This window comes from Heptranchias perlo, chromosome 25 (genome assembly GCF_035084215.1).
Source record: "Heptranchias perlo isolate sHepPer1 chromosome 25, sHepPer1.hap1, whole genome shotgun sequence".
NCBI classification, from domain to species: domain Eukaryota; kingdom Metazoa; phylum Chordata; class Chondrichthyes; order Hexanchiformes; family Hexanchidae; genus Heptranchias; species Heptranchias perlo.
Genome location: NC_090349.1, coordinates 35,518,609 through 35,662,787, shown reverse-complemented (window position 1 = coordinate 35,662,787; position 144,179 = coordinate 35,518,609). Strand labels below are relative to the sequence as shown.

Below are 144,179 nucleotides of genomic sequence, written 5' to 3'. Positions count from 1 at the left end.
CTGGCAAATAGTTATATTGTGCCCACTGGAGTCAGTCCTGTAGTGTAAACGGGGCATTAGATTTCTTACTGGGAGATGTACAACCTGTGATTAAGAAGGTCCCAATGTTTGTAGCCCTCCTCCACTTGTAATCCACTCTTCCCACCTATTTCCTTCTCTCTCTTTCCCCAACCCTTGCTCTCTCTTCCAGCACAAGTATTTTTTTTCTGTTTAAGAGCTTAAGTTTAATCTTAATTTTTTTTAGTGATTGACTTACCCCTTTCTGGTTTTCTGGCCTGTTCCTGTCCTGGTTGCACAAGATCTGTATTGTCCTTATTGGATTTAGCCAGATATGGCTCCCGACCCTCTCCTGTACCAGTCCCCGGCCCTCTCCTATACCAGTCCCCGACCCTCTCCTATACCAGTCCCCGACCCTCTCCTATACCAGTCCCCGACCCTCTCCTATACCAGTTCCTGACCCTCTCCTATACCAGTCCCCGGCCCTCTCCTACACCAGTCCCCGGCCCTCTCCTATACCAGTCCCCGGCCCTCTCCTATGCCAGTCCCCGGCCCTCTCCTGTACCAGTCCCCAACCCTCTCCTATACCAGTCCCTGACCCTCTCCTGTACCAGTCCCCGGCCCTCTCCTATACCAGTCCCCGACCCTCTCCTACACCAGTCCCCGACCCTCTCCTACACCAGTCCCCGACCCTCTCCTATACCAGTCCCCGGCCCTCTCCTATACCAGTCCCCGGCCCTCTCCTATACCAGTCCCCGGCCCTCTCCTATACCAGTCCCCGACCCTCTCCTATACCAGTCCCCGGCCCTCTCCTATACCAGTCCCCGGCCCTCTCCTATACCAGTCCCCGGCCCTCTCCTATACCAGTCCCTGACCCTCTCCTACACCAGTCCCCGACCCTCTCCTATACCAGTCCCCGACCCTCTCCTATACCAGTCCCCGACCCTCTCCTATACCAGTCCCCGACCCTCTCCTATACCAGTCCCCGGCCCTCTCCTATACCAGTCCCCGACCCTCTCCTATACCAGTCCCCGACCCTCTCCTACACCAGTCCCCGACCCTCTCCTACACCAGTCCCCGACCCTCTCCTATACCAGTCCCCGGCCCTCTCCTATACCAGTCCCCGACCCTCTCCTACACCAGTCCCCGACCCTCTCCTACACCAGTCCCCGACCCTCTCCTATACCAGTCCCCGGCCCTCTCCTATACCAGTCCCCGACCCTCTCCTATACCAGTCCCCGACCCTCTCCTATACCAGTCCCCGACCCTCTCCTATACCAGTCCCCGACCCTCTCCTATACCAGTCCCCGACCCTCTCCTATACCAGTCCCCGACCCTCTCCTATACCAGTCCCCGACCCTCTCCTATACCAGTCCCCGACCCTCTCCTATACCAGTCCCCGACCCTCTCCTATACCAGTCCCCGACCCTCTCCTATACCAGTCCCCGACCCTCTCCTATACCAGTCCCCGACCCTCTCCTATACCAGTCCCCGACCCTCTCCTACACCAGTCCCCGACCCTCTCCTATACCAGTCCCCGACCCTCTCCTATACCAGTCCCCGACCCTCTCCTATACCAGTCCCCGACCCTCTCCTATACCAGTCCCCGACCCTCTCCTATACCAGTCCCCGACCCTCTCCTACACCAGTCCCCGACCCTCTCCTATACCAGTCCCCGACCCTCTCCTATACCAGTCCCCGACCCTCTCCTACACCAGTCCCCGACCCTCTCCTACACCAGTCCCCGACCCTCTCCTATACCAGTCCCCGGCCCTCTCCTACACCAGTCCCCGGCCCTCTCCTACACCAGTCCCCGACCCTCTCCTATACCAGTCCCCGACCCTCTCCTATACCAGTCCCCGACCCTCTCCTACACCAGTCCCCGGCCCTCTCCTACACCAGTCCCCGACCCTCTCCTATACCAGTCCCCGACCCTCTCCTATACCAGTCCCCGACCCTCTCCTACACCAGTCCCCGGCCCTCTCCTATACCAGTCCCCGGCCCTCTCCTACACCAGTCCCCGGCCCTCTCCTACACCAGTCCCCGACCCTCTCCTATACCAGTCCCCGACCCTCTCCTATACCAGTCCCCGACCCTCTCCTACACCAGTTCCTGACCCTCTCCTATACCAGTCCCCGGCCCTCTCCTATACCAGTCCCCGGCCCTCACCTATACCAGTCCCCGGCCCTCACCTATACCAGTCCCCGACCCTCTCCTATACCAGTCCCCGACCCTCTCCTACACCAGTTCCTGACCCTCTCCTACACCAGTCCCCGACCCTCTCCTATACCAGTCCCCGACCCTCTCCTATACCAGTCCCCGACCCTCTCCTACACCAGTCCCCGACCCTCTCCTATACCAGTCCCCGGCCCTCACCTATACCAGTCCCCGGCCCTCACCTATACCAGTCCCCGACCCTCTCCTATACCAGGCCCCGGCCCTCTCCTATACCAGTCCCCGGCCCTCACCTATACCAGTCCCCGACCCTCTCCTACACCAGTTCCTGACCCTCTCCTATACCAGTCCCCGACCCTCTCCAATACCAGTCCCCGACCCTCTCCTATACCAGTCCCCGACCCTCTCCTACACCAGTCCCCGACCCTCTCCTATACCAGTCCCCGACCCTCTCCTATACCAGTCCCCGACCCTCTCCTATACCAGTTCCTGACCCTCTCCTACACCAGTCCCCGACCCTCTCCTATACCAGTTCCTGACCCTCTCCTACACCAGTCCCCGACCCTCTCCTATACCAGTCCCCGACCCTCTCCTATACCAGTCCCCGACCCTCTCCTATACCAGTCCCCGACCCTCTCCTATACCAGTCCCCGACCCTCTCCTATACCAGTCCCCGACCCTCTCCTATACCAGTCCCCGACCCTCTCCTATACCAGTCCCCGACCCTCTCCTATACCAGTCCCCGACCCTCTCCTACACCAGTCCCCGGCCCTCTCCTATACCAGTTCCTGACCCTCTCCTATACCAGTCCCCGACCCTCTCCTATACCAGTCCCCGGCCCTCTCCTATACCAGTTCCTGACCCTCTCCTATACCAGTTCCTGACCCTCTCCTATACCAGTCCCCGACCCTCTCCTACACCAGTCCCCGACCCTCTCCTATACCAGTTCCTGACCCTCTCCTATACCAGTCCCCGACCCTCTCCTACACCAGTCCCCGACCCTCTCCTATACCAGTCCCCGACCCTCTCCTATACCAGTCCCCGACCCTCTCCTATACCAGTCCCCGACCCTCTCCTATACCAGTCCCCGACCCTCTCCTATACCAGTCCCCGACCCTCTCCTACACCAGTCCCCGACCCTCTCCTATACCAGTTCCTGACCCTCTCCTATACCAGTCCCCGACCCTCTCCTACACCAGTCCCCGACCCTCTCCTATACCAGTTCCTGACCCTCTCCTATACCAGTCCCCGACCCTCTCCTACACCAGTCCCCGACCCTCTCCTATACCAGTTCCTGACCCTCTCCTATACCAGTCCCCGACCCTCTCCTACACCAGTCCCCGACCCTCTCCTATACCAGTTCCTGACCCTCTCCTATACCAGTCCCCGACCCTCTCCTACACCAGTCCCCGGCCCTCTCCTATACCAGTTCCTGACCCTCTCCTACACCAGTCCCCGGCCCTCTCCTATACCAGTTCCTGACCCTCTCCTATACCAGTCCCCGACCCTCTCCTACACCAGTCCCCGACCCTCTCCTATACCCGTCCCCGGCCCTCTCCTACACCAGTCCCCGGCCCTCTCCTACACCAGTCCCCGGCCCTCTCCTAAACCAGTCCCCGGCCCTCTCCAATACCAGTCCCCGGCCCTCTCCTACACCAGTCCCCGACCCTCTCCTACACCAGTCCCCGACCCTCTCCTATACCAGTCCCCGACCCTCTCCTATACCAGTCCCCGGCCCTCACCTACACCAGTCCCCGACCCTCTCCTATACCAGTTCCTGACCCTCTCCTATACTGGTCCCCGGCCCTCTCCTATACCAGTCCCCGACCCTCTCCTATACCAGTCCCCGACCCTCTCCTATACCAGTCCCCGACCCTCTCCTATACCAGTCCCCGACCCTCTCCTATACCAGTTCCCGACCCTCTCCTATACCAGTCCCCGACCCTCTCCTATACCAGTCCCCGACCCTCTCCTATACCAGTCCCCGACCCTCTCCTATACCAGTTCCCGACCCTCTCCTATACCAGTGCCCGACCCTCTCCTATACCAGTCCCCGACCCTCTCCTATACCAGTTCCCGACCCTCTCCTATACCAGTCCCCGACCCTCTCCTATACCAGTCCCCGGCCCTCTCCTACACCAGTCCCCGACCCTCTCCTATACCAGTCCCCGACCCTCTCCTATACCAGTCCCCGACCCTCTCCTATACCAGTCCCCGACCCTCTCCTATACCAGTTCCCGACCCTCTCCTATACCAGTCCCCGACCCTCTCCTATACCAGTCCCCGGCCCTCACCTATACCAGTCCCCGACCCTCTCCTATACCAGTCCCCGACCCTCTCCTATACCAGTCCCCGGCCCTCTCCTACACCAGTCCCCGACCCTCTCCTATACCAGTCCCCGGCCCTCTCCTACACCAGTCCCCGACCCTCTCCTATACCAGTCCCCGACCCTCTCCTATACCAGTCCCCGACCCTCTCCTATACCAGTCCCCGACCCTCTCCTATACCAGTTCCCGACCCTCTCCTATACCAGTCCCCGACCCTCTCCTATACCAGTCCCCGGCCCTCACCTATACCAGTCCCCGACCCTCTCCTATACCAGTCCCCGACCCTCTCCTATACCAGTCCCCGACCCTCTCCTACACCAGTCCCCGACCCTCTCCTACACCAGTCCCCGACCCTCTCCTACACCAGTCCCTGACCCTCTCCTATACCAGTCCCCGACCCTCTCCTATACCAGTCCCCGACCCTCTCCTATACCAGTCCCCGACCCTCTCCTATACCAGTCCCCGACCCTCTCCTATACCAGTCCCCGACCCTCTCCTACACCAGTCCCCGACCCTCTCCTATACCAGTCCCCGACCCTCTCCTATACCAGTCCCCGACCCTCTCCTATACCAGTCCCCGGCCCTCTCCTATACCAGTCCCCGGCCCTCTCCTATACTAGTCCCCGACCCTCTCCTATACCAGTCCCCGGCCCTCTCCTATACCAGTCCCCGACCCTCTCCTATACCAGTCCCCGGCCCTCTCCTACACCAGTCCCCGACCCTCTCCTATACCAGTCCCCGGCCCTCTCCTACACCAGTCCCCGACCCTCTCCTATACCAGTCCCCGGCCCTCTCCTACACCAGTCCCCGACCCTCTCCTATACCAGTCCCCGACCCTCTCCTATACCAGTCCCCGGCCCTCTCCTATACCAGTCCCCGACCCTCTCCTATACCAGTCCCCGGCCCTCTCCTACACCAGTCCCCGACCCTCTCCTATACCAGTCCCCGGCCCTCTCCTATACCAGTCCCCGACCCTCTCCTATACCAGTCCCCGACCCTCTCCTATACCAGTCCCCGACCCTCTCCTATACCAGTCCCCGACCCTCTCCTATACCAGTCCCCGACCCTCTCCTACACCAGTCCCCGGCCCTCTCCTATACCAGTCCCCGACCCTCTCCTATACCAGTCCCCGACCCTCTCCTATACCAGTCCCCGACCCTCTCCTACACCAGTCCCCGACCCTCTCCTATACCAGTCCCCGACCCTCTCCTATACCAGTCCCCGGCCCTCTCCTATACCAGTTCCTGACCCTCTCCTATACCAGTCCCCGACCCTCTCCTACACCAGTCCCCGGCCCTCTCCTATACCAGTCCCCGACCCTCTCCTACACCAGTCCCCGGCCCTCTCCTATACCAGTCCCCGACCCTCTCCTATACCAGTCCCCGACCCTCTCCTATACCAGTCCCCGGCCCTCTCCTACACCAGTCCCCGGCCCTCTCCTATACCAGTCCCCGACCCTCTCCTATACCAGTCCCCGACCCTCTCCTATACTGGTCCCCGGCCCTCTCCTATACCAGTCCCCGGCCCTCTCCTATACCAGTCCCCGACCCTCTCCTATACCAGTCCCCGACCCTCTCCTATACCAGTCCCCGGCCCTCTCCTATACCAGTCCCCGGCCCTCTCCTATACCAGTCCCCGGCCCTCTCCTATACCAGTTCCTGACCCTCTCCTATACCAGTCCCCGACCCTCTCCTACACCAGTCCCCGGCCCTCTCCTATACCAGTCCCCGACCCTCTCCTATACCAGTCCCCGGCCCTCTCCTATACCAGTCCCCGACCCTCTCCTATACCAGTCCCCGGCCCTCTCCTATACCAGTCCCCGGCCCTCTCCTATACCAGTCCCCGGCCCTCTCCTATACCAGTCCCCGACCCTCTCCTATACCAGTCCCCGACCCTCTCCTACACCAGTTCCCGACCCTCTCCTATACCAGTTCCTGACCCTCTCCTATACCAGTCCCCGGCCCTCTCCTATACCAGTCCCCGACCCTCTCCTATACCAGTCCCCGGCCCTCTCCTATACCAGTCCCCGACCCTCTCCTATACCAGTTCCCGACCCTCTCCTATACCAGTTCCTGACCCTCTCCTATACCAGTCCCCGGCCCTCTCCTATACCAGTCCCCGACCCTCTCCTATACCAGTTCCCGACCCTCTCCTATACCAGTTCCTGACCCTCTCCTATACCAGTCCCCGGCCCTCTCCTATACCAGTCCCCGGCCCTCTCCTATACCAGTTCCTGACCCTCTCCTATACCAGTCCCCGGCCCTCTCCTATACCAGTCCCCGGCCCTCTCCTATACCAGTCCCCGGCCCTCTCCTATACCAGTCCCCGGCCCTCTCCTATACCAGTTCCTGACCCTCTCCTATACCAGTCCCCGGCCCTCTCCTATACCAGTCCCCGGCCCTCTCCTATACCAGTCCCCGACCCTCTCCTATACCAGTTCCCGACCCTCTCCTATACCAGTTCCCGACCCTCTCCTATACCAGTTCCTGACCCTCTCCTATACCAGTCCCCGGCCCTCTCCTATACCAGTCCCCGGCCCTCTCCTATACCAGTTCCTGACCCTCTCCTATACCAGTCCCCGGCCCTCTCCTATACCAGTCCCCGGCCCTCTCCTATACCAGTCCCCGACCCTCTCCTATACCAGTTCCCGACCCTCTCCTATACCAGTTCCTGACCCTCTCCTATACCAGTCCCCGGCCCTCTCCTATACCAGTTCCCGACCCTCTCCTATACCAGTTCCTGACCCTCTCCTATACCAGTCCCCGGCCCTCTCCTATACCAGTCCCCGACCCTCTCCTATACCAGTTCCCGACCCTCTCCTATACCAGTTCCTGACCCTCTCCTATACCAGTCCCCGACCCTCTCCTATACCAGTCCCCGGCCCTCTCCTATACCAGTTCCTGACCCTCTCCTGTACCAGTCCCCGACCCTCTCCTATACCAGTTCCCGACCCTCTCCTATACCAGTCCCCGGCCCTCTCCTATACCAGTCCCCGACCCTCTCCTATACCAGTCCCCGGCCCTCTCCTATACCAGTTCCTGACCCTCTCCTACACCAGTCCCCGACCCTCTCCTATACCAGTCCCCGGCCCTCTCCTACACCAGTCCCCGACCCTCTCCTATACCAGTCCCCGGCCCTCTCCTATACCAGTCCCCGACCCTCTCCTATACCAGTCCCCGACCCTCTCCTACACCAGTCCCCGACCCTCTCCTACACCAGTCCCCGACCCTCTCCTACACCAGTCCCCGACCCTCTCCTACACCAGTCCCCGACCCTCTCCTATACTGGTCCCCGGCCCTCTCCTATACCAGTCCCCGGCCCTCTCCTACACCAGTCCCCGACCCTCTCCTATACCAGTCCCCGGCCCTCTCCTATACCAGTCCCCGACCCTCTCCTACACCAGTCCCCGACCCTCTCCTATACCAGTCCCCGACCCTCTCCTATACCAGTCCCCGACCCTCTCCTATACCAGTCCCCGACCCTCTCCTATACCAGTCCCCGACCCTCTCCTATACCAGTCCCCGACCCTCTCCTATACCAGTCCCCGGCCCTCTCCTATACCAGTCCCCGACCCTCTCCTATACCAGTCCCCGGCCCTCTCCTATACCAGTCCCCGACCCTCTCCTATACCAGTCCCCGGCCCTCTCCTATACCAGTCCCTGACCCTCTCCTATACCAGTCCCCGACCCTCTCCTATACCAGTCCCCGACCCTCTCCTATACCAGTCCCCGACCCTCTCCTATACCAGTTCCCGACCCTCTCCTATACCAGTCCCCGGCCCTCTCCTATACCAGTCCCCGACCCTCTCCTATACCAGTCCCCGGCCCTCTCCTATACCAGTCCCCGACCCTCTCCTATACCAGTCCCCGACCCTCTCCTATACCAGTCCCTGACCCTCTCCTATACCAGTCCCCGGCCCTCTCCTACACCAGTCCCCCACCCTCTCCTATACCAGTCCCCGGCCCTCTCCTACACCAGTCCCCGACCCTCTCCTACACCAGTCCCCGACCCTCTCCTATACCAGTCCCCGGCCCTCTCCTACACCAGTCCCCGACCCTCTCCTATACCAGTCCCCGACCCTCTCCTACACCAGTCCCCGACCCTCTCCTATACCAGTTCCCGGCCCTCTCCTGTACCAGTCCCCGGCCCTCTCCTATACCAGTCCCCGACCCTCTCCTATACCGGTCCCCGACCCTCTCCTATACCAGTCCCCGACCCTCTCCTACACCAGTCCCCGGCCCTCTCCTATACCAGTCCCCGACCCTCTCCTATACCAGTCCCCGACCCTCTCCTATACCAGTCCCCGACCCTCTCCTATACCAGTCCCCGGCCCTCTCCTACACCAGTCCCCGGCCCTCTCCTATACCAGTCCCCGGCCCTCTCCTATACCAGTCCCCGACCCTCTCCTATACCAGTCCCCGGCCCTCTCCTATACCAGTCCCCGGCCCTCTCCTACACCAGTCCCCGGCCCTCTCCTACACCAGTCCCCGGCCCTCTCCTATACCAGTCCCCGGCCCTCTCCTGTACCAGTCCCCGGCCCTCTCCTATACCAGTCCCCGGCCCTCTCCTATACCAGTCCCCGACCCTCTCCTGTACCAGTCCCCGGCCCTCTCCTATACCAGTCCCCGGCCCTCTCCTACACCAGTCTCCGACCCTCTCCTACACCAGTCCCCGGCCCTCTCCTATACCAGTCCCCGACCCTCTCCTATACCAGTCCCCGACCCTCTCCTATACCAGTCCCCGACCCTCACCTATACCAGTCCCCGGCCCTCTCCTACACCAGTCCCCGGCCCTCTCCTATACCAGTCCCCGGCCCTCTCCTATACCAGTCCCCGACCCTCTCCTATACCAGTTCCCGACCCTCTCCTATACCAGTTCTCGACCCTCTCCTATACCAGTCCCAGGCCCTCACCTATACCAGTCCCCGACCCTCTCCTATACCAGTCCCCGGCCCTCTCCTATACCAGTCCCCGACCCTCTCCTACACCAGTCCCCGACCCTCTCCTATACCAGTCCCCGACCCTCTCCTACACCAGTCCCCGGCCCTCTCCTGTACCAGTCCCCGACCCTCTCCTATACCAGTCCCCGGCCCTCTCCTATACCAGTTCCCGACCCTCTCCTATACCAGTCCCCGACCCTCTCCTACACCAGTCCCCGACCCTCTCCTATACCAGTCCCCGACCCTCTCCTATACCAGTTCCTGACCCTCTCCTATACCAGTCCCCGGCCCTCTCCTATACCAGTCCCCGACCCTCTCCTATACTGGTCCCCGATCCTCTCCTACACCAGTCCCCGGCCCTCTCCTATACCAGTCCCCGGCCCTCTCCTATACCAGTCCCCGACCCTCTCCTATACCAGTCCCCGACCCTCTCCTATACCAGTCCCCGACCCTCTCCTACACCAGTCCCCGACCCTCTCCTATACCAGTCCCCGACCCTCTCCTACACCAGTCCCCGACCCTCTCCTATACCAGTCCCCGACCCTCTCCTATACCAGTCCCCGACCCTCTCCTACACCAGTCCCCGACCCTCTCCTATACCAGTCCCCGACCCTCTCCTACACCAGTCCCCGACCCTCTCCTATACCAGTCCCCGACCCTCTCCTATACCGTTCCCGACCCTCTCCTATACCGTTCCCGACCCTCTCCTATACCAGTCCCCGACCCTCTCCTATACCGTTCCCGACCCTCTCCTATACCGTTCCCGACCCTCTCCTACACCAGTCCCCGGCCCTCTCCTATACCGTTCCCGACCCTCTCCTATACCGTTCCCGACCCTCTCCTATACCAGTTCCCGACCCTCTCCTATACCAGTCCCCGACCCTCTCCTATACCAGTTCCCGACCCTCTCCTATACCAGTTCCCGACCCTCTCCTATACCAGTTCCCGACCCTCTCCTATACCAGTCCCCGACCCTCTCCTATACCAGTTCCCGACCCTCTCCTATACCAGTTCCCGACCCTCTCCTGTACCAGTCCCCGACCCTCTCCTATACCAGTCCCCGACCCTCTCCTACACCAGTCCCCGACCCTCTCCTATACCAGTTCCCGACCCTCTCCTATACCAGTCCCCGACCCTCTCCTACACCAGTCCCCGACCCTCTCCTATACCAGTTCCCGACCCTCTCCTATACCAGTCCCGACCCTCTCCTACACCAGTCCCCGACCCTCTCCTATACCAGTCCCCGACCCTCTCCTATACCAGTCCCCGACCCTCTCCTATACTAGTTCCTGACCCTCTCCTATACTAGTTCCCGACCCTCTCCTATACCAGTCCCCGACCCTCTCCTATACCAGTCCCCGACCATCTCCTACACCAGTCCCCGACCCTCTCCTATACCAGTTCCCGACCCTCTCCTATACCAGTCCCCGACCCTCTCCTATACTAGTTCCCGACCCTCTCCTATACCAGTCCCCGACCCTCTCCTATACCAGTCCCCGACCCTCTCCTATACCAGCTCCCAGACCCCTCCTGTACCAGCTCCCGGCCCTCTCTTGATCCAGCTCCCGGCCCTCCGCTGCACCAACATCTTGAAAGCTTTATTTTATGGAAGATGGATTACTTCTCAGTGAGAGAGGGATATTCCTGTCATGGTAAATACACCACATGCAGTGGCTGGTAAAGTGCATTCTGGTATACAGGAGGCATACAGATGAGTAAAGTGCCTGGTGCAACCCTTGATTTATGTTTAGTTAGTTGGGCACAGTCATGAAATAGTTGGGGTGCTGCACTTAGCCTAAGCTGCTCAGAACTGGGGAGAGGAGAATCCATAGGAACATTAGGAACAGGAGTAGGCTACTCAGCCCCTCGAGCCTGCTCTGCCATTCAATTAGATCATAGCTAATCTGTACCACAAATCCATTTACTTGCCTTTGCATTAGATTCCTGCTCCTAATCACTATCCAGTGAGTTCTGCTGGAAATTGTTTGTACAACATCGGGTGAGAACAGCAATAGGCTTCCCTATGACATCCCCATGATAAAAAAAAAGCTTCCTACACTTACCAGCAAGGTTCATACATGAAGTACAGCTACTCAGGCAAGATACTAAGGGACTTTAGGCACTTGCAGAATCGTACGCAAAATGATTCAACGCCTCCAGAAAAGGAGAGTAAATTCAGAGTGGGCGGGGATGAGAAAACACAAATTAAAATCTTCCTTTTTCTGTATTTGCTGGATAGGTGCTGTTGTAAGGTTGTGGGTGTAATTGCTGCAGGCTTCAAGGGGGTGATAACATTAATCCTAATCGAATCAACTGGAGGAAGACTAATCTACAGCTACCAAAAACTGACACTGTTCTAAAAATGTCACAATTCATTACCTACCTCAAGTGGCTCCAAACAAAGCACTCCTTGCTTATTCCTTTGTAGGTCGAGCTTAATATTTAATTGATAAATTGTCCAAAACACTTAGCACCTCTGTCTCTGAATTCTAAACTTCCGCTTGCTATGCACCGCAAATGAATCCCGTGTTTCATTTTGTTACAGGGCTAATAACATTTAAAGTCTGGGCACCTCCACTGGCTGAGTTGGTAAATGCATTGCTCAGTATAGACTGTGTCATTTACACCAGGAAGGACCAGGTTCAGTCAGATTTCCCTTCCTCCTGCCCTTCGCCCACTATGGGGACATGCTACGCAGATGCTGACACATAGTTAAGATTGAGCACTCAGTGAAAGTGGACCAACTCTCAATGCCTTAACGTTGCAGCATTCTTGGTGCCACAGTACTTTTCACCCACTTCTACATTAACACCTCTTTATTACTCAACACATTGTACCCCACTTCTCCTATTAACACCTCTTTATTACTCAACACATTGTACCCCCACTTCTACATTAACACCTCTTTATTACTCAACACATTGTACCCCCACTTCTACATTAACACCTCTTTATTACTCAACACATTGTACCCCCACTTCTACATTAACACCTCTTTATTACTCAACACATTGTACCCCCACTTCTACATTAACACCTCTTTATTACTCAACACATTGGGCTCGATTTTACCACCCGCTATCGGGTGCGTTCTCGACGGGGGGGCCCCGAAAATCGGGAAATCAAGGAGCGGGACCGGATCCCGCCTCGATCCCGCCCACTTCCGGGTTCCCCGCTGACGCGCCGGCGTGCGCGCGCAGCCCCCGCTGGTGGGAATCCTGCAGGCAATTAAAGCCAGCGGGATGCCACTTGACAATATTTAGTTAGGTATTTCAGGTCATTAATTGACCTGATTAAGGGAGTGTGTGAGATTTTTGAACAACATGGGACTGTTTCCCACACTGGGGGAAACACTCCCAGCTCGAATGAACGTGTTGCAGCTGTCAGCCTGTGGCAGCTGCAAAGGTCCATTTGACAGGTCAGCGGGGGGGAGACCCTCACCCATTGCAGGAGGCCACTCTGTCACTTTGGACAAAGTTTGGCCTCCACCACCCTCCTCCTGACGGTCAAAGTCACCAACCTGCACACTTACCCCGGTGTCCGGAGACATGTACCTACCTTGCAGACCCCCTCAGATGTACATCTTGCGGATGGGGGCCGCCGTAGCTGCAGTCATGACCTCCTCGGAGGGCAAACAGCATCACCAGCCTCACCAGCCTCGCCATCCATGCCGTCCACCTCTGACATGTGGAGCTCCACAACAGAGTGCTGTGACACATCCACCTGTACAGCAGGAGGGAGGGCTACCACAGAGAGAGATGCGTCGCAGAGGGCACTACCCTCGCCACAGGGTCCACAGACCGAGGCTTAGCCTCCTGGACCTCTCTGAGCAGCAGTGCACACGGAGGCTCAGAGTCACTCGACATGTAGCCGTGGACATCTGCAGCCTCTTTCATGCCGAGCTGCTCCTGGCTGGCCCGTGCACCATCTTCCTACCTGTCGCTGTCAAAGTCACCACTGCCCTCCCGAACTTCTCCGCAGCCTTCCAGGGTGAAACCGGGGACATCGCCGATGTCTCTCAGTCGTCTGCGCAGAAGAGCCCTGCAAATACACCTACACCCACTCTGCAGTGACACAATGGGTGGCATCAGTGGTGGGTCCTCATAGTGATACCCAGGAGCGGGCATTATTGCACAAACCGGACAGGATTCGCGAAGACATGGCAGTAGTGGCGTCAATATAATGTGTGATGTGAGTTGTTCTGAAATTCAATATGAGTAACAACCATGACAAACCCTCAAACACCCTTGTGCATCCCCTTCATGCTCACGACACGTTTGCCTTACGCTGCCTACTGCACATATGCACAGGTGGTGGCAGGTTGAGTGAGGCTGGCCGTGAGAGAGATGCATGAGAGGGTGAGTATGGGATAGGGCCATGAGATTGTATGAGGATTGGGTTGCGTGGTAGTGGCGGGGTGAGTACTGGCGAGGTGAGTAGGTGCAGGTAAGATGAGGATGGGGTTTGAGTGGGTATGAGGGGTGATGTGACAGAGTAGTGTTGGCAGTGCCGAAGGAGATGTGGTGTGGGGGCAGTGATGTGGCAGATGGAGTGTAGGGGAATGAGTAAGTGTACTCACTGTGGCTGACCTACTGAGGTCATTGGACCGCCTCCTGCACTGTGTGCAGGTGGGCGATATGTTGGTGGCGCAGGTGACCCCCTCTGCCACCTCGAGCCAGGCCTTCCTGGTGGCGGAGGCGGGCCGCTTCCTCCCGCCCGCTGGGTGGAAGATCTCTGTCCTCCCCCTCCTCCTCACCCCATGTATTGATACCTGGGGTGAGGCATCATTAAACTGGGAGCAGCCTTCCCCCTGGGCTGCTCCATGCAGTCATCTTTGCTATTGGTTGCAGCATCTGTCAGTGGAGGACTGTCCCTTTAAATAGAGCGCCTCCAGCTGACAGATCTTACTGCGCATGTGCAGCCCGCCCGACGCGCAGATCAGCAGCGGGGAACCCGGAGGAGCAGGTAAGTGGATCCAATTAGTGGTTTGCCTGCTACGATCGTGCGGGAAACCCACTAATTTCACCAGGCGCGTTACCCACGCGCCCACTAGCCCATCCGCCGAGAACCTGCAGCCCTGCTAAAATCGGGCCCATTGTACCCCCACTTCTCCTATTAACACCTCTTTAATACTCAACACATTGTACCCCCACTTCTACATTAACACCTCTTTAATACTCAACACATTGTACCCCCACTTCTACATTAACACCTCTTTATTACTCAACACATTGTACCCCACTTCTACATTAACACCTCTTTATTACTCAACACATTGTACCCCCACTTCTACATTAACACCTCTTTATTACTCAACACATTGTACCCCCACTTCTACATTAACACCTCTTTATTACTCAACACATTGTACCCCACTTCTACATTAACACCTCTTTATTACTCAACACATTGTACCCCACTTCTACATTAACACCTCATTAATATTCGACACACAGTACCTCCACTTCATCTTTCATACTTAACACACTGTACCCTCACTTCTCCCAACTACACCTATTTAATATTCAACACACTGTATCCCCACTTTTCCTATTAACATCTCTTTAATATTCAACTCATTGTACTCCCATTTCTCCCATTAATGCCTCTTTAATATTCAACACATTGTAGCCTCCATGTCTCCCATTAACACCCTTTTAATATTCCACCAGCAAATTGACTGAATTCATACAAATTTAGATTCATAAATCCAGCCTGAACATTAATCACTTTTGAATTATTTTGGAGCGAGTTCCTCAAGCTGTAATGTCTGTCCCTGCGGGGTATTAGTCGGAGATGTATTAAGGATGCTGACACTCCATTTATATTACTGTCCTGGCTGTAACACAAATGATTTCACAAAAAGAAAAACATGCATTTATATAACATCTCTCACACACTTAGGACTCCCAAAGTGCTTTGCAGCCAATGATTATTTTTGGAAGTGTCGTCACAGTTGTATAGACAAATCAGCAATGAGATAAATGACCAGTTAACCAGTTTTCAGTTGTGTTAGTTGAGGGATGAATGTTGGCCAGGACATTGGGAGAACTAAAAAAAATACTGCAACTGCTGGAAATCTGAAGCAAAAACAGAAAATGTTGCAAACCCTATGGAGAAAGGGAAAAAAAAGTTAACGTTATGACGTTATATAACTGGTTATGACGAAAGGTTATACTTGACACTGGGAGAACTTGCTGTTCCTCATTGAAATAATGCTGTGGGATCTTTTACATAAAAGAAAGAACTTGCATTTATATAGCGCCTTTCATGACCTGAGGACATCCCAAAGCGCTTTCCAGCCAATGGATTACTTTTTGAATTGTAATCACTGTTGCAATGTAGGAAACGCGATATCCAATTTGCGCACAGCAAGATCCCATAAACAGCAATGAGATAAATAACCAACCTGTTTTAGTAATGTTGGGTACAAACCTGAAACATCACAATTAGTCTTTTTGCAGCTGCTGACTGACCTGCTGTATGTGTCCGGCATATTCTGTTTTATATAAAAGCGAGGTTTGACTGGGTCTCGCACACACAAAGGTTGAGTTCGACACAGGCATCCATACTATACTGCTGTGTGCTTTCACTGGGAGTAGTTTTTGCAATTTAAGTGATGGGTCAGTTTAAGTCAACAGCAGGTGGCAACTGCACTCTCTCCCCACCTCTAAAGACATAGAACCTTTGGGACCAACAGAAAAGTCGCAACATTGATCCATCAGCCTGGATGCACCAGAAAGGATCAGATTTTAGCCAAATACTCACAGTGACAGAATGCCATAAATAATTCTACACAGACATATGAGCTGTGTGCAAAAAAGGGCAGCTCATTATCAAATGGGGCCTGAGTCTGGATTAAAATGCTGTTTTAATTATTGGCTTATTTTGTAATGCTTTTTCTTTTCTGCTGCGCATGAGGAAATGGGCTGATGATGGAGTGTTTATGGAGGGCTATTTTACAAGTGCCGCATACCACACGTGGACATGTGGGTTTGCTGAAGCGATTCCTTAAAGATCTCAGTAAATCGGAGTGGCTCAAGGCGGTTTAATAGATTCACAGTCGAACAGGACCTTCAATTCTTAATTCTGTGGGTTGTGGACTCTCTGCATCCTGCCTGCTGCTAGTCCTGATACAGATGAACCCCCCCTCTACCAGTAATCATTACAGTGTGTAAATACCAAGGGATTCATCTCTCGGAGATTGATTTTCTAAGGTTAAGGTGTTGGCTCTGTGTGGTGACTTAACGGTGGGGTAAGTTTTCCCAGATGTTTAATGCTCTCCTGTGCGTTCATGCACACACACACACACACTATGAGCTCCTGATTTCAACTGGTCTGTCAAGGGACATGTTCAGAACAGAGATAGAGGTGTTTGCTGAGAGGCAGGGAGATTTAACGGGTCAGTCCACTTGTACCCCTGTCTTGAATGTTTCGTGGGTCGGGGGAAGCGTACAATGGGGGGGTGGGGGAAAAAAAATACTTATAAAAGTGTATGAGGCTACAAAGAAAACTCGGTGACAAAAAAAATGCTGAACTATTCATTAACAGCGGCGTGAGATGCTGCCCGTGCAACTCCAACCCCTGTCGAGGCTCAGGTCCCAATCGCAGCTGTGCTGCTGCCAGGAGGCACAAGGGAGTACAATCCAGGAGTGCAGGCTGAGATCTCGGAGCTGGGCTGGCTGCTATCCCTCTCAATAGCATGAGGTGCGTCGCCCAGGAAACGAGGGAGACTGGGCAAAAGGGAAACAGTCTGATGAAGTCAGGACAGGTGAAATGTTTTGATGCTTTTCAGTAGATTGGTACAGGAGATGGGGGACATTCCCAGGTGCACTTGCACACCTAATTATTAACAGTTGCAGGAACACAAAGGAGCTAGCTGAGCCCCGTCCCATCTCCCAGAATGACGTACAGTGTCGACACAAGCTATAGGACAAGGGGGCATGGATTGAAAATTAGTCAAGTAAAGGTGGCCACACAGTTGGTGGACGAGGGGCTGAGCTCCTGGGGCTCTTGGCTGGGAGAGCTGGACAGGAAATAAACATAGTGCGGAAATTAAGTTTGCTCCACGTGCGGGACGATGGCAGGGCAGCTCGCTCCCTCTCCCACACGTGGCTGTGCGAGCGCTGCACGGAGATCCCGACTGAGAAAGACAATACTGTCGGTGGAAGGATACCAAACCAGGAGGAGAGCAAGGTAAGTTAGGTAAGTTGGTGGTGCTAGAATCCCTCAGAGGAAGGGAAGGTACCAGACAGCAGGGTAGGCAACCATCAGGTACAAAGGGGAATGGGACGAAACCCAAGGGTGTCCAACTCGCCACCTCCGAACATTGGCATTCTGCTCCTTGAAGCCCAGGCAACTCATTCCTATCGAAAGCAAAATGCTGCGGATGCTGGAAATCTGAAATAAAAACAGAAAATGCTGGAGAAGCTCAGCAAGTCAGGCAGCATCTGTGGAGAAAGAAACAGAGTTAACGTTTCAGGTCGAAGACCTTTGGTCAGAACTGAATGATGTTAAAAGAGTTAAAGTTTGTAAGCAAGTACAGAGTCAGGGAAAGGTGGAGGGGGAGGGAGGGGAGGGGAGGAAAGAACAAAAGGGAAGGTCTGTGATAGGGTAGAGGGCAAGAGTGATTAAATGACAAAGGGGATGATGGTGCAAGGCAAGGAAGGTGGTAATGGGACACGACAAAGGGTGAGATTGGAGGGAGGGAGGGAAGGAAGTGAAGGGGAGGTAGGATCTGGAGGGGCGTTGGTATCTAAGAGCTGTTGAAGCTTGCGGTCCTTGACACCTGAAAGAAAGAAGAAAAGTTTTTTGATGAGGTGAAGGACGAAATGGAACTGCGGAACAGAACAACCCTGAAATAGAGTGAATCGGTGCTGCTGAAGAGCGATGTTGAGAGTGTGCGTGTGATGGTGTATGGCATTGAGCGAGGATCTCAGGAAGTGGCGAGAGCAGTGGTTTGAGGAACGCTGAATATCATGGAGATATCTGTAATCACTGGTGGATCCGAAACATGAAGGGTGGAATTTAAATTGGAAACCATATGGAGTAAGTTGGAGCCGGAGACAGTCACTGAGGAAAGAAATGCGGCTGTGAAAGAGATGTTTTAGAAGAAACCTGATCGAACACGAGAAGGGAAACAGAAAGCAATGGAGGTGAACAAGGTAAAAGAGACAAACAGAAATCCCATTGGAGAGAAGAGCAGAACTTCTTCAAGGCGGGGCATTCCTGGAAGAGAAGAGGTGGTGAATTCAACAATGAATCAAAAGCAAAATACTGTGGATGCCAGAAATCTGAAATAAAAACAGAAAATGCTGGAAAAGCTCAGCAAGTCAGGCAGTATCTGTGGAATTCAACTCATTCCTACTTGTGCTTGTTTGCCAGTTTGTCCCGTTTGAATTGAGTGGGTCCTAGTGATTTGAAAAGGGCTATTTTAAGCACTGTTGCTTCATTGATGGATGAACCCTAAATCAGATCACCAAGACCTGTCAGTCCAGCAACTTGAGAAATATGCATATTAATGGGATTTGAACTTTATATGTAGCCCCATGGCTCCAATGTACACACCTATATGGCCCATGAGGACAAATACTTGGCCACTCCTGCCCTGTAGGAGCAAGGCACTGAATTCAGAGCAGAGGGTCAGGGTGAAAGGACAGAAGCTGCAGATCACCCACCACTCGACACCAATGTTCCTTAGAAAAAAACACCCATTTTTGGGCATTCGTCAGGAAGTCTGCCAAGTTTAATGGGGTGAAGAGGCTCTCCACCCTTAAAAGCAGCCACTGCAATTTCATCCCGTGACCCCACTGTGACCCTAAGCTGCCTGCTGCAAGTGTGCTCTACCACATTCATGTGAAGGAGGAAGTGTGGCCAATTCTCACTGCCCCCCCCTCCCCACACCTCCCTCCTCCAGCCCCTGGGACTTTCCTTAGTTTCCTCCCTCTTAGCCCGCCCATCTATGAAAATCACCTTCACTATAAAGGTAGCAGTGCTGAGCCTGTACGCTGCCCCATGGGCGGGAAGAGATTGGGAAGGTGAAAGGTCACATAGGAGTGGTGACATCAAGGTCCGACTGCTAATTCATCTTGAGGCCTGCAATGTTAGGCTGAGCTGGTGAGCAGTGCTGCCTTTCCTCACCAGGCCGAACCTGCCCCGAACTGCATCAGGGGCCCGGAGGGGCCCAGCGAGGCAAGTTGTTTGCAATTATTTTAGATTTCCTTGTAGGCCAGGAGGAACAGGAGCAGAGCAGGAGTGCACCTCTGGGCCCCACAATGAAATCTTGGGCCTCCCCCCCCATCCCCCCACTGCGATCGCTAGCCGATCAACCTACCTCAGTTCCCACAAGTGCAGGGTGCCATCAATACCACCCTTGTGTAAAGGCCTTGACTGAAAGCCGCACCAATTTCATTAACTGGAAGGAATTTCATTCCACGAGTGCCCAGATGGTGAGTGATGCTTTCCACCTCACTCTGCTTGTCACCACATACTAGCCAGGGAGTAGCCGCGATTTGTTTATTCTCAGGCAATCCAGGATGCCTGCACTGCTAAGCCAGAGCAATATGACAGGGTAGCATAATAATCCTTTCGTGATCCCTTGCCTTGCTCTCAGACATTCATTAGCAAATCTGTAATGCCTCTAATATCCTCTCTGGGAGCGGACAGTTACAAACATTAATCACCATATAAGAGAGATAACAGGAGGCCTCCCTTGAAATAATACTCAAGCACATCAGCCCAGATTTTAACCCCTCCCCAACCCCCCACCCCCCCACGCCCGGTAAGAACAGGGTATGCGAGGGGTTAAAATGGGGGCAGATTAATTACCTCCCTGTTCGCAATGCATGCCCACCGGCCGGTATTTTAACTCTCAGGTTTCGGGAGGCATGTGGCAGGCCTCATAAATAGTCAATGACGTCATTTGGAGCCTGACGCGATTTTAACCCCGGGCCGTGTGAGTTATGCAATGCAGACTGCGCCGGGGAAAGTTGTCTCCAAACAGATCCAAGGCCAGAAGAGGCCCGGCAAGGTACGGTTTTTTAAAAAACTTTTAATGGTTTCCTTGTGGGCCAGAAGAGCCACCTGGGTGAGGTACTAGAGACTGTCTAGTGGCCGTGGAACTGTGCACCAGCAAGAAATCACTGCCTCGGTGAGGGATGGAGGTGGAGGAGAGAAAACCATTGGGAAAAGGAAGAAATTGGAGAAAAGATTTGGCGAAGACTTTTTCATGAAGACCGTATCCCTTTAAAGAAAACCTGAGAATTAAAAATATGCTAAAATAAAACTTTGAATAAGTTGACGGGGAGACAGGAACCAAGTCAGTTGTGGTGCAACCTCACCGGATTGGCAAGCCGTTCCTGCCAGAAGATCCACCGCCCCTTTAAATTGGGGGAACCTGGAGCGTCAAAAGCACAATAACTGTATCCGTAAACCTGCCTCAACTCAAGTCAGTTATGCAGGCACTTGTGAGAGTTTTACATTCCCAAGTGCTGTATTAAGGGGCTGGGGTTAAACCCAGGCCGGAGAGATTTCTCTGCGTTGCTATTCGGCGGACAGCTCATGTGATGCACTTTGGGAGCATGCTGCCTCTTCTTTCCTGTTCATCGATTGATGCAGGGGAGGAACTAACTACACTGCACACATCAGTAGGAGAGAGCAGAGCACCTATTGATGACTGCCCGCCTGATACAGCTGCAGATAAATCAGTTTCACAAAGAGGCCGTGTAATGTTAGGAAAATCTCAGATCGCCCAACCTGCTGAGTCAGGACCAATTTGCTTAAACTCATTGACTTCTGCAGGAATTGATGGAGTTCATTTTTTAAAAATAAAATGTTGGTTCCATAGAAAATCGCAGAATCAGCAGGAGCTTATGTCAGAGGGCACAGATCCTGGTGCACTCAGTAAGAAATGTAAAAGAAAATAAATCAAATTTAGACTGCTTTTATAAAATGAATGATCTTTAAGAATTCCTGGATATGATTGGAGATTGTCCAGACACATCAGAACCACCAAATCATTCTCCAAGGTATCAGAAGTACACTTCTCAGGTATTGGACGTACGCCTCTGAGGTATCCTTGACGCACACAGATATTTCCTATTCCTGTTTCAACTCTATTTTTAAATTTCTTTCTCCAATTTTCTCCCTACCCAACCTTCCTTCAAGCCGTTGATTCGGCTGCAGGGACTCAGCCCATGGGGAGCAGCTGCCCTTCCACACCTCGCCCAGGTCTTCATGTGTGAGCGTATTCAATGAGTGTGAGCAGGCACTCCCCCAACACTGGAGGACGTCACAACCCAGCCCAGCCCAGCCCAGCTGACGTTGTCTTTACTCAACATATCAACACGCCCTTTCAACAAAGATAGCCCAGAGCGCTGAGATCAATTAAAACACCTCAACTCTTGCCCCAGCTGAGATTAGCTAACTTAGCACAGATCAGGAATTGAACCCGAACTAAAAGAGAAAAGTGCATGTGCACATTCTGAGCCGGAAGTGCGCTGCCTGCCATATTGGTATTGGCAGCAGAAGAGGCACCCAGTGCCTGCACCTCAAACACCACACCCACACCTCCAGCATCTGCGGAGAGAGACGGCAAGTTCTCACTTTGGCAGACTCTGCTGGTGGAGGCTTCCCAATGATGGTTGTGCCAGCAGACCGCCCGGTGGAGTCTCTTATTTGCATATGCAAAGGTTTTAAACCCCCCCCCCACAATTTGCTGCCAGATTGGTTTGCCCTGAACGTAGACGGCGCCAGGCCAGCTGTGTTCAGTCAAACGTGGTCTACATGCGGCCTGACCAGCAGTTCTTAAAGGGCCGCCACCAAAAAGATACGTTTTATAAAATATGTTTAACTGGAGTCGGGAGGAGCAGAAGTGATCCTCCCGCCTTCACGGCAGCTCCAAAGACCATTACAAGCTCACGCTACACCCCCTCCTGATTACTCCCTCCCTCTCCCAATCGCTGCCCCCCTCCCTCTATCGATTGCTGTTCCCCTCCCTCTCTCAGCCCCCCCCTTCCCGGTCTCCCCCTTTCCCAGGACCTACCTGAGGGCTGCTGCCGGTGACGCAGTGGCTTGAAATTGCAGTCCTCTTCTCCGGGGAGCTCCCCGGGGACCACCCAGCAGGTGCCTGCAGCTCGCCGGACTCATGTAAATGAGGCCCAATATCGGGTGGGCCTCAGGCAACTCTTTATAATAAGACTTTATTGAGCGAATGAGAAACTCTGAAAGTTGGCAGGCCCTCTTTGTCAGGGAGGGAGGGAAATTGGGAGTGTCCTGTCATTCACCCTGGCTCACTCACCTGGGGAGAAAAGTAAGAGATTAACTAATAATGGCATGCTGGTGGTTTGAGAAGGAAATTACTGCCCCATGCGTTGGTGGAACACAAGTTGTCCCCCCACTGGCTGAGTCTCTGATTTGAATCATTTCACTTGCCGAGAAGATGCACTTCCACAAAAGGGGAGTGAAAATTGGAGGGAGAGTCAGCCTCAGCCTGCTCTCACTCACCTTCAGACCACTGGTTTCAAAGTAGCATCGGCAGATCTAGGAATTGGTCACTCAGCTGCCCTCATGACCATCATTGCTCTGCAGGAGATGATGGAAGTCGACAAAAATAGGGACGTTTTATCATCAAGGTGCTCCAGTGGTTCAGTCAGTAACTGCACTGCCTCAGTGCGCTACTGAGCCATGCATTGATTGGGAAGGTTACAGGTTTGATCCCCAAGCTATGCTGAGTTACTTGATCTCAACTTGAGTAAGAGTTGATAGCACTACAATAGATCGCTAGGCTAAAAATGGAGAAAAAAAATCAGAGAAGGTTCCCTGAGCTGATTTTTTAAAATCTAGTTATGAACGGCTGGACAGCGCAGGTGTGGGCTTTAGTGGAAGAAAGGATTGGGCTTGCCTCTGGTGTCTCCATGGTGAAATACCTTGCCGACACTCTGTCTAGGTTCGCACATGGAGAATAGCCACTTAGGTGAGGTATCATCGAGTGACTGACACCTGTGGAAGTTACACCGGGCACACTTTGACAGTCATTTTGAGCATGTCACTATAAACTGTAATTAGTATAGGACACTGTAGTTTCATAGATCAGGGAGAAGTTGTGTGACAAACGGGCAAGACTGACCTTCAAATAAATCCCTGTCATCGGTAATCACAACAGACGATTGCAGTCACATTCCTGAGTCCTTTACTGACTTGAATGCACAACAGAGGAAGGGAGTAGCAATGAAATTACTAAGGGACTTCAAGATATCAGAAGACCATTGAGATAAGAGCTCACAAGAAATGCACCCGAGAACCCCAAAACACAAAGAGGTTCAGCTGAAAGCTTGTCGACCTCTTTGTTATAACAGAGACGGCAAAATATCCAGTTTGATTTCAATCTCCAAGAGAGGGCCGTGTCACGACCCTGGGAAACGTGAGCTTAGCGTCAATAACAGGAAAAACCAGCTACCTGTTACAAATGAAGTAATTTAGAATCATCTAGCAAGACAGAGGCAATGAACAAGAGTCAACATGGGCACAATAAAAGGATGCCATGCACAACAAATGTCCTTATTTTTGAGGATGTTACTGCCCTGGTGGATGAAGGCAGTGTAACTGATAGATCTTCCTGCAGAGACCATTTGGTAAGATCTATCACAGAAGACTTATAGTCAAAACAAAGGCTCAGAGGTGAAGTTGTACGTTGGGTAGGGAATTGGCTTGATGAAAGACGAACAGGGCTGGAGAATTTTAGCTATGAGAAAAGATTGGATTGGCTGGGGTTGTTTTCTTTGGAACAAAGGAGGCTGAGGGGAGATTTAATTGAGGTGTATAAAATTATGGTGGGACTAGATAGAGTGGATAGGGAGGACCTATTTCCCTTAGCAGAGGGGTCAGTGACCAGGGGGCATAGATTTAAAGAAATTGGTAGAAGGATTAGAGGGGAGCTGAGGAGAAATTTTTTCACCCAGAGTGGGGTGGGGGTCTGGAACTCACCGCCTGAAAGGGTGGTAGAGGCAGAAACCCTCAACTCATTTAAAAAGTACTTGGATGTGCACTTGAAGTGCTGTAACCTACAGGGCTATGGACTAAGTGCTGGAAAGTGGAATTAAGCTGGATTGCCTTTTTTTCGGTGGCACGGACACAATGGGCCGAATGGCCTCCTTCTGTGCCATAACTTTCTATAATTCTATGATTCTAACAGAGACTGGTACAAGTGGCAATTGTTTCAAGCTCAAGTAACACTGACTAGTAAGAGTCCCACAGGAACCTGTTCTGGGACCTTTTGCTATTCAGAAAGGTTTATTAATAACCTCAGCGTGAGGATAATGAGCAAACTGTCACAACTACAGATGATACCAAAAAGTCCCCACAGAATATGGGCAGCAAAGCTTCACACATACGATCTCTCCCTTCTGTGGAACTCTCCTCTGGAATAGTGGAAGACTCACTTGTTTGTGAAAGTTTAAATGCAGAGCTAGCCATCACTTGTGAATCAAGCATGCTGAAAAATGCATTAAGCTGAGAGATGTTCATTGTCTGTTGCTACTCAGTACAATTTCTCCAAGTTTTTCCGTGCTCCCTGCAACATCAGGATCAATTTTGCGAGACTTCTATCCTTGCTGCAGTTGCCTCTGGTTTACCAAACTAATAATACAAAACAAAATGAGAGAGAGCACTACAATTGTCCCAAGGCAAAGGGTGGGGCTCCTGATCACTATTGATCCCTGCTGGAAAAGCTCGTTTGTACATACTGGTCGAGGACAAGATCAAACACGGCTGGTAGTGCCCTCCGCAGTTGCTGGCACCCTGGGCACTGCACCTCAGCAAGAGTCGTCAGCCCTGAAATTCTGCTCTGCTGGCAGAAGAGAGGGGAAGTGGACCTTAAGCCTGCCTGAGGGGACAGGCCCAGACCATGATCCAAATTATGGGGATGGGGCCATTTGAATACGCAGAGCAGGTGCATGACGCGAGTATGGTTGCTTCAGTGATGAGCCAGTCACAACTTCTCAAGGGCAATTAGGGATGGGCAATAAATGCTGGCCTCGCCAGCGATGCCCACATCCCATGAACGAATAATAAAAAAAACATCAGAGCTGCACCACGGTCTCAGCTCGTGTGAGTTCCAAGAAAGTCTCAGAACTTCCCCACACACATACCCTTCACATGGGGAGGAAGTGGGGGAGGGAGGGTGGACAAGTCGCCCATATTCTCCCTCCCCCCACATCAGAAAATGTCTCTATCTAAAATATGGGGCTGAATCCTGATAGAACCCAATTCCAACCAATTCTCCGGTTTCCTTCTAGGAGTTCCACCGGCATTTTGCCTTGGCCCCAATAGTAAGCCTTTGGCCTGGCCGGACACTGCCAAGTCTCCAGCACACCAGTGACACCTGTTGGTGGACAAGGCCTCAGCCGGACCTGCAGGCAGGAGGACATTTAAAAGGCCTTTCAAGGTAGGTACATTAGGCCCTTCTTGTATTTTTAGGGCTTTTTTTTTTGCTTCCATCTGACACTTAATCTTTCATGAACCTTAGAACCACATGCAGTTATTTATTTATTTTGCCATAAGCTCCTGTTATTGGCACTGGAGTGTTTGCTATCAGGAACCCTTTGAGCTGACATGTTCGGAGGAAGGAGGGACCAGCGGAAAAACGTCAGGCAGGTCAGGCCATCCGAGAGATGCTGTGGGTCCTCCTGCCCACTTTGGAACAGGAGGAGACCATTCAGCCCCTCGAGCCAGTTCCGCCATTCAGTTAGATCATGGCTGAGCTGTACCTCAACCCCAGTTACCCGTCTTGGATCCATAGCCCTTGGTACCCTTGCCTAATAAAAATCCATCAACCTCAATCTAAAAACTCCAATTGACCCCCTTATCCACAGCCCTCTGTGGGAGAGAGTTCCAGATTTCTACTACACTTTGTGTGAAGAAGTGCCCACACCTGCACCTCCAGCATCTGCAGAGAGAGACAGCAAGTTCTCACTTTGGCAGACTCTGCTGGTGGAGGCTTCCCAATGATGGTTGTGCCAGCAGACCGCCCGGTGGAGTCACAATGAGATGTGAATGCCTGTCTAACTGCTATGCTGGAAGGATCTTCAGAAGCCTCCCAATCACAGCTTGTCATGCTTTATATAACATTGCAGGAAAGAAGACAAACTAGGGAGATCAGGAGCCAGCGCTGCCTGTTTGGCCGCACCTGTCAAGATGCCACTAACCATTTCTGTGGGCCCTGGCAAACCTACCTGGGACTGACTGTGGCACCCTGCCTTCTCTGAGTCTGGATCAGTAGAGGGGAAGATGCCAAGCTCTGCATCTGCTGCAAGGGCACCAGTGGTTACCATGCAGCATGGAGCTTGCACATGTGCAGGGACAGTGTTGATCAGCTGTGGCCTGAAACTTGGCTGCACCTTCTTGCAGTGCTGACCTGTGGGATGGTGCTGTCAAGTGGCACAGAGCAAAACCCTCCTCACAGGCATCTGATGCAACACCAACGAAACTTCAAACAGCCATCAAAGAGGAGGCCAAGTGATGGGCTGTACCCGGCACTTGTCTACAGACCCATGTCTGCACCTACAGGTCCCCTTCCCTTCCTCCTGGGCTGCCACTTGGCAAAGGTTGCTGATGAGTTGAGATGCCTTTTAATGCTATCCAGAAGCTATTTTGTCCCCCTCATTGTGACAGTCCCCATTAATTGTCCCCATCCATTTAAATTTGACTTGCATGCAATTTTTGTCTTCGACCAGTGTAGAACCAGGGACGTTTGCACCTGGAATTGTGAATCATTATGCAAATAAGATTAAACACAAAAATGTAATGGGATTCTGGCAGTCTGTGCAAACTAGAGTAGAACTGTTTAACACCTAAAAACAAAAATAACCCTCACATCTTTAAATAAATCAAAATGTAAAACTAATTGTGAAGACATAGGCCTGGTTTTTCGGATGCTAACCAGCCTACTAAGCCCGCAGTATGGCAGGCAGTTGAGCTCCTCCCGACCCCACATTTAAAGAATGCGGGCCGCCACTCCTCCAACTCCTCCCCGATCCAGCTTCCGATTCCTTCCTGCACCAGATTTCATTACCCCCCCCCCCCCCAAATCTACAGCCTCCGATCCCACTCCCCAACCTCCAATCCCCCTCCCTGGCCACCGATACCCCTCCCCAACTTCCGCTGCCCCTTCCCGGCCTCTGAACCCCCCCCCACCCCCGGCCTCCAAACCACCCCCCACCCCCCCCCCGGCCTCCAATTCCCCCCCCGGCCTCCCAGCCTCCTCCCCTGCCTTCGATCCCCCTCCCCGACCTTCAATCCCCCTCCCCGGCCTTCGATCCCCCTCCCCGGCCTTCGATCCCCCTCCCCGGCCTTCGATCCCCCTCCCCGGCCTTCGATCCCCCTCCCCGGCCTCCGATCCCGCTTCCTGGCCCCCATTCCCCCTCCCTGGCCGCCGTTCCGCCTACCCCCTGCCTGCTTTTCTCTGTGCTTCACTTACCTGAGGGCCGCTGCGACCCCAGCAGTGACCCAATCTTCGTTTGCTTTTCACCGGCTGGTTCTTCCTGCTGTGCGGCTTGATGTTCACGAGGCCCGAGGCCCAATATCGATTGAACCTCTACCCCGTAATATTTGTAAAAATTGTAAATCAATATTGAACTTTATGAATGTATATTAAATGGAAGATTATTAGGAGAATTCAAGGTATTGGAAGACCATTGGACAGGGGGGCTATATGGAATTCATCAAGAACCCCAATAGAGGGCAAACGGTGAATGTTGTGTCAACTCTTTGGTGGACAGGGTAATATCCCAAGAATGTAAATGACCTGATGCAATTTCAGTCTTCAGGTGAAGCACTGAGGCACGACAGTGGGAAATGTGGGCTGGGGATCAGAAGAACGCAGGCATCAGTTACAATTAAAGTAATTTAGAATCATCTAGCAAGACAGAAGGCAATAAACATGAGGCAATGTAGGTTCAATAAAAGGAAGCCAGCCATAAGAAAATCACTTATGTTTTGAGGGTGCAATTGGCTTAATGGATGAAGTTCTTTTTTTCAGTAGTCCAGACAGAACACTCCCTGAACACTTCATTTTCTTTCTGCTTTTAATTAGGGCATTTGCTTAATTGTTTTTTTCCCCCTCTACTTTATTGTTCCTCCTCTCCTGGAGGAATATGTTTATTGTTGGGGTCCAGGCTTCTCAGATACTGATACCTCACCCAGGTCACTGTTCATCATGTGTGAGCAGGGTTGCCAACCCTCCAGGATTGTCCTGGAGTTACCAGGAATTAAAGATCAATCTCCTGGACACTGCTAGGAGTAATCCAGGAGAAAAATCATTGGGACATTAAAAAAAGGTTTGTTTCTTTTCATTTTCTTTGGACACTTTTCTTTATGTGTTTTTAAAATATTGGAGATGGGGGAAGAAAGGCTGTTTGACTGGGCGGGGCAGGAGGCAGGAGGTCATGTGATGAAACCTCCAGGAATATGTCCAAACAGAGTTGGCAACCCTATTAAGTGGGAGGCTAGATTATGCAGCCTGCAGCACCTGAACTGCTGAGTGCTTTGGGCAGTGGGGCCCATAAAATCAGGCATGGAGTCCTTAGGTCTACTCTGCACCTGATGCACTGAGTGAAGAGCAGTACTGGTGGGGTGCACCTAGGATGCTAAGACTCTACACACCAACTGCCCGCAAGGTTCATTCAGGCTCCATTTACAACTCTACTTCTCATAAAGGGGCTGGAGCATCCGAGAAGGACACACCGCTGATGGCAAAGGGACACTGCAGGGGAGGGTAGTGGGGAAATTCTTCAGTGTTTTATCTAGGTGGGCCTGACCTTTCAGCTTACCTGCAGCATTGCTGCGGGGCTTGTAAAGGCCGGTTTTGGTCAGGCACCATCCTCCTAAACGGCCCCCTTCCCCTCTCCACAAAATGTTGTTTACATGTTGCTGGCGCAGGAAGTCCCACCCTTGTGAACTCGGCACTCCCCCAGCGTCTGATCAGGAGCGACATTTAAATAATGACGTGAGCTGACCTTGCTCCAGGACAATCCTGGAGGGTTGGCAACCATACTCGCACATGGTGACCGGTATCCAAGAAGTCTAAACCCCATAAAGTCTGCTCATTTGTGTGCAGGCACATGCATGGGCTAAGGAGCATCAATCCTAGAAGCTCTGAGCTGGGACAGCATTGTTGGCCTCAGTGAGTATCTGCAGACTATTCTACCAAGAGGGCATCGCAGCAAGTCCTCTCTCACCCAATTCTGGATACTGATCAAGAGCAGGAACCCTGGCTGATTTCTCCCACCTCCCCCCACACCCCCTTTAGCCCGGGGATGCTGAGGCACACTGGGACACCTCTATTGTTGCCCCAGCTGAGATCAGCTAACCTGGCTCAGACAAAGGGACATGTTCTCTTTGTACCCTGTTTGATTGGACTAGCTGTTTTTTTAATGGACTGGTACAAGTGCTGGGGAGAAGCTTTGCTGTGTGACTGTTGTACCAATAAGATACTTTTTTTAAAACTCCCACTTTCTATGGGAAATGGAAAATTCTAATCATGTATTTTTCATCCGCTGCAGAGGCTGTACTGCAGTCCTCAGCTTATTCAATGGAGCAAGCTCCCCTCACAAATAAAACTTCAAACCTCAGGAGATGGTGTTGCATAACCAGAGTCTGCGAGCAGCAAAATAAAGGCCAGTTCAAACACCTCCTCAATCTTCTCCTATCTGTTCCATAGTCTGTGTTATTTTATAGCCCTTTTGAATACTGAAGCATTTTTTCGATCATTTTGTTATTATTGCTATTTTCTACCATGACCCCACCCACACACCACCTTGTGTTTCACTGGATGCCGGGAACTGCCAGGGAGTGCATGCCCAACATAGCTAATTGGATCTTCTTGTTCCCTCCCTCGCCTGTGTAAGATGTGTCTGGGCTTTGCTTGGTACCTCTCACCCACTCAACTTGTCTTTCCCATTCCCCAAACCTGGTGACAATGCTATGTGTGTATTTATAGGTGGGGGGTGGGCGAAAGTTAATCAGGGGCACAAACCACGTATTATACCAGTGTGTGCTGTGTATATGCACTGAGACAAACAACATTGTTTAATTCATAAGGTGCAAGAAGCTAACTCCAGATCTCTAGCCTGGTGTATTTTTGACTGTTGGTGCGACCCTGAAAGAATTGTTAACAAATATCAAAAAGGAACCATTTTACTTAGAGAGGGAGAGAGTGGTTACATTGAGTATTGAGAGGGAAGGAGCAATTACACAGAGTAATAATAGGAAGAGAGAGAGTGATTACACTGAGTATTAAAAGGCAAGGAGCAATTATACAGAGAGTAATAATAGGAAGAGAGAGCATGATTACACTGAGTATTGAGAGGGAAGGAGCAATTATACAGAGTAATGAGTGGAAAGGAGGGAACAATTACACAGAGTAATGAGAGGGAAAGAGTGATCAATCATGCAGAGTAATGAGATGGAGCGAGGGAACAATTACACAAAGTAATGAGAGGGAGGGAACAATTATGCAGAGTAATGAGAGGGAGGGAACAATTACACAAAGTAATGGGAGGGAGGGAACAATTACGCAGAGTAATGAGAGGGAGGGAACAATTACACAAAGTAATGGGAGGGAGGGAACAATTGCACAGAGTAATGAGAGGGAGGGAACAATTACACAGAGTAATGAGAGGGAGGGAACAATTGCACAGAGTAATGAGAGGGAGGGAACAATTGCACAGAGTAATGAGAGGGAGGGAACAATTACACAGAGTAACGAGATGGAGGGAACAATTGCACAGAGTAATGAGAGGGAGGGAACAATTGCACAGTAATGAGCAGAAGGGAACAATTACACAGAGTAATGAGATGGGGGGAACAATTGCACAGAGTAATGAGAGAGAGGGAACAATTATACAGAGTAACGAGATGGAGGGAACAATTGCACAGAGTAATGAGATGGAGGGAACAATTGCACAGTAATGAGCAGAAGGGAACAATTACACAGAGTTATGAGATGGGGGGATTATACAAAGTAATGAGGGAGGCAGTGATTACTCAGAGTAATGGAGCAAATACACAAAGTGTAATGAGAGGGACCAATTACACAATAGTGGAAGGGAGGGATTACACAGTGTAAGGAGAGATAAAGAATATTACTGAGTAACAAGAGGGCACAGGGTAATGGTAGGAATAGGAGCTACACAGGGTAATGGGAGGGAAGGACCAACTGCATAAAGAGTATTTGGAATGAGGGTGTGATTAAACAGATTGAGGGAGCAATTAGAGTGAGCAATGGAGTGACTGAACAATTACACAAAATCAGGGAGTGATTACAGAGTAAAGGAACAATTGCACAGATAATAATGGGAGTGGGGAATGATTACACATTGTGTGAGGAAGTAGGGAGTGATTTCTCAGAGTGAGGGAAAGATTACACAGAATAATGAGAGTGAGGGAGTGAATACACAGAGTGTGGGAGCAATTACGTAAGAGTAATGAGAGTGAGAGTATGATTACATAGCGAGTAATGGGAGTGAGAGTATGATTACATAGCGAGTAATGGGAGTGAGAGTATGATTACATAGCGAGTAATGAGAGTGAGAGTATGATTACATAGTGAGTAATGGGAGTGAAGAAGTGATTACACAGAGTGGGGGAATGATTACACAGGTTACATTTTCCAGGTGAGGTGTGGTAGTTGGCTCACCCCCCACTACCATAGAAAAATCTATCCCAGAATTTCAGAAGACATCATAAGATGCAGGAACAAACTTTGAGCATCCTATTTCACCTAAACCCTGTGATGTATATTGTGCGAGGTGCTTTGCGATGTTTATAAAATATTCGGAATTATTACACAGTAAAGCTACAATGGGTGGTGTGTATCATGTTGTTGTTCCAAATTCTTTATTTTATAAATTTCCCCAGCTTTTGTTCACCCCTCCTAATCTATCCTTCTTTGGCTGACCATCTGTTTTTCCTCACACCTCTGTGAAGTGCCTTGGGACATTTTTCTATATTAAAGATACTATATAAAGGCAAGTTGCTGTTGTTGAGACATCGAGTTTGTAATAATCTGTCCCATGGAAAACAAAATGCTTTGACGTTATCACCATACAACACCTCAAATGTTGTCAGTTGGTATCTCCATGAATATTTGTTGTGAGGAAACAGGAACATGACAGCTTTGGTTGCTAATCATTCCCTGTATGATTTGTTGACTTCTGTCAAGTCAAATAACAATTTTAAAGGCTGTTTGTCTGTTGGAGCATCACAGAATTTGAGTGCTCAGATATTAAGCTGGTGGATTAGATGCCTTCACGTAAGTATGACCACTCAGTGTTTAGAGGATGCTGACACCTTTGTAGTATGTCAGAGTCTCAGACATTTTAGAATTATGTAAGCAATTCCAGCTTCCAATAGACCAGGTACAATTTGCTTTGTCACCCATTCACCTCAACTTAACTAATGTCCTAGAGGAAGTGAACAACGATAAAAACACTGTGGGATCTCTCACTGACCCTGAAGGGAATGAAGCAAAAAGATCCTCCTTTTCCTCCTGTTTATACGTATCAGGAATATTAATATTTGTCATTTTAAACATTTCTTGACATGTAAGGAGCAAAATTCTTCTGGTCAAGGGTTTTAACAAAAAAGTCAAGAAATCCAATTTTGAACTCGCACCAACATTTTCACTGAAATAATCAACAGGAAGAATTTCAATCCATTGTGTTTGAAACACAGATGTGCCATGTAAACTGTGCTACCATGGTAACATAGGCTGAGGATATTTATGGATGAATTCTTCACTTGGCAGCAAATTGACTGGGACCATTCCTACGTTTGATGGTGTAAGGCAATGGGACAGGGTAATACCCGAGGGAGTTCAGCCCTTCACTTTGATCTGCACATCCCCAATGTTGTTTGAAAACAAAAATTAACTTTTGCATGTTTCTCCTCTTCCCTTTTAGATTAAATTTTCCCCAAACACCGTTACCCAGCTAACCAGCTGGACAGAGACCTGTTCCCGCATCACTCCTCAGCCGATACCTTCCTATAATCAGGGCAAATTGGGGAGTTCGGGTTCAGATCTTATTCCTCTCTCTCTCTGTAACTCCGCCACTGACCCTCTCCCAGCAGTGGGGACTTGCGATGCAAACGGTATCGTACGGGATGGTTAGTCAGCGATTTTAAAGAACAGTGGTGAAAAATCCCACCCGAAATTTAAATTTCTCTCTCAGATGTTGATGGACTTTGAGGTGCATTTTATTTCAGATTTCCAAATTTGGGTCTTTCCCCCCCCCCCCCCTTCCTTTTTATTTGCCCTACGGATATATATGATTTGATGAAGAGTAAGGCCCCCTTCCCCTCTGTGAAGATCTTTCGCAGTCCTCTTGTATAAATAAGGAAGGAATGTATGAAACAAACGAGTTTGTGGGCTCAATGCACCGTTAATGGAAAGTCCAGTGATCTTTTTGGTCAGAATCGAATGGGTGGAGAGAGTCTGAAGTATTAAATTGGGACGAATTGTGGGAAGGAGTTACGTGGGCTGAGTCTGCAGTGCTGTCTGTGGGGTCTTTTTTTAAAAATACTGATCGCCTCTAGCACTTCCATTGAGTCGCTTGGGCTCCTCTCACTGTCACACACAGGAAAGGGATCTGCCTTTATTTATTTATTTATTTATTTTAAAATTCTTATGAAACAGCACCACGTAACAAGGGCTTCTGGACATCAGTGGTCGAACTCCCAACAGCCCAGACTGAGAGGAGAGACAACGGACTGCATCACACTGTTGGCTGCAGAATTTATATCAGTGCGCACACACACACACACACACACATCCAGAGCAGGACAGGATTGGATTGCACCAGCTCTCAGGATCTGTCCCCATTCTCAGGTAGTACTCTTGCTTATCTTCGATTTTCTATAAGATATATATGGACCTGTTGGGCCGAATGGCCTGTTTCCGTGCTGTACATTCTGTGTAATATATCTATATAGTGCACGCCAAAAAAAAAATCTCGTTTTTAACCTATCAGATCGTAAGTATCGGCTATTAAGGTTAGCGAGAACTGTAGTAAGAAACTGGTGTGATGCTCATCGCGCTTTCCCGGGACATCAGCGAGCCAGGCGTGTTAGAGAGGGGAAAAAGCCTTGAGAAGAAATTGCTTCTTTCTCTGTACCTGACTGTGAGAGAGTCAGCGTGGATCGACTGCACCGGCTTGTAGTGTTTCACATTCCTGGTTTACCGACACTGCACTCCCTGTACGTTGGCTGCATTAGTGCTGACCAGCAGGTCGTGGTGAATGCAGGGGCAATATGCAGTACAACAGGACATCTACTCATACCCCCTCTCTCTCTCTCTCTCTCACACACACACACACATTGATGTATGCAGGCACGGGTTTTCTGTGTGTGATGCTGAATGAGAACACATGAGAAAGATGCTTTGTGTTGGAGTTGTTACATAGAGCTGTGTGAGATTCCAGCAAATTATCGAAGCCTGGCTCTTCTCTGTTGTACCGCATTGTACATGTTTACGGTTTGTAGCCGGGGCTCAGCCTTTAGTTGTCTCTTGGGGGCTCAGCCTGTGAGCAGAGCTGAAATGTCACACTTTTCTGGCAAGTCAGTCTTCAGTTATGAATGGGGTGGGAGGGAGAAGAGAGTGGGGCTGATATAATGAAGAAAGAACACAAGCTTGGATTTGACTTTAGATGCCAATAAGGCTGACCCTAAGTTTTAATACTGTATTTATCTCAGTAACATTTAAGGCAGCAAGTACTAGGGTTCATGATTTTGATGGTACTATTGATTTTTAAAAAAAGATTGGAATAGGATAAGCTCCTTGGCATTTAATTAATGGATAACAAGAATTGTGCTTTGTAAGGAGAGTCTGTAACTGTGTCTCAAACACAGTTATAAAATAAATATTATGTACTGAATTCACAAAAGGTTATGGATTGCGGGTTGGATTTTATTGGGGGCTGGGTGGTGCAATGGGTTAAATGTTTTCTTTCAATCCCTCAAACCTGTATTTGAAATTCAGCCCAGACTGAGGGGATGAAAGATTCCACTGGCTCTGAAGTTCCAATATGTAATGAGTTTGGACCAGTTCAATCCAGTTCCTATTGGGCAGGAGATCGCAGCACAAAACTGCCTACGATTCAGTACAGATCAGGGGTTAAATTGGCAAGTGTGCCTGGTGTAGGAGATGCTGCAGTAGAGTTCTTAGCAGGTTAAGCCACATTGTTGGGGTAGAGTGGAGAAAGCTTTGCTCTGCGTCGAGCCCATTCAACACCCGTCCTTGGGGGTGCTTGGTGCCCACTTTGGAGGGTAAATTTTCCACTTTTGCGCTCCCAGCGCCAAGCAGCACATGAATGGACAGAAAATTGAACAGGCTGCGTAATGGCAGCATGATCCTTTGTGCCCAATATTCCAGTATACATCCCTGGCAGGTGCTGCTCTGCACCAGGATCACAAAAGCATAACATTACCCTTACGGTGTAGAATGTGGAAACTGTTCCATTCCCAAGCAGCAACATCCCTTGAGCACAAAAATGCAGCTTTCACCCCCCATTTCACTGATGTATATTGGTTCCACCTGGCTAGGCTCATGCTGGCTCATTTGTTTGGTCACAAAGTGAAACAGGAACATCCGACATGAGCTGCAGTTAAGTTATTGGGGTCAGTTTTAACCTAGAGTGGGTATCAAGTGGGCGGGAGTGCAAAACACTTTCTCTGGCCTAAAGTTGAGGAGTATTTTAATTCCTGGATCTCAATTAAATGTTGCTGCTCCATTTCCCACCTATTTAGGGCAGGAAGAGGGCACAGAGTGACAGCCAGCAGAGGGAAGATTGGACGGCTTAAAGGTAAGTGGTGGGGTGTTTCAGGAGGGAAGGTGTTTGGGGGGGGGGATTTGGGACAGAGGGGGCTGCATCTTTCCGTGTGGGCTCCTCCTGGCCTCACAAAGGAAATGTTTTGACTTACCTGGAGGGCCTCATTGTACTTCCGACTGGCTGTGATCTACTTCAGCCCAGTGGAAAAGCCACGGCAGCTTCCCCATTCAGGCCTGGGTTAAATGCCATCAGGATCCCATTGACGTTATAGGACCCCAATTTGCATAAATTCACGAGGCTTCTGCCTGCTTTGGCGGGCTCCTCATCGTCTACAGGACCCTGAGTCAGAGACGACAGGAATGGGATGAGTTCGAAGCAGGTATGTAACCTGCTCATTTTTAACTACCCACCCTCCCGGTTTCCACATTGAATCTATTAGTGGGCTTTCTGTTCCTGCTGGGCTTTGCTGTCTGATATTCCACTGCACTTTTGGATGGCAGTCAGGGAGAAAGGATCTTCCATGTTCAAGGAGGAAGCAGATGAAGGAAATTTGGGTTCAATGGTCCAACCAGTCAAAGATCAGCCTCCCGAATGATCCCTGATTAAATTATACTCACTGCACCTTAGGTGTAATCTCCACTATTTTTAGAATATCGCCTATGAAGGAAGCACAAATAAACCCCACAATTCAGCTCAATCGTATGAAGGTGTTAAAATCCTGACATGTCAACCGCACACCTGATTAGGTTTGAACTTTTCCTAATTTAGGAAGATATTGAATAGGCTGATGTGGAATCCTTAACCATCCCTGAATTTCTGGGGTAGTCATAATTATTTCCCAAATTGTCTTACATCCCAAACAAGTCAACCTTTCATTCCTCCTGTGTGTTACAGAATAAAATAATGGCTGTTAAAAATTAACAAATAGAAATTCAAAGTATGATCTGAGATGGTCACCCCCTAATACAGTCTGACTAACTGGACAAAGGACAGTGATTAGTCTAATAGCTGTACCTAGATTTCAGAATTGGAAGGGAGATCTGGGAATCTTCATTTTTAAATTTTCCAACGTAACATCCATCGAGGGCAGGGCTGGGGACAGTCTACCACACTCCTGTAAAGAATGTATCACGCCTCCAGAAAAGGCTTGTGCACTTCATTGGAGTGAGTAATACATGGATATCACCATAATTTGGAGTGGGCAGAAATCAGGATTTACACGAGCCTCATCAGTATTTTTGCAAGTATGACATTATCTAGCCACAGAAACATCTAAATTAAGAACTTCAGCTTGTGACGTGGGGAGTTCCCACCCCTAGTCCCTAAATTGTATGTTTTAAGTACTGAACCAAGTTCCTTTCGATCAATGTATGTTCTGTGCAGTTGATCAGAAGAGGGCGTAAGTTTGGGTAAAGGGGAATACTTTTTAACATGTCATGTGTTTGCTGGTATCTCTGACTCTGGTCCTGTTCAAATAGAAATCGTACCCAGATTACATTACATTTATCTTTATGATTGAGGTCCAAAAGTATTCTGATGCCCTTCTTTGTCTATTGTAGCTTGTCCACTGAAGCAACTCCTGCCAACACCAAGACACTGTCCAACCCGAGCCACTTTTGCCCCAGTTGTGGTTGATTTCTATATGGAATGTGATGATTCCTGAGCTGCAGGGACCATGAAATTGTCCTATCAAGAAAGGTCGACAATATATAATATGGGAAGTAAGGTCAGCAGATATTCTGGAGTTTTGCTTAAGGAGTGGGGAAAGTTTTGCAGAACCTTTCCTTCATGAATGGGTTGGATAGAGTCCCTGATGGTCTGAGCCCCTTAACTGGGAATCGTATTGGTGCTGGGTGTTGCCTGGCCTTGTTTCCACTGCCCTAACAATTGCACCTCCCCCACATTCAAGTTTAGTTTATTCCAAGCAATACTGAGAGTAGGATTTGACCGATATTGCGCTCCCTTACCTTGGTAGGGTAGGGTAAAGGAGGGATGAAACCGGTATGTCTCAATGTTGCTTAAACCAGGGATGCCCAACTTGCAGCCATGAAGCTGCATGTGGCAAACCAAACCCTGGCAATCCAACCCTCAAAGTCCAGGAATCTCCATCTTATATGCTTTTAAATTTCCTATTTGCTGGTTTGCCCTGTTTGAATTTTGTGGGTTTCGAAGTTTGGAAAGGGCAGTTCTTAGCACTGTTCCATCATTGGTGAATAAATCCTAAAAAAGAACACCCAAAGTCTGTTGGTATCACCAACTTGAACTTTATGAGCGTTAATGGGAATATGGTTTTAAACTTTATCCTTGGCCTTGGGGCTCCATGGGGCCTACAAAGATAAAAGCTTGCTAGCCCTGGTTTAAGCCCAGCAAGGATGACCATTAAACAAAGTTACATCCTACAAGTAAGACAACAGTGGGAACTGTATTTGAGAAACCCTTTTCAATCCATGGGCATGGCTGTGAGGATGAGGGGATGCTGTTTTAAAAAAATTAAGAGCCCATCCATTCCATTCCTTTTATTAAAAAAAAATCAACTCTAGATTGGGCTTAACCTTAAATAAAGTCTTAGGTACGAGTGGGCTCAAACGATGCACAATCAAAGCCGAATTGAGAATGTCTGGGTATTTGACTGCAGCACATAGTAAGTAAAAAATGGAATGACAATTGGAAATTCAGCCCAATGAGTCCTCGTGGTCAAATAGCTGGAGAACAATTTATACTCGCACGCACTCTCCGATGTACTTCATTTTATGAGGGGTGGTGAACGGCTACAGGTTTATCATCACCCACATGTGATATCCCCCTGTGCTCGACCAGCTGTATAACGAGTGGATTGCAGGCTGTTACCAGCTGCAGTGCTGTGTCCATCAGGCATCCCTGGCATGTCAGGGTACTGCAGAATAATAAGGAGCTGACTGCTGCTGAAACACCACTGGCACGAGGTTGCTTACTGCAGGGATCGTCTGCTCTCCGCAGCTCTCCGGTGTGGAGAAAAAAAGCAGGATTAACAGAAGCAATTGGAAGAAGAAGCTCGCTCCTGAAAGTTTCTACCACAGAGGCTAATCTACCATCTGAGGAGGACAGTGGTAATGACCTGAGTTCTGAAGATTTTAGGAAGCAGTTCTGCAAGAGGCAGTTTCTGAGCAGACAGATTTCCATATATATATATTTTATTAACAATTTTTGTGACTGTTTATTATTATGGTTTAATTTTTAACACAGTCAGGTAGGAAGATGATGCCATAATGTAAATGTATCTTCTCATCAATATAGAAAGCACCAGACTTAAATGGTGTTGGTTCTTGATATTATTGAGGTTGTCTCGCACAGATATTGACCTTCTTTTGCAGTGGGAATTTAGCCTGTGTAATTCAAGTAGAAATACTATAACTAATTACAATCGCACTTTATTTATTTTGTTGTTATAGCTGTGCTGCTGCTTTCTGATCATTTGAAATGGTGTGACGACACTGCTTGAAGGATTGATGCTGTCCATAGTGATGTAATGGGGCTGCTTAAAAACAGCTTAGACCTAAGTGAGGGCTTAATGCTTGCAGCAAACTGAGGCTTACTTGGATGTAGTGGGGGATTTTGTTCTAATGAGTGAGAGGGGGGACTTGTTCCGACTGGGAGTGGAGGAAGGGTCTTGTTGTGATGGGGAATGCTGGGAGGTCTTGTTCTGATGGGGAGTGGAGGGGGGGGGAACCTTGTTCTGATGGGGAGCGCTGGGTGGGGGACCTTGTTCTGATGGGGAGTGCTGGGGGGGGAACCTTGTTCTGATGGGGAGTGCTGGGGGGGGAACCTTGTTCTGATGGGGAGCGCTGGGTGGGGGACCTTGTTCTGATGGGGAGTGCTGGGGGGGGATCCTTGTTCTGATGGGGAGTGCTGGAGGGGAACCTTGTTCTGATGGGGAGTGCTGGGGGGGGATCCTTGTTCTGATGGGGAGTGCTGGAGGGGAACCTTGTTCTGATGGGGAGTGCTGGGGGGGGGATCCTTGTTCTGATGGGGAGTGCTGGGGGGGGATCCTTGTTCTGATGGGGAGTACTTGGGGGGGGGGGTGGATCTTGTTCTGATGGGGAGCGCTATGGTGGGGGGGGCCTTGTCCTGAATGAAGAGCTGGTGTTGCTCTCATCAGAACTGTTGGGGGTCTTGGTTCGGAGCAGGAAGATGGAAATTTTGTTCTGAAGGGGACAGTTTGGTTGGGGGTTTGGGGTGATCTTAATCTGAAGGGGAGAGCTCTGGTGAAACTGATATAATTTTTATTAGTGAAACCTGAGGAGTGCTGTCAGTGGGAGAGCAGATAAACCTAAACATAGCAGCCAAAAATTGCATTCTTTTTAAAATTGCAACAGCGAGTCATTTAGTCTGGACTGCATATTCTGGAGATTTTATTCCAGTTTGGAGATGAGAGAAAGACATAGTATTCATAGACTAGTAGGAAATTGTTGAGTTTAGTTTATGGAGAGAGTTTTCCAGTAAAATTCAGGAAATACACACCAAATCGGTCCGTATACAATGTTTCGGGTGGGACTCTCCATTACTGCCAGACACGACAAACAGCCCCATCCCAAATGTGAACCTCTTGTTCTCTTTCAGATACCGACTTACTTTCTGTGTATTTCTAGCATTATATGTTTTTATTTAATCTTAAAATGCTGTAATTGTAGAATGTTTCTGCTTTAATTCAAGTCACTGGTAGTTTTATGTTTTTTTTAATAAATTCTACTTTTTTTTGATGCTCTTTTGTGGGTCTCCTTGGGGCCCATTTCATTTCCCAGATAAGAGGGTGGAATTGATCCAGCCACAAGGAGAAGGTGTGTGTGAGCGGTGTGGAAACAATGACACCCTTATTATTGTTCTCTCCTCTCCTTTGCCTGGTCTGAATTTAGCATCTCCCCATCTCTGCCCCCACCACCTCCGTCCCCAGCAGGAGGAGGCAGCAGCCAGGAAACTGCCAACCAGAGAGTTGTGACAGTGATTCTACATCCAAACCATCACCAGTGCAGCTTGTTGGAGCGTCACTGAGTCGCACTGCCATGCTGCTCGCTTTAAATCATTAAATAGGCTCAGCTCACTACGGTGTAGTGAAGCTTGCAAGTAACAATCCCTCGGGATTTGGGTTGGCACACACACACCTCCACTCCGCCTCTGGGACCTGGGTTTGAATCCAGCTCAGACTGGTGGGATGAAGGTCTCCCCTGTCGTCTATAAAGGTCCAAAGTGAAATGAGCTGAGGAACTCGCAACCCGCCGGACATGAACTCGCACCATAAAATGTGCTATAATTGTCACTAAATTGGCAGTCTCACTGAAAGAAGTCACAAGGGTGAAATGCTGCATAGTCTCAGCCTGAGCAAATATTGCCTTAAAATGTGGTCCCAAATGATTGATGCACTCTGTAATGAAATCGGGCTGGTACCTCGATGAAGCTGTCTAAAATTACAAAAGCTGTTGGTAAAGAAAAAGAGGTTAAGGGTGTTTCATTAGCACACTGGCATTTCACTTCTGCGATCTGGAACCAAATCCAGCTCTGATGGGATGCACCTCTGTTCTCTCTGTGCTGGCTGTAGAGGTTCTATATGAAATGAGTTTGGGCAACCTCAACCCAGTTCATGGCGAACGTTTGCCCATCGTACAAAACTGCTAATTAGCCACAAAGTGATAATCTTGCTCAGACAGGCCAATGGTTGGCTGCTGTGGGAATGGAAATATTTACAAGGCTGCAGTATTGGGGTGCTCTTCGGTGATAGGGGCTGGGGTACATTGTTGGGACAGAGTGAAGAAAGCTTAACTCTGCAGCTGGCTACACTGATACCTCACCTGGGGCAAAATTGCAAAATGTCTTTGACTTGCCAGCACTAATGTCCTTCATCTTGATTAGCACAAAAAAATGTAAAGAGAGAAGTATATCACTTATGATGAAGGAATTCAACAATGAAAATATGTTGGAGGTGGTCTGATGCTGTTGTGAATGATGCATCACATCATGGATTGGAAAGAGGTGATGTTTGTGCCCATAGTCACCACAAAGCACAAACGTTTGTCTACAGCAGTGTTTGGTGGGAGAAAGGGGAGGGTGCTTCTCCATCGAACAGAAGGTAACAGGTAACCAGTGACGCATCTCAAACACCTTCAGTCATTCATTCACACATTGTGAAGACAGAGGCTTGGGTGGAGGGTTTGGGAGAGGGAGCTGGTCACCCGCCCAGTCTCTCTGAGGGGAAGTGATGGGATGAGGAAATGTGCTGTAATGCTGCTGTTGGTCCTTATTAATATCACAGCAAGCTCCCTTCACCATCTCCACGTGTGCACGAACCAACAAATCTCCATCACCCAAACGTTGGCTTTCTATTATATTTATCCCCCTGTTTTTTTTTTCTCTTCCCCCAGTATTATCTGTCGCCCTCAGTATTGAAGGTGGGGAAGTCCAGTCTGGACTCTGTCACTGTCCCTGCTTTAACAGAAGGATCCAATTGATCACTTGAGGGATAATCTCTGATTACTTTTTGATCACATCTTTTGTCTTCCTTCCTTCCTTCCCCCTTGACGGGAGTTGTATCTTCAGTGCCCCGGTCTTAAATCAAAACCATGATTGAGCTTGTCCAGGGCTGTGACAGAGCTGTTCATTTTACTTTATTTTTGCTGGCTAGTCTTGAATAAGGAACAAATGAGCATCTAATGGAATTACAACAGCTCGTTGTGCAGTGAAAAGCAATGAATTATAATAATTTAGAACAATCTCCACTTATTCTACCCCAAGCCAAAACAAATTAATATTCTGTTGACTAGGTTTGTGTTGGCATATCTCATAATGTTGACAATCTGTAAAAAAAAACAGGAAGCCTAGCGACTAAAGTTCACAAACAAATCCTTTCAATTATTTTACTGACTAACTTCCCTTTATTTTTCTTCTCTACTCTCCAGAAGGCACTGATTCTTGATCAGGGAAGCAACTGGCAGCTCTCCCAAGTGACCACTGTGAACCAAGACAGCGAGTGTCAGTAGAAAAATCACAGCCAAGTGACACCTGGTCCTCACCCACTGTCCGCACCAGCACTTTCTAGCAGGAGGTCAGTGGTCAGCAATCGCGGGCGGTTGTAGTGCCCCAACTGTTGACATCAGTCGACTCAGCAGAGACCAGTGATCCAACGTGGGGGCTAACCGGCCCGATTGGCTCAGTCCCACGTCAGCAAAGTGCATTTTACCCACTGAGCCATCAGCAGCATGCTCTTTTACTTCTTGTCAATAAACTTTTAATGAATAATTTAGCAACTCACCTTGCTTTCTACATGGCGATTAAATCACCATCTGCCATTGCCTCTTACGATCCTGCCAACAAGTCATCCAAACAGCAGAAACAGTTGACAGCAGATTTTTTTTCATTGCAAAAATGATTCTGTGTAAATATAGGTGATGAGGTAGAATGCACATGCAGAGGGATGTGTGAAAAAGTCTTTATTCCCCCTCAGTTAGAACTGCATTGTGATTCTAAAGCCCCAATTTTAACTGGGGGCAAGCAGCAGGTGGTGCGATCGTCCGGTTTGCCTCAGGCGAGCTGACGTGAAGCTTGGGGCATTTTAACTCCCGGGCCTTATTTAAATATACTGGGCCTGACTCCCACCCGAACCAGGCGTTCATGACTTGAGGCCGAGGGGTGGGAGTCAGGCAAGCATGGCGGGAGGTCATAGCCGGGGACCCACAGGAGCGATCCCCTGGAGTCAGGTAAGTGGATCGGAGTTGGGGGGAGGGGGGGTGGCAGGGGGGTGGTGGATGGGCCGACTGGGGTCGCGGTCGGGGGAGGGGGGGAAGGGAGGGAAGGGGAGGCCTATGGTTTCCTTATGGGGCCCGGAGTAGCACTCCTGCTCCTCTTCACCCACAAGGAAACTTCACATGCCACGTTTCCTTGGCCAGGCCGACACTACACACCGCCCTCAAGATAGGAAGTAAAAATAGCATCGGGGTCTGGTTGAGGTCATAAAACCCCGACTCTTGAGTCTCAAAGAGGCCTTCTGCTGCCTAGGGCAAGGACCCCATACGCCGCCCAGAACGAGCCTGTTCAAATGTCCCCTGGCGTGTGTGCAGCATGGACCTGCTGCGAATATTCTAACGCACGCCCCATTCTCATCGGGCGCAAGGACTTAAAATCGGGGCTTAAAAGCTTTGAACCTAAATGATAGCAATCAAACGAGTTTGTTGTTTGTACATCACAATAAATGATAGAGTATAAGAACAGTTGTCAAACTGCTGAGAGATCCTGTTCTTAATGGAAGTGCTTAGTAGAACAAATGTTACGTAGTAGAGTACATTGCTTTGAGTGCCTGGAATATGATCCATGGCCAGTGACTTACAGTGCCATTAGTGTTCCAAGTAATTACCCTCTTCGTCTTTTTACTGCTAAAATGTCAAGACGGCAGGAGTTTTTCTTCATTTTGTAAAATCAAAGTTATTGACGTCAGGATTGTAGGTTATAAAGAACTGTTGTTCAATCGCACATGAAGATTTAATCGCAAAGTGACACTTTTTTAAAATTCCTGCAGTTTTCCTGTCACAAGCATCTTGCCAAAAACACTTTTTAAAAACTTGAGATTTTTTTCGCTGAAATGATTTGAGGTTCTAGAGCGAAGTGAAAACGCAGTTGTGTGGACAGCTGTCAGCAATCTTCTGGTCAAATGCTGTGAGTCCAGAGGCTCTTGAGTCCTATATCCCTTGATTCAAATGATCTTCGAGTCCAATAGCTCCTGGGTTCAATTATATTCAGTCCATTAGCCTTTGGTTTGGTAATCTTTAGGTATAACACCGTTTTATTGTAGTAGCCCTTGAATCCAACATAAGTTAAACAAGATCTTTTGAAACAATAAAAATCACCCATGTTTTAATGTATAACGCTGAGAGAATGGTGTGGTACTGTTGGTCAGAACTTACCATATGATTGGTATAAGACTGCAAAAATCATATGCTGCATATCAAATGTCAGTGGGTTCAGTTGGTAGCACTCTTGCCTCTGAGTGAGAAAGTTGTAGGTTTGAGTCCCAGTACGGACCTCAACACATAATCTAGATTGAACCGTAGAATTGGGGGAGTCTTGCGTTGTTGCAGGTGTCATGGTGAGACATAAAACTGGGGCCTTGTGAATGTAAAAGATCCTGTGGCACTATTTGAAGAAGAGCAGTGAGTTCTTCCACTGTCTTATCAACGTTTCTCCCTTAAACCAACATCGCTGGTGGGGGGGGGACAACATAGATTATCTGTTTGTTTGCTATTTTTGGAACCTGGCTTCGTGCTTTTCTATCACTTCCTTCTACAAAATAACAGTGACTGCACTTCAAAAGAAAACCCATTACCTGGGATATTCTGAGGACGTGATTAGGTGCTATTTAAATGCAAGCTCTTTCTTTCTTCCCACTGTGCACTATATACATTTCTCTGGAGGTTTAGAAACTATTATGGAGATTTGCTTCTGCTCCTATTTGAGATTGGGAATTGAAGGCAGCAGGGGATTGAACACAATCCCAGGATTCTGTGGAGCTGTATTGGTGTAGTAATGATCAGGCCTGTGGATCTCGCAACATGTTTTTTTAAAATGTGTCCGATGGGACTGAGAAGACCCATTTAGAAATGGAGATGGGAAATATTTGCAGGATTGTGATTTGTCTCCTGTGCCCTTTCCCTCATCAGATTGAACCATCATTATAAAGTGGTTTATGACAGTGCGTTCTGGTGGGTTAGTTTTTCTGATGTTTATGAGGAAATTAAATCGGAGGATGTGAAAACCTCAATCATTGTCACTAGTCTGCTATTGGTGGGCTAGGTACATGCTGCTCTGGTGAGATTAAATGAAGCAAACTCTTAATACCTATGAATTATGTATAAAGTTTTAAATTCTTGGGAATGAGTAATAAGGCGAATCAAAAGTTTCCTCAGGAAATGAAACAGCTTGGGTAGAATCCAGGACTGAGCAAATTGTACAAGAAATGTGGAAGGAACAGGGTTGAGAGGCTGATTGGCCTTTTCTTGTTCCTTATTTTCTTATGTTCTTACTTTAGTCGTCCAACTGGCATCATAAAGCATGAGGACAAAGATCAAATGGTTCCTAGATAAACCTTGCGCTAAAATAACAGCTTTGAATTCTCTACCACCTGTAATTGTTATGTATTACATCCTCAATAAAATTAAAACCTTACTAATGACAGTTGAAAGCACTGTTGACAGTACATTGGTTAAAGACTGAGAAGCTTTTTTGATGGTTCCATTACAGAATAATAGTTACGTGTTAGAGGAAAGTAATATAAAGGGATTCTGTTCCAGTTGTAAAGCAGAATTATAAAGGAATGGAGAAGCAAATAAATATGAGTCATATATTTGAAAAATTCTGCTTGTAAAGGTGCTGGATGACAGCTTCCTTGTCAGTAATGATCTGTTTCAGCTAACCTAGTCACATCCTGAGTTTGCTGTGCTCAGCTCAGTTTCGTACCTCCCTCTCTTCTGGAGCTTTGGAGTCACGATTTGCTTTCACAAGTGTCTTCTAACTGAACAACATACACCCAACAGAGTACCTCATTTCCTCTTAAAAGTTCCAGTTTGACTGACCCCCACCCCAGCTTCACCCTGAGACCCCTTCTTTTTCTTTCTCTTCATTTTCCTATTGGCACAATTCCTACTTCTCATCCTCTTCGATCTCTTCACCCTCCCCGCTCCCCGCCCCACTGACCTGCATCCCTTATCTTGATGAGTCAAAACTCTCAACTGAAGAGAAAAGAAGGAAGTGTTGGATGAAGAAATGATGGTGGAAGTGAGATGAGCTGACACCTTAAGCACAACAGTCTTCTCGATACAGATGCTAGTTTTGACTTGTCATTTCTGACGTGGAGTGTAGAGTAGGGAGAGTCTTGTGAAGAAACATGTATCTAATTCTCATTTCAGCATTCACCAAATGAAGCTTGGTCTTATGGTGTGTATTGCATTGCAACTGGACAAGGTTGGTTTAATTCAGAACTAAACTCCAATGTTTTCTTATTTTGTTTTATGCAGACCCTGCTGCCTTTCAGCAGTAACCAGCCATGACGGATACTGTATTTGGGAACAATACCGATCGCTGGGTCTGCCCTAATGATCGTCAGCTCACTCTCAGAGCAAAGTAAGCAAAAAGATTATTTTTGTTTTTGTTTTTAAGCAAATGCATGTGGAAGCCTTGCAGTATTCTGAAGGAAATCTACTTCAGCATCTCCCTCACTCATGTTTTTTGCATGCTCAGTCATTATTCAATTGCATTGTACCAAGGACTAACTTATTGAAAGCCACTTAAAGTTCATGTATCAATCCATTACAGATGTTACGCTAACAAAGTTTATCATAACAGAGGGCCACTCCTTCACACGCCCCAGTCCTATGAAGAATCATAGATTTTTCATCAATTTCTCGGGGACTGAATCATTTCTTCCACGGTCTCAAATTTTTGCTTTGGTGCTGGAAATGTAGGCAACAGAGTAACAATTACTGAGCAAACTTTCTGTGCCTGCTGCTGGTGAAAATGGTAAGGAGCAGCAGACTGTGTGTGCTGAATATACCTTTTAAATCAGCGTCAAATGTGCCTCTACCATCTACAGGTTGTTGAAGACAGAACTACAGCTGCAGAGAATTCTCAATAGCAGTGGAGATTAAGCCAGCTTTTATCTGGCCTCATCTTTACTAGCAGTGACAACAGTGGAATAATTCTGGCCTGCTCTCTTGTTAACTGGTCTGTATCCGCACTATGAGGTTGGGGGTAGCTTGGAGAGAGAAGAATGTGAAATCTGGCGGTTTAGCCAGAATTGGCATCAGGGAGGTGGGGAATTTGGTTACCGTCGGCATTGACATTAAGGATCCCAGGTCAGATGCTGCACCAGGTCCCCCTCCCAAAATCAGGCACAGGCTACACCAGATCTCTAGGATACCAGGCACAGGTTCCCCTGCAACACTGGGCACAGTCTACAGCAGGTAATCTGGAACACCAGACACAGACTGCACTAAATCTCTGAGATACTGGCCATAGGCTGCAGCAGATCCCCTGGAACACCAGACACAGATTGTTATAAATTGAATAGCCATGTGGTGAAAGATAGAATACTAGAGCCTGGTCTTTAGTTGTGTCCAAGCTTTTATTCACAAAGATTCCCCCTCCCTTCCATATATATACACACCACTCTAACTAAGCTTTCCTATAAAAAGGATACAAGAGAGCCCCCAATTGATACCCATCACCTGAATACAATTAGCACTAATTGATATAGATCATATAATTAACACAGATCACACTGGGCATAGGTTGCACTAGATCTTCTGAGACACCAGGCACAGACTGCACTACATCTCTGGGACACTGGGCAAAGGCTGCAGCAGGCCTCATTGGACACCAAGCAAGAAGAGTGGCAAATGACCTGCTCCTTTTTTATGGTCCCCTGCCATCGGTCTCTGGGAGTGCATGAGCAGCCTGTGTCTAATTCATTATTCTAAAAACATTAGAAGCAAGTAAATTCTTACACATCGCTGAGGACCTTTGCTGCTTCACTTTGGATAGGAGCTTTCTCTTCCAACTCGTAGAGAAATGGATTCAAGTTTGATTCAACACCTTTACTGCATTATAATTGATGATTCAAATTTGCTTTAATTAAAGTCTAATGTGAACACAAATGCATGAACTGCTTGTTTGAGAGATAAACCTAGAAATTACTGCTGCTGCTATTAGCTGACAAACATTTAATGTGTTCAAATAACATATCTTAGTCTGCTATTTTAATGCAGGTGGCAATCCATGTATTTCCTAGGCTGTAATCTTTCAATAATTAGTCCAGTTATGGTGTCACATCAAGGCCATTGAAAACCCCATTCATTAATTACCTGCTTCTAGGCCTATTGTGCCACAAAGTAACTTGATTGCCTTTTGGTGGTTCCATTTTGAAGAACATCAGTAACCACACTGCATGGTTATAAATGCAGTCTTGCATGCTCAGTGAGCAGTGTTGTATCTACAGTCATGTACATCCTGTAACAACGCTGCATGGTTTTAAATGACATCACATATGTGTGTTCAGTGTTGCATGATCTTGCTTAATTTAATGAATGGATGCACTACATAGAGATAAAACGAGAACTGGATCTACGATTTCTATTCTGGGGTTGAGTAAAAGACCACGACACAAAAGTAAAGGACGAAACAATTGGGTTTGTTGTTAAGAGGGTTTGGCTTGAAGCACTGCTGTTGTTAAATTTAGTTTGAATAAAAATAGCTTTTTAAAGAGGTACTGCCATTGGGGAAAAGACCCTGTAGATTAAAGCTGAGATGGTGAACCTGTGCACAGGAAAAGCTGAATGAAAGAGCAACAACACACAGGCAGCTAGTAGAGGAGGGAGTGGGATGGTAAGGCTTGTCATCTGTGACCAGCCCTGTTAGCAGCTGAGTGCTATAATGCAGATATCACTGACAATACACAGTGAATATAGTCGACATGTCGCTAATGATATTCACCATGAATGTTGTGAATGTATGACTGCTAATACATTTTGCCCTGAAGTTACACTGGCAGATAATGGGTACAAACACTTAATGCGTTTGTCTAAAATTCTTCTGTCCGCTGCCTGTCAAACCAATTAAATAAAATACGCATTTGTAGCTATTATCTACCATGTAACATAAGGGATGATTTTTGAGCTCCCAAGCTCTCAGCAGTGGGCAAATTCCCCTGGAATTCTGCTCCACTGCACTTACACCAACAGAGTGGGGTCCCAAAAACTTCCTGAGAGGTCTGAATAAGATGCACAATATAGTGCAGATATTTTTGCGCATGCACACGGTAAATGTAGTGCAGATCACACTGAGAATACACATTGTGAATGTAGTGTGGATATAACTGTTAACACATTGAGGATTGATCCGAAGCTTCTCAGTCTTGTGAAGATAGATTTTCACTTGAATTGCTGAAACACCGAAACCAGGACTTGATGCTTGTGATGCTCAGTTTGTAAGTTTAATTTTGGTTTCTTTTGCATAATAAGGTACAGCTGGGGTGTCAAGATAATCCGAATGTCAATTTTAAATTGAGAGCTGTGATTTACAATCCTGGCTTTTACTCAACCTGCTGTTGCTGTTGTAACAATGAAAATGCTGTAGGAAACCTGTGTCCTCTTATGGAGTGGAATTTTATTTTAATTTTTCATTTCTTTCTTCGCTTAATCCTCTGCATAGTGAGAAGGAACAGTAAGTAATCTTTCTTCTCTCTTGCTCTATGTCACTCTGTTACTTTTCTTTGCATTTTAATCAGCATTTTTGTACTTAATGCAAAGCAATAATACAAATTGAAACAAATGTTAAGAATGTATTAATGCAGACTAGAAACCTGGTTCCTGAGCTTGTCGAAGAGACTCAGTAGTTAAATGCACCACCTGATGTGGTACTGAGCCTTACAGAACAGGTCTGATTGTCTATTTTGTGCTGAGTTAGCTGATGTCAGCCTGCGCAGTGGGCCAGGCACCACAATTGACATCAGCACCCTGAATTAGAGGAGAGGAATGATTAGGCAAGATTCTCGATTGCTATCCAGCAACTCCTGCGGGAAATTACTTTTCTGTGGACATCTGGTGAGGGCAGATTGGGCCTGCCTGTGAGGCCCTGGTGCATGAATAGCCTGCCGTTGATCGCTGTGAGGGCCCATTTATGAAGAATGGCTCCTTGGATGATGTACCCCAGTATGAGCTAGTACCTTCATAAGGCAAGAGGAGAAAATTGGGGGTAGGGGAGGGGGGGAGCGGATGGGTGGATATCAGAATCCCTTTCTACTGGGTTGAGTAGATAAAATAACTTTTAACTCTTAATACCATCACAGATACACTTTTCATCCATATCAATGAAAAGTTTTTTAGGTTTTAGGGAAATCTTCATTCACAGGAATTGCTACCAGATCTCTTTACGGTTTGGTATGGGGCTCTGGGGTAATAGTCCCATCAGCGTATCCACTCCACAGAATGGGGATCTCCCTGCCGGTAGAAACCTATGCTGGCTGCCATTGCCCCCCCACCTCCCCAACCCTCTCCCCTTTTTTCCCCCCCGCAAATTGCCTCCAAGTAGTAAGCAACACCTATTTGTGAAAGCTTTTCTCCACAGAATTGCCTTCTTTTTTAATGGATGTATTTGATTTGAACTTGATAACCTTTATTTTAATGGTTCTGTTCATATAAAGTGGTTCTGTTCAGTGTCTCACTGCAGTGAAGGACCACTGTTTCCCTGAAATGGGTTGGGCTCTTTTTAGAGCTGATGAGAGCTGAGGAATTCATATCTCAAAATATACAGTTTATTCAGAAATATTTCATTTTGCAGAAACACAGGAGATGGGACAAAAGGTCTAATATAACAAAAAAATATTTTGTACACATTTTTGTCAGAGTTGCTTATAATATCTGCCGTGTTGAGTTTCCACGTCACTGAGGCATCATGGCAGCTAGGGTGCACAAGTATTTGCCTGAAGAACCTTTCTCACTGGGAATAATATCAGATTGTCTTCACTCTGTAGAGTCTGGTCCTGTCTGAGTCAGGGGAGCTGATACTTGACCTAATTTTTAAATAAATGTAAGCTTACCCCAGTGTATTTTACAAATTTGATATTCTATTAGACCTATAATAAAGCCCAGTGTTTGTAATTTAGAACCTACACCGTAAAAAAATTTTGGCAAAATTTATCTTGATTCCCTCTTTCCATGCGAACTGTCCTAACGGATCACGTCATCTGTTGAACAGTTAATGTAAGAGTTGAGCCTCTGATATAATGTACAGAACAGTTCATCAAGTGAGACGGAGATCCATATTCACAATTATCAAACAGGACACTAATATTCTGAGCATTATCATGTTAATAAATCATGTTTTTGGCAGTTTTTTTTAGTTATTTACTTTTAAATGTATTTGATTTAATTGCTACACATTCCAATGTAGTAAAGGGGAAGGAGATGGTTCTTTATACCCAGTTACTGACATCTCTTTTGTTCCTGTACTTTAAACCTTATTACCAATGTCTGAGATAGGCTGGGAGCACACAGGATTGGAGAATCTCACCATCCAGTCCGTGAACTGGAAATTCTTTCCATGGCTCTTTATCTTAATTTGTGATTCATAAAGAGGGAATTTTGTGCATTATGGCTGCCTCTACTCAGCAGTTTTAAAAGTGGAAAAGAAAAACCAGGAAAGGAAACAGAGAAGTATCAATCACTATAGATGTCCAGATACTTTCCTCTATAAACCTAGTACTGTATATGGCAAATGAAGATGAGTAGCATTTCCCTATTATGGAGTGGTTGTGGGAGGAGGAGGCAGTGTGCTGTATCTGTACATTCTCTTATCCTCTCACTTGCTGATCATACAGTTTTCTGATTTGTAAAGGCTTGACACCAACAAATCATAAAAAGACACAATTACATTTTCCAGTCGCTTACACAACTCGCAAAACAAACAGCATCTGTAGCCATGTGTAGACGAGGATCGTAATGTCTGCAAGTAACTATATCAAAGGCATTATAAGTAATGTTTAAAATCACTAAATGTTTGCTGCTTTGGACCCCTATTTCAAGTGGGTTTTATCAAGCAGCCACTTGCTGTGGGCTGAAGGCAAAAATTTACATAAACTGCCAAACCGTCAGCTTTTCAACCTACGGGGTAGATCTTGGCTTCGTGCGATATTGTAAAACAGGTGCTAGCAAATCGGCAGCCCGTTTCACATCTCTCCCAATTTTTATTTCCACTGAAGTCATTGTAAAATGGGCCGCCGATTCGCTATCGCCCGATTTACACTTTCGCACAAAATCAAAATCTACCCCTAGGTACCAGTTCAGCAGAGTTTTATAAGAAAAAAATAAATTTTTAACTGATATTGGAGGTTGTCATTATCAACTAATCAGATCATTTGGCAGATGGGACTGCAGCCTGTTAGAACCATACAGGTTGTAGGGTAGGAGGAGGACAAATCAGATGTTACTTTCTCCCAATTGTTAGCTGAACACAAGCTTGAAGCAGAAAATTTAAAAATGGGCACATAATCCAGGCCGACACCTCAGTGCAGTATTGAGGGAGTACTACGTTGTTGGAGGTGCCGTCTTTCAAGAGATGTTAAACTGAGACCACATCTGGCATTTCGGGTGGATGTAAACGATCCCATTGCACTATTCGAAGAGGAGCAGGGGAATTCTTCTGGTCAACATTAATCTCTCAACTGACACCACCAAAAACAGATTATTTGGTCATTTACCCCATTGCTGTTTGTAGGACCTTGCTGTGTGTAAACTAGTTGCCTTGTTTGCCTACAAAACAACAGTGACTACACTTCAAAAGTAATTCATTGGCTGTAAAGCACTTTGCGACATCCTCAGGGCATGAAAGACACTATATAAATGCTCCTTCAATCAAAGTCAACTCGAGCAGAATTAAGCCGGGAGTGATATAAACAAAAAGTGACTGTCGCAGCTCCCAGCTCAGATACAGCATTAGTCAGCTGAATGAAGGATTAGATCTGGAAGTATTGCCACAGGATTGACAGAAGTGTGTAGTGCAGAGGAGTTTTCACTTCTACAGCATAGGTGCAGTCGCCATTGCAAGGACATCTTAGTAGAGCAGGAAGTCATGAGCGCAGAGGGCATAGGAGGCACCTGGTTCACAGAACTACCCCAGGAAATGGATGCAGTACAACAGAGTCAGTTACCCTGACATAAAAAAACACCACTGAACCATTAAATAGCTGCATTGGTGTACACCAGTCAGTCTCCCAGCAAACCCAATACCCTTTGACATGAAAAAATGTTCAAAACGTGCGCCCAAGAAAATGAACGCAATCCGAAGAGCCTCCCCGAGCCAGCGTAATCTCGCATGATGCAGAAACAGTGCACAGTGAGGTTCAGGCTCAGCAGGGAGGCTGTGGCTGAGGTGAACTACCTGGTTCACAAAGACCTACAGGGGCAGTCATCCAATGCACTACCAGTGGCAGTGAAGGTCACGATTGCTCTAAACTTTATGCCATAAGGTCCTTCAAGACACCAAGAGGGGACTTTACAGAAATCACTTTGCCATCTACATTAAGGAGATAACTGAAGCTCTAGTTTGTCACACACAGTGTAAAAGCAACCAGCAGGAAAGGCAGCTAATGTTTTCTTCAAATTGGTGGCTTCCTCTGGTTCAAGTTATCATTGAATATTAGCGTGTAAAATTCCTCGGCCTAATTAAATAGGAAGGTTCATTATTCCATCAAAATGGTTGGAAATAATGCATATAATTAATCCATGAGCGATTATTCAAACATTTTGCCTATTCCACAGCTGGATTAATGAACTTCTCTTCATTTATACCCATTTAGTGCCAGGTTAGGTGCTTGAGAAGTGTTAGTGGATATTATTACAGGTCATTGTGTTTGCCATGTTACCCATGGTAAAATAGTGCACACCTGTCCTCATGATTGTGAGCCATTAAAATCTGTGAAAAATGGGCATGTCATCTTTTCGGGGAGAAAAGAAAATGTGCTTTGTTTCTCTCAATTCAGCAAAATAATTCCAGTGAATTATATTCTGTTGTGATGTTATCACAGTCCCCAATATCTGCCTATAATCAGTGTGATTTTGGCAGGTTTGGCTCTTCATCCAATGCATTACCAGTGGCAATGAAGGTCACGATTGCTCTAAACTTTATGCCACAAGGTCCTTCATATTAGTAAGATTACATCAAATATTATAACGCTTGGAGAGGGTGAATGCAATTTAATCTCGCAGTTGCAGTGTGCCTGCAATCCACTTAATTTCCACTCTGTTGTTGTTATCCAAGCCTTTAATACTTGCTCATCATTAATAATTTAAAGCACTTGCGGGTTTTAACTGAAATCACTGAATTTTAAAGTATTTTGTGCGTCCCAAGAAATAGGTTGAAGCTGTTTTATAGCGACTTAGCAATAGAATTGTGAGTTTTAGTTTTCTTTCGTACTCCCCCAAGAGTGGAGAGGTGCAGTCAGAAATGTTGAGCCCATTGAATGAAGAAAAGGCTCTAAGGGCAAAGAGTTGAAGTATTAATAATAACACAGTGACACTGTGCATTGAAACATCAACTGCAGCTTTGCAGAGTGTTGGGAGGCAGATTCATCCCCTCATTCTACTGCATTCTCATCCCTGATCTGAGCCGTACTATATGGGCAGGTGCTGAACGGAGAGCAGATTGCTCGTTTATATATGACAACCTTGAAAACTAGCAAAAGCTGATTAACAGATTCAAAAGTGCTGATACATTCCCCAAAGAAGCTGACAACACATAAAGAATCCTGAATACAGGTCTACGACATGAAAAAAGAAGTAGATGCACTGAAAGTGCAGTGGGACACAAACTTGTCTTAACTTAAGCTGCAGGTTTACCCACCATTCAATTCATTTGTCTGAGAGGCAAAAGAGTAGAATGTGAAACTGTGTTTTGCAGCACTGGTGGGTTCAGGAATTTTTGACGGTGGGTGTGGGTGCTGATGACACGAGAGATGCTTTACAATTTTCTAGGGGGCATGGAGGTATGCCCTCGCCCAGAAAAAAAGTTGTTTCTTTTTGACCCTTTATTTGGTGCATTTTGCAGTAGTTTGCAGCCTACAGTAGTTCTGAAATGTAATACTATAATTTAAAATAATTACAACTAATAAAAGCATTGCTGCAGAAATTACGATGGCCTCACAAAATGAAAAAGGCTGCAGCAGTGGCTTTGGTGCAGTGACAGGAGATGTGGTGGGTGCAACTGGGCCGAAACAAAAACCGAGAGAGAATCATTTTATAACCACAATGGACAACCCCACTGAAAATCACACCTAGCAACTTGGTTAACTGTAACCTAGTGACAGGCATCAGACTCTGAAGGAAAAACAAACCTCTATATATATCTTTAAATATGGAATTTTGTCACTCCTAACAGGGGTTAACCCCATGTCTCTATGCACTCAACATCTTCATTTTCACTTGGCTCCCCATTCTCATCCAATATGCATTCATGGAATATGCTGTAAATTGGAATATCCATAATTAGGGACAGTGATCAGTCCATGCTCAGCATGCCACAACTTTCTCCACCTACCACATGTAGGTGATATCCTACCTGTGTGGCACAATATGCTTAAAAAGTCTCAGAAGTAGAGAGTAATCACCGAGTAATGCGTTCAACCCAACAGGCGGAGAGCCACAACATTCTCAGCTCAATTGTCTTTACACTACTGCATCCTTTCTATGACCTCCTAGCAACCCTGGACATCCATGTTATAAAGGTGTTACGTAGGTCTGACACCCTACACTCCAGAACTGTAGTGCCAGAACAACATTCCTCCCAAATTAATATTGAAACGAAGGCCTACGTGTTTGAGGTAGGCACTTCCGCCACCTCTGGTTTTGCTCACCAGAAACTGTGGGCAGAATTCTGGGGCGTTGAGACCTCTGCCCATTGCCCAGTTCCTGCTGCTACAATGGGTGTTGGGGAATGTAAAATCTAGCCTTGAACATAGTTTGGGAGACTTTATGAAATTTCACCGGTCCCCCAACTTCACAGAACTTCAGCGACTCACTACAAAAAATGCAACCTGTGAAAACTGTACAGCTCTAACCCTGAGTAACCTATCACAGCTTTGCCAAGAAATGTTGCACTCAGATCAAGTTTTAATAACCTGCAGATATAAACTGGTATTTACTGTTCGGTCTACCTCAGTCCAATCAGCAATTAATTCAGTGATTTAATCAAAACAAAACCTACGGCAAACACGGAACTAAAACCGATAGTTTACACACAAATAATTTGATTTGAAATGTGTTGCAGTCTACGGCAACTGTTTGGCAGCGGATAGATTATGTTTACTGCACTGAATATTGAACACTGGATAATCTGGGAATATTTTATTCTTGGATCTGGATTTTGTATTTCTAGCATGAGTCAGGAATTGCATTCAAGAGTGAATAGGAAGGGATTTGATCCATTAGGAGTCTGTACATTTGAAATCAATAGGAAAGGGGTTTGATCCATTGGGATTCTGCTTAGTTTAAACTCTGGTAATGGTTTCTTTAATTCAGTCACAATACATGGGACAGAATCCTGTCCCCATCCTAATTCAATGTTATGAGAATAGTTGGTCAATTTAATCTCCAAATTGATAGCTTGAGGGAGGAGTCAAGCCATAAAATTCAAAAACAAACAGCTGTGTAATTTGTTCAGTTATGTGTATGACTGGCAGTTCCTTTTGAATTTAGCTGACAGTAATCCAAATCTATAAAGCTTTAAGAAGTATTTAATTAGCTTGGAGCGTTCAAGTCGGAGAGTTGTCTGGAACATTCAAAGAGACCAGTCAGATCATTAAGCTCCCATGGTTCCTAAAATTATAAGAAAAAAAGAACAGTTATGTAAATATGAAAGTTTATTGTAAAATATAGTTTTTGAGATTGCAAACCATTTATTATTTTCCTTATTTTGAGGAGTTAATATACTCTCACATTGATGAGAATCATAGAATCATAGAATGGTTATAGCATTCGGCCCATCGAGTCAATGCCAGCTCTCTGCAAGAGCAATCCAGCTAGTCCCACTCCCCCGCCCTATCCCTGTGGCCCTGCAAATTTTTTCTCTTCAAGTATTTATCCAATTCCTTTTTGAAAGCCATGACTGAATCTGCCTCCATCACCCCCTCAGGCAGTGCATTCCAGATCATAACCACTTGCTGTGTAAAAAAAAGTCTTTCCTCATGTCACCTTTGGTTCTTTTGCCAATCACCTTAAATCTATGTCCTCTGGTTCTTGACCCTTCCGCCAATGGGAACAGTTTCTCTCTACTCTGTCTAGACCCTTCATGATTTTGAATACCTCTATCAAATCTCCTTGCAACCATCTCTGTTCCAAGGAGAACAACCCCAGCTTCTCCAGTCTATCCACGTATCTAAAGTCCTTCATCCCTGGAACCATTCTGGTAAATCTTTTCTGCACCTCTCTAAGGCCTTCACATCCTTCCTAAAGTGTGGTGCCCAGAATTGGACACAATACTCCAGTAAACTATATAATATTTAACCCTAGACTAAATTATATAATATATAATGTATTATATTTCTATTAATTATTTGCTTGTTCATCTGTTCATTAAATTAATTGGGCAGCTGAAGTCTAAAATGAGACCTGGTGTCATGATGTTCTGCGAGTCCATGGAAAGTAAGATTTACCTATGAGTTACATCGATTTACATCAATTTACAGCACAGAAACAGGCCATTTTGCCCAACTGGTTCATGCTCCACACGAGCCTCCTCCCTCCCGACTTCATCTAACCCTATCAGCACACCCTTCTATTCCTTTCTCCCTAATGCGTTTATCTAGCTTCCCTTTAAATGCACCTATTCTATTTGCCTCAATTACTCCTTGTGGTAGTGCGTTCCACATTCTTACCACTCTTTGGGTAAAGAAGATTCTCCTGAATTCCCTATTGGATTTATTACTGACTATTTTATATTTATGACTTCTGGTTTTGGACTCCCCCACAAGTGGAAACATTTTCTCTACGTTTACCCTATCAAACCCTTTCATTATCTTAAAGACCTCTCTCTATCAGGCTAGAGTTGTCTAAAATATGGAAGCAAAAATATCTGAAGTTAGAAGGGCAGAAAAGACCCAGAAACATAATGGGAAATGAATGAGAAGGAGTTCGGATTCTGTACATTTAAAATCAATAGTAACGGAATTGATGGGATAGAACAGGACGACTGTTAAACCATCACATTTGTGAGGCAGGGAATGAAAATCCCGATACATTAGAATTTACGACAGTTCTTACAAATTAGAATCTGCTGTAGATACCTTTACAGGTTCAATAACATCAATCGCTCCCGTGAGCAGTCTGAGCATTTTATTTTTATGTGAGTCGACTCACTGTGTCCTATATATCTACTTGCACGATAGCATAACCTGTGAATGTAACAATAGTACCCCCTTGTGACTTGAACCAGATATTCATGTCTTTCACATGTGCACTCACTGTAATCTTTCCAAAGGTGCACTGAGAAAACGCAGGGTAAGATGAAGCCTGATATGAATCAATAAGTTGCTTTATTTCACAGCAAGGTGCTCATAGAAAACAGCAGTTATGATTGGATTCACTTAATACAATCAGAGCAACTTATCTTTGCATAGTAATAAAAAATAAAGGATGTGACATGCTTCCCCACATAAATGGGTCATCTTACTTGACTTAAACCAGATGACTTCTAACTGTCCTTCAGCATTTCTAATCTCTTGGCAAAAGCCCCAGCAATTTTTTTTTAAACTGACTGACTTCACCTCTCCCTGTCTCTGCTTTTTATCTCTTTCCTGCCCCCCAACTCCCCCCACCACCCACCCCCACAAACCCATTCACAGCCATAAAGGGATCAAAGACTATCCAACATAATTGGTGTGAGGTTTTTTCAATTTCCGAGACAGGCTAATGAATTGCTTACTATTTACAGTCAATGGAGAAACATCAAAGTTAGCTCATTAGCATCATAACTACTTATTGTCCCAGCCTGTTTGTAACATGTGTGAATACGTTATGCTGCGAAACGCATTTAAAGGTAACATTTTTTTTAAAAACCTTCTTGTGGAAAAATAGTCAAAAGATCCCAAAATGTGACACCAGTGAATGTGAAGGGTTGGATCATCTGGAATTCTGTCTTGGTTGTGGGTGTCAGGGGGAGCTGGGCTGCTCTGATCAGGTTAGTGATTGAGGTTATTTGCACAGAGGAACCAGAACATCTGCACTTGGGTGCTTTTTGTAGTCCCATTTTGCAGTTTTGCTCACCAAATACACTTGACTGCAGAGTTACTATTTTATGTGCATCAGTGCCATGTTGTGCGGTGCTATTGTTACTGATATTTAAATACGCAATGTAATGACTTCCAGATTACAACCCTCCCACAATGCCACTTTTAGTTCCACCCAATCCAACACACTGTCCCTCAGTCCCAACACACTGCCCATCACTCACACTCTCCCTCAGTCCCAACACACTGCCCATCACTCACACTCTCCCTCAGTCCCAACACACTGCCCATCACTCACACTCTCCCTCAGTCCCAACACACTGCCCATCACTCACACTCTCCCTCAGTCCCAACACACTGCCCATCACTCACACTCTCCCTCAGTCCCAACACACTGCCCATCACTCACACACTCTCCCTCAGTCCCAACACACTGCCCATCACTCACACACTCTCCCTCAGTCCCAACACACTGCCCATCACTCACACACTGTCCCTCAGTCCCAACACACTGCCCATCACTCACACACTCTCCCTCAGTCCCAACACACTGCCCATCACTCACACACTCTCCCTCAGTCCCAACACACTGCCCATCACTCACACACTGTCCCTCAGTCCCAACACACTGCCCATCGCTCACACACTCTCCCTCAGACCCAACACACTGCCCATCACTCACACACTCTCCCTCAGTCCCAACACACTGCCCATCACTCACACACTGTCCCTCAGTCCCAACACACTGCCCATCACTCACACACTCTCCCTCAGACCCAACACACTGCCCATCACTCACACACTCTCCCTCAGTCCCAACACACTGCCCATCACTCACACACTCTCCCTCAGTCCCAACACACTGCCCATCACTCACACACTCTCCCTCAGTCCCAACACACTGCCCATCACTCACACACTCTCCCTCAGTCCCAACACACTGCCCATCACTCACACACTCTCCCTCAGTCCCAACACACTGCCCATCACTCACACACTGTCCCTCAGTCCCAACACACTGCCCATCACTCACACACTCTCCCTCAGTCCCAACACACTGCCCATCACTCACACACTCTCCCTCAGTCCCAACACACTGCCCATCACTCACACACTGTCCCCCAGTCCCAACACACTGCCCATCACTCACACACTCTCCCTCAGTCCCAACACACTGCCCATCACTCACACACTCTCCCTCAGACCCAACACACTGCCCATCACTCACACACTCTCCCTCAGACCCAACACACTGCCCATCACTCACACACTCTCCCTCAGACCCAACACACTGCCCATCACTCACACACTCTCCCTCAGTCCCAACACACTGCCCATCACTCACACACTCTCCCTCAGTCCCAACACACTGCCCATCACTCACACACTCTCCCTCAGTCCCAACACACTGCCCATCACTCACACACTCTCCCTCAGTCCCAACACACTGCCCATCACTCACACACTCTCCCTCAGTCCCAACACACTGCCCATCACTCACACACTCTCCCTCAGTCCCAACACACTGCCCATCACTCACACACTCTCCCTCAGACCCAACACACTGCCCATCACTCACACACTCTCCCTCAGACCCAACACACTGCCCATCACTCACACACTCTCCCTCAGTCCCAACACACTGCCCATCACTCACACACTCTCCCTCAGTCCCAACACACTGCCCATCACTCACACACTCTCCCTCAGTCCCAACACACTGCCCATCACTCACACACTCTCCCTCAGTCCCAACACACTGCCCATCACTCACACACTGTCCCTCAGTCCCAACACACTGCCCATCACTCACACACTCTCCCTCAGTCCCAACACACTGCCCATCACTCACACACTCTCCCTCAGACCCAACACACTGCCCATCGCTCACACACTCTCCCTCAGTCCCAACACACTGCCCATCACTCACACACTCTCCCTCAGTCCCAACACACTGCCCATCACTCACACACTCTCCCTCAGACCCAACACACTGCCCATCACTCACACACTCTCCCTCAGTCCCAACACACTGCCCATCACTCACACACTCTCCCTCAGACCCAACACACTGCCCATCACTCACACACTCTCCCTCAGACCCAACACACTGCCCATCACTCACACTCTCCCTCAGACCCAACACACTGCCCATCACTCACACACTCCCCCTCAGTCCCAACACACTGCCCATCACTCACACACTGTCCCTCAGTCCCAACACACTGCCTATCGCTCACACGCTCTCCCTCAGTCCCAACACACTGCCCATCACTCACACACTGTCCCTCAGTCCCAACACACTGCCCATCGCTCACACACTCTCCCTCAGTCCCAACACACTGCCCATCGTTCACACACTCTCCCTCAGTCCCAACACACTGCCCATCACTCACACACTCTCCCTCAGACCCAACACACTGCCCATCACTCACACTCTCTCCCTCAGACCCAACACACTGCCCATCACTCACACTCTCCCTCAGTCCCAACACACTGCCCATCACTCACACACTCTCCCTCAGTCCCAACACACTGCCCATCGCTCACACACTCTCCCTCAGTCCCAACACACTGCCCATCACTCACACACTCTCCCTCAGACCCAACACACTGCCCATCACTCACACACTCTCCCTCAGACCCAACACACTGCCCATCACTCACACACTCTCCCTCAGTCCCAACACACTGCCCATCGCTCACACACTGTCCCTCAGACCCAACACACTGCCCATCACTCACACACTCTCCCTCAGTCCCAACACACTGCCCATCGCTCACACACTGTCCCTCAGACCCAACACACTGCCCATCACTCACACACTCTCCCTCAGTCCCAACACACTGCCCATCACTCACACACTCTCCCTCAGTCCCAACACACTGCCCATCACTCACACACTGTCCCTCAGTCCCAACACACTGCCCATCACTCACACACTCCCTCAGTCCCAACACACTGCCCATCACTCACACACTCTCCCTCAGACCCAACACACTGCCCATCACTCACACACTCTCCCTCAGTCCCAACACACTGCCCATCACTCACACACTCTCCCTCAGTCCCAACACACTGCCCATCACTCACACACTGTCCCTCAGTCCCAACACACTGCCCATCACTCACACACTCTCCCTCAGTCCCAACACACTGCCCATCACTCACACACTGTCCCTCAGTCCCAACACACTGCCCATCACTCACACACTCCCTCAGTCCCAACACACTGCCCATCACTCACACACTCTCCCTCAGACCCAACACACTGCCCATCACTCACACACTCTCCCTCAGACCCAACACACTGCCCATCACTCACACACTCTCCCTCAGACCCAACACACTGCCCATCACTCACACACTGTCCCTCAGTCCCAACACACTGCCCATCGCTCACACACTGTCCCTCAGTCCCAACACACTGCCCATCACTCACACACTCTCCCTCAGACCCAACACACTGCCCATCGCTCACACACTCTCCCTCAGACCCAACACACTGCCCATCACTCACACACTCTCCCTCAGACCCAACACACTGCCCATCACTCACACTCTCTCCCTCAGTCCCAACACACTGCCAAACACTCACACACTCTCCCTCAGTCCCAACACACTGCCCATCATTCACACACTCTCCCTCAGTCCCAACACACTGCCCATCACTCACACACTCTCCCTCAGACCCAACACACTGCCTATCGCTCACACACTCTCCCTCAGACCCAACACACTGCCCATCACTCACACACTCTCCCTCAGTCCCAACACACTGCCCATCACTCACACACTCTCCCTCAGACCCAACACACTGCCCATCATTCACACACTCTCCCTCAGTCCCAACACACTGCCCATCACTCACACACTCTCCCTCAGTCCCAACACACTGCCCATCGCTCACACACTCTCCCTCAGACCCAACACACTGCCCATCATTCACACACTGTCCCTCAGTCCCAACACACTGCCCATCGCTCACACACTCTCCCTCAGACCCAACACACTGCCCATCACTCACACACTGTCCCTCAGACCCAACACACTGCCCATCACTCACACACTCTCCCTCAGACCCAACACACTGCCCATCATTCACACACTCTCCCTCAGTCCCAACACACTGCCCATCACTCACACACTCTCCCTCAGACCCAACACACTGCCCATCATTCACACACTCTCCCTCAGTCCCAACACACTGCCCATCACTCACACACTCTCCCTCAGTCCCAACACACTGCCCATCACTCACACACTGTCCCTCAGACCCAACACACTGCCCATCACTCACACACTCTCCCTCAGACCCAACACACTGCCCATCACTCACACACTCTCCCTCAGTCCCAACACACTGCCCATCACTCACACACTCTCCCTCAGTCCCAACACACTGCCCATCACTCACACACTCTCCCTCAGACCCAACACACTGCCCATCACTCACACACTCTCCCTCAGACCCAACACACTGCCCATCACTCACACACTGTCCCTCAGACCCAACACACTGCCCATCACTCACACACTCTCCCTCAGACCCAACACACTGCCCATCACTCACACTCTCCCTCAGTCCCAACACACTGCCCATCACTCACACACTCTCCCTCAGTCCCAACACACTGCCCATCACTCACACACTCTCCCTCAGACCCAACACACTGCCCATCACTCACACACTCTGTAACCTCCACATTAGTCAGCACGTTTAGGAGGGATGGAAAGAAAATTTGTAGGGTGGGTGAGGAGAAGGCAATGATGAGAGAGAAAGCAAGAAGGGCTGGACTGTGAACAGCGTGTCCCTCCTTGGCTACACTGGAGCTCAGTCACTTAATTTCTCATCACTGTCTGCAGTAAATAATTTTAGGATTTATGCAGCCTTGCAATTTTCTTGTAGTTTTTTTTTTGCAGTGTTGAAATGTGATAATTTATGGCCAGTCGTTCAAAGGAAGACACGCTGTAGTTCTCCCCTCCACCCACTAGTGTCAGTAAGGCCGTAATGAATTTTAATAACTGTGGAACGTGGCCTGGGAACATGGAGAAATTGCCATAAATTCCCAACAGATCAGTTTATTTGTTAATGTGAGAACTGGCTACATAGAGACAGAGGTACGGCAGCAGAATACTGATAGGACTCTTCACGGTCCTGGAACCAGAAAAGAGAAACCCAAATCTCTGCATCTCGACACTGCGTCAGCATTTCAGTTTATTGACATCTTAATGCAATGTTTCTGTGCGACACATTTCTGGGCAGGTATTTTCATTTTCATGAAGCTGCCTGATGCATATGAAAATTTAATGAGAAACAAAGCGATGTCAGTCTTTTTTCTTTCTTTTTGTTTAATTGCCTTTATCCAACGAACACTGCTGTTCTCATTCCCCTCTCTCTTTTTCCCTTTCTCTGCGTCTCTCCCATTAGATATGAGGGGACCAGATAATGTTACATCGAGTCTACAACACAGAAACAGGCCATTCAGCCCAACTGGTCTATGCTGGTGTTTGTGCTCCATACGAACTTCTTCCCTCCCTATTTCATCTAACCCTATCGGCATATCCTTCTATTCCTTTCTCCCTCATGTGTTTATCTAGCTTCCCCTTAAATGCATCTATGCGATTCACCTCAACTACTCCATGTGGTCGTGAGTTCCACATTCTAACCACTCTCTGGGTAAAGAAGTTTCTCCTGAATTCCTTATTGGATTTATTAGTGACTTTCTTATATTTAAGGCCCCTAGTTCTGGAATCTATGTGATGCCATGTATTCTCGGGTCTCAAATCCGCAGGTCTGCACGTACTCGAGGCGCTCATTGCCCACAGTGTGGCCAACCAGCGTATAGTCTGCTGGGAGTCTGTGCCCAAGGCTCATTAAGGAGCCACGGAATATTAATTAGGAGCCCGCCCCCCACTCTCTTAACACTGCAGGAGTGGCTGAGAAGGGCTACAGTCACTGCACACCATCACCAGGCACTGCAGGGGACACCATTCTCCTGGGTGCGCCTGCCCTCGGCGTGCGATCCACCCGTTCTATCTTCTGTATCAGTTTCCTTTCCCGCACCCCCCTCCGCCGCCTCCTTCTAACCCCAAGAACCTTTCCTGTTTAGGCGCCGACAGCTGTTTACATTCTCTGCTACCGAAATCCCAATCCCACAAACTCAGCACATCACATGCCACGTGCCAGGAGTATTTGAAAAATATTTAAGTGAGTTGACCTCCTCTTGTGGTGCAAGGTCATCCATTCTGGACACAGGCACGGCCATCAGCCGATGGAAGGACAGTCCTAGTGCTGCGTTATCGGCACAGGACTCTTCTAGGATGTGCGTGTCTCTCTCTCTTTCTCTCTCTCTCTCTCATTGAACACCCTGGGGCAATCAGCAGCACATCTGCAACAGGGATGATCTTCTTAAAGAGAACACTGGAATACAATGTTCAGACAGAGATGTCATTTGCTGAATGGAGAATGATTTGTTACCTCCTCCCCCAGGATCCTTTGACAGAACAATTTCCTTTATTCACTTCAATCAGTTGTCATTCTCCATTATTACTGCTCCATAAAGTACGGCACAGATTCACAAAACTCAAGGAGGCAGGGTAGGCCCATATCCAGAGGCTAGGCCCCCCCGGCCCATACCCACAGGATAAGGCCCTCCTGCCCATACCCACAGGGTAGGCCTCTCCAGCCCATATCCACAGGGTAGGCCCCTCCTGCCCATACCCACAGGGTAGGCCCCTCCTGCCCATACCCACAGAGTAGGCCCCTCCTGCCCATACCCACAGAGTAGGCCCCTCCTGCCCATACCCACAGAGTAGGCTCTCTGGCTCATACCCACAGAGTAGGCCTCTCCGGCCCACATCCACAGGGTAGACACCCCCAGCCCGTTTCAGTAAAGGTGGCAGGGTGGCATTGCCCCTCCTAGTCCTGTATCCATAGTGTTGCAGGTTGTCTATTTTGTCCCAAAACGTGTTTGAGAGTTGGTTCAGTCCCTGCTCTGTGCTCAGGTAGCTGATCTAAGCTGGCGCAGCAGTCGAGGCTCAATAGTTGGTCGTAACTCCCTGGTTAGGGAGGGGACGACTGGCCAAAATCCCTAATCTAATTGCTATGGAGCAACCCGTACTAGAGAGTGCTGATGTGTGAAAATCTGGTGGATAGGATTGGGCTTGGCTGTAGACCCTCCCCCTCACTCGGTCAAGTAGCCTGGCACAGGTATGAGGAGTGGTCAGTTGGTGAGGCACTGGAGGGCACCTGGCTCTTGTGGAACAGTATCCCGGAGAAGAGTCACAGAGGGGAAGTGGACAGGGCAGATAAAGGAAGAAAGGTAATTGCCAAATGTACCTGCCTGTGACTGTTGAGGTTATTTGGACAGTAACTTTTCATTACTTACGCCCAGTTGCTACAAAGCATTAAAGTCCCTTTCTGTACTGTACACATTTCTCGATCTGCCCAGAAGAATCCGGAATCCCCTGCACTGTTCCATTGCAGCAGTGCAGTCAAAAGGCTTTCCTGCAACGTGTGGCCTGGGATCTTCCTGGATGATACTTTTCTCCTCTGCTGCATGTTACTTTACTGATGTACAATGGGACGCAAATCATGCAAATTAGGTAGCTTAATAACTGCAAATGACTTTAACGAGTCTGACACTGGCAACAACTGAAGCAAACTGGCAACAAACCAACCTGAGACATTAGTTACGTTTTGGAGGTAGCAAGTTTCACAGTGAAATAATTTCATCAAAAAGGCTGTACAAGTAATCTACCCACAGCAAACAGTCATTGAAAAGCTGGCGTAAACGTGCCCCAGTATTTAATCAAACCTCACAGACCAAAGACACAGAAAGTAGCTGAATAACAGTCTCGGTTTAACGTTTCATCCATCTGATGACACCTATGACAATCCAGCACTCCCTCAGTACCGCACTGGAGTGTCAGCCTAGTTTATATGCTCAAATCCTTGGCTGGGGCTCTTCAAACAACAATCTTCTGACTTAACTACTAACTGCTACCAATTGAGCCAACATGGCACTTGTGAGGGGCATTTCTCTCAGCACAGCATACCCCACATAGAAAGCAACCCCTCAATACAATGTACATCCCACACAGTCCACCCTCTCACTGCAGCATACAAGAATGGTAAGGATGAGGATGGATCAAAAGAATTACTGACTGCTCCAAAAAAAGAGAAGTGCAGTATTCTATCCACCTCATAAACGAGGGAATCACGGTGGTCTGTACTGTATGCTGTTATTTTTCAATAAAATATACTATATACTTTAGTTTGTGAGTGAGAGGGTCTCCAGGCTGCCTGGTATTTCCCCAGTTCCAGGAGGAGACCCAACATCGCTAGTTCTGATTGGAGGATGGCCCACTTATGCTTCAGCCACATGGTTGTTGTGCAAGGGATTGTTGTGCGAGGGGTTGTGAAGGGTTTGTTGTGTGAGGTGTTGTTGTGCGAGGTGCGAGGGGTTGTTGTGCGAGGGTTTGTTGTGTGAGGTGTTGTGAGGGATTGTTGTGCGAGGGGTTGTTGTGAAAGGGTTTGTTGTGTGAGGTGTTGTGAGGGGTGGTTGTGTGAGGTGTTGTGAGGGATTGTTGTGTGAGGTGTTGTGAGGGATTGTTGTGCGAGGGGTTGTTGTGAAAGGGTTTGTTGTGTGAGGTGTTGTGAGGGGTGGTTGTGTGAGGTGTTGTGAGGGATTGTTGTGCGGGGGGTTGTTGTGAAAGGGTTTGTTGTGTGAGGTGTTGTGAGGGGTTGTTGTGCGAGGGGTTGTTGTGAAAGGGTTTGTTGTGTGAGGTGTTGTGAGGGGTGGTTGTGTGAGGTGTTGTGAGGGATTGTTGTGCGGGGGGTTGTTGTGCAGGGGGTTGTTGTGCGGGGGATTGTTGTTGTGCGAGGGGTTGTTGTGCGGGGGGGGGTTGTTGTGCGGGGGGTTGTTGTTGTGCGGGGGGTTGTTGTGCGAGGGGTGGTTGTGCAGGGGGTTGTGCGGGGGGGTTGTTGTGCGAGGGGTGGTTGTGCGGGGGGTTGTTGTGCGAGGGGTTGTTGTGCGAGGGGTGGTTGTGCGGGGGGTTGTTGTGCGAGGGGTGGTTGTGCAGGGGGTTGTTGTGCGAGGGGTTGTTGTGAAAGGGTTTGTTGTGTGAGGTGTTGTGAGGGGTGGTTGTGTGAGGTGTTGTGAGGGATTGTTGTGTGGGGGGTTGTTGTGCGGGGGGTTGTTGTGCAGGGGGTTGTTGTGCGGGGGGGTTGTTGTGCGGGGGATTGTTGTGCGAGGGGTTGTTGTGCGGGGGGGGTGGTTGTGCGGGGGGGGGTGGTTGTGCAGGGGGGGGTTGGTTGTGCGGGGGGTGGTTGTGCAGGGGGGGGGTTGTGCGAGGGGTTGTTGTGCGAAGGGTTGTTGTGCGGGGTTTGTTGTGCGAGGGGTGGTTGTTGTGCGGGGGGTGGTTGTTGTGTGAGGGGTGGTTGTGCGAGGGGTGGTTGTGCGGGGGGTTGTTTTTGTGCGGGGGATTGTTGTGCGAGGGGTTGTTGTGCGGGGGATTGTTGTGCGGGGGGTGGTTGTGCGGGGGGTTGTGCGGGGGGTTGTTGTGCGAGGGGTGGTTGTGCGGGAGGTTGTTGTGCAAGGGGTGGTTGTGCGGGGGTGGTTGTGCGAGGGGTGGTCGTGCGGGAGGTTGTTGTGCGAGGGGTGGTTGTGCGGGGGTGGTTGTGCGAGGGGTGGTTGTGCGGGGGGTGGTTGTGCGGGGGGGTTGTTGTGCGAGGGGTGGTTGTGCGAGGGGTGGTTGTGCGGGGGATTGTTGTGCGGGGGATTGTTGTGCGAGGGGTTGTTGTGCGGGGGGTTGTTGTGCGAGGGGTTGTTGTGCGAGGGGTGGTTGTGCGGGGGGTTGTTGTTGTGCAGGGGGTGGTTGTGCGGGGGGTTGTTGTGCGAGGGGTTGTTGTGCGGGGGGTGGTTGTGCAGGGGGTTGTTGTTGTGCGGGGGGTGGTTGTGCGGGGGGTTGTTGTGCGAGGGGTGGTTGTGCGGGGGGTTGTTGTTGAGCGGGAGATTGTTGTGCGGGGGATTGTTGTGCGAGGGGTTGTTGTGCGGGGGGTTGTTGTGCGAGGGGTTGTTGTTGTGCGAGGGGTTGTTGTTGTGCAGGGGGTTGTTGTTGTGCAGGGGTGGTTGTGCGGGGGGTTGTTGTTGTGCGGGGGGTGGTTGTGCAGGGGGTTGTTGTGCGGGGGGTTGTTGTTGTGCGGGGGGTTGTTGTTGTGCGGGGGTGGTTGTGCGGGGGGTTGTTGTTGTGCGGGGGGTGGTTGTGCAGGGGGTTGTTGTGCGGGGGGTTGTTGTTGTGCGGGGGGTTGTTGTTGTGCGGGGGGTGGTTGTGCAGGGGGTTGTTGTGCGGGGGTGGTTGTGCGGGGGGTTGTTGTTGTGCGGGGGGTTGTTGTGCAGGGGGTTGTTGTTGTGTGGGGGGTGGTTGTGCAGGGGGTATTTGTTGTGCAGGGGGTATTTGTTGTGCGGGGGGTGGTTGTGCGGGGGGTTGTTGTGCGGGGGGTGGTTGTGCGGGGGGTGGTTGTGCGGGGGGTGGTTGTGCGGGGGGTGGTTGTGCGGGGGGTTGTTGTCTGAGGGATTGCACGTCACCATAAAGATGCGACACACCTCCTCGCAGCAAGTAACGAGAGTCGTTCTACCCTACTCTGGGGTGCTTTCCAGAATATGTGGAGCAAAGTGTTGTTCTGACCAGAGCCCCATCAGCTGTCTTCTGATACGGCGAGGATGGAATTTATGTGCAGGGTGCGGTACGTGTAACGTATGATTTGGAATTAGCCATCACACAGTTATCTACCCACTGGCTATGAAGGGCATCAGCCCCAAACAACATGAGCACAAGTATGCATGACCCCCCCCCCCCCAAATCCCAGGATTCAGGGCCATACAAGTTGCCGTGGCTCCCCCGTTTGCACAGTGACTCCATAACCTATGAGAATGTACACTCAGATGGTATACCTAAATATACAATGACCCCATTAAATATGTATGTGAATGTACCTTTAATCTTACAGTAGCTCCATAAAGTATATGTGTCAATGTACACCTGTATGTATAATAGCTTCATAAAATGTGAGTACATTCTTGAGAACCCAATAAAAGTTATAAAATACAGTGTTTTCAATCAAATGAAAACTGTATCAAAGAAACAGGAAGTGGCTAAAAAGATGCATTGAGTGAATTCTTTGAAATTTTTTAAGTCATCATTGGTGATGATGTCAACACTTCTCCATCCCACGATGGCTCTGTCGGTAAGTGTGCTGCGTGCTGTGGTACTGGCTCACACAGATCAGGAGGGCCCCAGGTTTTGAGCCGCAGTCTGTGCTGAGTTCCTTAGTTTCAGTCACAATATCAGTGAGGATCCTAACAATTGCTTTCACGCCCTTTGGGTTAGGGAGGGGGGGAAAATCAGTCAGGGTTTCTTCTCCTGATCGCTATAGAGTGACCCCTGCTGGAAGGTGCGCATGTGGCCATCAGGGGAAGAAAAGATCGGGCTTTTTAAAAATTCATTCTCGGGACTTGGGCATCGCTAGCAAAGCTGGCATTTGTTTCCCATCTCTAGTTGTCCTGTGGAGGTGATGGTGGGCCTTCTTCTTGAACTGCTGGTAGCAATTTGATAGAACTGAGTGGCTTGATAGGCCACCTCAGAGGCTGGAGTCAGATATAGTCTTGATCGTGATGATTCTCCTCCAATGGAGAATAGCCTGCCAACAGTCAATGCCTAGACCCCCATGAAAAAATGGTACTGGAGGGCACTTTGCGTCCATGAAACGATAGCTCGGAGGTGTTAGTGTCTTTAAGAATGCAGGGGAGGAAAGGAAAGTGCTCCCATCAGATAGTATCCCTTGTACAGATGTGGAGAGAGAATTGGATTTTTTCATGTATGTATAGTTGGTGGAAGAATCATTCCCGCTGCACAGTATCCACCATTGCTGGGAGTGTGTCCATCACCCTGTCCCCAATCACTGTGTGGTGAGTGTGATTGTCCAGTTTCCTTGATGTTCAGTATGTATTTGTGGATGTCTCTTTAAACGCTGTCTGAAAACCCGTGACAGACTCGGGGCCGGCTGGTCAGTCCACACGAACAAAACGGAGAAGCAGCGAAAAAATGAGGAGCTGACTGAGGAGGAGAAGGAAATCATCAACAGAGTGATTGCCCGAGCGGAGAAGATGGAGGAGATGGAGCAGGAACGAATTGGGTGAGTTCTGCACAGTGGGGAAGAACCAGCATTTAATCAGGGGAGAGGGGCCAGTGTGTCACTCGTATATCGGAGTCTGTTTACGATATCGACCGTCTCAAAAATAAATACTGGAAATAAATACACAACAGGTCTGACAACATCTGAAAAGAGAATTGATGGTTAACATTTTGGATGGATAGCCCCCAACAGAATTCAAAATTAGCTCAGAAGAGAATATCTGACCGAGAGGAGAGGGGAGTGACACTGTTAATTTGTACTCATGAAATGGCTACTTGCAAGTTCTTCACAAATCAAGGGAAATATTTGCTTAAAACATCTCATTTCGGTTTAATTGATGATTATTAGTTGTTACACTTTCTGGCTTTATGTTGAAAAATTCCAGAATTATTCACTAATTCAAAATTTGTCATCAAACATCAATGAATATTTTGAGAAGGTGTAACCGCGATGGAATGGTTCATTTATTTTTTTTTATTTGTCCACTAGATTTAAACAGGGAAATTCTAACCTAAGCAGCAAACTGACCAGATCGGGTTGAGAGTGAATTTTACATACAGTTTTACTCTCCGTTTTTTTGCTTTACGCACAGGCGGCTCGTGGATCGTTTGGACAACATGCGAAAGAACGTCCTGGGCGACGGCTTATCTCGCTGCATCCTGTGTGGGGAGCAACTGGGGCTGCTGGGATCGCACTCTGTGGTGTGTGAAGACTGCAAAAAGGTAACTGATGCGCTGCATGGAATCGGTGCAGGTGGATCAGCATTGACAGAGTAATTAATGGCAACAAAAAATAAACGAAGCACGGTCTTTACAGGAGTGACGTCCTTTAAGGAACTCTGCCAGCCCGCTGGATCCATAAATGGAAGTAAAATCTATGGGCGAGTACTTTCAGTTAAAAACTCCTCCAATGTTGTCATTTGTTCATTGCAATAATTAATGCTTACTTCCTTATGGGTGGCCTCCCAATTGGAAACGCCTTTTTTGTGTCTCAGTGATAAAGCGTAATGTTTCACCACTGCTCCCCTCCCCCTTCCCACTGCTTCACTAAAATCTCCAATGCTCGCTGATTTTTGGCTTGGGACAGGTGGAAGAACAGTGCTGGAAGGAAGAAAAGCATGAATTAGAAGCAAACCATCAAAGACATGGCCCCGATCACTTTAATATCAAATTTTAAAGTATAACAGCCCTGCCTCTGACCCACATTCCCATTTAGAAAGGCGCTGTATTGGAAGTGGAGCCTCCCAAAATTGGCCTCATAACGTCCAATTTTTTCTCTCTCATATATTCAGGTCACAGTTCATTGTCCAAGAGGGTAGGCAGGCAAAAGAAAGGACATCAGCCATTAGCAGTATGTAAGAGCTCCCCAGCATGGCTCCCCTTCCTCCCTGTGGGAAATGCCCTGTCTCTGCTGGGCACCTCCATGTTACAAACTGGATAGCCAGGTGGTGAAGCATAGAATACTGGAGCCTAGTCTTCAGTTGCTTCCCAGCCTTTATTCACCGAGCTCCACATTACACCCACACCCTAGATCTTATAAATGGATACAAGAGAGTCCCCAATTGTTATGCACTACCTGAATACAATTAACATTAATTGATATAAATCACATGGATACAATTAAAGCTCCATTGCCTTCCATGGTGCATCATGATCGTGTTCTATCTGTTTGTATCCCATCGATAAACTGCAACATCTGATTCATTTTAACATGCTGAATTCTGATTCATTTGAACATCCCTTCTGGATTTTTCCTGTCCAATTTCTGTTCATTTTAAAAAAAAACTCTAAGTAATATGGATGACATCATGGGGGAAATGGACTGGTTACTGAACTCGATTTTGTGGGGTAACTGAAGTGACAACAGAAACATCTGGAGATTAATAACCATCAGTAATTTTTAATTCAGTTCCCCACACTGTCAAATTTGGACATACTACAATTGAAACAAAATTACTCTTCCCACTTTGTACACAGAAGATACAACAGTCCTTTGAGTGATGTGCTTTGAAATATTTCAACATGATACGGCATTATAGAAACGTAAAGATTTATTTGCTACCAAAGACTTTTTTTTTGAAAAGGTTAATGACAATTCCAGTTCTTAATGTGGATGAGAACCAAAGCACAAAACTGCTCCAATTCAGACAGTCTCACTCAGAGACCACAGAATGGATGGTGCGGGAAGTGGGAGGGGAACGGGGCTGATTGTTAGGGTAGAACGGGGGTGCTGTACTCGGCACCTGGCTGTGCTTTACTTGATCTGGGAAATGTCTGCTGACACCAGGTGTCCGAAATGGAAAATATTCCATTCCTCGTCTTGATCAATATAAAAGCTCACCAAAAAATTCCATTTTTTGGGGGGAAAAAGAAATTTGTTTTAAAAGCCTTTATTTAGAGAGATTCAACATTGAGATTTTTTTCCCTTTGAGTCTATTCTTGGGGACATCAGCCTGCCCACAAATAAAACTGCTTTACATTTCTAACTTATTTACAGGACATCAGTTCCACTTATTTTGTGGATAAATGCCCTAGTGCCAGCATTATTTATCTGCTTTGTTGAGCCCCTTGTTAGCCTGTGGCACAGCAGGTAATTATGTGAAATGCGACTCTGATTTAGAAGGGATGTTTCAGATGATTTTGTGGTGAAACCCTACTTGTTCAGTTACTTTACTCCCTGACTGGCATTAAACACAGATTTTTTTAAAAGTATAACGGTCCAGTCCCCTCTTACCCCATTTGTTTCTCACTCGCCTGTTTGCCTTTATGAACATGGATTATAGTTGCTGAATAAGTCCTTGATATTTACAAGTGCCAGAAATTTCCTCAGAACTGCTCCCTTTGCCGCTCCACCACCAAAATTGGTAATTTTGCCAATTATCTTAAATCTGTGCCCTGTGGTTACCGACCCTCCTGTCAGTGGAAACAGTTTCTCCTTATTTATTCTATCAAAACCCTGCATAATTTTGAACATCTCCATTAAATCTCCCCTTAACCTTCCCAGCTTCTAAAATGCGGCGGAAACCTCGATTATATGCATAAACGGACTTTCCGTCACACTACCGGTGAAGTTATCGGGAGTAGCTCCAAGGCCACAGTCTTTGTCCCAACAGAAAGGTCTTAGTTCTCCATCTAGTTTCTGGATGAATACACTACACCCACAGTCCAAGTACTTGTTTACTTTTGAAATAAACTTTACTTTGAGAGAATGTTTCCTTCCAGCTAATTAATGAGAATGACGGTACCTTCACCAGTCTGACAGACCTGCCTCTGTCTGTTAACTGTTGGGGCTTAGTGTGTTGCTGCAATATCAAACCTTCACACAAGAAGCAGTCAGTGTGCTGACAGGGCTAGACAGGCTGGATGCAGGGAGGATGTTTCCCCTGCCTGGGGGGTCCAGAACGAGGGGCCACAGTCTCAGGATATGGGGTAGGACATTTAGGACTGAGATGAGGAGAAGTTTCTTTACTCAGGGGGTGGTGAACCTGTGGAATTCTCTACCACAGGAGACTGTGGAGGCCAAGTCACTGAATATATTTAAGAAGGAGCTAGATAGATTTCTAGACACAAAAGGCATCAAGGGGTATGGGGAGAGAGCGGGAATATGGTATTGAGATAGAGGATCAGCCATGATCATATTGAATGGCGGAGCAGGCTCGAAGGGCCGAATAGCCTACTCCTGCTCCTATTTTCTGTGTTTCTATGTTACACACTGAAGGTTGATTGGTGCTCATTGAACTGCACGGCAGCATGAGTCAGTGCTTCCAAGAGCAAAGAGGATACATTGGAAAGGGTTCGGAGGATGTGGGGAACACAAGGCCACCTGGCAGCACTGTATGTACAACTTGTAGTGCCATAGAATGGTGGGCTGTAATCCAGACCATAGAGAGTTCCTGACTGTGGGAGTCAAGTTTTAGTTTAATTTCCTCTGGGCGCTATTTTTAGTGGCTTAGTTAATGTTTTTGTGTTAAATTCCTGTCTGTGCTATTTTAACACAGTCACTAAACAGGCTAACACCGCTGGTAAAATTTCACAGCGATAGAATCATAGAATCATAGAAAATAGGAGCAAGAGTAGGCCCTTCGGCCCTTCGAGCCTGCTCCGCCATTCAAAATGATCATGGCTGATCGTCTAACTCAGTACCCTGTTCCCGCTTTTTCTCCACATCCCTTGATCCCTTCAGGGCCATGAAAGATATTCCAGCTGTTTCCATTCTTGATACCATTGCAGTTGTCTTTCTTGGATCTTCTGTAGAAACATTGTTTCTTGTCGAAGCCATGTTCTTATTATTTCATTCTTGATTCTTTGCACCCTGGGTATTCCCAGTATTTCTCTCAACCAACTCAGCTCTGCTGTGAGTATCCTTTAATCTTAAAGGATACTCACAGCAGGAGGCTGTCACCAAAAAGGTATGTTTTTACTTACCTTAAAGTGGAATCAGGAGGAGCAGGAGTTCGTCTCCTGGCTCCATATTAAAACCATGGGCCTCTGCCGGCCTCTGCTCGTCCCCACCCTTCTTCTCCTTGTCACCCCCTCCTCCTCTCCCAGTCACCCTCCCCTCTCCCGTTCACCCCCACCCCCCCCCACCTCTCTTGCCAGACCTACCTGTGCCCGAAATTCAAATGGTCTTCACCAGTGAGCTGCCTGAGGAGGCCCGGCAGGTGTCTGCAGCTCGCCGGTCTGATGTAAGTTAGGCCTCGGGCACAGGGATCGAGCCGATTGCTAGGTCTTGATGCACAGGTGTGTCTGTTGTTCTAACAGAGGGGCTGTCGGTCCAAAATATGCAGGTTGGTGCCTCCATTGGAATGGCAGGCAGAGGAATGTCAAACCAGTCTCTAAACCAAGACGGGCTGCGGCAAGTCAGTGGACTCCGTGCTCCGTGCTCCGTGCTCCAGTACCTGCCGACCCTGGGCCTCATCTCCACTAAAGCTGCAGGCACCAAGTGGGCAACTGGAAGCGAGTACCGACGGCAGCAATCTGGGCAGCAGTGGTTCCGACAGAAGCCCTCAGGGAGGTCCTGCGTGGGGTGGGGGTTGAGGCGGTGGTGAGAGGGGCCGGTCCCAGGCAGGCAGGTATCTTGTGGAGCCGGGAGGATCTCAGATTCTATCCCAAGACTATTCCAATGCTCTCCTGACCGGCCTCCCATCTTCCACCCTCTGTAAACTTGAGCTCATCCAAAACTCTGCTGCCTGTATCCTAACTCGCACCAAGTCCCGTTCACCCATCACCCCCTGTGCTCGCTGACCGACATTGGCTCCCGGTCTGAGAACACCTCGATTTTAAAATTCTCATCCTTGTGTTCAAATCCTTCCACGGTCTCACCCCTCCCTATCTCTGTAACCTCCTCCAGCTCCTATAACCCTCCGAGATCTCTGTGCTCCTCAAATTCCTCAGCGATTTTAATCGCTCCACCATTGACGGCCGTGACTTCAGCTGCCTGGGCCCTAAGCTCTGGAATTCCCTCCCTAAACCTCTCCGCCTCTCCATCTCTCCTCCTTTAAGACGCTCCTTAAAACCTCCCTCTTTATCAAGCTTTTGGTCACCTGTCCTAATATCTCCTTATGTGGCTCAATGTTATTTTTGGTTTAATAATTGTTCCTGTGAAGTGCCTTGGGACGTTTTACTGCGGTAAAGGCTCTATAAAAGCACACATTATTGCTCCTTCTGACTCCACAAAACACAAATATTTTCAGAGGTGTTTGGGCTTTTTCTCAGTGGCCTCCCTTTAAGGACTGCTGGTTAATCCCCTTCACACCCGGTGGAATAGACAGAGCCCGGGCGGTGTAAGCTCCGCCTACTTGCTGTCCTACCTGCGTAGGACCCCGATTTGTTGACCCAAATCAGCCCGATGCCTGGGTGACTAACAGTCGCCTGATTGAATCTCGTGTGAGGTGTACTTCCAGGGTCAGTTGGGTGCGGGAGGTTGGACTCCGTTTCGTCTATTTCACACCCAAAAAACGGGCGCATTCAATGTCCAATTTCTCCTGCAATCAGCCTGTAGCTGTTCTAACCTACGCGTATAAAGGGGTCATTTGATGAGGACACTGTGCTGCCATAGACTCTCAGTAATGGTGAATGTAGGTCCCAGGATCATGTGACAGCCCTGCTTCAACATGTGGTTGTGTTAAACAGCAGAGTCTTGCAAAGTGACCCCTTATACAGTCTGAAAATAGCAAAGGGAATGCAAGGGGACTCTAGGGCCCTGATATTAGCAGGGAGGCGGGATGGCAGTGGTGGGGAGGGGGGGGCGATTGGGCGCGTGGCAAACCCGCATGAACTAAACTTACCGTTTCTGACACGATCGCACGTTGATTGATAGTGGTTAACGTCCTCTCCGGGTTTCACGCCCGGCAGCTAGTCTGATTGGCAGGCTGGAACGGAAGACCGGGTTGGGGGGAGAGGGGAAGATCGGGGGGGGGGAGAGGGGAAGATCGGGGGGGGGAGAGGGGAAGATCGGGGGGGGGAGAGGGGAAGATCGGGGGGGGAGAGGGGAAGATCGGGGGGGGGGGGGAGAGGGGAAGATCGGGGGGGGGAGAGGGGAAGATCGGGGGGGGGGGAGAGGGGAAGATCAGGGAGGGGAGAGGGGAAGATCGGGGAGGGGAGAGGGGAAGATGGGGGGGGAGAGGGGAAGATGGGGGGGGAGAGGGGAAGATGGGAAGATGGGGGGGAGAGGGGAAGGTGGGGGGGGAGAGGAGAAGATGGGGGGGGAGAGGGGAAGATGGGGGGGAGAGGGGAAGATCGGGAGGGGAGAGGGGAAGATCGGGAGGGGAGAGGGGAAGATCGGGAGGGGAGAGGGGAGAGGGGGAAGATCGGGGGAAGTTCTCAGTCTGCTAAAAACAGCACACTGAAGAAATGAAGCCCCCTAGAGTTCAAACCACTTCTCTATTGCACAGACTAGGAGGAAAAATCGGAACGGGAGTCTCCCTCGTCTCTTCAAGAACCTCCCTCCTCCCCTGAAGGAGCTGCCCCTCGCGAGGGTTTGGTTCATGGTCACTGGTAACACTCTTCTTGTGTGAGTGAAAGTTGCCACTCTCCCCGTGTGAGCCTAGTCAGGCTATTTAACTGGACGGCGTTCCAGCTTTGTGCAGTCTTGTTCTTAATTCACATCGGCACAGGCTCACTTTCCAGCGGGTGGGGGAGAGGAGGAAGAAGGGGAGGGGGAGAGGGAGGAAGGGGAGGGGTAGGAGGGTGGGAGGGGGGAGAGAGAGGGGGAGGAGGAGGAGAAGGAGGAGGAAGGTGTCGCTGGATTGTGATCAGGAAAGGGAATCCTGATTGATTTTGTTTTATTTTCTATTTATCACCTCAAGGCACTGAGGCCAATTGTAGTGGCCCATTTTACTGTGTCAGGTGAAATCAGCTAACTCAACACAAACTGGGGAACGGACTGGTCCTGGTTTATATAGTTTAGTACCACACCACGTGGAGTAGGGGAGCACACAGATCCCCCTCCCATCCCCGCCACATAAAGAGAGACCATCCCCGATTCCCCCTTGACCGGGCCAGGTTTGAAGCAGCCTTGATGATTTTTCACTTGCAGATGGCAGTGAGCTCGGGTAGAGGAGCTTTCAGTTGACTTTAACGACGGAGCAAATCATTTATCTCTTTTGCCTCCAGAACGTCTGCACGAAATGTGGGATTGAAACGCCCAATCGCCCTGAAACAGTGTGGCTGTGTAAGATCTGCAGCGAGCAGCGAGAGGTAGGCACATGTGTTCATTTATGTTTGTGGTTCCCCGTGTACCCAGGGAATATCTTAAACAGAGACCAGCTGTCAACTGTGTCCACGGCCTGCATGGGATTGTGTAAACTCTGTAGATTGACACACTGTAAGGTGCAGTAGTAATTAATTCCGCTGCTGCGGAAAAATGCTAAGCAAAGGCCGGGCACTGCCCCACTAGGGGAGAGGATAGACTGGGAGGGTCCAGTCCCTTGGCCTTCCTCACACACGCCCTAGCTGCTGGTTCCAGAGTGTTATTGGATAGAGGCAGGTGCCCCCTTTATGGATGATGTTGGTGAGAGAAATACTTCATAGAGGCAAAGTCTTACAGTCAACAAAACAAATGTGTGAAATTGAAAATAACTCGGGAACATCGCAGACATAAGTGAGTTAAGATTCCCACTAACACAAATGAATAAAAACACAAAGCCGTAGTGTGATTTTCTTTTTGATTTCAAGGTATTTTGTGTTTGTTGTCTCTTCCTTAAAGCCATAGTTAGCTCAACATTTCACACAGTTTTCAGTGTGCAGTTTATGCCTGAATGTCTCGCACTGCTGAGAAGCCACTGTTGCCATGTCAACATCACAGCCTAACTGTTTGAATAACTGTCAGAAGGCAGCACAGGAAGGTGCTCACTGCCTGCTGACAGATGCTGCTTTCTGTCACCGCCACAGGGACCTAACATAAATAACATGGTGTAAAATGATACGTTACCCTGGTAACCTCTTCCACATCGGAACACATCGCTCGCTACCATCCTTCCCACCTCTCCTTTGGGATCGTCATGATCTACCCACCCCCAACTGTTGCCTTCCTTGCTGAAATGAGCTTCTGATCTTTAGCACCGAGTAACTCCTCATCCTCAGTGACTTTCTGCCCACTGCCTATCCAGGTTTTGGTTTGATAGACTGATTTTTAAGCAGGGTGTCTGAAAAATCTCTAAAATGAAAAGTCTGGTTTTTAAAATGGGTCTATTTTTTTTGTTCTGGTTATTTCTGTGGAATTGTGGTTCCGTATCATTGCTTTGGAGACAATAAATCCACTCAATCTCTGACCATGCTGTAGAGGTGCTACAGCTTTTGTATACATGCCAAGCTAGAGAAGTAGTAAATGCTGAACAACCACTACAAGCAAGCTGACACAGCCTGGTCTCCTGAACAATTTAGAATTTCTCTATTCATAACGCATCTGGTTCATTTTAAGTACTTTAATACTTAATTAGATTAGATTTTTTTTCTCTTTATCTTATAAACAAAAGCCCTAAGTTTAACCAGCCCGCCTGGCAGGAACAATAAAAGAAAGACTTGCATTTATATAGCGCCTTTCACGGCCTCAGGACATCCCAAAGTGCTTTGCAATCCAATGAAGTACTTTTTTTTTGAAGTGTAGTCACTGTTGTAAAGTAGGATATGTGGCAGCCAATTTGTGCACAGCAAGGTCCCACAAACAGCAATGTGATAATGACCAGATCGTCTGTTTTAATGATGTTGGTTGAGGGATAAATATTGGCCAGGATACCAGACAGGACTCTCCTGCTGTTCTTCGAAATAGTGCCATGGGATCTTTGATGACCACCTGAGAGGGCAGACGGGGCCTCAGTTTAACGTCTCATCCGAAAGACAGCACCTCCAACAGTGCAGCACCACTGCGCTGGAGTGTCAGCCTAGATTATGTGCTCAGGTCCCTGGAGTGGGACTTAAACCCACAACCTTCTGACTCAGAAGTGAGAGTGCTACCAACTGAGCCACAGCTGCTCAGATCAGGTACGGGAGGGCTGCCCGCCCCAGGCAGGCGGGGGCCTACCTTACATGGACAGCATTGGCACCGTAACCCTATTTTAGTGTGAAATCTTGGGAGGCCCACACGGAGCCAAACCCATCAGTGAAACCTGGCGGGAGACAAGTGTGTGTCCAGAAGAGTCCGAGAGAAGTTTTATTTCTTTTGTTCTTTTGTGAGGATTCCTTGTGGGTCAGGAGGAGCAGGAGTGTCTCCTGGGAGCCCCGCAAGGAATCCTCGGGCCTCTCAGCCCCGACCTTCTCTCTCCCTCCCACCACTGGCAACTCTTTGAAGAACTCCCTCCCTCCCCTTTACTCCCAGGACTAACCTTATGCCGGGGGCTGTTCCCTTGGGTCCCGAGCCTTGTCGTCTTCCACCTGATTCTCCGCTCCTGCCCGCCGGCTCTTAAGATCATTTTTACCAGCTCTGGGCAAGAGACAGTGCAGAGAAATGTAAATGGGGCCTGGGAGTTAAAATGACCTGGGTCTCACGCCAAGGAACATGTGGGGGAGAGTCTCTTCCATCCCACATCCCACCCAGCCCAAAAGCGCCCCGAGTTAAAATCAGGGCTAAGGTTTCATTTAGATTTCCAACAAACTGACCATACTAATACTTACCCAAAAGTTACCTCAACAGTCAGTCTCCCTCATCCGATCCACTTCAGGGGAAATGCTCAGTTCCCGGGCGCAAAATAGAAGAAAAACGCCTGGAGACCTGTGACACTGGGGCCCCGATATTTACGGGGAGGCGTGGAGGGAATGGGGGTGGGGGGGGGTCGTAGCCACTGGGTAACCGAATTTAACGGCAGGACTTCATTTAAGTTTTTTGTCTCCGTTTCCCGCACAGCAGCAAGAAACAATTGAGAGGCTGGCGAAGGCCTGCGGCATCAGGCCGCAGCAGGGGAGCGGAGTGGAGTGGGGGGGGGGGGGTGGGGGGGGGAGAGGAGGGAGAGATTATGGAGGCCAGAGGGGTGATCGGAGGTTGGGGGGAGGTCGGAAAGGCCAGGGTGGGGGGAGGCGGCAGCGAATGGAAAGGCCGGGGTTGCAGGGGAGATCATGGGTCGGGGATGGGTTTGGGGGGGAGGACAGCCAATCGCTGGAGTGGGGGGGGGTGCGGCCAATAGCAGGGAGGGAAGCAGGTTTGCTTGGGGGGCAGGGGGGTTGCACTCCTGCTCCTCCCGGCCCACAAGCAGCGCTGGAAAAGCACTTGCCTGCTGGATCCTGCCATTCTCGCCTCCCTCCAACTGCCGTGTGTCCCAAGCCCTGGGAAACCTGGCCTGCAGGCATTAAATCCAAAAGCCGGCTAAAATTTGAGGCCGCAGCCTCATTAAAATACTTAGATTACTGACCCGCCCCTGGAGAGCAGGTTAGTCGCCAACCCCTTGACCTGCCTCCGTTTAAAACGGGAATTGGGCGCTTTGGTGGCGGGTAGGGGCCTTGTTTCCGATTTTTGAAATTTTAACCCCCCCCCCTCTCCCGCCCGTCCTGGGTGGGGGGGGGGGGGTTAACATTCCCCCCTGGGTCTCCGTTCCCCCAACTTTGAGTTCCCTGGGGATTTCTGGGCTTACCCTGGTTGGTGGGAGGTGGGCAATTGGCCTCTCCTGCTTTAAGCCCCTTCCATGAGGTGAGAGGCGTCCAATAGCAGCCACCAGCTCATTTTCCTCCTGGGGCATGGAGTGGGTGCTCGTTTGGAGGAGCGGGCAGAGCAGGCAGGGGGTAGGGACTGGTGCCCAAATCTGCTCAGATTAGAGCATCTGAGTGGGGCCTGCTATTGTGTTCATCCAGAAGTTACCCTTTCTTTCACACATACAGTTTTACCACATTTTACTTAATTTCTGGTGGCCAATTTACTATATGCCATTAGAAGAGTGGCTGATGCTAAGGATACCTCTAATAGAAGCTTCCATTACCCCAGAGCAATCAGCTGCTGCAAGACGTCCTCATCCAGCAGACCAGAGCAGTTCAGTAATAGGAATGTCATCAGAATGCACCCAGGAGGTGGGATCAGTCGAACAGAAACCCCGCCAATGCCCCCCCCCTGCTCCCCAAAACTCCCATCTAGTAGGACAATGTTAAACCCCTCACACTCGCAGCAGAATTGTTCCAGTGTTAGACTGCTTTGGGGATTTGAATTAGATTTAAATGGAATAAAGATTCCAGCACAGCCTGGGATTCCCCAGGGAACGGACGCCACTCTCGAATCGAGCTGGTGTGGCAGATATTTATGAGGTAAATCTCATTGCCCATGTTGTCTAAACTATAAAAGGAATTCTCAAAGCAGTATGCTACTGCCAATAAAATTTTAATGCTTGCTCCTTCGCTGTATATTTGCGAGGATATGCTCATAACTGCTTGTACAGTGATAAATAATTGATTTTAAAATATTTTAAAATTGAACATTTCTGAGTTTTGGATTTTGTAACTTTTTGAGGGAGTGTACAAATCTTCGTGCTCATCAAGGTACAGGATGTGTATGTGAAGCTACCGGAATCGGCGGGGGGAGTTTTAAGAATGGGTGGATTGGGGGCGGGGGGGTGGTTAAAATATTTGATTTTTGGAGTGCGTCTGTAACGCGGCTCCAATGCACCCACTTCCGGGTTTAATGGAGGCTCGATTGGATACGTGCGAGTAGCTGCTCGCCGCAGTCAGGACCTTAATTAGTTCAGGCAGGCGGTTATTTATAGCATCAATTAACGTCCTTGAGGGCCAGGAGGAGCAGGAGTGTTTCCTCCGGGCTCAACAAGCTTACCCCCGCACCCCGCCCCCCGCCGATAACCGAGACCCCCCCTCGCCGATGACCGAGACCCCCCCCCCCGCCGATGACCGAGACCCCCCCCGCCGATGACCGAGACCCCCCCCCCGCCGATGACCGAGACCCCCCCCCCCCGCCGATGACCGAGACCCCCCCCGCCGATGACCGAGACCCCCCCCCCGCCGATGACCGAGACCACCCCCGCCGATGACCGAGACCCCCCCCCCCGCCGATGACCGAGACCCCCCCCCGCCGATGACCGAGACCCCCCCCGCCGATGACCGAGACCCCCCCCGCCGATGACCGAGACCACCCCTGCCCATGACCGAGACCCCCCCGCCGATGACCGAGACCCCCCCCGCCGATGACCGAGACCCCCCCCGCCGATGACCGAGACCCCCCCCGCCGATGACCAAGACCCCCCCCGCCGATGACCGAGACCCCCCGCCGATGACCGAGATTCCCGCCGATGACCGAGACCCCTCCCCCGATGACCGAGACCCCTCCCCCGATGTCCGAGATCCCCCCCCCCCCGATGTCCAACTTCTCACTTCCCCCTCTGCCGCGATCAATTCCACCCCCCCCCCATCCAACCCCCAAAGATCCTGATCTCTCCCCACCTCCCCCATCCAACCCCTGAGGACTCCGATCTCTCCCCAACCTTTCCCCAACCTCCCCCATCCAACCCTGAGGACTCCGATCTCTCCTTGTCAATCTGGCTGCCGGGCGCGAAACCCGGAAGTAACATTTTTATCACCCAATTGAGTTGTGATCGCAGATTCCGACCTGTAAACTTCACTTTCAGATTTCGTATCTGATTACTATCCCCCCCATCTCCACCCCACTCTCTTCCTGGCTCCAAGTCAAAATCCAGACCAATGCCTCCCAGATTGAGTGTATCACTGGTTAGATGCAGGGTATTGTATAGAACAACATACATAGAAATTACAGCATGGAAACAGCCTTTTTATCCCAACCAATCCGTGTTAGTGTTTATCTTCCACACGAGCAGTAGTCCTAATTCCATGTGCTGACTCTATTCCCAATCCCTCTTGTTCCTTTTTCCTTCAACCATCTATCTAATCTATTCTTAAATGTTAACTCTAATAATGCCTTCCACAGCCTCACAAATCATTGTGTAAAACAGGTTTTCCTTGCTCACTGCTTTAAATCTCTTATATGTAATCTTGTATCTAGGTCCCCTCATTCTGGACTCCTGAATCACTGTTTCTATCGACTCTGAACCATCCCTTCTTAAATTTGAAGACCTCTATCAAGTCAACTCTTGATCTCTTTTTTAATGAAAACAGACCCAAATTTTCAAGTCTTTTTTCATTTTTGTATCTCGTTAAACCAGGCAGCATCCTAGTGAATCTGTCCTATATCCTGTCTATTGCCTCAACATCCTTCCTATAACGTGGAGCCCAAAACTGCACACAGTCCTCCAACTGTGGTCTCACTAAGCTTTTATATTGATTCGCTATAAAACTCCATGTTCCACTAGCTTTTTTATGACCTTATCCACTTGACGTACTGCTTTTAATGTTTTGTGAACCTGAACTCCCAAATCCCTCTGCTCTTCCACAGCCTTCCCCCATTCAAAGTATAACTATTACTTTTAGTTTTTTACCAAAATGTGCCACCTCACACATTGCCCATTCCAGCTATTCAACCATGACAGGCACATCACCCAGACGCAAGTCCCGCATTTTTGCAGGAGAAGGTGGCGCATATCAAGGGGCAGCAAGTGGCAGTGGAATTTAGCCCCTCAAGCCTGTTCCGCCATTCAGTGAGATCATAGTTGACCTGTGACCTAAATCCATATACCCGCCTTAGCCCCATATCCCTTAATACCCTTGGTTCACAAAAATCTATCAATCTCAGATTTAACATTCACAAGTGAGCTAGCATCAACTGCCATTTGCAGAAGAGTGTTCCAAACTTCTCCCACCCTTTGCATGTAGAAGCGTTTCCTAACTTCACTCCTGCACATCCTGGCTCTAAATATTAGGCTATGTCCCCTCGTCCTAGTATTCAAGTATTGGAGACCTCCAAAAACAGGTACAAATGCATCAGCAGCCAGAAGCAATAATCCGGCAGCAAACCTGTAAATCCTGCATGGTCCCTTTAAATAGCGCTGGTTGGGGGTCCTCCAGGCACTCTAAGACATGTTCAGATGGTCGTGGTTAAGACAGTGCGTTGAGTGGAGCGTTAAGTCCGAAAATGGTGTCTATCACTTTAAATCAGCGTTGCACATTGATTGTATCCATTTTCTCCTTACTTTACACGCTGCCAGTGTTTGTTATTTGCGCCTGCGCTAAACCCTTCACCAAGATGGCTTCCAGTGCACGTCACGCGAGAAGCGTCTTGGATGTTCGGGAGGCCACATAATGCCGAAACAACAGGCGTTGGAAGGCCCAATTTAGCACCCTCTGTTTCCACCCTCCTAGCCAGTTTTTAATTCCATTTGCTACCCCTCCCCCTAATTCCATAACCCTTAAAATTCTCCAATAGTCTCCTATATGGTAACTTGTCAGAGGCTTTCTGAAAGTCCATGTACACCACATTCACTGAATTTCCCCCATCTGGCATATCTGTCACCTCCTCAAAGAACTCCATCAGGTTTGTCAAGCACAGTTTTCCTTTTGCTGCTTCTAATTATTTTTGTTTCACCTAAATATTTACTAATTTCATCATTAATTAAAATTCCGAAAATTTCCCTACCACAGATGTTAAACTAACTGGCCTGTAATTATCCGGATTAGCTCTGACTGGTTGTTTTGTAAATGGGTATTAAGTTGGCCACTCTCCAGTCCTCTGGCACACATCCATTCTCAGTAGAACCCTGAAATATAGTGGGGGGGGGGTTTAACCCCCCCCACCTCCCCACTCAGCAGAAACCAGGCAGGTGGGTAGTTAAATATAGCTGGGGATTTACCCATTCCTTTCCCAACCCAATCTGGCCGACTGCAATTTTAAATTGCTGGCAGCAACGATACCCACATGAAGCTGGTGGGATCCTCAGGCAGGAGTGCTCCTCCAGGCCCTGCAAGGAAACCTTGGGCCTCCCCAGCCCCGATCTTACCCTCTCCCTCGGCCGGGATTCCTCTCCCGGAGCCCTCCGATCCGTTTATCTTGTGCCGGAGACCATTCCTGCATGTGCCCGGCAGCGGCCTTCTGCCGCCCGAATTCCCACTCCCACCCTCCGGCCAGACAGTGACTCTTGTTGGGTTCGGGCGGGTCTCTGAACCTGCTCATGGAAATGAAACTCGGGTGCTAAAATCTCTCCGGGCCTCCACATGCGATCTTGTCGCTCTCCCCGTCCCCCATAGACACTGATCTCACCCCGCAATAAAATCATCCTCACAATTTATAGGGCCTCTACTATTTCCTTCCCCATTTCTCTCAGGATCCTTGGATGTATCCCGTTAGCATAGCTATCTTCTCTAATCCTTTTTATTTATAATTATAATATCTCTCATCTCGCTTTTAACCAATTTAGAGGTTATCTCTTCTCCAGTCGCCTGCTCTTTTGTAAACACGGATGTGAAGTACTTATTAAGAATTATCCCCCCCACCCAATTCCTGCTTATCTTCTCTACTGACTCACTACCCTCTCCTCTCAAGGGGGTCTCACCTCACATTTAACAATTCTTTTTGTTTACTAATATATTTGTAAAATACTTTACTGTTCTTTTTAATAAAGCCTCCTCTACTCCACTATTTGCCCTGAACTGGCCCCAACAATTGGGAATCTGGTAGGTTACTGAGCATAAGCCCAAAGCATAAAAACAAACCCAACCAGATGCAAACTTTGAACTGCATGGACCATCTCGTTCAGAGAGGCAAGAAGGATGGCAGGGTGGGAAGTGCAAATGTTATACTGGTTACAATGTACTAAGGGACTGTTGACCAGAGGTCACCGCTTACGGTTACTGGCTTAGTACAAAGAGCAGAAGAGTCAATTCTCTCTTGACTCTCAATTCACTTTATTCACGCCGTTAGATCATATACATATAGCTTATACGTCTGGTTAGATATAGGCATGCAGTTTACACCAGGTTATACAGTTTTATACCCAAACTAAGATCTAAACGCACACCCACTAGGTTTCTCTGACACTCCCTGAGTGGTCACAGAATATAAAGGATAATACCCGAAAAGGAGAGCTGACGCTAGCCAGGCGTTCCGTTCTCTCTCTCTCTCTCGACGTCGTCTCTACGTCCCTGACGTAGGTTCTTCCACTTCTGCGATGGTTGGTCTCCGGAGTCTTCGCTCTGGCTCCACGCCCCAGATCCTTCATTCTTATTCCGAATCTTATCTCTTCAAGCTGTGCTGTCTCTCTCTATTTCGTTGGTTTAGGCTTTCTCAGTTACCCTGTGTCTTCTCCTCATTGGCTCTGTCCCAAGGACTTAGGTAGCATTACCCCATTACTCCTTTTCTAAATAAGGACTTGTGTCTTATCACATTTCCTTTGTCTTTCACAAAACTTAGCTAATTCAAACCAGTTCCAGCCAGCTAAGGCCAGCGACTGAACTCAGGTTACTTCAGTTCAAAAGTTGTTCTTGCCTGTGTGTGTTTCAGCAGCTGACATCTCAGGTTACTTTCTGCAGCACCTAGCCAACAGGACGCTTTTCAAGGGAGGGAATCTAACTCATCATACATCTGGTCTGAGCATGAATGGTGTTTGATACTGACACAGGGTATCAAAAGTAGAAAATTGCTCCACTCTCAGAACATGTATCCCTTACCTTGACGAGCACAAAGTTTAAAATTATGTTTTTTTTTAAATTGGATTCGTCAGACTGAATATGTTTTACCCACTAAGTTAAATTTTTCACTGATACTGACCCAGGTCTGGAAACGTTCCGGTGCATGGTTTTTTAAGGGTTTGCCTAAACAGATGCTGCCAGAACCAATCCCTGTTAACAAGGAGAGTCGAGAATCTGTTAAGGGAGAACATCCTTCACAGGAGCCTCCAGGTCCGGAGCAGAAACCTTCTCAGAACTGGACTCAGAACAGAGGTGAGTGAAAATTCTCTTCAGAATCTGAATTGGGGCAAAACTGGATTCTTCCAGTGGTTCACCGTGCAGGTTGGGACTGAGCCATTCAGACTAGAAGGTCTCTGGTTTAGTTCTCACTCGGGCAAGGTTCCTGATTCCATTGCCATCCAGGATCCCTGCTGGGAAAGTATCTGTATGTAGGTATTGAGTGAGGACAGGATCACTGTTGGCTGTTGTGTTCCCATGGTCACTACATAGATTCACACATGAAGAATGACCACTTGGGTCAAGTAGTAGAGGGCTATCTGAACCCATGAAACTACAAGAGTGGTGAGAAGGAAATTGAGGGGGGGGAGTCATCTGCACCAATTTGAGATACACAACCATTAAGGAAATTTAGGGACAGTGCAGGAAATCAAGGTGTGGTTATTGCCTCTGTGTGCAGATTGTGTGGGAATAGCTGAGAATGAAAGACATGCAACGCTCTTCTTGATTTTAAGAATGTGTCTCATAACTTTTTCAAAAACAACTACCTTTTCCAGAAATAAGAATTTAAAATGTTTTGAGAAAATATTGTTTTTTTTTACAATATAATGATTTATTCAAGAGGTGTATTTATATACTGTAATCTTAAAATGCCGAAACCCATTAGCATCTCAAGTAGAAACATGTTGCTAGGTCCGTAAGCATCTGTGAAGACCCATCCCAGATGACATATTCCTGTCACTAAAATACCCCTGTCCAAATATGGGTTGGGGGGAGGAATCCTGGAAGAGGTTAGGGAGTTAGTTGAATGGCTTCTCCCATTATTTGCCACATGCTGCTTCAAGTAGTACATGCAAATCTATGCCAGGACGGTTTGTTGCAGCGAGTTACCAAGAGTAAAGGAGAGAGAACCAGAGGGAGGGTCGAGAGCCATTCTCGGCACATGGACCTACTAATGCCACTTTCAGTGTGGTGGGTGGGGGCCTGGACCGAGTTGCCACCTGTCAGTGCAGTGGGTGACATGGGGAAACTCAAGGAAGAGGGAAAGCAAAAAAAATGCTTGGCAAAGAGATAGTCTCAAACTCCCCACCGCCCAAACAATTCTGCCCGAAATCTTTCAACAGCCATTTTATCTCCAGCAAGACCAGGGACAAAGGCTTCACGGGTCATTTCTTTTCCACTCAACACCTAACTTAATACCCCAGCCAAAGGATCAGTTGAAAGTCAGTGTGGAGTGGGCACCTGACTAAATCAGAGCTCCAGCTTTGATGGAGAGAAGGGGAGGCAGTGCAATGTAAAAGTCACCAAAATAATCCATTTCATACTTCATTACGCTGACGTTTTAACATGACTGTGTATAGCAATCTGATGTTCGGACATGCCCAGTGTTTTCATTTGTAGATGATCAAAAAAAAAGACACTAATATCTTGAAAGTGGAGGTGCCTCGTTGCGATCCAACAATTGGACGCCATTATCTAGCTTTTGACTCTGATAGGGGAACTGGAATCTTATATATAATTAGACACTGAATTCTCCTAGCCAAAGAATCCTCATTCGTCTCCTATAGAGGAACATTAACAACCGACAAAATGACCCGGACCTTATTAACAGGTTCCTCATTACGAGCTCTTTTTTTTCAGCTGGCTCAAATGACATAATTGTTTGTACACAATGGGCATCAAAATCATCCATCAGCAACTTCAATTATTTATTTTTTTATCTGCTAAGGCTTAATATTTAAAAGATATTAAAATCCTGCAGAGCCTGCTTGTAATTCACAACACAAGGCAGCTGTGCAACTTTGACATGCCTGGAAGCACACTGACCATATGATCATGCACAGTCCAGTGCACATCTTGCGTGCTTTGCTGCATTGATGGAAATCTGTAATCTCTTCTGCTGATGGAACAGAGTGTTTCTTTAATCATGGCACCTAAGAAGGAAGAGGTCTGTGCACACTCTGCCCTATTTACTTGAGTTTCAAAAAGATGAGCCTGAACTTTGTCTCCTTCACACTCCCTCAGACACCGTGGGGGTGGAGAGAGTCTGGAGGGCACTGCTGTTGGTTCTGGTGATTGTATCGATGCTGGTATTAGGGGTTCCTCGGGAAGGATCAGTTACAGATGCTTTGGAATCCCTAGAGATCCAGGCTGACCTACATAGAGAGAGCACACAAACTCGCTGAGAATAATATTGTGATCTAATGTGTAGAATGTGCGTCCCCTCGGTGAAGTATAGATGAACGAATGGCATCGGAATTGAAAATGTTATTGAGAGTGTTATGGAAAGTGGGTTTTAGATGCTGTGTATTTAGTAACATGCTTTATAATTCACAAACATTCAGGCCACACTTTTCTCTGAAGCAGGTTAAATTCCCATTTTTCTGTTATTTTTGACTCATGCGAATTTTGAAATTCGTGTTCCGAGAATGTGATTCCACTAATGGGAACAGGGACAAACATTTATACAGATTTATACGACCTGTATAAATGTCTTTACTGCAGGTCTGTAGTTTGCAGTGTTTGTGCAAAATGACTCACTGTCATTTTTGAAAGGCCTGTTTACACACAAGACCCTGTAAATGTATATTTATTTCTCTCACTGCTAGAGATCCGTGTGAGAGAGATGCACTCGAGAGATTAATTTTGAAAAATATAGGCTGTAAGCACACCCATTTATTCAGATATTGAAAGCATGTGGAAGGGCTTCCATGAATCTGATTTAGGTTACGGTGCTGGCCAGGGTGCTGTAAATACAGTCCGTGTTAACATACAGATTCTGCCTCAAAACCAACCATTCCACCAACTCTTTATCACAATGAAAGGAGCAAAAAGCCCCTTCCCCGTCGAAAATAGGTGAAACAAACCTGATCAGCAAGAGTTAAGTGAAATAATAACTTAAAAATGTTCAAAGATATTTTGTCACATAATTTTTAAAAATTTGTCCCCAGATTAGGTTTGTGATCACATTTACAAATGTAATGTCACTTTGGCTTTACATCACTCAGAGTGTTTTTGAAGACAGTATGAGTTCCCCATGGGAATAAACTTATTACAAGATGATGTATATAAAATATTTTTAATATCTTACATCAGTGCACATTTCCTGTCTGCACTTGACTTCCTGTTATGATTCTGTCCTACTTTTTGTGTCAGTTTTTTTTCCCCATTACAAATGCCTATGTCTACATTTATAATGGGCTTTACTTATGTAGACTTGCCATTCTGATTGCATAATACGGCCACCAGGTTCCTACAAATCTCTCAAAATGCTTTCTGAAAACAATCGTTGTTGCCATTTTCTTCTCAGTAATTAAAATTTTTAATGTCTCAAATAAGAGTTTAAGCAAAGCAAAAAAATTGATAAATTTCACAATAACATGATTAAATGTATCTATTGATGTATCTTATTGCCTTTATTAATGTTTTTACTTGCAATCTCAGTCTCTCCCAAAAGCCTGGACTTGGATTTAATATTTTTGACCGGCCATGTGACTCTGTTAGCTCAATTTGGATTGTGCAGTCTGGGCACGTACAGTGTACCTAAATTACCAGGATACAACAGCGATGTTCAGTGACCTCTAGTAATTGGAATATTTTTCTTTAGTTTCTAGAAGTTTGTGCTCAGCTTTTCTTCAAATAATTTTGAAAAACTAGAGACCAAATATAAGCTGGGAAGGAGAGAGAGAATGTATTTTTTTCAGTTAATGTTCAACTTTCAAAGAAAACACTGTTGAATTTTGAAGCCAGCCAATTATCCTACCTGTGTTTTGTTGACAGTTTTAAAAGGTTGATGGTAACCATCTATACCTTTAAGACAGAGATTCTAATTTTTAACACCTGTGAGAAAGAGAGCGATGCACATAGGACGACAGACAGGCAGTTTCCTTCCACATTCTAATTTGGTTTCTTTTTTTTTCAATTGAATTTTTAAAGCAAACAAAGCCTCTTTAAGGGAAGCAGTTGGACTTGAGGGGAGGAGGGAAATTGGTTGAGGGTGTGGGGCTTCTGTCATCTTACCCCCTGCCCTGGAGGAGTGGCAAGTGGAAGTGGGGAGGAGTGGATGGAAGGTTAGGGGTGAGATGAGTGACAGCAGAGCAAGTAGGAGGGGAGTATATGGAGGTTGAGTGGGTAATTCAAATGGGAAGAGGTAGGGATAGTGATGGAGTGGTAGGAAGGGAAATGGGTGGTGGGGAAGGTGAAAGGGTAAGTGACGTGGAGGGAGCAAGAGGTTGGGGGAAGAACGAATGATTGATTGGGTGGAAGGGATGGAAAGAGCTGCTGAGGGTCACATTTTTCCCCACAACCTGTTCCCAAAGGCAGCCTGCAGCTGTTGTTGGCTCCTTTCCCTGCCGCACAATGTCATACTTCCCACCCGAAAGCAAAAGACAGAAAGAGAAGCAGGAGATAGAGAAGCAAAAAGAGTTATGGGGAAATAAGCAGAAGAGAAAGAGAGAGACAGAAGCAGGAGGAGACGGAGGGAAACAGCTACACCAAGACATCAGAGGCAGGTAAGAGAGTGACCATATTCTTACTGAGTGCAATGCCATGTGAGATTAATTAGTAATAATATGAAATCAAACTGTTATATAAAAATAAGGACAGAATGGATGACTTTAAAATAAATTAAATCAGTGTGCCCTGCTCCAATTATCCCCCGCCCTCTAACCCCACTTCACCTATAACTACACCTAGCCTTCACTCCGTGCGATCTTGTGTGTATTTGTAAATATCTATATAATTTTATTTGGTTTGAAAGAGATGAATTTCCTAATTTCTCTCACATAAAATCTTGAGTTCATGTTTCATGTGAACGGCTGGTGTTGATATGTCATCATAAATCACTGTTTTCTGAATGTGCTCTGGGAAAGTGTTCTAAAATATCACTGGGATTAGCTGCACCTCCTTTTCCCTCTGAGTCTGTCCACTTTAATTCCTAGGAATTGAAAACCTATTTAATGAGAAAATTGTACTCACTGTTCAATGTTCACTTTAAAAGTTTTATTCTGAGGCAGAATTGAACTGATTTTCTTCAAATAAATGAGCTGGTTTTGTATTAAACTGCTGCAGTCTGTTCAATTGCAAAAACAATAGGAGGCATTGAGCTGCCATATAGCAGCCCAGTGAAGGATCTCAGCGATGTATCTGGGATTAAAAATTATAAACAGCATAATAAAATTACTCCCTTAGATATATATAATATTTAACTTACACATTGACAAGCCAATTGAAGTAGACACTTAGTATAAATACACAATGGGATTGATTTTCTTCATCTTGTAACTTGATATTACAAAAGTAACTAATCATGGAAAAATGCCCATACGGTCCCCAAGAGTATCCCTCCCACTCTATTTAATATAATAGCCTGGTAACTTTACACTCAATTTATCCTGAAGTGTGGTTCACATGGGAGTTTCCCATTTATTAGTTTCCTGAGTGTTTTAGATTCAGGGACCAAACGAATAATTAATTAATTAATCCATCTCTTCAACCCCATCCCCAAGAATATTATCCTTCTGGTTTGTTTCACTGTCCTTGAAAATCTGCAGCTGAGAACTAGGCCAAGTCCCATCATTGCACCCAAGTTTCCGGGATGGTCTTGTGGGGGCTGAACCCTCTGCCTGTCCCTTACAAAGCCTTTGGCGTAAGGAGGGTGCAGGACAAGGGGGCATGGATTCCAAGCGTCGGGATCCCCGCGCCGTCTTTCAGGCCTGGTGTATGGTTGGCGCAGGTATGCCCAATCAGATCAGGCTTATTGACTGACCCGTCAGTGGTTGTGTGGCCCACCAGGCCAGCTTCAAGGCCTGGACCCTGAAGAATTTGGCCATGAAATATTTTTGTTTTTCTGTTTGAAGTAGCCCCCTTTGTAAGGGGACACCTGCAGTTTTGTTCGGTGAGGGTGGTGGGGCACGAGGGCAACCTGGCACTTTTCACAAAGATTAGTGAACAGCAGATAGTGGCAGTGTCCCTTTTTTTTTCTATGCAAAGAATTTTGGGATTGAATTATGTTTAAGTGGTGTTTTTAAAAACAAAGCAAATTTGTAAATGAGGCTTTGGTTTAACATCTCCTTCAAAAACAGCATTCCCAACAATGCATTATTCCCTCAGTCTGGCACTGAAGTGTCAGCCTAGATTATGTGGTCAAATCCTGCAGTGGGGTTTGAACCCACAACCTGACAAAGGCAAGACTGTTACCAAGCTGGAATTGTCTAACTTGCAGCTGTTAAGTTGGTTAGACCAGTTAGTGAAAATGTGTTTTATTTTGACTCTTTAACGTATTGTCACTGGTAAATGAACCTTTGAGAATACAGTATAGGAAGTTCTATTAGTACAGACCAGTGGTGAGTCTGATTTACCACCAAGAGATCCTTGATGGCTTTAGATGGAACGATTCAGCCCAGGGAACATATAACGTATTAGATATTCTCTTGGGTACAGGATAAATATTTTCACCATTTGTTGGGATGTATATTGGTAGATGACAATCATAAGCTAGAAAAAATCTGTCTGGGGAATCATTCTTATGAAAGTTCTTATGAGGCCATTCAATTTAGGAGGCATCATTACCAAACCCAACCCTGTCCTCCCCTGACATCCACTCATACATATGCTGGATATCAGTGAGAAGCAGGAACGGTGCCTGAATTTCCATTTCCCCTTTCCTCGCCCAAAGCGCTGGGCCAGTTGAAGCAATCCCACTACCTTGCTGTCCGAGATCAACTAACTCGAAGAAAGAACTTGTATTTATATAGGACCGGAAGATCCGCAGGACGCAATCCCAGCAGGTATGTCGGGATCGTGCCTGCCAGCGCCCTCCAGCGCTGACCCATTTGGAGTTTGTGGTGTCAGTGAATGGCATCTCATTTACATGAGACTGGTTGGCCCCCGCCCCAATATGGGTACATCTCCATATTGTCTATATGTCCCAAACTACCAGAAAGTCCGAGGAAGTGGGTGCCCAGGCTTCCTCTCTTTCCCCCCTTTCGCTCATCAGCGACTCCACTTAGTAACCTGTACAAGGAGGCGAATACTGAAAGAAAGGTTGCTCTCTTCGGAGGTCCAAGCTGCTTCCCTGGCAGTCTCCGCCTGCAGCCCACCTCCTCCGCATCACAGACATCACTTACAAGGCCCTGTGGGAAATCCCGATTCAGGTCGAGACTCAATGTATCCAGTTACCAGCCCTTTTTTGAGCCATTCGAACTGACCCCCACCCAATCAGCTGAGGAGATTGAGTCTCATCATGCCCTCATGTCCTTGGGTTGTCTCAAAGCACGTTACAGCCAATGGATTGCAGCGCAGATAATGGGATCAAAACTGGGATGTTCCTGATCTGTATGGCTGAGTTCTACACTGGGCAGAGCATTAACCCACTGAGCTGTCAAGGAAGCTTCTTGATCAATCTATTTACTTCTCCTCCATTAAATACTTTTGTTTGCTTGATCATCGGTATGTAAAGCTGGCCCATTACACTCTTTTAATTTTCTCCCATTCTGTGTTTCTTAGGTCAAGCAGAGGGCGCCATCCCTGCTGAGCAGGCCTCTTATGGTAAGACCGTTTTAGTCAAAATACAGCATGTTTAATCCCAGTACACACGTGAATTGTATTTCAAAACAGTCTGCCAGAGCGTGATGGTAGAGACTCCAGCAAAAGCAGTTTTACATTGTTGCTTGTTTAGTTTGGATCCCTGAAGAGTGTTGGCCCTACACTGGCCCCCTGCGTTTATACTGCTAAAATTGGCTTTCTTATTCCTATGGCGCATTTTCACGGGTCTGTGATTCTGCTGTCAGGTTAAGGGAATTGGTTCTAGCAACAATGTAAACACAAGGAGCTGGCACAGTGACACCGCTCTCCCACCATCCAAACTAAACAAGCCGTGTATGCCAGGGATCGGTGCCCAGCACAGGATGGTAAGAACCCAATGCATGTTGGTGACTAGAGTACAAGAACAGTGACTGATGCCAAGGCCTGGTCAGAGAGACAGGTCACTAAGGAAACACTGATTCTAGAAATGTAGATTAATTTTTTTTTAAATCTTTGATCCTGAGCATAGCAGACCAAGAATGGTGTTTCTTCCCCACTCCCAGAAATTTTCATCCCTCCTCTCTTGAAGCTGGTGACTTGCTGGGATATGGTTTCAGAGGTGCTTGCTGTGCCCTGGTATCTCAAGCAGGTGGCTATCCTTTGTTTGAACCTAGAAAGTGAGTGAGTATTGGCAGACTATACAACCATGGAGGCATCACAGCTAGGCCTGATCCCATCCTCCTATGAGGTTTACACACACAGTTTCTCACACACTCACACTTAACAGGAGGAGCCACTGAATGGTAACCAGTTGGGACTCTACCTGTTTTGCCCTTCTTCAGCGCAGGGGCACTGAGATCAATTCGAGCTGCCCCAGCTGAGATCACTAACTGAGAATCGAATCCGGGATCTATCTATTCTGTGCATCACGTTACAGGATACCTTTACCAACTCAGGCGACCAAGAATTGTTTAATAATTTATTGCATTTCCATAATTCTGCTGTTTAGTACCTTAGAAACTTCCAGAAAATGAATCCGTGCTATTTTAAAAATCAAAATCTACATTTTGAAATTGTAACGGACGCTTTGATCTCAATTGACATAACCTTTCTCTCTCCCCTCCCCCCTACCCTACAAAACCATAAGTGCACATTCAAGCAAAATGTAGAAAACCTCCAACAGATTATTTAATTTTTGCTTCTTTCTTCCACTGATTTCCTGAGCTTGGCTCAAATATTGGCATTTTGCTTCAGTGAATAAATTGTCATCTTCTCGCCTCTCCCACTCCCTCATCTTTCCAAATCGCCTTCAATTTGAGGGTGATACCCCCACTTCTGAACAATCACTGCACATTTTTAACATCCATGTGTTGCTTAGTTTACTGGTATCAAACGGTATAAAATGAAGGGTTTGTGACAACCTAAAGCTTCTCTGGGGCCCAAAACAACTCCTGAATCCCCAGTAAACTTGACTCCACCTTTGGCACTTGGCTGAATCAACCCCCTTGTCAAAGTTTCTTCAGGTTAGAAGGTTCTCCTAATAGTTTGAGGTTCTGTGTTACACAGGAGATCCAGATGAGAAGAGAGGAGTCAGCAGAAGGTCAGGTATGTTTCTTCACTCACTGAACAATATTTTTCAGGTAAGGGTAACGTTTATGTTGGAGGTGGTGGTGGGGGGAGTGTGGGTGGCAGGGGTAGACGTACTTTCTATATAAAACTATACCCTGCCTTGGAGTCAATTTAAAAAAAATACACGTGGAATAGACTACCAGAGAAAGTAGTTAATTCTGGGTCAGTAGAAACCTTTAAAAAGGCGGTTGAGGATTGTAACACTATTAATAGATCAGTTTGATTCACATGGGGTTTAATAGAGTATAAGCTCTTACACGATATAGAATTTACAGCACAGAAACAGGCCATTCGGCCCAACCGATCTATGCTGGTGTTTATGTCCCACGCCAGCCTCCTCCCCCTTTATTTACTTCCCCTTAATGAATCTATACAATTCGCCTCAACCATTCCATGTGGTAGTGAGTTCGACATTCTCACCACTCTCTGAGTGAAGAAGTTTCTCCTGAACTCCTTATTGGGTTTATTAGTGATGTATATTTTTTATAGCCCCTAGTTTTGGACTCTCCCACAAGTGGAAACACCTTCTCTACGTCTAACTTATCGAACCCCATCATAACTTTAAAGACCTCTAACAGGTCACCTCTCACTTTTCTCTTTTCTAGAGAAAAGAGCCGCGGCCTTGCAGCCCAGGAGTATTTTAGGACAACGAATGCCCTACCAGAAACAGTGGTGGAAACAAAATACATGATAGTTTTTAAAAGGGAAATAGATCTTTAAAAAATTAAATAAAATGCGATAGGGAAAGGGCAGAGGGATAGGAGTGAGTGGATAGCTCTTTCAGAGATCTGACACAGGCAATATTGGTCGAATGTCCACCTCTTGTGCTGTAAAGTTCTATGATTACAATAGGAAGTAAAGATAATAACTAGCATTGCCAGTACCATTACAGCATTACCCATTGATTTCAACAGAGTGCAGTTGTTACAACCTTACCCATTGATTTCAATGCAGTGGGAGTGTTATAACATTACCTATTGATTTCATTGCAGTTGCAAGGTTACGTTACCCATTGGTTTCAATGCAGTTAAAGTGTTACAATGTTACTTATTGATTTCAATGAGGAATATTCACTTTAATATTGTTTCGTCTCTCTTGTTCCCTTGCACTGATTCATTTTTAATCATTTCATCTAATGCAATACAAAGTGGTTTTAAAGTGTGCACTTTCTACTGTCTCAGAGCAGCTATAAGCCGTTGTGCAGGGTTACTCAGCAGCCTCCTGTCCCCAGATGGCGATGTTACTCTGCTGCTGCCAGCTGAAATTAAATATGAATGAAACGACTTTATTTGTTTTTAGATTCATTAAGGGAGATTTTCCTCCCTGCCGCTCCCCTTGTCCTGGCAATAAACAGGATCAGTTGATCCAAAGTGCACTGTTCCTATTTAGCTCCAGAATCGCCCGTTTTTTTCCCCTGGTGCAGCTGAAGGAGCAGGAAAACGAGGCCCAGGCATTCTCAGGCTTTAGAAACTGTTACTTTCTGGTCACCAATGGAGATTGGCAGCCAGAAGATACTTATTGCAGTTAAAGAAAATTCAGGGTGGAATTTAAAATGTCTCCCAATATTTCTCACTTCCCAATCCTTGCCCTGACTCCTGAACCCCCCTCCCCCCACTCCCCGGACTCTCCCATTGACGAGGGTCCAGGGGCAGGTCACAGCACCTGATCATCCCTGCACTCTGGCACCCAGCAAGTGGTCAACCAGGGAAATGAAATGGAAGGATGCCCCCTCCCACCTCACATACAACGTTCCAACGGGCTCCATAGTCCCAGCTCCACCCCCCATCCCCTACCCCCTCTCCGTGGAAACCCCAAGGCACCATTAAATGGGCGGAGCCCTGGGGTCAAAGGTCAGGAAAATCCACCCTCTTCTGTCCTGGCCAATATTTATTCCTCAACCAACATCACTAAAATAGATTATCTGCTCGTTATCACAATGTTGTTTGTGGGACCTTGCTGTGAGCAAATTGGCTGCCACGTTTCCTACATTACAACAGTAACTATACTTCAAAAGCACTTCATTGGTTGTAAAGCTAAAGATTTACGAGGGTGTTGCCATGGCTGGAGAATTTTAGCTATTAGGATAGATTTGAAAGGCTGGGGTTGTTTTCTTTGGAACAGAGGAGGCTGAGGGGAGATGTAATTGAGGTGTATAAAATTATGAGGGGACTAGATAGAATGGACAATAAGGACCCTATTTCCATTAGCAGAGGGGTCAATAACCAGGGGGCATAGATTTAATGTAATTGGTAGAAGGATTAGAGGGGAGCTGAGGAGAAATTTTTTCACCCAGAGGGTGGTGGGAGTCTGGAACTCACTGCCTGGAAGGGTGGTAGAGGCAGAAACCCTCATCGCGTTTAAAAGGTGCTTGGATGTGCACTTGAAGTGCCGTAACCTACAAGGCTACGGACCAAGAGCTGGAAAGTGGGATTAGGCTGGATAGCTCTTTTTTGGTCGGCACAGATACGATGGGCCGAATGGCCTCCTTCTTTGCCGTAAATTTCTATGAATCTATGATTCTATAAAGCGCTTTGGGATGTCCTGAGGTCATGAAAGACGCTATATAAATGCAAGTCTTTCTTTCTTTCCTTTGACAAAAAGGGCAGGGTGCCCATTAACACAGAGAAAATTCCTTTGTCTTTCAATCATTAACTGAGTGCCTGCTTTTAAAGATATATAGTTGTTAAGTCCTCATCTCTTGACATTTCTAGTTTCCTGTGTACTTTAGCCAGGAGTGTGACTCACAGGTGCTGGCCAGCCCTCCAATGCACCCTTTACATTGCAGCAATGCTGCTGATGACAGTCTTGTCCATGGCAGTGGTGATGTAAAGTAAATAAAGCAATGGCCATAGTGTCACCTCCAAGTATAAACACTGCCACAGCAAGGAGCCATCATCTTGGCTGGCTGTGGGTGGGCAGTACAGGCCAGCGATCAGCCACTCACTCATTGGTCTCTATGAACCTTCCCCAGCCACATTGGGAAAGATCCTACAGCAAAAATCAAAGTTGCCATCCTTGACTTTCTAACGGCTACAAATGCTCAGCTGATTGTTGCTCCAGTGCTATAGTATGTGTCCCGAGACTGAATCCACAACATTGGCAGCCTTGGGATGTGTCCCAGAAATACTTCAAACAATTCTGAATAAAAAGAGTGCATAAAAGAGCTCGTGCTTTCTGTCAGTAGAAAGCAGCCGCTTTGAAGCTTGTTGCTACATTGTGAATTATACATTAAAAATAAATTGGTGCCGGGGAGTCAGGTGATGGTGGTGTGATTAGATCATTCAACAGACATAGGGCGGAACTTTCAACTTTAGCTGGGGCGTAAAACTGGCAACATCGGATCGGGCACTCATTATATACCTCTCCCGATTTTCCTTTTCATTGACTTCATGGAGAGGAAAGTCGGGCAGTGTATGTAATGGGCGGCCGATCTGATGCTGCCAGTTTTACGCCTCAGCTGAAGCTGAAAGATCTGCCCATCACCTCATAATAAAAGTGTTTGGCCAGCCTGTTCATTGGCCTTGGTATACTTGTGATCTCCTCTGTGAGCGATGATATCATCCACATACTTCCAAAAAAAAACCTGGTCCTTTGAACCTCTGTCTGTCCCAAAACATGGTCCTCTGCGCCAGAGGGAGCAAGGCAGGAGACTCCCGATGCTGGGAGTTCCCACTTGCCTGGCCCATGGTGAGACCTGGTGTAAGTTGTGAGATGAAGGGTGCAAGTGGGCCCCACCAGGGGGAGTAAGTACTTTCCATGAGATCTCACCCAAGCAGAACATCGCCATCCAATTTTCTTACCCCTCCCCGTGTAGAGGTGGCACCAGCTCTGCCTGCCATCCCCCTGCTCAGCACAGCTCCGATCAAGAGTTGAGCAGAGAGAACCATGTCCTCACATGCAATGGCACTGAGCATCAGTGCGCCAAACCTCAGGAACGCCTCACACATTTGTAAACTTGGCATGCACACAAGTCATTTTACCCAGATACTGACCCCTTTAAATGGAACAGACAAGCAGGCTACAGCATAAGCTGCCTCAGCATGACTCAGACACCACAGGACCAGCAAGCTGCTGCCCAGCTGCCTTCCTGCAGGGGATGGAGAAAGGGTCTAATTAATGCAGAGCTTTCTTATTATCATCTCAAGTAAGTAACCTATGAACTGCAATTGAAGATGGGGAGGCAGCAGTGTGGCTCCAATGTGAGTCTGTCATACCTCTTTGCATAATGCTGACTTATAGAGAGTAGAGATTAAAGATGTTAGAAGCAGCATCCTGTTTGAATTAAAGCCCGAGGCTGTAATCAAAGCTCTGCTGGATAGACATTGAAATAATTATTCCTATTTTTGTCTTCAGCTGTTGTATAAATCTGTCTCACCATCCTAATTTTCTGTTTGTTTGCAATGGACATTGAATCCTGAAGCAACAAAAAGGAGCTGGCAGCGGTGAATGAAATCCCCTCCAAACCATTAGAAATTCCCCATCCTCAGGAGCTTTCGGATTCGATATGTTAGGTGTATGAGGGTCCAGCTGGCAGGGCCTTGGGTAAATAAACTGTGGCTCAAGCAGTTTAATTGTTTAAACCATTCGTCCTGACGTGTGAGCTATTCTATAACGTGTTTCATTCCTTCACTCCTGCAGGCGCTCACTCTTCTTGGGGTAGAATTCCATGGGCCCTTTAGCTCCTCACTCAAATGACCATTGGTTTCATGAATGAGACTAGACAGTGAGCGTTGGCAGGCTACTCTACTGTAGGAGCATCACAATCAAGCCTGACCCTGTCCTCATCAGATGTCTACACATGTAGACATCTGATGAGGTTGCCAGATCTGGACTAGGAGCTGTGGCTGATAGTTCTCTTCCTAACCTAGGGACATTTAGCCTAATTGTAGTGTCACAACTGCTTCCCTAGCTGAGATCAGCTAACTGGGCACAGGCTACTTGGAAGCTTCCTGGTCTGTGTGGCTCCATTCCAAACTGGGTGATGCTTTTATGTACTGAGCCATCGAAAGTCACAGACCTGATATATTTTGGACTCAGAAATATGTTGCGTTCAAACAAACACACACTTTTCCTCCTCCACACACACAACCCACACCCTTGCTTAAGATCACATGTCCCCCTCACCTAATTACTGGGAATGGGACACAAAGGGAATACCAGCCATTCCAAGCTTTTAAAAAAAGAAGTGCCTCAATTGTAGATGTGTTTGCAGTAAGATATTTGAATAAGAGGCAGATGTTGCTGCAGCAAATGATAACACAGGGATTACAGAAGCATGGGTCACCTCAGAAGATTGAAGTGAATTTAGTGAGCAGGGGTATAAGATATTCCAGAACAATGGAAAAGACAGGAGAGGAGAAGTTGCAGCTATATATATTCAGGAGAATTTGGGAATGAAGGAATGGCAAATGGTATCCCAGGAAAAGAGATGAAAATAGTTTGACTTTAAACGAGGACAGGATTAACACTAGGGTTCTCCTACAGACCCCCTGGGTCACTCGTCCTTTCAGTCTCCTTCCAATGCCTTGATCCTTCTCCCTCCATTTGAAGACATTTTTTAAAAGTGCCACAAAGTCTCACATGAGCCATCTATTACAGCGACGCACCAATCAACTTGTGTGGGAAGTGGGCCCCACTCAATGAGAGTTTTACAGAAGGTTCACTACTTACCTACTGCTGCCCCAGCCTGCTGCTGAAATCTTCAGCCATTCCTGGCTATTCAAAGGCTGCACCTGAAATTTCCATTCCCCCACTCCTGCCTAGCGCGGTACTCCCATGTTACGCAGGAGTTGCGTTCAGTATAAGCCAGTGGGTATGTGATGGTGCTGCCCATTCACGACCAGTGCAGTCGTGGATTTGCAGGTGGAAGTCCCATTCTTTGAGCGGACCATTAGGGTAAATGGCTCTGTAGAATTTCAGGGCTGTTAGGAATATAATGAAAACATTCCTCCATTATCATAACAGTAAAAGATCAGTCAGAGAGGAGATTGGAGCTCTAAAGGATACAAGTGGTAACCAAAGAAAGAAAACAAAATAGAAGGATAACGTGTCCCAGTCACATTCACAAAGGATGTCATTGGTGACTGATGGCCTGACTCATTGCTGTGGGCAGGGCAGAATAAATTCCAAGGGGTAGGTTGGAAGAGTACCTGAATGTCAATAAATTGATAAGACAATTATTAAATTGAGTATTTGCTAGCAGGATCTATTTTTAAATACAAACAGTAACCCTTTAGCTCAATTTCTGTAATCGACCTACAATATCCAATAGGATTCTGGTAAGAACAAATAAGGGGCTTAAGACTAACAAATCCCCAAAGCTAGATGGAATATATCTCAGTTTATAATCTTGGAAGACTCAGTGGGCACAGATGGGGGTTCTGCAGAACGTAAAACATAGTTCCTATATAAAAAGGGTAATAAATCTGACTCGGGGAACTACAGACCCATTAGTCTAGCACCAATAGCAGTGAAGTAATGGAATCTACAACAACTTGTATTCATATAGGGCTTTTGATGCAGTAAATGTCCCAAGGCACATCACAGAGGTAGAACAGATAACTAGCAGTAGGAGGGAGAAGAGGTCATTGCAGGAGATGTGCTGGCTATGTTGGAACAGGTAGGATTGGAAGTGAGCACAGGTCTATGGAGGTGCATTATGGAGGAAAGATGGTAAGAGGCAGGTGGAGCGGCCCAATGTATTGGATACAGTGGACAGGATGAAGAGCACACAGAAGGATAACGTGTCCCAGTCAGATTCACAAAGGATGTCATTGGTGACTGACGGCCCGACTCATTGCTGTGGACAGGGCAGAATAAATTCCAAGGGATAGGTTTGGGGAGTGCCTGAATGGCAATAATTTGACAAGAGATATCCAACATAGATCTAAAAGGGAAAATACTGCCTGACAAACCTTAGTTTTTTGTTTGGAGATATTGGAGATAAAGCAGATAGTGGAACATTGTATTTTATAATTCAACTGGACTTTCAGAAATCTTTTTCACATTAAAGACTTTTAAAAGCCACAAAGGTCTCGAGAGCTGGTTAGGAATAGGAAACCGAATATTAAGGGTGCAATGTGAGACTGAGGGAGGTGTTGAGTGGAGTCCAATCCAAATAAATGACTTGGATACTGAAAACAAATATATATTTGTCAAAATTATTGACAATACTAAAGAACATACATCATAGGATGTAACTAAAGCTTTATAAAAGGATTTAAATCAGGTAATCAATTGGACGGTGTAATGAAAAATGTGTATTGCACATTGATTGTATATTTATGATCCACATTTCTTCAATGAGTGGAAGTGAATTAGCATTGGGAGACTTGGAAAGGGACCTGGGAACAACAGTAGACATGTCACCTTCAATGCCCAGACAATGTGGTGAAGCAATTAAAGCTAATGGAATACTGGTATATGTATTCAGAACAGCAGAGTACAAGTCTCCAGAGGTTATGCTAAGGCTTTATAACACACTTAGAAAACTGTGTTCAGTTTTGGTCACCGCACCACAAAAAAAATACATATTTGAAAAAGGGACAGAAAAGAGCAACACAGCTAATCCCAAGTGTAAAGATGAGCTATGAGCAAACAGAAACTTAAGCTTTACAGTTTGTTGAGAAGGCAAGTAAAGGGAATAACTGTGTGTACGTATTGCATTAAAGATCTTGCACACTCATTGTAACACTATCCTGTCATGCTATTTCCCTCATGATTTCCTGTTATACCTGCAAGTCATGTCTAAACTGTACCTGTCTTTACTTTACCTTATTCTTACCGTTGATTGAGTCCTTCCTGCTCCCGTCCCCACCTGAAGTATAAATGGCCTTTCACTGCCCCTGGCTCCCTCTAGCAACAGCCCCTGCAATTACTATAAGCTCCCATTGGACAAAAGCTGGCACCCTGACCCAACGGGCATGAAATGGGGATAACTGAGCCAAGATGTGTTATGCCAGATTTCCTCCCATTTATCACGCCATCTAATTCTCTGGTCTGATTTTAGACTGGCACCAGAGGTACCTACCAGTTTACAATTAATTATGTTCAAATTAGCTTCCAATGACGTAATTTAATTCTTAAAGGTGCTTTTATATAATAATCTATTTGGGACTGTGGGGTTCCTAATGGGAATTCCCCTGTTTCTTATGTTTTTTTGGAGGAAGAAGAAGAGGAAAGGAGGAAAACCAGGCAGGTCAGGCTGAACCAGAGGCACCTGACGGTACCTTTCAACCCACATTTACAGAGCAAGGCGCACCTACCTGGCAATGACAGTTCAGAGCTGGCTCCAAGTTAGCAGACAACCAGAGGCAGAGCTGTGCCATTGGATGCAAGGCCACCCTCGGCTAACTAGGGCTGGCACTGCCACTGGCGGTAAATGCACCCACAAGTGCTATTCCTTTGCCTCCTTTCAGGTAGACAGCAACATTTTCCTATTGGGAAGGTGCCCTGGACTGGAATGTAGCGCCACCTTCCTCACTACCACCTCGGTCTGCATCACTTCACCAAGCATCAAGTTGGTGTGCTGTACCATCCATCACTTGGCCGCAGACTCGGTATCCTGCCTCCATAGTTGTTGTGCCAGCCTCTGGGATTTGCTGGGCTTTTTTTGTTGTCCAAATAATCTTTGCAACCTGTTGAGCTGGAAAACCCTGTTTCTTGTTTAAACAGTGAAACAACACCTAGACATGCTGTTTGAATAATGCAGCCTTTTCCAGCTCCCACAATACTGTGTAATAAAAACACGGCCCTCATAATATATAATACATCCTCCAACTCAGTGTGAACAGAGATATGAGAGATCCACTAGTGATATATTTTAAAAGTACAAGTAAGGTAAAGCCAGCTCATTACTTCAGAGTAAGCCAGGAAATGGTACTGAGTGAAAATAACAACATACACTACAATTCCATACTGGTCAGCATCATTTGAAGAAGAAACACTGCATGGAATTCACTTAGGAGAACAGGGCCATCATCTGCATCCATGGCTGCTGATCCGACTGAGAAACCCCTTCATAACTGAGATCGGGACACCTGTGTATCTGTTTGCTGCTCCTCCACTCCCATCTCCATTTTCGAGAAATGTGTGCACAGTGAAAGAGTGTGTGCAAAAGGGCAATGGGTTTTGCACAGAGCTTCAAAAGCTACCTCTCAGACGGTGTGGCACTTCCCAACTTAGGTGGGTGCCACACTTGATGGCCCCCCCCCCCAAAACTGAGGAGCACGCTCACTTTCACCTTGCTTCTGATGCCAGCACACTTCTTTCTCATTCGTAGCCAAATGCAAATGACCTGGGCACTGATTCCAACATTATAACAGTGACTACACTTCAAAAAGTACTTCATTGGCTGTAAAGCACTTTGGAACGTCCTGGGGTTGTGAAAGACGCTATATAAATGGAAGTCTTTCAAGTCTTTTTTTTCAGTCAGTGACCTCCCTCCATGCAGCTGGCGCTTGTGCTTTTACTGGTGGGTGGCCTTCAACCCCAAATAGGACCACCCTGCTTTGTTGCGCCTCTTACAGCAGGACCTCCAACTCTGCAACATCACAGGGAGCAGTGTTGTCCACATGTCTCCACTGCGCCATTGTGAACAATTAGTCCACCACAAAACTTCCCTTTTTATGGGGTGCTGTAGCCCTTTAAGAGCTGCTGAGTCAGCAGATTCCGTGCTCCCAGCCAAGTGTGCTGTAGGCCAACCTTTTGGGACATACTTTTCCTGTGCCAGTAACCTATTCAAATTAGGGGGTAGGACTCCTGTCACAAAATTTGGCATGGCCTGCTTCATGCCCCCCGCCACCCTGGTACAGGTGAGCCTATGGGAAAAACTGTGACAAATGGAGTTCAGTGTGGGGAAGTGTGAAGTCATCTCATTTGGATCCAAGAAAGACAAATCAGAGTATTTTCTAAATGGTCAGAAATTAGGAACTGTGGAGGACCAAAGGAATTTAGGTGTCCATGTACACAAATTGCCAAAAGCTAGTGGATAGGTTTAAAAAGCAATCAAAAGACATGCAAAGGCACTGATAGATTAAGTGAGTGGGCAAAACTGTGGCAGATGGAGTTTTATGTGGGGAAGTGTGAGGTCATCCATTTTGAACGTAACAAAGATAGATCAGAGTATTTTCTAAATGGTGAGAAACAAGTTGTGGAGGAGCAGAAGATTTAGGGGTCCGTGTACAGAAACCACTTAAAACTAGTGGACAGGTACAAAAACTAATTAAAAAGGCTAATGGAATGTTGGCCTTTATCCCAAAGTGGCTGGAATACAATGGGGAGGAAGTTATGCTTCAGTTGTACAGAACCCATCTGGAGTACCGCATTCAGTTCTGATCACCGCACCTCAGGAAAGATATATTGACCTTGAAGGGATGCAGCACAGAATCATCAGAATGATACCAGGACTAAAAGGGTTAAATTATGAGGGCAGGTTGCATAAACTTGGTTTGTATTCCCTTGAGTATAGAAGATTGAGGGATGATATAATCAAGTTGTTTAAAATGATAAAAGGATTTGATAGGGTAGATACAATGAAATTATTTCCACTGGTGGAGGATTCCAGAACAAGGGGGCATAATCTTAAAATTAGAGCCAAGCCATTCAGGAATGAAATCGGGAAGTACCTCTTCACACAAAGGATAGTAGAAATCGAGAACTCTCTCCCCCAAAAGGCTGTGGATGCTGGGTCAATTGAAACTTTCAAGACTGAGATCGATGGATATTTGTTGGGTAAGGATATCAAGGGATATGGAGCAAAGGCGGCTAAATGGCATTGAGGCAGAGATCAGCCATGAATGGTGGCTCAGGGCTATTGTCTTTTTCTTTGCTTGTGCTTGGCTCATGTTCTGAGAAACACTGTCTATATTTGGAACAATTCCAACATACTGGCTGCCAAAACATTGACAGTAATTACATAGATACAACAGAGGATAATGGAATAGGATAATTCTTCCAGTCTTTCAGTTACTTATTTTGTGCTTATCAAGATAATGGATGTCAGTGCTCCCCCGCCCCCCCCCCCCACCCACTGCTGTCATAACCTTGGCGGAAGTTCACCGGAAACCCTGTTTACTCTTGTAAGTTTCCGTGCCGGAGTGGAAGAAGCCCCGAGAAAATTCATCCCTGTAATTTGCGTGCGATGGGAGCAGAGTGGCAGGAATTTGTGGAGGAATCTGTTTCCACTCCTTTCTGAACTCATTCACAAATCCCTATAGAGGAAGGCGTACACCAGTCTTTGAAGCTGACATGACAGGTTGATAAGTTAATGAGGCATAGAGTACAAAAAAATGGAAGTTATGCTAAACCTTTATAAATCACTGGTTAGGCCTCAGCTGAAGCATTGTGTCCAATTCTAGGCACCATGCTTTAGGAAGGATGTCTATGGAGAGGTTGCAGAGGAAATTTACTAGAATGATACCAAGGAAGAGGGACTTCAGTTATGTGGAGAGACTAGAGAAGCTGGGATTGTTCTCCTTAGATCAGAGAAGCTTCTGGAGAGATTTAATGGAGGTGTTCAAAATTATGAAGTGTTTCGATAGAGTAACTAAGGAGAAACTGTTTCCGCTAGCAGGAGGGTCGGTAACCAGAGGACACAGATATAAGATAATTGGCAAAAGAACCAGAGGGGAGATGAGAATTTTTTTTAAGCAGCGAGTTGTAATGATCTGGAATGTACTGCCTGAAAGGGTAGTGGAAGCAGATTCAATAGTAACTTTCAAAAGGGAATTGGATATACAATTGAAAAGGAAAAATTTGCAGGGCTATGGGGAAAGAGTGAGGGAGTGGAACTAATTGGATAGCTCTTTCAAAGAGTCGGCATGATGGGCCAAAAGGCCTCCTTCTACACTGTATGATTCCATGGTAGGCACATCTTTTGCCCGTCCCATGGGTGTAAGTAATGCTGAATGGCACCAAAAGCTGCTTATTTGCAAGTAGGATGTATGGGAAATAAAGTTGCTGGACAAAATTATGCAAGAGCAATTAACACAGGTGTAAAGCCCGATCGGAACATCTTGAGGGAGGGGATTCCAATATGGGGGCAGGTGAGATTGCTGGATGCCCAACTTCTCATTCCCCATTTGCTCCATTCCACGTGCAGGAGAAAGCCTATCAATTGGAATATCTACCCTTATTAGTCTGATAACCTACCTGTGCTGACTGAGGAGCCTTAATCTTCCAACTGTTCTCTTTCAGGCAGTGAAGTCGGGTCTGGTCGAGCTCCTGTCAGTTACGTTTCCTCAGGACGCAGGGCACCAGAATCCCGAATGGTAGCAGGCAGCGAGTATGGTGAAAGTGAGCGTCAGGATGGATACGGTGGTGACATGGAGAGTGACACCAATAGGAGCCCAGGAGGTTAGTGGAGCCATTGAAAATGGATGGTGCACTGCTGTTTACCTCTCGCTCCTTGTCTCTGTGCTATCTCCTTCTCTCTTTGCCCATTCTTTCACTCTTGCTCCCATTCATGTGCACTCGCACGCACTCTCACTTTCTCTCTCTCACCAGCTATTTACAGACTGCGTTATTCTGCGTGCAGGCAATCAAATGACAGTTCGAGTTAGTTACTATGATTATCTTTCCACATCCTCATCTCGAATGCCGTGCAGTGTCTGTGGAGCACGAATGAAACATATTCTCTCAGCTCTTAAGAAATAGAATTTGTAGATGAATGCTGTTTTTCAGCACTAATACCAGATTGGTGCAGAAAGAATATTAACTACAACACAGCTCAAATTATTATCATAATTCAAAAGTGCTTTATGTATTTTTTCAAAACTTATTTTATCTAGGCCTGTAGATTGTGCAGCCGGATAATATTTGTGGATGACATTTTTTTTAATTCGTTCACGGGATGTGGGCGTCGCTGGCAAGGCCAGCATTTACTGTCCACCCCAGTGTATTCCTGTGAATCACACTGGGGTGGAGTTTTCCTGTTTACCGTCATTGAGGGAATATCCTACCATTGGTGTTTGCTGAGTGACACTGTTGATGCATTGTGTTAACGGTGTAAGTCAGACTGTTATCTTTATCTTCAGCTGCTGCTCTCGCCTTCAAATGATTTTAGTACCACAAACCTCTCCCTTTAACTCTCCCAGTTTCCTTATGTGAAGGCATTCCTTTCTGGAGTACAGATCCATGGATGCCTGAAGTTCTCGATTCCCTTCCCAGCTAACTATTCTTCACGGGGCTGATTTTGAGAGGGTTGGATTATCGAACACTCAGGCCAGCTTTGTGCATCTTTTGTTTGCGCCGCATGTTTGTGGTAAATGGCTTGTGTGGCATTGAGGTCTGCGCGCCTGGCACGCAGAAGTCTCCATAAGGTCCCCTCATTATGTAAACGAATTAATGCAGTCAAAGCTGAAGTGCACATCAGTTGCTCAGCACCCAAATAAAATGGGCACTGGGTGGTCAACCCATTCAGCCACCTTGAGTCCTCTTAAAGGGGACTCTGCTTGGTAGATGTTACAATGAAGTTGCTACAAAGCATTGCAGTGATTTGTCAGTTTATGTGCGGGTCATTACTTTCTTAAAGCTGCACCCACCTCCTGTCTGTGGGTATTTGGCAATGGTACACTAATTGTCCAAAGCCTCAATGGGACCCATGGGTATCCCACTGGACATACCACTCTATTCGAAGTTTCTGGAGGACAAAGATGAGAATCAGAGGAATCAATTAAGGTAGGTGTGTTTATGGATTAGATGTAGTTCAAGATGTAGTTACCCTTACCCCACCAGCCATGTATACATTGCAATGGATGCTGTGACAGAACTATGCAATCTTCTGGAGCCATACCTTCAAGCCACAAGAGGTTGATAGTAACATTTGCATGGGCTCTGCCTCCACATGTTAATCTCTATAGACACTTCGCCAATGAGACAGTTCAGTGTGTATTATTTGATTTCCCTTTTAAAGGAAATCCTTTATAAATGGACTCCAAGGATCTAGAAATGGACAATTGAATTCAAAGTAAATCCCAATCATATTCCAGCTGCACCAGTGGTATTTGAAATATTTGTGAAGTTGAAAGGAGTTGACTGACAACTTGTTAGTAAATTGGTTGGTATCCCTACCTGACATGCTTGACACTGGTGTTGCTTGATGTGTCAGCTTGGCTCAGTTGAAAACACACTCACCTCTGAGTCTGTAAGTTGTAGGTGAAACACCATGCCAGGTTTTGAGCGCATAGTCTAGGCTGGCAGTGTTGAGGGAGTGTTGTATTGTCAGAGATGCCATCCTTTTGGTGAGATGTTAAACCAAGGACCTGTATCCCATATCAGTGGTTAGAAACATAGGAAAGTACAGAACTGGAAAGGACTATGCAATTCATCTGATCAGCCCGAAAACCAAGAGCTCTCAATTTCCTGCTCCCTCAAATATCTACCCAATTCTCCCTTAAATTTTTCCACACTATCGTGACTTCGCCACCTCCCCGAGCAGTCCATCTCACCCTCTGTGTAAAGTACTTAAATCTAAACATTCATCTTCTAAGTTTGACCTGGTATCCCCAGTTCTAGAAGGTAATCTTGAACATATTGGGGTTCAGTTTATTATTCCTTTAAGTATCTTGAATACTTGAACATCTCCCTTGAACCTTCTCTTCTTCAGGGTAAATAATGCCAAGTACAGTCAGATGTGAAATATCCCGTCGCACTATTTGAAGAACTGTGAGTTCTCCTGGTGCCCTGGCCAACATATCGTCTTCAACCAACACCACCACAAAGTAGATTTGCCAGACGTTCATCTGATTACTGTTTGTGGGATATTGCTCATGCAGAATTCTGTAAACTGCTGTGTTTGCTTACATAATGGTAGACATTGAACCTCACTGTAATTCATCACGTGAAACATTTTGAGAAGATTCAATGTAGAAGGTACAATATAAATGTCATTAATAGTATGTTAATGCAGGCCCTGACCACTAAAACAATGAGGTTTCAATCACAGAGCGTTATAAAGTGATAACGATTTGTTCTTCTAAAGCTGTCACTTGAGTACTTTAATGTGTTCATTATTTTCTGTCTGGATTACAGCATAGTTACTGTTGAGTTTTGTCTTTTAAAGGCCATTACTGTGAAGTACATAGTCCTCCTGTTGACGCTAGTTCTCACCTCCTCTTCTTTCTCAGGCGGACGACGTAACATTTCAGCTCAGGGTTCACGACCACTTACAGCTCCACACCAAACTACCCCTGTGCAGCCTCCTCAAGCAAGTAGGTACCTCCCTGAGTAAATGAACTGACCTCATCTTATTTTTTGAGAAATTGTGATAAAGGGCCATGGTTGAGGAAACCACCAAGGTGGCCAAGCAAAGGAGAGAAGACCAGGTCAACAAGGAAGTAATTAGGGGGATGTGAAGCTTTGGGTTTTAAAATCTTGTGCCTAGAACTTCTATAGGGATTTCTCCTGATCTCCCTCTGTAATCCCAGAGAAATGGCGTAAATGGCCGTTTACACTCGCTCTAGGGTTTACACCAATCTTCCACTTAAGTTATAGTGGAAGATTGGGGAAACCCCACAGAAATTCTGTAGACTGTAGGAGGAAAGAAAGACTGAGGGACATGAGGAGTTCCACCACTTTGAGATCATGGGCTCGATGTTAGCAGGGCTGCGGGTTTGCGGCGGGGGGGGCTATCCACGCGCCCGGTGAAATGAGTCAGCCACCCGCGCGATCGCAGCCCAATTAGATTCACTTACCTGGTCTTCCGGGTTCCCCACTGCTGATCTGCGCGTAGGGTGGGCTGCGCATGCGCAGTAAGATCTGTCAGCTGGAGGAGCTCCATTTAAAGGGGCAGTCCTCCGCTGACAGATGCTGCAACAAATAGAAAAAAATACAGCATGGAGCAGCCCAGGGGGAAGGCTGCTCCCAGATTAATGATGCCTCACTCCAGGTATCAATACATTGGGTGAGGAGGAGGGGGAGGACAGATCTTCCCCCCGGCGGGCGGGAGGAAGCGGCCTGCCTCTGCCACCAGGAAGGCCTGGCTCGAGGTGGCAGAGGAGGTCACCTGCACCACCAACATATCGCCCACCTGCATACAATGCAGGAGGCGCTCCAATGACCTCAGTAGGTCAGCCAAAGTGAGTACACTTACTCATTCCCCTACACTCCATCTGCCACATCACCGCCCCCACCCCACATCTCCTTCTGCACTGCCAACACTACTCTATCACATCACCCCTCACACCCACTCAAACCTCATCCTCATCTTACCTGCACTTACTCACCTCGCCAGTACTCATCCCGCCACTACCACTCAACCCAATCCTCATACAATCTCATGGCTCTATCTCATACCCTCTCGTGCATCTCTTTCACGGTCAGCCTCACTCAACCTGCCACTACCTGTGCTGCAGCCACAGGGCATGCATCACATATGTGCAGTAGGCAGCGTAAGGCAAACGTGTCGTGAGCATGAAGGGGATGCACAAGGGTGTTTGAGGGTTTGTCATGGTTGTTACTTATATTGAATTTCTGACCAACTCACATTACATATTATATTGGCACCTCTACTGCCATGTCTTTGCGAATCTTGTCTGGTTTGTTCAATAATGCCCTTTCCTGAGGATCACTATGAAGACCCACACCTGATGCCACCCATTGTGTCACTGCAGAGTGGGTGTAGGTGTATTTGCAGGGCTGTTTTGTGCAGACGGCTGAGAGACGTCGGCGATGTCCCCGGTGGCACCTTGGAAGGATGCGGAGGAGAAGTTGTTGAGGGCAGTGGTGACTTTGACAGCGACAGGTAAGAAGATGGTGCTCGGGCCAGCCAGGAGCAGCTCGGCATGAAGGAGGCTGCAGATGTCCACGACTACATGTCGAGTGACTCTGAGCCTCCATGTGCACTGCTGCTCAGAGAGGTCCAGGAAGCTGAGCCTCGGTCTGTGGACCCTGTGGCGAGGGTAGTGACCTCTGCGACGCATCTCTCTCTACGGTAGCCCTCCCTCCTGCTGTACAGGTGGATGTGTCACTGTTGTGGAGCTCCACGTGTCAGAGGTGGATGGCGAGGCTGGTGGTGATGCTGTTCGCCCTCCGAGGAGGTCATGACTGCAGTTACGGCAGCCCCCATCCGGAAGATGTACATCTGAGGGGGTCCGCAAGGTAGGTACATGTCTCTGGACCCCGGGGTAAGTGTGCAAGTTGGTGACTTTGATTGTCAGGAGGAGGGTGGTGGAGGCCAATCTTTGTCCCAAGTGACAGAGTGGCCTCCTGCAATGAGTGAGGGTCTCCCCCCCGCTGACCTGTCAAATGGACCTTTGCAGCTGCCACAGGCTGATGGCTGCAACAGGTCCATTTGAACTGGGAGTGTTTCCCCCAGTACGGGAACAGTCCCAGTTTGCTATAAAATCCCACCCCTCCTCACATAATCCCTTAATCAGGTCAGTCAATGACCTGAAATAGCTAAGTAAATACCTTCAAGTGGAACCCCGCTGGCTTTAATTGCCTGCGGGATTCCCACCAGCGGGGGCTGCGCGCGCACGCCGGCGCGTCAGTGGGGAACCCGGAAGTGGGCGGGTTGGAGCCGGGCTCCCGACCCGCTCCGGGATTCTCCGATTTTCGGAGCCCCCCCGCCAGGAACGCACCCGATAGCGGGTGCTAAAATGATGCCCCATAAGTCAGAATGAGTTAGAGTAGGAGGCTGTGGAATGAGTCTGGTTTTCAACAAATTGAGGATGCAGGGAGGAGGAAGGGTGTGTGGGATGGCGAGTGTAAACAAACCTTTCCACATCTGAATATCTGGCCGCGGGGACTTACCCTCTCCAAGTTTACTCCTTTGTAATTTTAACCTGCTCTTTTGAGCGAGTGGGACACCCACTGGAAAGCAGCTGGTCCTTCTTTAAATATGCAGATCGGGCTCCAATGACGTCATCATTGGAGACCGACTGCAATTTTAACCCGCGGCCTGTGCGGGGAAGCGTTCGTGGTTTCCCTGCCAGGCCAACCTGGTGGCAAGAGGACTCGGGGCCAGTAAAGGCCCAAAAGTGGGTTAATTCTGGGGGGTTTTTGGCTTCCTTGTGGGCCAGGAGGAGCAGGATTGCCCTCCGCCTGACTACAATGCCCTCCTGACTCCCTCCCGACTCCCTCCCAAACACTTATCTGAGTGCAGGAGACCATTCCCTTGGATCCCTGGCAGCGGCCCTCTGCCACCCGAAATCCCGCTCCCGCCTGCCTGGTGCTTCCTGCAGGTTCGGGCAGGAGACAAACATCAGGTGCAGGGAGTTAGAAACTCCCGGGGAGTTGGACGGTTTGCTGGCCGCATAACTTCCACTAGGAAGTTAGAATCAGGACTGCTCCCCCCCCATCCGCCATTTCTCCCTGTGAAGAAGTGACCGGGTTTCATTGGATATCTGCCCACCTTATTTTATATATTATACTGCCAATCCATTCATAAGTCTCCTTAACTCCAAGCAGGGCCTTCCTGTGAAAATACAAAGGTTCTTCCAAAACATTATTTCATTTCAAGGGGTAGGATCATTCAAGGAAAGTACCTTTTGTTCAAATTCTATATAGAAAGAAATGAAAGAACTCGCATTTATATGGAAAAATAATATTTTATGTCAGATCTTCCTCAGTGCTAGGCTATTCTGTGATACCACAGATGGGGATCATTGCTGTGGATCCCAGAATGGCACCATAAAAGGCACACTTGATTTCAAACCAGCCTGAGAGCTGCACCATTGCCTCTCCCACAACTCCAGTGACCAGTACTGTTGATTGGAGATGCAGTAATCCAAGCCCCTCACATGGTTTTCCATGGGCAATGGCTCGCTACCAGGGCTCAGGCAGTCTCCGAGCTTCCCCCACCCCCACACCCCCACCTCCCAATAGTTTATCATGGATCCAATCTGGACAATCCCAGTCAGCGACAACACCACAGCAGCCCAGTAGCAAGGAAGATCCAACTTGAATCTCCATGTCTGGCGATACAAAAACAACAAAATAAATAATGGCAGGTATTTTCTTTTTGTATGGAATAGACGAGTATTTTGAACAGAAATTACTCCCCAAAGATTTTCCTTCCCCATTAAAATTCATAGGACTTTTTGCTGAACTCTATTCTGGTTCTTATTGTACTGTCATTATAAGAGAACTGCTGACTTTTCAGGCAGTTAGATTAACATATTTCTGGTTTCTTCATTTGCAGGCGCCCCTGGAACCTATAGATCAGGCCAGGGAATGACTCCCAGATATCCAGAGCAAAAGCCAAGTAAGAACGGTTACGAGCAGCTCCATTCTCAGCCTCTCATTTCTCATTTCAGTTCTCCCTGGCTCTGGGTGTCCGATTTCATCTTGAGACATAGCGCCATCAAACAGGTCCTCAGCTTGAAGTGAGCAAGAAATGATTTTTCTCTTTCTTTCTTTTTTTTGTTTCTCTCCCTGCCAGTGGTAGGGTCACCCTCCTTGTCGCATTCTGCAGCCAGTCAGCCCATCCCATCGTCGGATACCAGCTACACCCCGGTGAAGGAGGAGAGAGCTGTTCGTCAGCACGCGCAGTATACAGCACCAAGCACAGCCCCGGTACTGACTCCTTCCTCACGACAGCAGCAGCAGCCGGAGGATGAGGACGAGGACGTTTATGATTCGGATGAAGCCAGTGAGTAATACTGGGGTTGGGAGATTCATTACAAAAGACTATTAAGCAGCAAGGATAATCAATGGTAAAATACTCCTTTACACTCTGCTGCATCATTAAGGGAATCCAACATTTCACTGCTGAGGTGAAACTAAAAACGGAAAATGATGGAAATACAGAGCAGGCCAGTCATCATCTGAAAGAGAAAGATTAATGTTTCAGGTGGCAACCCTTTAATAGGAGTTCTGATTTATTCTGCTTTGACAAAACCATCAGCGTCTCCCTAGTTTAACAGGGAATAAAATCATTGCACATATTTTGCGGATATTTTATTTGTGAGGTGGCAGCTTTACCGCCACATCAAAGGAAATGTTCTCACAGGTGTCCTGCTCAAATGATCACCTATTCTCACCTTGTACACATAGACACGTCCTGAAGCCTTTTTTTCAATTAGTCACCTCAGAGTGAGTTGTGTCGGGGTTGAGGGGCCACGATTTCCCCTCTGATGGAGATAGAAGGGAGGTTTAGGTGACTCTTCAGGTAGTTTATGGGGAAATGATGGTTTGGTTGGTTTGCTAAAAGTGGACAAACCCAAATGTTACTTATTTTGCCTAATTCAATTGTGAAATTAAAAGGGTTTAAATTTAGCCAGAATGTGTCAAATATTTAAAGTAAAAAATAAACAAGTTTCCAGGGCATGATGTCCTGGTTCCCCCCCCACCCTAGAAATGCACACACCAGTGGAATGTTGAGGGGGTGAAAGCAGTATCTGGGAGAAATATGTCTAATTCTGAATTTGCTGCTTGTACCCCCGGTTCATGACATTCCTCTGTCTGCTATTTTAATACTGGTATTAATCCATTTATTTTAAATGGGTTAACATTTCCACTAAAACAGCTGACAGAGGAATGCCACATGAACATATTGAAGCCTTAATTTTCTGGGACTGCACCAATGGCAAGGCCACAATTGTCCATTTATTATGGACGGAAAATTGCAGGCAGCTGTCTGTAGTTGTCTTGATACACGCTAGTGGGACTGGGAAAAGTCCCTAAAAGTTTGTATGCAAATATCAGCAGCAGTAATTTCCTGGCTGCAGTCAGCAGAGCTTTTTGATCTAGGTCGTTTTGGTTTGGGATTTTGGGTTGATGTAAACTATGTTCTTGTTTTATGTCACACACTGAAGAGAGAGAAAGAGTAAGCCAGAAATACAGCAAAAAGGTTTGGAGAAAAAACACAATTGCTGGAATCTGTGGCACCAGATTGAAGAACCCTGAGTGTTCTAAATCACAACCGAGAAAGAGAAATCCAGTGCCAACTACATGATTAACTGATTAATCTGCCAATTGACCATCCTGATCCAGGTCATAATGGCCTGAGTTACTGTGACAAAAGGAGTCATCTTTGTGGAGTTACATTCTGTAATATCAGACAATGTAAAGCGGATTGAAGCCCAGAAATTACGCTGTACAATACTATCATATGAATGCTTAATATGTCTATACTAAACTTCTTAGCCTACTATTTTAACCCATTATGGGTTAATATCTCTGTTAAAGTAGTGGACTAAATGTTCATACAATAATATTGCACAATATAAATTCCAGGCTCAAACATTTACTATCTGTACTAATTCTCTGTCATCAACTGAGACCTCAGGTATGAATTCCTCTGCAGTAAGTGCATTATATTGTTAATCCATAGTTATACTTGAAAGATTGTTGTTTATACTTGAAAGAGCAGCACAGATTAAATGATAGAACTGTGCTTATCTTGAAGCGTGATGTCCATCAAAATGGATAACGATTTTAAACTAAAATGAATCAAGGAATCATAGTGCTGCTCTCATACCCGATGTTGGTGATTGTTTTGTTGAGAAAGTTGTATTGGTTGTGTTCACAGCTACACTGGGAGCACTGGAGTTCAGTCTAATATATGACCAGGTCAACAATGCTTTGCACTGCACCATCATAAAAGCAAAGGTGAGTTGTCTGATTTACTCATCTTATGGTAGGAGTTCATAATCAAGCTCAAAATGAGGATAACTAGGCCACTAAAGATATCAAAGCAGTTTTCAGTCAATTGTGAAATGTTCTCTCATCCCAAAGAATTGAAAAGTCCTCAATTGAAAGGTGGCTTAAAATGCTTTCATTGCAAAGAGATGTTTGGGATCCTGCCGTGTGAACATGTGGTCCCAGGGGACTGAGTGCGGCAGTATGTTAGAACTGCAATTTTAAGGAAACAGAGTGGTAGGGCCAGTTAGAACACTGTGCTTTTAGGGCATTTGGGAGGTATAGTCATTTCTGAGATCTGTGTTAGCATCCAAACTAGACCAACAGGATGAAAATCTCTTACTGCTACCTGTGAAACAAGTTTGGGCAACCTCAACCCACTAACTTATGGATGCAGGTCTGCAGTGCATAATTGGGATTAAGCTGGTAATCTCATTATCAAGTCAATCAGAAATACTGTTGGAGGTGGTGACTCCATGTTGTTTACATGTGGTCGTTATGAGATTCAGCTACAGACTGGTGGCCCAAGTACTGACTAGGCATTTGTGACCTTCCTACCTTACAGGGGCTGAAACCCATGGACTCCAACGGGTTGGCTGATCCATATGTGAAAATACATCTTCTGCCTGGAGCCAGCAAGGTAAGATATTCCTATCATAGTGTAAACACAATGTTCATGACATCTACCATTACTACTGGTGAAGTATGAAGTATCTGTTCCATGGCCGCTGTGATGTGTGGGGGAGTGTCTGTGCCATGACGACCAGTAAGATGGGATATGTGCATCACAATTTGGGTTTCTGTGGCTCAGTTACTTATGGGAACCGCTGTGACAAATTACAGCTGAAGTGGCATGTTTTCATGGACATATGGAGGTACAGTTATCAGAAACACATTGGGGTAAATCTTGATTTTGTACAGTAGTGTAAAACGGGTGATAGCGAGTCGGCAGCCTGTTTTACATTATCGCACAAAGTAAAAATCTGCCCCATTGTGTTCCCCTTACTCCCCAAATTCCTCAGAGAAAGGTCTTGATCTCAGCCAGTCTAACTAGGGGAAGGTCCAAAGTGGAAGGCAAAGCATTTCCTGGCAAGAAGGGTGGGATACAGTGGAAGTGAAGTCAACCCTGGGCGCTTTGAAGCATCTCATACCAACTGGATTTACAGTGAAACATTGGAACGACCCAGGGAGCAGATGGCTTGCCCACCTTGTCAGCTGAGAAAGAAATTATAATCGTAACATCACAAGAAATATAAATACATTTTCAATATGAACCATTTAACCAGATGGAGTTCCCCTGATTTGATGGTGGGTGGATACACCTACTGATATGGTACTGAGCGCACAGATCGGAAAGATTCCAGGTTTGACACTGGTTTGTACTGAGTCAGCTAATCTTATTTGAGTAGCAGTGTGATGGTGCATTGGCCTCAATGTCTGTGGGCTACCATGAACCATTGCCTTCAGGATAGATGGGCAGGGAATTAGAGAAGGAAAAAAACACTATTTAACCTCATAAAATGTCAGAATTGTTGATGTTTTTTGAGACACCCAAATAAAATGTGAAAAACAGTCCCTATATCAGGAGAATGTGGAACTGGGTAGCCTATGAAATGAGTTGACATCTAACTTGTTTATGTTCCAAATATACAGTCAAACAAGCTGCGCACAAAAACTCTGCGCAACACCCGAAACCCTGTGTGGAATGAACGGCTAACGTACCATGGAATCACTGAGGAGGATATGCAGAGAAAAACTCTCAGGTAAGAAATGTAGACACAGACAAACAAGGAAAGAGCCCCTCCAGCAATCTCCAGATAACTGAAAACCCCTCCAGTAATCTTCAGCTAACCCAGAAACCTCCAGTAATCTTCAGCTAACTCAGTAACCTCCAGGGATCTTCAATTGAATCAGTGTTTCAGGTTTGAACAAATGTATTTGACATCTCGCAGATGGTCTGTGACTCTATCTCTTTCTAACAGTCTGTCTTTGCCTCTGACTTTATTTCTTTCTCAGTTTTTATACAATGGATGTGGTATATAGTTGTCTGATCTATCCAGGAATATTCACATTCATTTATGTTGCCTCTGGTTTCCTGATGTTGCAAAAAAAAAACTCCTGACCATTTTGTACCATTACTCTGCAGACATTATTGGTAATTGGGAACTGAAACAAGAGATCCAGCATCTTCTTGAATGAATGTATCTGTAATAGTCCCTCAGGAGTGATGTGTTAGTAGTATTGTGATCACGGGACTATTTTTAACCATTATAAGATGTACCATATAACCAGCTACCACACTGCTGCTATCCTTTTCATTAACATTTCTTGATTTAAAATTCCTTCATCCACCCCCCCACCCCCTCCAAAAAGAGAAAAATTAAAGCACTGAAATATATTTAAACATGTTAAAGCATTAAAAAAAAACCTTAATATAATAAAATAAATAAAAAGTATCCTTCAGTTCTTCCAGTGGTTCACTGGGTTTAACAAATGAATAGCTGAGCCATATAGACCAGGCAGGTTCCAAGCTTGATTGTCGATCTGAGCTGAATTCGCTGATCTCAGCTTGGACTGCAATCGGAGCACCACAACTGGGCTCAGTGCCTCTTGGTTCAGGAGAGGAAAATAAACCAGGGTCCTTACTCCTAATCCCTATCCAGTGGCCCCTGCTGTAAGTGCAGTTATGTGAAGTTGGAGTGAGGACAGGGATGGCTTATCTGTGACTCCCCCCACTGAGGTGGGATACCCTGCCAACACTCACCAGCAAAATGTTAACACCTTCAGGTGAGGGGGACAATAAAAGAAATTAAAAGAACCTCATTTAATTCCAGTTTCATGATACCCAGCAGTACTAAACCACAAATAAGGGCTGAATTCAGCCTGCTGTTAATTTATCAGCCGCAGTATTTAGAACTTTTAAAATCCAGTTCTGGACTTTAGTCAAATCCTTCCTAGCCTCTTCAGCATCTTCCCAGCATTGGTGTCACACCCCTAAATTCTGTCCTCTGACCTGCATCGATATGAGTAGATCTTGCAGTTAAATGTGGCATAACAAAAAAAAAAACCAATAAATTAGTTGCACATTATCTAAATGAATATCACACAGATTCCAGTGTGACACCACATATAAATAACTCATGGACTCAATTGGACATAATGCAATCACACTCCATACTTCACTGCTCATTTGTTAGGTAGCTTGGATCATTCAGGGGCCGAATTTCCTCAGCTGTTCCAGCGGACTCCCACTGTAACTCTGGCAGGTCTATGGCAGAACTAGGCCAGGACCCAGATACGCCAGGTCCTGACCTGAAATGGGATTTCCCACTCAGCCTTTTAAGAGACGGAGCCTCTGCCTGCATTTTACCAGGCCGCTGAGGTGGTGCGGATAGGCTGGGGGTGGTGGAATCCCTACCCTGGCCCATGTGGAAGCCGGCTTATGTCTGGAGGCCAATACCCCCAGTCAGATAAGGTGCACCAGCCTCTGGATGGAGCAAAAGTAGACCCTACTGTGAAAGGGGGTGGAGAAAAATTTTCTTCTGGAGCAGGGGGCGGGGAGCCAGGTGTTGGAGTTTCTGACAGCACCCGAGATGCACCCATAGAGGAGTGGGTGCCCGCTGAGGGGGATAAAATCAGGTGCCCTCCCACTGACCCCACATACTCCAGCAGCTCAAAGCTGGACGGCACAGGTGGGCGCGATGCCATTTTAATTGCCAAGATCGCAACCCACAGAGTTTCAGGCCTTCATTGTTTAAATGTGTTATCCTCTGTGTCTCTATTTACCTAAAGCTTCTATCCGTCTGCTTGTTTCTGTCTCAAGTTTCCATCTTTTTCCTGTCTCTACTTCTAAGGTTCTGTCTGTCTGCTTTTTAATTTTTTTCTCAGTGTCTGTCTGCATCTTATCCCTGTCTTTCTCCTTCTGCCCATCTCTACAGATTTACAAGATCACTCTTCAAACTACTCACAATTGCCTGGGTTGTGTTTTGAGATCTCAATGAACTTTACTCCAAACATTTCTGAATATTGGAATAACTTGGAATAACTTGTTAGACCATAATAACCCACTAGTTTCTAAGAAAGATGATGTCCTGTTTCTCTGATTTCTCTCGCTCTCTATTTGCCTGATTGTTTGTGATATTGCCCCTGAATTCTGGTGAATTTGCCTTTCGTTGTCTTCTCAACCTGAATTACTCTCTTTCCGATACAGGATCTCTGTCCTGGATGAAGATAAGTTTGGTCACAATGAATTCATCGGGGAGACCAGAGTTTCTCTGAAAAAACTCAAACCCAATCAAGCAAAGAACTTCAACATTTGTCTGGAGAGAGTGGTGCCAGTAAGGAACTACTAGTTATTTATTCTTCAGGGGACTGGGTGTCTTGGTCAGTTAAAGCTCTGAATTTTCAACTCTGGGATCAAGATTTCAATCCAGCCAAACCAGTGGGTTGAAACTTTCTCCTGTCAGCCATGAGATGGTGTGTAAAACGGTCTCGACCCTGTTTCTAGTGAGCATGTGTCACCAGAATGCCCTGAATGTGGCATGAACAAGCATTAAATTGGTATGGCAACTAATGCAACAGTGTGGAGAGGAGACTGCTCGCACTCCTAACTTTGGAGGATTGATATTGGAGGAAAGGATGAGCTGACTTGATGGTCAAGGACGAAACAAATTCCCAAAGTGACATATTAGGAATACATTCTAATTGGGTTAGAAGTTATTCACTTGCTGCAGCCCACACTGTCCCTAAATGTACTGTGAATATTTCCACAGGTAAAGCGAGGTTCTACGGTTGGATCAACACGAGGAATGTCACTTTACGAGGATGAGGTAAACCTGGACTCATTATATCTGTGTATTGTGCTTTTTAAAAAACTCTGATCATAAAGGGAAAAGTTGGGAGGGGTGGGGTAGCTACCAGGGACCCCTCCCCCGCACCCCAAACAAGCTGATTCTTCCTTTCTTCTCTTTGGGGAAACACATAGCTACTTCCCCTTTCACGTTCCATGCCCCTTGATGACTCTTGGTGCAGACTGGGGACTCAGCAACAATAGGCAGTCACAAAGGTAAACCTGTATTATGCTACTTGGCACACCACAAGTGGTATAGCAACAAACTGTGCCAATTGGCGACAGAAATATAAAATTACAGAGGGATTAAAACTCCTCTGCTAGGGGCTGCCTGATGGTCCAGTAAGTAAACTTACCTTCCAGCATAGTACTAAGCCATGCAGATCAGGAGGTCTAAGGTTTGATCCCTTGTCTAAGCTGAGTTAGCTGATCTACAAACAAGGCAGCAGTACAGGCAGTACAGTTGGCCTCAGCACCCCTGAGTTGGAAACAGGGTTAATATTGGCCAGGGATTCTCTTCCAGGTCATTAATCAATGACTCCTGCTGGAAAATACATGTGTGAGCATCGGGTAAGAGCAGGATCGGGCTCTGCTCTGTGGTCAATACTCAAGGGGCCGAAATTCCAATCCAGCTCCTGGTGCATCTCCGGCATAAGTACCGGAGAGGGCTGGAAAATGGGGAAAAACATGGTTCTGCCAGCACTCCATCCAGTTCAGAGGACCACAAGAAATTCAGTGGGGTCAGAGGGAATGGATCTTCATGGCCATCCCCCCCACATCGAGGGGGTGTGGCTGGGGAGTTCCTGGTATATCCTGGGAATTTCCTCCCAGTCCAACTCCTAATAGGCCCAACAGAGCCTACGCCTGCTGAGGCAGGTGTATGTTCCTTATGGGCCTAAGAAAGGCTCCAAAATGCAGGAGGGAGCAGGTACAGTGTCTGTGGTACAGTTTCCTAGTATGGCATTTTGTGACGCAGTTCCTGTGGTACAGATTCCCAATTAAACCGAGATGAAAATTTCAAAACTACCTTCTAAACGTTTGCGCATCTAAGTGTTGATAGAATCATCTGCAGCAGCGAGCTCTGACCATGGAGTTAAATTGGCTGCTGCTACCACAGAGTTTTCAGAGCGAGTGGCTCCCCCCTCTCCCCCATATGGTAATACTGCCCTTTAACCGGTATGATCTGGAGGAAATTGAATGTTCAACTCAATTATTAATTCAGGCACATCCCAGCATGTTGTTATATATAAATATATAGAGTAGGGTTTAGTCTGACACATTCTGTGGGCACAATCACACTGATGCACACTCTGCCCTCTCCCTGCAGGGCGATCATGGTGGTGAAACTGAAGAGCGAGGCCGGATCCTTGTCTCCCTCCTGTATAACAGTCAGCAGGGAGGCCTGATCGTGGGAATTATACGTTGTGTTCATTTAGCTGCCATGGATGCCAATGGATACTCCGACCCCTTTGTCAAAATGTATGTAAACCTGTTTCTACTTGCTGCATCCTGCCTAATCTTTTCCAGTGGGCATGTCGCAGAGTCCAGCCTCTGCTGCCTGCTTGTATTCTCTTCCAGTTTACCTGTCTGAGTATCTAGCTTCCGGCCTGTTGAACTGGCGAACCTCCATCACCAGTCCAGCATCGGCTCCCTGCCTGGTCGCTTGCTAGGACCGTCTCAATCTTAGTCCCTGCTTTCTGTCTAGGCTGTGCTGTTCTGGTGGGCCTGTTTCAGCAACATACATATATTCTCCCAGTGGGTCTCAGTGTATAGGCTTTGCTCCCTGCCTGTTTTCTCCCAAGTGGCCTGTCTCATATCTTGGTTCCTTACTTAGCCTTCCTTACCCTTGCTCCCTGTCCTTCTCTCCCAGTGGGCCTGTTATGGCATGTCGCCTCTGCTTTCTGCCCTTTTTTTCCCCCAGGACCAGAGGGCCTGTCTTGGTGTCCAGTCCTTCCTCTGTGTTGCTGTTCTACCGCTGTGTTCATTTTCTCGATTAGTACTGCAGTGAGTTACATAAAAATTGATGACTGTCTGAATCATACCAAGCAACTGAGGACAGAATGTTCATGCCTGACACTTGGCTTGTTATCTTCAGTTCCTCATTACCTCAGGCAGAATACATTATACTTGTTCAGTTACAGTATCAACATGGTTCACAAATCAGCATTATCCAAGATGCATTTGATGGAAAACATATTGTTCTAAGTACAGGAATATTGAAGCAGTTAACAACATTGGGGGGGGGGGGGAGGGGGAGTAAATTGGATACGGCCTATTTTCGGGCGTTGGTAGCACGATCCATTATTAACCGGTGCCCGGTGCTTCTTGCACAGGCAGGACGAGACTTTTGTCCGGCCTGAGGACTTAGCTTCAAGCAGCGTTGGAAATCAGCGTTGACACGAGGATTCAATGCAATTCGCACAAGAGCCCCAATCTCTTAAAGGGAGGATGTCTCTTTAAATCTCTTAAAGGTAGCTGGTACCTGCTATTTGCTAAAAATAACAGTCTGCTGTCTGCACAGAGATCAGACATCGCACAGGTAAAACACAGATGCAGGTCCCATCCTTATGTTTACAAACTGATGAGTTAGGTTAAAACATTGAATAAAGGTTGCGCATTACTAAATCCCACATCCTCCAATCTGCATGTCAGACCTCACCAATCTGCCGATCTGAGTTTGTACCAGATCTGTCTGATGATGCAGTAGAGGCCTTGGTGCAAGAGGTGGACAGAAGGAGGAACATCCTATATCTGTGGGGGGGGGGAGGGAGGGAAGTGGGGCAAGAGGCCCTCCAGGCACATACCCAAAAGGCAGTGGGAGACAGTGGGGAACAAAGTCAATGCCAGACGCACAGCACCACGAACATGGATGCAGTGCAGGAAGAAGTTCAGGACAGAAGGAGGGACATCCTATATCCACAAAAGGTGGGGGAGCAAGAGGCTCTCCAGACATATGCCCAAAAGGCAGTGGGAGACAATAGGGGAGGCAGTCAATGCCAGGTGTACAGCGCCAAGAATAGGGATGCAGTGCAGGAAGAAGTTCAATGCTTTGACACAAGTAATCAAGGTGGGTGAGGTCAACTGTCAAGTGGCGTCTCCTACCAACTACACCACTAGCCGCATCCACTGCTCCATGCACTACGCCCCCCATCACCCACATATCAACAAACTCTTTCCATCAGTACTCAACTCTGCCATTCAGATGCTTCCTCTCACCCTTACACATTACCACTGTTGTAAGCCGCCCACCCACAACTCACAGGCCACACACACTGGCGGCTATTCTACCATGACAGGCACATCACCCAGACACAAGTCCCGCTTTTTTGCAGGAGAAGGTGGCGCATATCAAGGGGCAGCAAGTGGCAGTGGAATTTAGCCCCTCAAGCCTGTTCCGCCATTCAGTGAGATCATAGTTGACCTGTGACCTAAATCCATATACCCGCCTTAGCCCCATATCCCTTAATACCTTTGGTTCACAGAAATCTATCAATCTCAGATTTAGAATTCACAATTGAGCTAGCATCAACTGCTGTTTGCAGAAGAGCGTTCCCAACTTCTACCACCCTTTGCATGTAGCAGCGTTTCCTAACTTCACTCCTGCATGTCCTGGCTCTAAAGGTTAGGCTACGTCTCAGCGTCCAAGTATTCAAGTATAGGAGACCTCCAAAAACAGTAATCCAGCAACGAAGCTGTAAATCCTGCATGGTCCCTTAAATAGCGCTGGTAAGGGGTCCTCCAGGCACTATAAGGCATGTTCAGATGGTCGTGGTTAAGACTGTGCGTTGAGTTGAACGTTAAGTCCCAAAATGGTGTCTATCACTTTAAATCAGCGTTGCACACTGATTATATCCATTTTCTCCTTACTTTACATGCTGCCGGCATTCGGTATTTGACTGTGCGCTACTACATATACCAAGATGGCGTCCAGCACGTCAGCTGGAAACATGCGTGCGCAGCCAAGACATCATCTTGGATGTTCGGGTGGCCGTGTAGTGCCGAAACAACGGGCGTTACACTGCCCAATTTGTAGCCCAAGGTTTCCCTCTATCTATGTCTGCCTGTCTGTGTGTTCCCTCAATGGAGGAACCATTTGTGTTGGGCGCTGAATAGGCACGATATTGGCGGTGCAGCAGTCGGGAGGCACGAACCACTTTCAGGTTCCACCCTCATTAACATTTTCTTGGCACGCTGCAGGCCCCAAACGGGCACCCCTGCTGCAGACACCCGGCCAGCAGGTAAGGCCTGTTGGGGGGGGGTGGTTGGAGACAAGAATGGGTCAGTGACGAGCCTGAAGATTTTTGTGGGGTGAGGATGAACACAAAAAATGTTCTTTTTGGGCGATCTCTCTGCAATGCATAATCTCTGACCAAAGACTACATTGATCTCAGTGCCCTCAGAGTGAGGAGGGAAAATTATCAGACAAGATTCCCAATCCTAATTGATATCCTGTGACCTCTGATGGAAAATGCATGTGATCTCAGCCATAACGTGATGGGAGATATCAAAATGGAAGCCACACAGTCTGCACAGGAGAGAGAAGGAAATCTAGGTACAGAGTTTCTCGAGGACACTGCACACCTACAGCAGCTGAGCTATAGAGTGATATTGCAGAAGGCACTTGACTGAGGACTATATGTGTCATGGGGAGACTCCAGAAGAAAGTAATAACTTATCGACATTTTTAAGATCAGACCCACTATGACTATGTGCCATAGACACAGATGATACAAACTGGAATGAAAGTGACTTGACAAGAACTTTCCCCATCTCATGAAATTCCAACCCTAATATATGAGACATTCACTTAAAACCCTGATGCTGATTTCTCTTGGTTTCTTTCAGCTGTCTCAAGCCTGACATGGGAAAAAAGGCCAAGCAAAAAACTCAGATCAAGAAGAAGACGCTGAACCCTGAATTTAATGAGGTGAGGCTCATTAATCTCATAAGTGTACACATCCCGGGGGAGGGTGGAGGATACACATGATTCCCCCATCAATAAAATAACTCCTTATATTAATCTGTTTCCATTCGGAATGATACACACGCCCCAGTCAAGATATATTGGGGTTGAACATATTTGGCCTCAGTGAGCCTAGGCTGGAAGAGGGAAAACAAAATCAGCCTGGAAACATACACCAGCATGGGGGTTAAGGGGAGAAACTTGGAACTAAAATTACACAATTGCTATACAATTCATTAACAGTTTGCAGTCACCTACACAAACACTAGTCTGGAAAGTACTGTTGCCAATATGAGCAGGCAAAGGCTTAATACATTTATGTGACCTGGATTAAAGCCTTCTCCAAAAAAAATTGGACAGAGTGATATATGACCACATCAGGTCTTCGTCTCCTAATATCACAAAAGTGATTTCTAGGTTTGATTGGTATAATACAGTACAAATACTGTATTGATCCTTATTGTAGTTACATCTCGTTATTGGTTTTTTCAAGTGGTGCTTTGTGAAGTGCATTGGACTGAGCCTCACTGCCACATAGTGGTGGGATATGAGTTCACATGCATACTGCTGAATTTCAGTCTCAACCATGTGGCTATGGAGAAACACATGGCCTCCATTCTGCACTTTCCCAAGTGGATGGATGGATTTTCAGAGACAGGAACCCCAATTATAACCTAGGGCAGGAGAGTAGCGACCAGGGGCTGGAGCAGAAGGTAAGCGCCCACAATGGTGCCAGCTTGAAGCCCGGGGCAATTTTTATTCCTGGGCATCATTTAAATGTCCCGAGGCTGACTCCCACCTGAAGCCGACGGGGACAATATGGAGGCCGGAGGGCGAGAGTGGGAATTCGCGCAACTGGTCCCTGGCAAGGTTAGTGTCGGGGGCGGGAAACATAGGAACAGGAATGGCCATTCAGCCCCTTCAGCCTGTCCCACCATTCAGTGAGATCATGGCTCATCTGTATCCTAACTCCATCCACCTGCTTTGGCTTCATATCCCTTGTCTAGCAAAAATCTATCGATCTCAGATTTTAAATTATTAATTGAGCTAGCGTCTGTTGCTTTTTGTGGGAGAGAGTTCCACACTTCTACCACCCTTTGCATGAAGAATGTTTCCTAACTTCTCTCCTGAATGGCCTGGCTCTGATTTTAAGGTAATGTCCCCATCATGTCAGGGTCCGAGTTACATCATCAGCCTTTGACAGTTAAATATTTGTCAGGCTGGCTCAACGTTCCCAAAAATGACAGGGGGCCGTACATGCAGCAGAATCGCCACGTTTAACACCCAACCGCCATTTTAGCCCCCTGCCCATACCGTTCATTCTGGGCGGGGCAGGGTTATAATCGGGGCTCATCATTTCCAGGCTGCTCGGCCATATGGCTCACCGTCCCACTTCAGATTGATATCAGTTCACGTGACACATCATCCTGACTTGGATATATATCGCTGTACCCGCATTGTCGCTGGATCAATATCCTGGAACTGCCTGCCTAATACTATTGTGGGAGCACTATCAGAGCTGCAGCAGTTCAAGAAGAAAGCCCACTACCACCTTCTCAGTGCAACTAGCAACGGAGCCATAGATGCAGCCTTACCAGCATCGCCCACGTCTCAAGAACAAATTTATTTTAAAAAAGATATGGGTTCTTGTCACCCACTCAACCACACCCACCAACCCTTCCTGTTAATGCCTGACCCAAGGAGCCCAAGCATGAAGTGAAAAAAGTGAGTTGAAAAAAGAAGACTTGTTTGTGTCCAATAAGAAAAGACTCATTGTGGTTATCACATTTTTCCCTAGTGAAATGGATCAAAATGTAATCTTCACCTGTTGGGGAGGGTTTAAAGTCTGTGAAAAGCAGCACAGCTGAATTCAGCAAACATTTTAAAGCATTCTGAGTGAAACCACATTATATTCGAATTCAAAATCCATCAGGGCTCACATTGTCTCTTCCCTTCTATCTCGAACCCTCAATCCCATTCTTAGTGACTCATAGAATTGATAGAGGTTGTTTATTTTCTTCTAGAATTAGAAGACTTCTTAGAGGGCTTGAAAGGGTAGGCGCTGAGCGGCTGTTTCCCCTGGTTGGAGAGTCTAGAACTTGGGGTCATCGGGCTCAATTTTAAAATGGAAGTGCGGGTGTGTCGGGGACGGGAGGGCTACGAAAATCGGGGAAATGAGGAGCGGGAAACAAACCCGGTTCCAACACACCGACTTCCGCGTCTCACAAAGACGCATCTGGGTGCTCGCGCCGTTCCTCAACCCGGACGTCCCGTCGGCAGTTAAAGCCAGCGGGACGATATTTGAAGAAGCAAATACTTACGGTACTTTATTTCTTACATATTAGGTAGTTAAAACGATTTTCAACTTAAGTGGGCGGCTTTCCCACGGCTTCCGATTCACGCCCGGTGAAACCAGGCATGAAGGGCTGGATCAGGCAAAAATAAAGCAAATAAATGAAATAAAATAACATTTCACAACATAAAAAAGTAAATAAACCTACCTTTGAAATGATGTCACCTGCACCCCCCCTGCTCTGATGTCCGAGGTCTCTCCGATGTCTCCCCCTGATGTCTCCCTCTCCAGGGTATCTCCGAGGTCTTCCCCCCCCCCCACCCACTCTGATGTCCGATGTCCCCCCTCCTATCTTTGCCCCCCACTGATCTTTGTTCCCCCCACCTCATCTTTGTCCCCCCCCCCATTCTCTCTTGCAACGTGGATGACGTCTCTCTCTCTTCCTCCGACACCCCCCCCCCCACCCCCGCCCTCGGCGTTGCAGCTCCTGTCGGCAGCCAGCCTGTCAATCAGGAAACCCAGAAACAAGATTAATGAGCAGCAATTACCTTGCAATCTTGTGGGGAAAGGTAAGTTTTTATTTTTCGGGTTTGCCACGCACCCATTGACCCCCCCCCACCACTACCATCCCGCCACCCTTTTAAAATTGAGCCCATAGTCTAAAGATACGAGGTCGGCCATTTAGGACTGAGATGAGGAAAAATTTCTTCACTCAGAAGCTCGTGAATCTTTGGAATTCTTTACCCCAGCGGGCTGTGGATGCTCATTTGTTAAGTATATTCAAGACTGAGATCGATAGATTTTTGGACACTAAGGGAATCAAGGGATATGGGGATAAGGCAGGAAAGTGGAGTTGAGGTAGAAGATCAGCCATGATCTGATTGAATGGTGCAGCAGGCTCGAGGGGCCGTATGGCCCACTCCTGCTCCTTTTTCTTATGTAATCTTATGTCAGAGGCATGAAAAAAATTGTGGTTACCGATTCCTGTTTCTGTAGGAATTCTTCTATGACATTAAACACAGTGACCTGGCCAAGAAAACTCTGGAATTCTCTGTGTGGGATTATGACATTGGCAAAGCCAATGATTATATTGGTGAGTATAGTGACTTGGGAATTATTTCAATGAAGGGAGCATATGCTGAGGAAGAGTACCCGGATTTTAGCTTTGGATTCAGTTTCAATTCACAAAGGAATTCACGTGGAGTCAAAATCCGCATGTTTGAAGTTTTCTCAATAGGCTCCAAGATACTGAAATTCAACATGTTCAGTTCCATATTTTGTAACAGACACATCTATCAGCTCCATTCCATGTCTTGCAATATACATATTACTCCATTAACTTTGGTATATTCCATCCTATTATTGGTAGATGCGGCTGAGAAGGTTTGAAGAAGTTATTGAGCTAGCTGGACTGAGGCAGCTGGATTACCTTGAGTATAGGTTCAGTTGTTAAACTTCGGCAATCATGTTATTTTGGTGTTGAGTGCTTTAATTCAGTTCCCTCACATTGTTCAACTCAGGAACTTCTCTTTCAGCCATTCCCATCCCTTCAGTGGTATCGCCAGTATTACATGTATAAACAAAACCATTCTAAAAATTCTACAGCTATAACTAATATCTCTCCATTTACTGTAAATGCTTCACTGCTGTTTCTTATTCCTGTGGTCAGATTAGTCACCACTCATTTGTTTAAGACCCGTTACTAATTGTTCTTATATTAAAAATGCCACCAGGGTATTACTTACATGGTAATTTTGTCACACAAGGATACTGGGAATCCAAATGAGTTATCTAGAATGAAGTGTTTTTTCTTACTATTGTCCATATGGTTCCCTGTGTTCAGGCATCTATGCCACTAAATGCGTTTTGGTCATTTGGGTATCTGATGCGTTTGAAAACCAATCACCATGTCCTCAAAGCAAGCTACTTGGAAATACATACCCACCAGAATGGTTTCTGCTTCTCAATGTGGAGCGCACACTCTCTCCTCGTGGGGACGTGTTCAGCTTATGTAAGTCCACCGAGCTTAGGTGCAGATTGGCAGAGTTCTGGCTTAAGAACCCCTAACTGTGCACAGAGTACAGCTGAAGTTCAGCTAGCTAGGGCCACTCATTTACCAGCACAAAGCACTGAATAGCCTGATGCTTCTTCTCCAGCTAGGAGCACCTACCCACTGGGGCCTCACTTAGAGGGTTATCTAGAGCTGAGTGGGAAGAATTCTGCCCTCCAGTGAGAGGTATACCCCTCCAGGTTCCATAAGTGAGTCCCCACTTACTCCTCTCCCCCACCCCACCACCCCTCTCCCCCAAGGAGGTTAGTCACCAGATGGTTGTTAGACAACTGATAAGTGCAGGTTTGAGCCCTCACTTGGTGAACAGCAGAAGCAGAACCTCCTCATGAAAGGTAAGATGAGCAGCACTACTCATCATAAGATGTGTGAGTCATTGCTGCCATCCTCCTGGTCACAGCATGGATACACACCATATCCCATTGAATGGTGGTTCCACCAGTTAGAGATGCAAAGCTTCAGGCATGTCTACTTGCCTCTCTGCAACCCAATGATGGTAGGCCCGAACCCTAGAGATATGAGTGCATGTCCTTATACTGGGTTACGAAATACTGCCTTACAGCAGCTATCATCCCAGGTCTCAGAATTTCCTCATTGGCTATGTGATAGGCATTTTTTTTTAAGCAAAGTAGAGGGACCTACACAGGGCAACTTGTGTCACGCAAGCCACCCTGACATTCTAAACATCCAAGTCCAATGCTGCATAACAGATTTACTTATCAACAACTGCATAATCTAGGTCCTTGTGTGAAGAGCTTTAACTGAGAGACATGCCCGCCGTGAGACTGACTCCCCCTTCCAGGGCACTCAGTGACAGGTCGCTGTAGGCCCGAACCCTCCTTCCTCGTAACTACTTCCTCTTCTGTCTGGCATTCCTCAGACAGACCAGGGTAAGGGAGAACCCCACTGCTGAAGATTTTACCAAATGGAAACTAGCATCTAACGCTGGGCGAGACTAACATTCAGCTCTGGCTGACGCTAACCCCTGGGTACCACATTCACATCCACTCCTGATGGGAAATCCACTTCTAAGAAATGCTCATTGGTTTTCCACCAGTCCAGGAAACCAAACACTGAGTTGGGCAAATATTTTTCCACCATGTAAAGCTGCAGTGTTGTCTAGTTAAGGGTGCCATTATCGACTGTAATATCTATGGCAGTGACCCAGGGAGAAGAATTCTTGAGTGGTGGCATAGATGATGCCAGCTCCCATGTACCCTTATCTCCTAGGCATTAACACCCATTGAAAAGGAGAAAAAAATTATGTGTTGGATTGGTAGTACTGGCAGTATGGGAGATTTTATAATCTTCTTGGATGGATGAATTTAGATGGGTCCAATGTAACTATCTTGTGATATAATTCTATTTAAAACAGCTCAGATATTTTCTGCACATCATTCATTACTTCCCCTTCCTTATGCCACATGTTCATAGCTCATTCACTGTCTGTACTTTCTGTCTTCATCACTGAGCTGACTATATTGGTCACAAAATGTGGAATTCGGTACACTAAAATGAAGGGAATGGATGAAAACCACAGGATGAAATATTAACATTAAAAAGAAAACCACGGATGCTGGAAATCCAAAAATGCTAAAATTCTCAGCTGGTCGTAGTGTCCGAAAGAGAAAAATAGGATAACATTGCAAGTGTGGAACTTTATCTGAACTGGCATGGTTAGGCTGGAGGAGCCCCTTTTATAGGATTGCCAAGGTCAAGTAAGGATCCATACAAAAAAACAAAGAGGACAACGAAAAAACAAATAGTTGGAGGTTAAAAGTTCAAATTTACTAACTACTTTCACAATGAGGCAGCTTTTGTGTTTAAAATGTACAACAGATTTTAAAATGCCAGAATGAAGTGTAAAATCTGTGTACTACATGATGGTCTATGTCAAATGGGGTGGGGTGGGGGGGTGGGGGGGGGGGGGGGTACCTGGAACTGCAAGTGTTTGAAAGACAGAGACAGGAAAGGTAAAAATGTCAGACGTTCCACCAGAATGGATGAGGAAGGAACAGAATGTGAATGACACCTACTGGGAAAATCCAGCAAGAAATGTAGGAAACAGCTAACAACTGGTCTAGCACCCCCCACCCCATGTTCTCCCCCAGTCTCCCGCGCCCATCCCCCATCTCTCCCCCCCTCCCCCCCCCCCCCCCCGTCCTCGAACAGTAGTTTACCACCACGAACACTGAAGCAGATGGAAGACCACAAACTTAGCAACGGCTTATATTCAGGGGGTGGGACAATGACATTAACACCAGTGTTCCCAGCAAAATTGTGTCGAAGTCATCAACTCAGACTGTTAAACTCAAGCTGATCATTTATGTTTTCAGGCGCTGCCGTCCAGCCTTTAAAATGCTGGCGTGGAATTCAGGCCACACAAGCTTAAACTGTTCAGCCATCTCTGTTTAATCTAGTGAGGCTTTAATTGAACGAGTGGTGTTGCTTAAGTCAGGGAAACCCCTTCTTATTAAGCAGATTAGTCCTAAGCCTTTCAGAATGTTAAGCCTATTATAACTATTAAAGATCGGTTTGCATTGCAAGAATCAAGTCCTCCACTAAATCTCAGGAACTCTTGCCCAATACTAAAGAATTCTACAAATACATACAGATTAATTGGAAGAGAAAGACAGCTTGGGTGAGACACGGTTTTCCTCTGATTTGTGCTTACTTCCTGGTTGCAAAGCCAGAGGAAAAAGGGGCAGAGACCCATGATGCTGGGTCTCCAACCTCTTTGTGTTCCGTGCACATTTCTGTGAGTTTCTCTGGGAGGGAATAGGCAGAAACATGTAAATCAGAGGTAATGAGGAAGGATTGATGTCAGCACACCTCCCGTCCCATTTTCTGGATCTCTGTTTGGCAGTGGCACACATAGGAAATGGACCTCAGTGCTTGCACCCAGCCTCCTCAGATTGGAGGATCTGAGAAGGGACAGGCATAAAATTCCCGGAGGCTCCAAAAAGTCAAGCACAGGGACAGCAGGTCAAGCATCAGGGCTGGAGGTCATCCGGCTGCTGCTTTTGGACAGCGACAGGAGGCCTCGAAGCTGGTGGCCATTATTCTTCTGGCACTATTTCTTCCCCCCACTGCCCACCCCAAAAAAAAGGTAGAGTTTCCACTCCTACCTTTGGGTGCAAGCTGTTTCCAAGGGACATTCCTGCACTGGGGGAATATTGGAGCCATTATAATGACCTGACCCTACAAATAAGGATGGGTTCAGGTCCCATCAGGTAGAGCTCATGTGCTCGGGCGGGTGGGTGGAGGAAAACTCTTTCAGCTGCTGACTCACCTGCTGTGTATTTTCAGCATTTTCTGTTTCTTTTTATTTCTTGTTAATTCATTGTCCGTTAGCATCTTCTTCAGTCCTAACCTAGGAGCATGAAAACCAATTTAATGGCCCTGTTGTCACTTGAGGTTGGCTGAGATCAACTCCAGTGTGGACTAGGGGTCAATCTTGGACCTTCCTGTTTGTACCACAGCACCGAGTGCATTTACTCACTACAACAACAACTTGAGTTTATACAGTGCCTTTAACGTAGTAAAATGTCCCAAAAACCATCAGAAAGTTTAAATCAGAGTTTGATTTAGAAATACTGAATTGAACAGAAAGTAATAATTCTTTTTTGATAAATACTAGTCTTATTTTCAAAGCTTACCGATCTGGGTGAATCACATTGTATGTAAGATCACAGAGCACACATAGATTCATACAGACTGGAACATAGACAGATTCACACAGTTGGATAGCACTATACATAGACAGGGTTAGTGTCATTTCTTGAGGCACAGTATTTGATAGAAATAAATTAAGATACCAATGGTTTGACTGCAGTGATTGGGGAACCTGATTTCCTTGTCCATTGTCTTTATTATTTGATTGTTTTCCTGATGTTATTTGTGTATAACACCATTTTTTTTCCCGTCTGTAACAGGCAGTATTATACTGGGCATTAATGCCAAAGGAGACTGCTTGAAGCACTGGTATGAGTGCCTGAAGAACAAGGATAAGAAGATTGAGCGCTGGCACACTCTGTACAATGCGAACCCTATTCCCAGTGACTGATCAACATTCCTATCAGACCCTACATTTTACTTTCCACCATCAAATCCGTTCACTTCCCTGCTCCTTCCTCTTCTTTGTCCCTTTCATTCTCTTTAATACCAAAATACTTTGATGAAGGGACATCATCTTCATGAAAAGTGTTTAACCAACATTTTTTCCTTTGTTTACATACAAAATATATGCTGACATAATCACCTTGGAACACATCACTGCACCACATATGCAAGACATCACTGTGAGAAAAATGGTGCATGATTCTTCTGGCATTATTTCTTCCCCCTAAAGAAGGTTGCCAAACAATTTTCTGGGAAGATCTTTTCCCATTAAGCTACTCCAGGGGTTCGGGTCTCTTTTTTACTTTCTAAAAATGCTTGGCCTTTCCTTAACAAATTTTCTCCGATTAGAACCAGCCAAACTACACATTGAGCTGGAGGGACCACCAGTTTCCTCAACACCTTTCCACTGGCACATGTTATCACTGGATATCCTGTACCAGGGCAGGAGATCCAGCTGCAGCTCACATGCAGTCCCCCTCATCATGATGAATGTTTGTGCTGACCTACACTCGCCAGGCTAAAACATCCCATCCGAGAGGCGGAAGTGCAGCGGGATCCCAGCAGGGTGGGGGGGGGGGGGGTGGGGTGGTGGGTCACAATTTGAAGCAGAATCTGGATCAGCCAGGTTTCCTACCATTCCCTTTAAATTGCACTCAGGGTGGAGGGTGCTTCTTAGGATCTAGGTTCTATTACATCAAAGACAACTTTGGGCCCAAGTCCAGGGCATTCCTGGGCTAAAAGCAGATGTAGGTCCTGTTCTGGGTCTAGGGAAGGCTGCTGCAGCTTAGAAGAGAATGGTAATCAATTCCGGAGGGATGGATTACTGTTGAAAAGATGGCCGGAAGATTTTTAAAACATTTTTTCTTTTCCACTTCAACCTGTTCCAGGCCTTTTAGGCCTTCTCTCCGACTTCCGCCTCCTCAGTGAACAGGCACCTCTGTTGTGCCGTTAGAAGTGCAGGCGCCTGCCCCGAGTATTCAAATAACCCCCATCCCTGAGATTTAGGATGGGGTCAATAGCAAGCACAATGCCAGATGCAAGTCTTGCTGCACTGCACTTCATAGGGGTCTGCGGAATTTCCCGCCTGCTGACTCTTATGCAAATGCAATTTTGACCTAAAATTATTCAATGTAAGCTGCCCAGTAACTGTTTAAAATGCAAATTAAGCAATGCCTTTGACAGTAAACTTTAGGTCCTAAAATGTGTCCATCACAAATATTGACCTAGGTCAATCATTACGTCATTAAAAACCATTTATGCATAAAGATAGAGTTGACAGGTACTCAGAAACTATAGAATTTCGATCTAGCCTATGGGATAGACAATCGCTGGCTTCCTAAAATGGGTATTTATATTGAAACTCTAACCTTTTTCAAGAGCAACAAACCTAGGGCAGGGTAGGAGAGAGAGTTTAAAGGGAAAATATATTCTACTAAAGTGCTTAAAGTTGTAATGGGAAATCTCTGAACACCTGTAGGTGTCTTAGTTATTGCGATGTTGATCTGCTAATTAGAGAAAGAATGGGAATAAACATTTTGTACACGTGACCTTATAAATGCCGAGTGTTACCCTCAGCCTGCTATTCCTATTCATGATATCACTGGACACAAGGTCATGACATCAACAGGGAGAAGTTCTGTATAAAATATCTGCTCTCAGGCTACCTCTAACTTTTAGCTCTAAATCACAAACAAAGGACAAGTGAGAGACAAGAGAGATGATATAGATATCTTCCTTTTACAAGTTTATGAGGCAATTTACTAGAATAAATGTTGTCTATAACTGATTTAAGAGCAGGGTAAATGAGTTCCTGCAGATACTTATTAAATGGGGGAGGCATGCCATGTAAAGAAGGATTCGGGTGGGCCGAGTTCCTGGTATGGTGTACTTTGAAAACTTGGCCGCAAGAACATGATGTTGGTCACTAGGGGAGATTTTTTGCTATGCAGCAAGTGATGTATCTTCTAAAGCACACATTTTCGATCTTAATTTTAATTAAAACTATTATCACTGAATTTCTCTGATGACCCAGCTGGTTATGGAAAGATCAGCTAAGCAATATAGATCCCTGTTCTGTGCTGAGTTAATTGATCTCACTGGGATGGCAGTTGGGAAGCGACAGTTGGGCTCAATGCTCCAGATTTGGGAGGGTTCTTACTCCTGATTGCTATCCACTGCCTTGTGCTGGATAAGTGTGAATATTGGGATAGAACAGAATTAGGCTCAGCTTGCTTGCCTGTACCCCATAGTTGAATAGCCTCCAACACTCATTGTCACATACTGGAGGATTCCTGGCACCTGTAGAATCATACCCTACGTAGGGCCTCTAGCAGAGAAAGGGAGAAAATTAAAAGAAAAACGTCTTCCAAACAGCTTCTGGAGCAAAAAGCAGGAAATGCTGAAAACACTCAGGAGGTCAGTTGGCATCTGAGAGAACAAGCAGGTTTCCATTTCAGGTGTGGATCCTTCATGAGAACACCTGCTTTGGTAAGCTGTCTGTTCTCTCTGCAAATGCTGACCCACCTGCTGAGTGTTTCCAGCATCAGTTGTTTTTGTTTCAAAGTTCCAGCAGCTTCAGCTTTTTGTTTTCTGTCCAAACAATTTCTGTTTAATATATCAACACTCTTCCAACATTGAATTACCTTCTCATTTTATCTGCATTTTCAATTTCCCCGTCAATAAAGAGGTCAGCGATTAAAGGGATCGACAATTAAAGGAGGATTAAGTATTCACTGAATTACCACATAATCCTAGATGATTTTAAGGGTGTACTACACATTCCTCGCTCTCCTTATGTTCCTGTGTTTTATGCTTTCAAACTGCTGGACTAATGTAATCATGGAGCAGACATTTTGTGCAGAATCCCCTCATCATTGTCATTGTGAAGCAGTGTAAGAGACCCATGGGCAGCTCACTTGATTGATAACATCACAGAGTAGGGGAGTCTAGATAAAATGTCTGTTCTCAGGCTGCTTCTGGCCTGCAGTTTGGAAATCAGGACAGAGAAACAAAGAAAGACTCCGGGACATAGACGTTTAGAGGTAGGCGTCTTTCGAACATTCAGGATAATATGGCAATTAAGTACATAACCCTTGTCCTTTAACTGCTTTTGAGAGATTGTCAGGCGTCTTTTGTCACCAGATGTCTAAAATTACCTGGAAATCTAGGGAGTTCATCCTCTGTGTTTGAAGTACAATTTCTTTCTTTCAACAGAGAACTGATTCACATACCGAAAACTCTTTCTGTTTAACTGTTAGTAAAAACCTGTTTTTTTTTACATTGACTTTAATTTCTAGTTTTCCCATGTTGCTGAGCCAATAACAGTGTGGTGTGACATTATCAACTGATGATAAAGGCACAATGATCTCTCCACAGGAGCACAGGATGCTATCAGCAAAGAATCCACTATGTTTGCTGTCAAAAATGAAATAATGCTGGAAAATTATGGTGGTCAAGTCTTAGGGCTCCAGTTATTTCTAACAGGTATGAATGACTTGGATAAGGGCATTGAAAGCACAATCTCCAAGTTTGGAGAACATAGTATTGGAGATAAATTAAATATCTAAGCACAATACCACCAATTCAGAAAGATTTGGCTTTGTTGGGGAACTGAGTCAGTGTGTAAAGTGATACGGGAGCAAGAAGTATGCTGAATGGAACTGTCATACAGTGTAGTGATCAGGGTTGGAACATAAGAATATAGGAACAGGAGTAGGCCATTCAGCCCCTCGAGCCTGTTCTGCCATTCAATTAGATCATGGCTGATCTGTATCTTAACTCCATCTACCCTCCTTGGTTCCGTAACCCATAATACCCTTGCCTAAAAAAAACCTATCAATCTCAGTTTTGACATTTTCAATTGACCCCCAGCCTCAACAGCTTTTTTGGAGAGAGAGTTCCACATTTCTACTACCCCTTTTGTGAAGAAGTGCTTCTTCATCGTTGAACTGCCCAGCTCTAATTTTAAGATTATGCCCTCTTGTTCTGGACTCCCCCACCAGAGGAGATCGTTTTTCTCTATCTATCCTATCAAATCCTTTAATCATTTTGAACACCTCAATCAGATAACCCCTTAATCTTCTATACGCAACGGAATACAAGCCTTGCCTATATAACCTGTCCTCATAATTTAACTCTTTTAGCCCCGGTATCGTTCTGATGAATCTGCACTACATTCCTCTATGGCCAGTATATCCTTCCTGAGCTGCGGTGCCCAAAACTGAATGCAATGCTCCTGATGGGGGTCTAACCAGAGCCTTATATAACTGTAACATAATTTCTATCCCTTTGTATTCCATCCCCTTGAGATAAAGGCCAACATTCCATTAGCCTTTTTAATTATTTTTTGTACCTGTCCAATTAGTTTTAGTCATTTCTGTACATGGACGCCTAAATCTTTCTGCTCCTTCACAGTTCCTTGCTTCTCACCATTTACAAAATACTCTGATCTATCTTAGGTGCAAAGTGTATGGCCTCACACTTCTCCACATTAAGCTCCATCTGCCTCAATTTTGTCCACTCACTTAATCTATCAATGTGCCTTTGCAACTATCTGCTCCAATCTACACAATTTACTGTGCCACCTAGCTTAGTGTTATCATAAACTTGGATATATGGCTCTCTATTCCTTTGTCTAAGTCATTTATAAATAAAGTGAAAAGTTGATACCATTAGTCACATCCTGCCAATTTGAGTACATAGAATGGGATTTAGGTGATGTTGTGGAAAAATTGTTGAAATCATCAGTCCTGTATATGGCTGCCATAAAAGAAACAGGGTTATGGGTTGCATTAGCAAAGGGATAGAATTCATTCAAAAGAGGTGTTCCTGCATAAGCTCTTGATAGACTCCATCTGGAATTCTGCATACAGTACTGGCCTTCATGCAATAGGACAGGTGTTCTTGCCCTTGAGAGGGCAACCAGAATGATACCATGGGCAGATTTTCCTTCTTTATTTCCTACGGTTGTAGACATATCGAACGGATTTCCAGGGACGGCTGTTTAAGCAAATAATGCAAATGGGTTGAAAAGACAGGTAGGTGTGTTTTCTAGAGAAAGAAAGGATGGATCCATCAGATGAGAAAATGGGAAGGAGGCATTGATTACCATGTCCTCTCACCTTTGGAATCTTGGTATAAAACCAGCCCAGGCTAATGAATGAAAGCCCCCTTTTTGTTCTCCCTGCTGGGTGTTAGGGTCCTAATTGAATTGAATTGGGTGGGGGGGGGGGGGGTCAACAGTTGGGTTTACAATACAAAATTGTCCATAATTTATCTAACTTAGAAGTCTTGCTCCAAGAGGGGCAAGCATAGTTTGTATGGCAAATGGAAACACCACCTTGAAGCTTTTCTGAGTTTGGGCGGGGATAATCCATCTTGTTGGCATAGAGTGGCGGCTGTTTTAATCCAACCCATGCAGAATCTGCTGTGTTTGGGCTTGATGCTGACACTGAATGCGAAAGTGGTAAAAGTGTTCCATTTCCCAGTTCTTCTATCCCTCACCTGAATGGAAACAAAATTCCTCTCCCCACCCACCACCTTAGCAACAAAGAAAAATGACAAGCAGAATTAAGTTTGCTGTTCCTGGGTGGGTTGATTTGGGAACTTTAATTTAAATATTTATGGAGTTATGCAAGTAATTCAGCTGGTGTAGAATTATTGGCTGTGCCTAGTTACACA

General features: G+C 47.0%; 1 protein-coding gene across 1 annotated transcript; it reads left to right on the top strand.

The window, feature by feature from the left end:
* The first annotated feature begins 72,115 nt into the window (after positions 1-72,115).
* rph3ab (rabphilin 3A homolog (mouse), b) lies at positions 72,116-138,503 on the top strand. The gene is made up of 18 exons (XM_068006329.1): positions 72,116-72,239; positions 72,832-72,961; positions 79,853-79,936; positions 89,338-89,506; positions 96,977-97,018; positions 110,819-110,977; positions 113,749-113,832; positions 117,765-117,827; positions 118,005-118,214; positions 120,096-120,175; positions 120,771-120,845; positions 121,859-121,968; positions 124,416-124,542; positions 124,978-125,034; positions 126,382-126,533; positions 129,900-129,981; positions 133,307-133,403; positions 138,314-138,503. The coding sequence occupies exons 1-18, from the start codon at positions 72,211-72,213 to the stop codon at positions 138,442-138,444; spliced, it is 1,881 nt and encodes a 626-aa protein (XP_067862430.1). The 5' UTR covers positions 72,116-72,210; the 3' UTR covers positions 138,445-138,503.
* The last annotated feature ends 5,676 nt before the right edge of the window (positions 138,504-144,179 follow it).

Bases quoted from the DNA above. Each gene is read 5' to 3' on its own strand.
- rph3ab (XM_068006329.1), top strand. From the start codon at position 72,211: ATGGAGGAGATGGAGCAGGAACGAATTGG. The intron at 72,962-79,852 runs GTAACTGATGCG...TTTTGCCTCCAG, and splicing joins TGTGTGAAGACTGCAAAAAG to AACGTCTGCACGAAATGTGG. The intron at 79,937-89,337 runs GTAGGCACATGT...ATACTGACCCAG, and splicing joins TCTGCAGCGAGCAGCGAGAG to GTCTGGAAACGTTCCGGTGC.